This window comes from Xenopus laevis, chromosome 9_10S, assembly GCF_017654675.1.
Source record: "Xenopus laevis strain J_2021 chromosome 9_10S, Xenopus_laevis_v10.1, whole genome shotgun sequence".
NCBI classification, from domain to species: Eukaryota; Metazoa; Chordata; class Amphibia; order Anura; family Pipidae; genus Xenopus; species Xenopus laevis.
Window position 1 is genome coordinate 7527210 of NC_054388.1, and position 144179 is coordinate 7671388.

Below are 144179 nucleotides of genomic sequence, written 5' to 3' on the forward strand. Positions count from 1 at the left end.
ATGGGGCCCCCCGACGGGCTTCCCCGATCGAGATCTGGCCAAAAGTCGGCCAGATCTCGATCGGATGGGACAAAAAATGCCGTTGGATCGCGGCTGTTCGTTGATGCGGTCCCGCGATCCGACCGCCCGTTTCCCATGCATTAAGATCCGATCGTTGGGCCCTAGGGCCCATGACCGGATCAGCCCGATATTGCCCACCTCAAGGTGGGCATATTGAAGAGAGATCCGCTCGTTTGGCGACAATGCCAAACGAGCGGATCTCTCCGTGTATGGCCACCTTAACTTGCAGTACAGCAGTAAAGAGTGACTGAAGTTTATCAGAGCACAAGTCACATGACTGGGGGCACCTGGGAAACTGACAATATGTAAAGCCCCTTGCCAGATTTAAAACAACTTGCAGTACAGCAGTAAAGAGTGACTGAAGTGTATCAGAGCACAAATTACATGACTGGGGGCATCTGGGAAACTGACAATATGTCTAGCCCCTTGTCAGATTTCAAAATTAAATATTAAATAATCTGTTTGATCCTTTGAAAAACAGATTTCAGTGCAGAATTCTGCTGGAGCAGCACTATTAACTGATGTGTTTTGAAAAAAAAAACTTGTTTTCTGGTGACAGTGTCCCTTTAAACATGATCAATTAGGTGGAGTCTCCTGAGTACACAAGGACAGGCAGATCAAACAATTACGGGAAATACAAAGAATTTGATCAGCCTAAAACAGCTATTTCCATTTGCACTGAGCCCCCCTATCTGATTGGTGAGGCTTCTAATGAGCTGCCTCCCTGTCACTGGTGATTACTGGGAAACGTCTCATTTAAGGTAGAGGCTGCTCCTGCATAAATCAGATTAAGTGACATTCATTTTGATATGTGGAACGTATCAATCTCACACAAACAGAAAAAGTCTGCACAGTATAGTCTAAGGGTCAGGGCACACGCTCAGATTCGGGGAGATTAGTCACCCGGCGACAAATCTCCTCTTCTTCGGCGACTAATCTCCCCCCTGAACTGCCTCCCACTGCCTAGAATGTAAATCGCCGGCGGGATGGCACTCGGAGTGATTCGTTTTCCGAAGTCGCCCGAAGTTCCCTCATAAGGCAACTACGGGCGACTTCAGAAAATGAAGTGCTCAGAGTGCCGTCCCGCCGGCGATTTACATTCTAGCAGGCGGGAAGCAGTTCGGGGAGATTAGTCGCCTGAAGAAGAGGAGATTTGTCGCCGGGTGACTGATCTCCCCGAATCTGAGCATGTGCCCTGACCCTTAGACTCAGACTTACCTGAATTAAAGACATCCTTAGTGAGTACCAGTGTAAGTAGCACCCATGTGATTTCTATCCCCAGTACCAATGTGGGTTACCTGCACAGAAAATGCCCTTTTTTTTATGTAGCGCAAATGATGTCACACTGAAGTGGAAAACATTAGTACTGGAAAAATCTCACATTTTCACAGATAACATTAGCTGAATCCATTATTCCTGACCACACTGGGACATCACTGCAGATAGATAACCATTTTGAAGATCCTGTATTTTCACATTTTGTGGGGTTATTTTACTGTTACGGGCTCTTGTGACGCATACACTTCAGACAGATGGGATCAGTTGCCAAATATGCAAAATATCAGTATTCTGCTTTGTTTTAACCCACACTGCGGTGTGTTTGGCCTTGCAATCCAGAATATGCTCATATACATTAAAAAAAAAACGTTAGGGCGTCCTTTACAAAGATCCTCATTCTCCCTATTGCTTTCAGCACTGCTCACATACTCCAGCTCTGCTCCAGATGAAAACTCTAGGACAAACTACGGCCCATGGGCCAAACGCGGCCCACAATCCATTTTTAATTGGCCCTCAGCAGGTAATGACGAGCTGCTCCTGGATGAGGAAGGGTTGCCCAAGAACCCGGATCTCCGCATCGCGCAGCTCAAATTCCTGCTGAGTCTCCCCGAGCACCGCCGGGATGTGCCGCTCCACACTGAGCTCATGGAGGCGGTGACTGAATAGTGAACAGCGTGGGGCACGGGGGTCGGTGAGGCAGTGGGGTCGGGGAGGGACGGGGGAGCGAGGGACAGGGCCTGCACTGTCATTTGGGCCTGATGCTGTTGGGGAGCTCCCATTACTCAGCAAGGCTCCTTCTCCTTCTGTCACTGAGCTCCCAGCATCCCCTGCGCTCTGGATGATAATTACACAAGCCATTGGGCTCCAGGCAGGGGGTGCTGGGAGTTGTAGTGTCTGATCTCAGCTGCTGTAGAAACTCTTCTCTGATGGGAATGATGTATAATCTCTGTGCAGTGCTGGGAAATATGTCAGAGCTATAGAATCAAAGGATAAACAATACAGTAAAAATATCATGTGACTAGAGTTGCCACCCGGCCGGTATTTTACCGGCCTAGCCGGTAAAACACCTGCCAAGGCCGGGGCCGGTATTGCAAATTTACCGGCAATGCAATTGCCGGTAATTTGAAATACCCTTTAAAAAAAGCCCCTGGCCTGCCCCCAATTCAAAAATAACATACCTTTTTTCCAGCGCTGTGCGATGTTGCTCCGCCTCTTTTGCGGCATGCCGCGTAGCTCTGCTCCTTTTAGCGTCACACCGTGTGGCTCCACCTCCTTTTATCGTCAAGGACCGCCCCCTTTTGGTGCCCACCCCCCACTGGCCGGTAAATTTTTTTAATAAAGGTGGCAACCCTACATGTGACTTCAAATAGATAGGGCCTAAATCACTAGTTAGCTACCTCGGAAGGGATATTAGTGTCAGGCTGAATGTCAAGCTGAATGGTCGGCCCCTGCACATTTTCACCTCACCAAATCTGGCCCTCGTTGCTAAAAGTTTGGACACCCCTGCTCTAGGAGAAGGAGCAAAGTGCACCACTGACAGCACTGTTGTTAGCAAGTTAGTGCCCCCTATCACCTTTAATCCTATGGTGCTCCACAGCTTGTGCATTCTGAATGACGGGATTGATGATGGGTCCCTCCAGAGGTTGCCCATGTGCCACCCACCTCCCATCCCTTCTGCTGGCTGCTGTACTGGAATATATTTATTTATGTATTATTTAACCATTTTCTCATTATTTAGCCCAATCCCAGGATGAAAGGGGAAGCGAGTCGCTATCTCTTCCTCCCAGAGCCTAAACTCATTTGACATAGTTGTGGGTAATTAAACATTAGCAAATTAATCCTCTTCATTTCAGAGGCTGAAAGAGCTTGGGGGGGGGGCAGGGGAACATATGGATGGTGGAGATTACAGCAGGGGCACAATTAACACATTTATTTAGAGAGAAACAATACATTGGCCCAGGCTGGGGAAGCTGCTGATGCCTTGGGCCAGACATATTTACTGCGCACATAGTGCTTATGAGACACTGTTCTATAACGCTTTATGAGCACGCAGTTGGCCACTCGTGGGGAGTAAAATCCTTCTTTTAGAAAAAAAAGTATATATTTGCAAATTTTGTTTGTGTGTTTCAGACCAGGGGTCCCTAACCGCCAGGCCGAGGACATACTTCAACTGGGTCACTGAGCCGAGTCCAATTTTGACGCTGGCGCATGAGATTTGACACTGGCGCACCTGAATTTGATGTTCGAAATTTGATGCTGGTGCGCCCGAATTTGGTGCAGCGTAAGCAGTTGTCGACCCCGCGGTCCTTGCAAAAAATTAGGGCTTTACACCGGACCCTGGGCCAAAAAAGTTTGGGGACCACTGTTTTAGACCAAAGTACAACGTGGGGCATGAAATGTATTAGCTCAGAGCCACAGGTATGTAAAGGGATAACAGAATGGTTTTTATTTGTGGGTGAGCACTTGGGTGCATTACTGAGTATATTAGTCTGGGCTTGTAAAACATTCATGCACCCTGCTGCTGCTGCTGCTCCTGCTGCACTTATGCACGGCTGCCACACAGAACTGATGGGTCCGGGCAAATGCAGAATATTTCTCATTCACATTTCACATTTTCATATACCGAGATGGAGAAGATAGGTTTGTATTGTAGATGGGTAGGCAAATAAATAGACAGAAATATGATAGATAGATGATGATAGATAGATAGATAGATAGATAGATAGATAGATAGATAGATAGATAGATAGATAGATAGATAGATAGATAGATAGATAGATGATAGATAGATAGATAGATAGATAGATAGATAGATAGATAGATAGATAGATGGATGGATGGATGGATGGATGGATGGATGGATGGATGGATGGAAGGATGGATGGATGGATGGATAGATAGATAGATAGATAGATAGATAGATAGATAGATAGATAGATAGATAGATAGATAGATAGATAGATGATAGATAGATAGATGATGGAAGGATGGATAGATAGATAGATAGAGACAGACAGACAGATAAACAGAGCTTGATAGATAGAACTATATAGAAAGGCTGATAATAATTAGAGTTTGATGGACTACAACTCCCAGCAGGTTTTAACATTTCATAATATGTTGGAGTATGCTCAGGCCTGGATTTGTGGAAAGGCCATCTAGGCCAGGGCGGCAGGTTTTTAAGGGGCGGCATGCTGCCCAACCACACCCACATTGGTTCAAAACATTGCGGATGCACTGGAGATATAAAAATTTTTTAAATTTCCAATCCCCATTGCTCCAGTCCAGATGATAAAAATTTGCACAAATAAAGGGGAGGGGAAAGGGAAGACGAACTTCAGTGGGCCTAGGGGCAATGTAAATCCGGCCCTGAGTATTCTTACAGGGGTTGTTCAGCAACCTTTATTTTGGCTATGACAATAGAAGGTTTACTTCCCCTTTAATAAATGATACCCGGGGGAGAGAGAGGAGAAGGGTTATGGATTTGATGCCCAGGCCGGGCATTGGCACAGTAGTGACAGCACATCCACATTCTTATGACAAAGTAAAATACTTTTAAGTTTTGATAAGATAAAAGCACATATAGTTTTCCTCTGGGAGACTGATTCTTTTTTTCTGTTAAATCCATTTGCTGCCTCTGGTGAGAAGCCTTTAACAGCTTCAACTAAGGGCAAGCCAAGGGGCTTTTAATCCTCGCCTAATGGCTTTTCCAAGAAAAGTCGAATAAAGTTGCATAATCTCCCGTGACACTGCTCAGCATTAAAGGACTGGATATATTAGCCCCCCCATGACCCTCTCATCCCTGGGTACCCCACCCCAGCCGCAACCCCCCTCTGCCCCGTGATCAGTGCCATGTTGGGAGGTCACAGGGCAACTCCCCAGGGTTTTCGGCCAGGGAGCAAGTCGTAGGGCTTATGGCAGATGGAGTTGAGCAGCAGATAAACTGGGTCAATAGCTGGACAGTCCTGCTTTATACACATAATGGGCCCCCACAAAAATCTGATTTCCCCTGGGCCCCTACAACTTGACGTGGCCCTACTGTAGTTGCAGAAAATAAGTTCCGTTATAGTGATGCCCAGGGTGGATCAGCTTTATCTGTCCCAATAGGCACAAGCCACTCAGGGGTGAGTAATTATTTGTGTGCTGGGTACCCCTGGAACTATAGCAGGGTGACTGTTACCCCAATGTTTCAATATATCTGTAACCTTGTTATGAGCTAAGGGGGCCCAGTCTGAAGGTCAGTTAGGGGGTGATTTGGGGTGAGTGTTTATTTGTGCCCTGGGTACCCCTGGAACTATAGCAGGGTGAATGTTACCCCAATGTTTCTATATATCTGTAACCTTGTTATGAGCTAAGGGGGTCCAGTCTGAAGGTCAGTTAGGGGGAGATTTGGGGCGAGTGCTTATTTGTACCCTGGGTACCCCTGGAACTATAGCAGGGTGACTGTTACCCCAATGTTTCTATATATCTGTAACCTTGTTAAGAGCTAAGGGGGCCCAGTCTGAAGGTCAGTTAGGGGGAGATTTGGGGTGAGTGCTTATTTGTACCCTGGGTACCCCTGGAACTATAGCAGGGTGACACCCCAATGTTTCTATATATCTGTAACCTTGTTATGAGCTAAGGGGGCCCAGTCTGAAGGCCAGTTAGGGGGAGATTTGGGGTGAGTGCTTATTTGTGCCCTGGGTACCCCTGGAACTATAGCAGGGTGACTGTTACCCCAATGTTTCTATATATCTGTAACCTTGTTATGAGCTAAGGGGGTCCAGCCTGAAGGCCAGTTAGGGGGAGATTTGGGGTGAGTGCTTATTTGTACCCTGGGTACCCCTGGAACTATAGCAGGGTGACTGTTACCCCAATGTTTCTATATATCTGTAACCTTGTTATGAGCTAAGGGGAACCAGCCTGAAGGTCAGTTAGGGGGAGATTTGGGGTGAGTGCTTATTTGTACCCTGGGTACCCCTGGAACTATAGCAGGGTGACTGTTACCCCAATGTTTCTATATATCTGTAACCTTGTTATGAGCTTAGGGGTGACATTCCTACAAACAGGCAGCACTGCCAAACCAGGCATCACACATGCCGAGAGAGATATGCGCAGTGTTGCACTCCATTCTGGGAACACAAAAGCTGTGCTACTTTGATATAAGTGCAGGACAAAGTGCAATAAATAGGATGCATATTGCACGGTTGCTTCTCCATTGTAAATCAGTTTAGAACAGTATAAAGAAAACACAAGCTGTTTCACCAGTATTTAGTGACGTCTTAACTATAAAAGAAAAAACCCTAGTTTAACTCAAGTGCTTAGAATATTGATTTTCTGATAAAACCATTACTTCTAATCCTCTTAAAAATGATCCCCTCCCTATGTATATCTGGATCCCTAAGTGGAGGTTCGCTTTGCCGGCTCTTGCACCAAATGACTTATTTATGGCAAGCCAATTCAAACAAAAACATCCAGGTTTGGCAGTTGCTGCCAAACAGTATACAGTATATTAAAATTAATCTTCCTCTATAAGGAAAGGGTTAAGTAGCTCTGCATTTCCAGATTGCACCAGCAGGTGGCTCCCCTTCTTCTCTGATCCCAAATTCAAATTCCCTCTCCATATATACAACTCTGGGAAGGATTGCAGAGGGGAGGAAAGAAAAAAAGAACATAAAGCATCAGGTTCAGACCAGACTTGTTGATCTCCATCAGGAGCCTGCAGGGAAAAACACAGGAGAGCTTTATCTGTATATCCACCTGCTTCTCTCTACATGGTCCAGGGATAGCAGGAGGGGCCCCTGGAGCTGCTTCTGAAAAAGGAAGATCCCAGAAGGATCCAGGGGTTCTGGCTGTTGGAGAAGAAGAGGTGTCTCTGCATGAAAACTGGGATACAGTGGTGGTGGGAAGCCTGGGAAGAAGGTATGCTCGCTGCATGCAATGCACTTTATGCTCCCACTGCAATGCACAGAGCTGCACTCATAGGTCTGCACCCTGCAAGCGGCTCGCCCTCCTCGGAGAGCCAGTGTGTGTGTGACATTAGCCACAATCACAACACAAGCCTGGCTGCTGCTTACGTTTAAAGGCACAGTGCCTATTTATAAGGGGCTGCTTGTATTCTTGTGGCATCCTGCGATGGAGAGGCAGATCCTCGGGGGGAAAAAGATGTAAACACAGCCTCACAACAAACCATACTGCTGGAGAATAAAAGGGCTGCTTGTTGTGGGAATACGGCACAGAGATATTAAATATAAACCTTTCTTGAATCAGTAAGAAATAAACATATTGGGCTTTAAAAAAACAAACATTTCTACTGATCCCATTCTTATTATACACCCTCTAGATGCATGCATGCTCCCTTTGCTGAGGCCGGATATCTTTTTCTTTATTCGAACTCGTTATTTATTTCCCTAAAGAGATTTGGGATAAACAGGAGTATTAGATGATGGAAAGGAACCTGTTAGGAGCTTTCAGCACAGCCCCCCGTGCCAAAGCGGACACATCCCAACATATAAAGTTAATTAGATATGGCTGCCTGTGATATATAATTAAACTCTCTCTCTCTCTGTCTTTCACATGAGCCTCTTGTTGTAGCTTTGTCATCTTCCCATCTTATGTAAGCAGATGGAGGGCTTAGATTGCAGGGGGTAAGGCAAGTCAGTGAGCAGCTCCGATTCCAGCACCAGAAGAGTGGACAGCACCCTGGGTGTTTCTATTGAGTCAGGCTGCTCGGCAAATCTCCCTCGGCTTGTCATGTTAGTGCTTGAGCAGATTACAGGAGCTATTTGTTCTCTGATTAATGGATAAACCACCTGACACATTGTGAAGGATGCTCTTGCTTATTTTGTAGGTCATCGGGATTCCATGGAGAAAATGTCCCACTGGTCTTCTGCATCCCTGCTGCTCTTGGAATGGAGGTGAAATGGAATAAGTTGGCACCTCCATGTGACTTTTGATTTTTTTTTTCCCCTCCCCACCCCCTACCACCCCCCCCAAGGTAGACTCCGTTCCTTAGATTTTAAGAGAGAGGTTCATTCCGCTCACAGCTATGCCCGGGTGGATGAATAAGCATGGATCTCGATCGACTACCTCGTTGCCTCCGGATCCCATGGATATTATCAGGAGCAAAGCTTGCTCAAGACGGGTGAAGGTAAACGTTGGGGGGTTGGCACATGAAGTTTTATGGAGGACCCTGGATAGGTTACCGAGAACCCGGCTTGGGAAACTTAGAGACTGCAACACTAATGAATGCCTCATGGAAATATGCGACGACTACAACCTGGAGGAGAACGAGTATTTTTTCGACAGGCACCCCGGCGCCTTCACGTCCATCTTGAACTTCTACCGTACGGGGAAATTGCACATGATGGAGGAGATGTGCGCCTTGTCCTTCAGCCAAGAGCTGGACTATTGGGGCATCGACGAGATCTATCTGGAGTCTTGCTGCCAGGCTAGATACCATCAGAAGAAGGAACAGATGAACGAGGAGCTCAAACGAGAAGCGGAGACCCTACGGGAGAAAGAAGGGGATGAGTTTGATAACACCTGTTGTGCTGACAAGAGGAAAAAACTGTGGGATTTGTTGGAGAAACCCAACTCGTCGGTAGCAGCCAAGGTACAGTGCTGGTCTATTGGTCTTTCACACGAGGTCCTTGTCTCTTGCATAAACAAAGCGTCCTACTAATGATTTATGATAAAGGGCAAGCAGAGCTTGTGGGTTATGTAAATCTGTCTAATGGCTTAGGGCTACTGTGCCGTTTCCAGGGCTGGTTTTAGAGGGTTTTAGTCACCAGTACTAGAGGTGTCCCATGTTTTTTTTTTCAGTGTATATACATCAGTCTGTGACCCTATAACTACAACTTTTATGGGGGGTCCTGGAAGTTCAAGTTGCTACAGATTGGGGTCCCGAGCATACAGCACTGGCCATGTCATACAACCAGTAGCCCATTGCCATATAAGATAACTGTTCCCAAGCAGCTGCCTATTTACATGCCAAGTCCAAGACTTGGGGAGGACAGAACACAGGGTACTTAATGCACATGCACTGCACCCTAGAAATACAGGAGATCATGGACTACATTGATAAAAAAAAAAAGCACAATTTGGAGGGTTCTGTCTATGGCTTGAAGCTTGCAGACATAGTAATTGTCATGGCAGCTCATCCATATTGTCATGAGCTATAGTTACCCTTTATCGTTTACTATATCGTCTACTATAGTTAAAACAAGCTGCTGTGTAGCCATGGGGGCAGCCATTCAAGCACAGGATACACAGTAGATAACAGATAGGTACTACTATAGTTTATATAAACAAGCTGCTGTGTAGCCATGGGGGCAGCCATTCAAGCACAGGATACACAGTAGATAACAGATAGGTACTACTATAGTTTATATAAACAAGCTGCTGTGTAGCCATGGGGGCAGCCATTCAAGCACAGGATACACAGTAGATAACAGATAAGTACTACTATAGTTTATATAAACAAGCTGCTGTGTAGCAATGGGAGTAGCCATTCAAGCACAGAATACACAGTAGATAACAGATAAGTACTACTATAGTTTATATAAACAAGCTGCTGTGTAGCCATGGGGGCAGCCATTCAAGCACAGGATACACAGTAGATAACAGATAAGTACTACTATAGTTTATATAAACAAGCTGCTGTGTAGCCATGGGGGCAGCCATTCAAGCACAGGATACACAGTAGATAACAGATAAGTACTACTATAGTTTATATAAACAAGCTGCTGTGTAGCCATGGGGGCAGCCATTCAAGCACAGGATACACAGTAGATAACAGATAAGTACTACTATAGTTTAGATAAACAAGCTGCTGTGTAGCCATGGGGGCAGCCATTCAAGCACAGGAGACACAGTAGATAACAGATAAGTACTACTATAGTTTATATAAACAAGCTGCTGTGTAGCCATGGGGCAGTAATTCAAGCACAGGAGACACAGTAGATAACAGATAAGTACTACTATAGTTTATATAAAGAAGCTGCTGTGTAGCTTGTATACTACAGAGCTTATCTCTGTTATCTGCTGTGTATCCTGTGCCTATTCCCCTGTATCCTCTTTGAATGAATGCCCCCATGACTATACAGCAGATTATGTAAACTATAGTAGTACTGTCTATCTACTGTGTATCCTGTGCTTGAATGGCTGCCCCCATGGCTACACAGCAGCTTGTTTATATAAACTATAGTAGTACTTATCTGTTATCTACTGTGTATCCTGTGCTTGAATGGCTGCCCCCATGGCTACACAGCAGCTTGTTTATATAAACTATAGTAGTACTTATCTGTTATCTACTGTGTATCCTGTGCTTGAATGGCTGCCCCCATGGCTACACAGCAGCTTGTTTATATAAACTATAGTAGTACTTATCTGTTATCTACTGTGTATCCTGTGCTTGAATGGCTGCCCCCATGGCTACACAGCAGCTTGTTTATATAAACTATAGTAGTGTTTCTGAATCAAACACAGTTTTAGCAGTTCAGGGCAACACTACGTTATATTTTCATTCCTTTAAAAGACTTTAATGTTTTTGTGTTAATGTTCCTTTCTGAATATAGAATAGAAAAATTGCTACGTGACATTAGCTTTAAGTCGGTCGTACATTTACCAGATCCTCTCATTAGGTGAAGTTACCAAACAAGCTGATCTAGGCCTGATTTTGCCACCCACACATTGAGCCAAATCAGGCTGTTGGGCCAATGATTGGTTCCTAAAGAGTTGCCTACAGGCCTGTCGGATGAGAACCGCATTAACAACCCAATGTAGTCTGGTTTCAGCCAGGTATTGGTCGGGCAGGCCCATCAGTGGAGCCCGTACTCTGGAAGAGCCATGTTGGCCACCTTTAAAAAGATAGGTAGACAGATGTATAGTAAAATAACAGCAATGAGCCTATTGTAGCACATACTGTACATCAATTAGTCCTAAATATTGCCTTTGTTGCCCTAAGAACTACAGGGCCCAGTACAGCTCCAATCTCAGTGCAGCTATTTGTTACCGATTCACATGGATGCCAATCAATATGTGCCATGACAAAATCATAGGCCAAGACCACTGTCTCCCCATTTCTACCCTTTGCGTTAAGTGTGGGCCATTGATTGACCAGTCCAGGGTGGGGGGAGCCCAAGCGAGTAACCCGGCGTGCAATTTCATTTGAGTGAGTGTAAAACATTTCAACCAAACGTGTCCTGTTTCACGAGATGCATGTGGTATAAACAGCGCGGGTTGGCTTGGCTGTTAGCCGCCCGTGTTTCGGAAATGTTATGAGCGGCTGGAGAACATCCATCATTAATTCCATACTCTGACTTTTTTAAGGGTTGCACTTCTTATCTATAAACAGTGTTCAACTTTCCTCTGCAGAATGTGAGAAGGGAACAAGACAGGATCATAGATCCCCGAGTCAGTTGTGTGTGATATACGGGATTTTCATAAATTACACTAATTCTGCTGGTGATGTATGGTGTCCCTGAAAAGCCTGCTCAGATATAGAGGAACGTGTGCATTGTTTAGAACTGGTGATTTATGGCAGTGGGTCTGCTTAGCCTTGGATATCATCACCGTTGCCAAGGGGCATCAGGTCATCTAAAACAGTTCTTTGGCCCCAACCCAAGGGACTTCAACATAAGGCTATTGTCCATTAATTTGTTACTCGTCCGGAACATCTAGAAGGCCACATGCTACACATTTTCTTGAATGATTGTAGATTTTGGTTAGTGCCCCTACTGGGACTCGGCTAAATCCGTCTGTTTCCTTCAGTGGGATCATGAATGTGAGTTGGAACATGCAGGGAGTCCAGATACCTTGGCTTAAGGATGGTGATCTGCCTTCCAAAAGTTGCAGATATGTCCTAGAATCATGATATAGATTGCCAGTATGAAGTTCTTAGACTACAACTCCCAGCACCCCTTTAGGAACAGGTGACATCTGGAGATCCACATTAAGCTTGACTCTAATAATTGCCGGAGATTGACCGCGACCTCTTGGGTAGGTTGATGACTTCCTACATAGATTATGCAGGACCTCCAAGACAGAGCCACAGCCAGTTAGGCAGCATTTCAGGATACTTATCCCAAAAAAGGGGAAGCTAACAAAACTTTGATATTTAATTTTTGGTGGTTTTCTTAGACTACAACTCCCAGCCCCCGTTTAGGAGCAGGTTTTTGGTGATATCTAGAGATCTGCAGTAAGCTTGACTCTAACTGGAGATCAACCACCACCTCTTGGGTAGGTTGATGACTCCCTATGTAGATTATGCAGTACCTCCAGGGCAGAGCCTCATCCATTACAGGTAGGCTGTAGTTCAGGAAATAATCCAAAAAAAGGGGAAGCTAACACAACTTTCATATTTAATTTTTGGTGATTTTGGAGAGTGTGTTGATGCTTTGGATGCACAAAGCGATGAAAAGATATGACAGGTCTGTTTGCTTCGAGACCCTCTCCACCTGTGAGGCTGTTACTCTCCACCTCTCCACCTGTGAGACTGTAACTCTCCACCTGTGAGGCTGTACCTCTCCACCTGTGAGGCTGTACCTCTCCACCTGTGAGGCTGCACCTCTCCACCTGTGAGGCTGCACCTCTCCACCTGTGAGGCTGCACCTCTCCACCTGTGAGGCTGTAACTCTCCACCTATGAGGCTGTAACTCTCCACCTGTGAGGCTGATACTCTCCACCTGTGAGGCTGCACCTCTCCACCTGTGAGACTGCACCTCTCCACCTGTGAGGCTGCACCTCTCCACCTGTGAGGCTGTAACTCTCCACCTGTGAGGCTGTAACTCTCCACCTATGAGGCTGTAACTCTCCACCTGTGAGACTGCACCTCTCCACCTGTGAGGCTGTAACTCTCCACCTTTGAGGATGTAACTCTCCACCTGTGAGGCTGTAACTCTCCACCTGTGAGGCTGTAACTCTCCGCCTGTGAGGCTGTAACTCTCCACCTGTGAAGAAGAACAGACAAGTCGCTGCAGTTATATAGGGGCCACACTAGGTGTAGTTCTGCTCTTGGTATATGAGATGACAGGGCACATTCACCTCTATATGGAAAGGTTTAAAACATTAATATTGAAAGGAATGCAACACCTGCAAATGAAAAGGAATTATGTATAATGCATGAGTGCCGGCACAGGGCTCCAGCACCCTGAGTGCAGGATCACTAAATCCCTATTTAAAGGGGACATAAACCTTAAGCTGTGTGTTGCCTGCAGTTCACTTATGTGCTTGACCCCAGAGAGGGTTAAAAGCGTTCCTTTTAGTGCTGGGCGCACAAGAAAACATTCCGTCTGATTTGCTGCGGCATTTTTACCGTGTCATTTCACGTTCCCACTGGAGAACGGCCTTCGCTATCACTTTAAAGGGGAAGCAATATTTTTTTCATAGTGCAAAAACAAATCTTGTTATATACAAATTATTCTAATGATTAGGAGAGACGTAGACTTTATTTAACCGCTCCATTTACAGGCCTGCATAATTACCGTGTCAGTGATTAATTATGGGTTCTAATTATAGGCATTACTGTTCCATATTTTTGGGGAGGCCTGTAGAACTGAACAGAAGTGACCTTAATAACATAAACTGGCATCTTTTTCTTATACAACTGCTATTTTATTCCTAGAGCTGCGGCGTAGGCTGATTCTGCACTGAAGTGACCCTTTAAATAATACAGGAGCCACATTAAGCAGCAGTGCAGCTCCTCATATTAACCCTGCAGGATACCCCTGTACATATTCCCATTAGAACCGGAGGGGATCAGCTGAAACTTCCCAACATCTGACCTTTATAGAATCAAAACCAATGACATTCACAGGCCCCCCATGAAAAGAAAATTTGGGATCCCGCTTTACACCCCGTAGTACTCACAAGAGCTCACCCTCCATGCAGCTGCAGCTCTTGGTACAAGTACAGTTATGGGGAGGGCAAGAGGGGGGTGCGGGTCCTTACTGGGACCTCCTTTTTTTAGAATCAAGGGGTCTGTTCTGCCATAGTTACACTCCAGTTACAGCCACTTGCCCTGACACCATTGGGCAGATTTACTAAACGGCGAAGTGGCAACAGGATCAGCCTGGGCCGGCAGGACACCGAGTAAAAACCCGGTGGGCCCCGGCCCTCATGGGCCCCAGCCGGCCCAGACCCCCTCTCCCGATCTCCTGGCCCTACAAAAAAATTGTTGGCGCCATGCGTTCGCACATACGCAGCTCCATTCATGCGTGCACCTCGGAGTTGGTAACTCGGTGGGCAGCATGGATGGTGTCACAGTGGGTGGGCAAGGGGTCCAGAGGGGGGCCCCGGACAGCAGTCATGGTGGGCCCCCGGGCTCCCCAGTCTGACCCTGAGTGGCTAACGCTAGAGTCATTTCACCAGAAATCCCATCCGAAGGGACACCGCCAATTTACTAACAGGCGTATGCAGCAATTCGCTAGTGAACGGGATTGTCGCTAGCGTTCGTTCACCCTCTATCCCTAGACGACTTTTCGCTGTGGCCAACGGGCGTAACTCCGCAAATTCACTAAGGTGCAAATTTTACTCAACGTTTCCTCAGCTGGATCTTCCTCAATCTTATGCCACTTACATCATATCCTGTCCGCCGAAAATGTATAAACTTTGTCGACTTGCCCTTTTTTAAGTGGGATTGACCTAACGATTGAGTTTTTTTGTGTTAATATTTTCCACAAACATTTGAGGGGCGTGGGACATTTGTTTTTGGGGTGGGACATTAGAGGATCTCTTTTGTCTTTATTTTGCGTCCTTGGACACGTGTAATAATAAGTGGCCACTTCAAGCATTTAATAAAGACGTATATATGACCTGTGTGTACTCGCCCTATTCAAATTGACCTAAGCGTAAGAGGACTAACGACGTTTCGGAAGGCAGAAGTGATTGCAAGCGACATTTCGCTTTGAAACGCTTGCACTGCTGAAGTAACGCTAGTGAATAGTCGCCGGCGTCCAGGATGCAACTTTGCATTTCAGTTAATTAACGTAGTGGCGAGAAGTGTGGCGAATTGTTCGCTGGCGACAATTGAATTTGCCCCCATGTTGCCTTACTATACCCTCAACTGAAAGCCCTTCCTTGTTGTATGCCGTTGGGGGTTAATGGCCTTCTCTATCTGTATTTTCCTCTCTCCCCAGAAAACCTACTCCACCTCTGTTTTTACAAGGCGCCGTGAATCAGCCTCTCGGCGCTGCAGAAAATGTAAACTCCCTTTGGCTCAGAGACCTTAAATCTTCCCACAGAAGGCAGTGGATTATGGAAATGTATATGGAGCAGCCGTGTCCTCAGCCAGGGACGCAACTTTGTTCTGTAACTTCTTATAAATCCCTTACGCTCCCATGAAAATGAATTACTGTCCGTCAATGGAAATGTAAAGGGGAAGTTCAGCTTAAAGGGGTAACTCTTAGTATGACGTAGAGAGGGATATTCTGAGACAATTTGCAATTAGTTTTCATTTTTTATTATTTGTGGTTTTTTAGTTATTTAGCTTTTTATTCAGCAGCTCTCCAATTTGTAATTTCAGCCGCCTGGTTGCTAAGGTCCGAATTACCCCCATGCGTTGATTTGAATGGAATATGAATAGGAGAGGGACTGAATAGAAAGATGAGTACTAAAAAATAGCAATAACTATACCTTACTAGGGATGCACCGAATCCACTACCGAATCCGAATCCCGAACCGAATCCGAACCCTAATTTGCATATTCAAATTAGGGGTGGGAAGGGGAAATTTTTTTTACTTCCTTTTTTTGTGACAAAAATTCACGCGATTTCCCTCCCTGCCCCTAATTTGCATATGCAAATTAAGATTCGGATTCGGTTCGGCCAGGCAGAAGGATTCGGCCGAATCCTGCTGAAAAAGGCCGAATCCTGGCCGAATCCCGAACCGAATCCTGGATTCGGTGCATCCCCATACCTTACAGAGCATTTGGTTTAAGAAGGGGTCAGTGACCCCCATTTGAAAGCTGGAAAGGTTTAGATAATTTAAAAATGATGGAAAATAAATAATGAAAACCAATTGAAATGTTGCTTAGTACTGGCCATTCTATCACATACTAAACGGTGAACCACCCCTTTAAATTGCCTCTTTCCGATATGCTTCTTAAATTAAGCCCCCTTATTCTTACATACAAACAGATCCTGGGTTGCTAAGGTCATTCAGCCTGGCAACCAGATAGCAGGTCTAATAGTAACGTAGACCCCCTTATTTAGAAGTTAATGGTCAGCAATAGGGATGCACCGAATCCAGGATTTGGTTCAGGATTCGGCCAGGATTTGACCTTTTTCAGCAGGATTCGTCCGAATCCTTGTCCCTGGCCGAACCGAATCCAAATCCTAATTTGCATATGTAAATTAGAGGCGGGTAGGGAAATCACGTGACTTTTCGTCACAAAAGAATAATTCGTTCCACTTTTTTCTTTCCTGCCTCTAATTTGCATATGCAAATTCGGATTCGGTTCGGTATTCACCCGAAACTTTCACCAAGGAATCAGGGATTTGGCCGAATCCCAAATAGTGGATTCAGTGCATCCCTAGTCAGCAATAAGGGAGAGTGAATTCATACCCCTCCCCCGCATTATCGACATTATATTTCTTTTTTTCTTTTTGGGTGGAAATATCAGGGGGTTTTTTTGTTAGTAAGTGCAATTAGCTTCATTTTTTCTATTACCAATCTAGAGAAAATGGCCTGAATACTGTCTAATGAGCAGCTGCTTTTTGCAAAGCCATTTCGTCATTACACAGACGGCACAACATTATACAAGTGCTGGAAGTCTGGAAATAGTTCTATGGGGCCATTTTTTATAGCCGCCAGGTGCACTTTTGGGGTCCATGATTCAGGATTTTTTTATAATAAAACTGGACCATTGTCTAAGCGGGGCAATAACTCTTTTGCTGCCTGCTCCTTATGATTTTGCCACGCTTCAGGTTGCTGGTAAAACTAGTGGATGGAATAGAAATAAAAGGCAGATAGTTATCACATCATATTGGTTCCCCTTTACATTAAAGGAGAACTAAACCCTAAAAATGAATTTTGGTTAAAAATTTCATATTTTATATAGTGAACTTATTGCACGAGGCTAAAGTTTGAGCTTGTCAATAGCAGCAATGATCCAGGACTTCAAACTTGTCACAGGGGGTCACCATCTTGGAAAGCGTCTGTGACACTCACATGCTCAGTGGACTCTGATTGGCTGTTGAGAAGCTAATCTTAGGGCTCGTCACTAATTATCCAGCAGAAAATGAGCTTCCCTGGCTGTAATATAAGCTGATGCTACAGGTTTGCTGATTATTCAATTCTGATGCTAATTGCACTGGTTTCTGTGCAGCCATGTAGTAATTATCTGTATTAATTACTAATCAGCCTTATATTGTGACATTTCTATTCTATGTGTACTGTATATTGTGAGTGGCTCCCTAAGCTCAGTAAGTGACAGCAGCACAGAGCATGTGCAGTGAATCAGCAGAAAAGAAGATGGGGAGCTACTGGGGCATCTTTGGAGACACAGATCTTTACTGCTAAAGGGCTGTGGTTGCCTTGGGCTGGTACAGAAGCACAAAACATCATGTACAACATTTCTACCTACTTCTTTAGTTAGGCTTTAGTTCTCCTTTAACTGTAATCTTCTGCCGAGCCCTTATACAAATATAGAGAGAGGCTTTCAGCAGACAATAATGTAATGTGTAAGGGAATTTAAATGAAAGAAACATATCCCTTATAAGCAGGTCATATTTCTACTTTAAATTAGAAGTTTGTACCCATAATTGACTGCTCATGTAAACATGATATCTTCAATAATACTGTGCATTTTGCTCCCATATATATCACAGCTGAGCAGAGAGATTTACAGCTCAGATTTAATAACACCTCGCAGGATTTAAGACTAGGGAGTGCAATTGATTAGAGAGGCATGTTTATGTGAGTTTCCATGTATCAATCACCCAGGAGAATGGCCGACTTGCCTTACAAACTCCTCTGCACATTAATTAAAAGAAAGTAGAAAAGCGAGAGACTGTTTTAGGGGATGGAAGTCGGCAGAAGAAAGGGGTCAGATCATGACGTGGGGCGACAGTAGGCTCAGGGGAAATATGAGGGAGTGCTACGTTACTGAACGTTACTGAAATATTGATGGACTGATGGAAGATGCAATAGGGGCCAACATTGTAAACACTAGGCCTGCTGTGAGTCAAACAGATTAGGTAGAGCAACATGGAAACAGTGGGACACGGTGGTGACAGTAGAACAAGATGTTAACAGTAGGGCAACCTGGAAACATCAGAACATGGTGGTGAGAGTAGGACAACATGGAAACTGTAGGACAAAGTGGTGATGGTAGGATTAGATTTTAACAGTAAAGCAACATGGAACCAGTAAGACATGAGGTGAGTGTTGGGCAACATGGAGACAGTAGGACAAGGTGGTGGCAGTAGACTGAGATGTTAATAATAGGGCAATAGCAGAAAGATGTTAAAACTAAGGCAGCAAGGAAACAGTAGGATGTTAAAAGTAAGGCAACAAGGAAACAGTAGGACAAAGTGGTGATGGTAGAACAAGATGCTTTATAGTAGGGCAACATGGAATCAATAGAACGTTGGGTTAGAGTTGGGCAAGATAGAAACAGTAGGACATGGTGGTGACAATACAACAAGATGTTAACAGTAGGGTAACCTGGAAACAGTAGAACATGGTGATGAGAGTAGGGCAACATGGAAACTGTAAGACATGGTGGTGACAGTGGAATAAGATGTTAACAGTAGGGCAACACAGTGTCGGACTGGGATGACAGGGGCCCACCAGAAAACCTTAGACGGTGGGCCCACTTCCCAACTCTTATTCCGCCTTTCCTCACTCAACCTCTTCATTCTCATAATCTTTTACATCTAAGCATTTTTCCCCACTATGAAATAGGGAATGACCATGAAATAGGCTAAATGGTTAGAAGCAAGAGGGCCCACTGGCACCTGGGCCCACCAGGAGTTTTCCTGGTGACCCGGTGGGCCAGTCCGACACTGGGGCAACATGGAACCAGTAGGACATAGAGTGAGAGTAGGGCAACATGAAAACAGTAGTACAAATTAGTTAAAGCAGAACAAGATGTTAAAAGTAAGACAATCTGGAAACAGTAGGACATGGGGTGAAAATAGGATAACATGGAAACACTAGGACAAGGTGGTGACTGTAGAACTAAATATTAACAGTAGGCAATATGAAAACAGTAGAACAAGGTGGTGACAGTAGATCAAATTGTTAACAGTAGGGCAACATGGAAACATTAGGACAAGGTGGTGTCAGTAGGTCAAGATAATGTTAATATGACAATATACCCACAGCAGACCAAGACCACAACAGTAGGAAAATATGGAACACTAGGGCAAGATGGCAACAGCAGACCAAGGTTAATGTAACATTGGCTGTTCTCTGTGATGTTGCCAAGGTTTGGATCGGCCATGGGTTGATCTACACTTGCACACCATTAATATATACAGGTATTCATCATGTGAATGGTGATCCTTCCATATGAAGCCATCTTTTAGAACTAGTAATACTCCCTCTCTACTTTTACTCATACTACTAAGTTAGTTACAGACAATAAGTGAATAACGAAGATGCTGAAGAACTACCAACTTTCCTCTAGTCATCAAATGTATTGTACAAATTCTAATTGTCAGGGCTCCAAATATTCCTCAGTAAAGGAGGGTTGGTAGAACTTAAACTTTTTAGTTAACCAATCAGACGTCTCATTGTCTTTGCCAAATATAGTGCTTCACGCCTTAATACTCAAAACCAAAGTGCCTGCTTGCAAAGACTTTATATGGTTGTTCTTCTGAAGAGTTTCTTGGACGTGGTGTATCCGTCAAATCATATTCCTGAACCCCCTCCTCCCCCCCAACGGCATGGTCCTACGTTGTTCCAGAAGTGATGATACCCTATCTGTGTCATTAGGACAAGCCAGAGAAGTACATCCGAGCCTTGTTACAAAGGAACATCTTGTTCTCCTCTCCAAGAAGGAGTCATTTCCATTTGCGGCAATTCTCTAGTGTAATCAACAAAAATGTTCAGTTAAAAAAAAAATGAGGTGCTATCAAGCGCAGATAATATATAGTTATACAAGTTATTTGTCAATAGGATTGAAAGGAGGGTTTGTTTCAATGTATGCTTCTTCGAAGGTCTCTTATTCAACTTGCTTCGTCTACATTATTTCAAGAGTCAGAGTCCGACAGTACAAAGGAACGCAACGTTGGTCTTTTTTTAATGATATATTTCTATTCAGAACCTCTGATCTTTACTTTCCAGTCTTTCTTTCAAACCACGGCCTGTTGCTAGGGTCAGTGACTTTAGCAACCAGCTGATTATTTTAGTGCCTATATTAATGCAGTACAAAAATAAAAAAATTAGGAGAGGGGGGTACCAGTGTCAGACACCAGGGGCCCACCCAAAAACCTTAGACCAGGGGCCCACTCTCAGAACAGGTATGGGATCCATTATCCGGAAACCCATTATCCAGAAAGCTCCAAATTATGCAAAAAACATCATCCATTTTATAAAAATAATCTGCATTTTTTAAAATTATTTTGTTTTTCTCTGTCATAATAAATAGGTACTTTGTACATGATCCATAATTCATCCTTATTGGAGGCAAAACCAGCCTATTGAGTTTATTTAATGTTTATATGATTTTCTAGTAGACCTAAAGGGATACTGTCATGGGAAAAAACATTTTTTTTTCAAAATGAATCAGTTAATAGTGTTGCTCCAGCAGACTTCTGCACTGAAATCCATTTCTCAAAAGAGCAAACAGGTTTTTTTTATATTCAATTTTGAAATCTGACATGGGGCTAGACATTTTGTTAATTTCCCAGCTGCCCCTGGTCATGTGACTTGTGCCTGCACTTTAGGAGAGAAATGCTTTCTGGCAGGCTGCTGTTTTTCCTTCTCAATGTAACTGAATGTGTCTCAGTGGGACCTGGATTTTACTATTGAGTGTTGTTCTTAGATCTACCAGGCAGCTGTTATCTTGTGTTAGGGAGCTGCTATCTGGTTACATTCCCATTGTTCTTTTGTTTAGCTGCTGGGGGGGGGGAAGGGAGGGGGTTATATCACTCCAACTTGCAGTACAGCAGTAAAGAGTGATTGAAGTTTATCAGAGCACAAATCACATGACTTGGGGCAGCTGGGAAATTGATAATATGTCTAGCCCCATGTCAGATTTCAGAAAAAAAAGTCAGACCACGATTTGACCTTTTTTTTTATTATAAAAGCACGTTTTAATTGGATTGGGGAAAACTCAACAAAATAGAGCGAAAATCCAAATTGTATGTTTTTTCTGATTTTTTTTTCCCGAATCACTCGATTTTTTTCAGGCTTTTTCATGAAAAATCTAAATTTTTCAGATTTTTTGCCTGAAATAGTAGAATTTTCAGGCTAATTCCCATTAATTTATATACAACCTCGGCAGGTGTGAGATGGTGGATTCTGACTTTTTCCATCCTCGGAGTATAATAAATTTTGAGTTATTTTTTCCACTAAAAATTCAGATGTTATAGTGAAAAAAACTTTTTTTTTGCATTCTGACTTTAATAAATAAGCCCCTTAATGTTTACATGATTTTCTAGTAGACTTAAAGCATGAAGAACCGAATTATGGAAAGATGTTATCCAGAAGTCCCGAGCATTCTGGATAACTGTACTCCCAACATTTAGGGATCTTTAAAATTATTTTAAAGCGGGGCCCTGATAACTTGTATATAATGCCTCTGGATATCAGGGCAATGCTTTTAAACCTTAAAGCCTCTACTGAAAATATTTGGCAGGGTCTGAGCTCAGAATCTGTTTAATCCTCTCCCTGGAAGAGTCTCGTTGCTCTTTGGAGCAGGAAGGAGAAGCCAAGTTTCCAACATTAAGGGAACTAAGAATATTAAAAAAAAACCTGGTTATGAAGGACAGTTAATTTGCAGAATGATCTGTTTAGACACGTCGTACTCACGGGGGGAACCGATGGGGTATCATTGGCACTAATCAAGGCTGGGGGGTCAGGAATCTGCTCTTATTAAAGTATATATGTAATACATTCGATGTCTATTGAGCCAGACATTCTTCTTACCAGGAATTTAATGACAACTGCACTGCCATGGGAATGGGGTTGATTCCATATTAAAGCCTCTATAAAGAGACAAGTATTCCTGTTCCATTAGGCAACGAAGATAGAACTTTGTGTCTAATGAAAAAAAACGTTTTATAAATCCCTTATGTCCGGGGATGTTCCTGGGAGGAGGTGAGCTGAATACATACACTATGGGGCAGATTTACGAAAGGGCGAAGTGGCCGTCGCTATTGAAAATTCGCCAGAAATCCCATCCGCAAGAACGTCGCCAATTTAAAAACAGACGTAGAGGACAATTCGCTCAAACGAACGATTGTCACTCCATAACTAAAGTGTGAATTTTACAGAACGTTACTTCTTTCGCCAGAGTTTCCTTCTCCACTTTAGACCTGGCGAACTAATAAGGTGAAGCTACATCCCATTAGCGAAAGTTCGTTATGAAATGCTCGCCCTGACGAATTACCCGCAAAAACCTGCATTACCCTGTGGGTTGCGGGTAGAAGTTCCGGGTGCAGGTATAGACGCTGGTCAGCGGTCCTGCGGGGTCGCTGGTCGGGCCGCGGTTCTTCTCAATAGCGATTTTTACTCCTTTTTTCTGATCACGATGATGTCACTTCCGGTTTATAATGACAGCACTTCCTGATTCTTGATGGTCAGCGGGTCCGGGCTGAGGATAAGGTACTGTCGGGTCGGGTGGGTCCAATCAGGTAAGAATGCGGGTTACTGGTCCAGGTCCAGATTGCAGGTTGCGGGTGCGGGTGCGGGTCAGGTACGAGTTCCAAAAAATGGATCAGCGCAGGACTCTACCTGGGAAGTGGTGCGGAATGTGGCGAAGCCTTCGCAGGCGAAATCTCGCACTTTCGTGAATTTGTCCCTATGTCTAGCAGCCAAATGGACAGAGGACGCATTAAGTTAACAGGTTTTTACCCACAATGCAACATTATCCCAGCATAGTCGTCACATTTAGTTAAAGGGTGGCAACCCGACCAGTGCCGGACATTTACGGGGGGTTAAACGAGCAGCAATACTCCATTTCTCGAAGTGTCTGCCGCCAGCAATTACCCGCAGATTAAACCTTCTGCAGTTCATCATTTCAATCTATTATTAATCTTCTAATCTTTCAGGGGGGAAGCGAAGGTGAAGCTGATTGTGCTCAGCAGGTACAGTGCTATTCCATTCCCTACTCCTGTGAGTCTGATAAATGGCAGAGAATGAATAAATGGCATTAGAGCTGACGCCTCACGCTGGGCAACACTCGCCACTTGATATAATAATAGAAATATAATGGCGCTAAGCGCGTGAATCGAGGCTGGGCTGCTTCATATCTGCAGCTTCTGCCGGCAAAAATAAACGTGAAAGGTGAAAAGGAACTGAAACTCACACTCCGGACACATTTCTTCGATATTTGGTGGTTTTTACGGGGCAAATTTGCTAACACGGGTGATAAATCGCATCAGTTTATTTACTTATAACATCCAATCGACAATTATATTTGATTGGTTACGTGTGAGCTGGAATATAAAATAACCAATCTAATTGGTGGAAATGCGGTAACTGCACCGGTGCAACTTAATTAAAGCAGTTAATTAAATTAGCCCCATTAAGGGTCTTTCTGATCTGTTATGTTGATGGAGGACTCAAGTGCGCCAATTTTTTTCTTTATTGGGGGTGCAGCAGTGAAAATACTCAAAGGTAGGGCCACCAACACGAGGGGACACCTAGGGGACACCATCTTTTATGGTCAGGAAGGGGGTGGAGTGATTGACACAGGGGGGCGGAACAATTATGTTTAGGGGCGGGATGTTGATGTCAGGGGGATGCAGAGGAGTGGATGAGGCTTGAGCTGATTGTTGCCGTGTTTAGGCAGGTCGCAGGAATGGCGAGGGACATAGTCCTAGGTTTTTGGCATAATATCACATGGCCAAGGCAGATCAGGGGCATGGATGTCCATGAGTAGCAGACTTCTTTCATTGGGACCCCATTCTCCTAAGTTGGCGGCAGGGGCGTAACTGCAGAGGAAGGAGACCCTGCAGGTGCAGAGGGGCCCAGGAGGTATAAGGGGCCCCATGAGTCCAACATAAGTCAAGACTTTCCAATTGATCCTCCACTAGTCTAGTAAGTTTTTATTGCGCTCTTCAACAGTTAATGGAGAAGCCTCCTCCACATCTTTGCTACCCCACGAGGCCCTAATTAATGAGAAATTTAAACATATATTGGTAAAACTTGTTGAAGGGCCCTAAAATTAATTTGCCCAGTAACATCTAGTTACGCCACTGGTTGGCGGGGTCCACTTGTCAAGGGGACCTAGGCAGGTGGTGCTCTAATAACCCAAACCCACTGAGTAGTATCAGGCCCCATGATTTCTGATAGCAGCCCTTCTCAGAGTTTTAAAGGAGAATGACATGCAACTTTAATAATAAGACCCCTGCCCAGAATCCCACCCCTTTCTCCAACTGCACCAAAGAGACCCCCTAGAAGCAATCCGCTTTTCCATACCTCTAATGTAAAGCAGAACTACACAGTGGGTTGTCGACCGCCATGTTTGACCACATGACTTCCTGTCCCCTGCTTTCTGCCGGCAATCACAGACCAGTGTGCCTTCTGGCTGCGACTAGAGGAGAGCTGATTACTGCTACATTCTTTCAGCGGTATGTGTAGTCAGGCAAGCAGTGAAGGGAACAGCTGCAGCTTTCAATAGCAATTACATTAACAAATAGCGTTAAAATGATCGAACCTTGGTAATGAATGTATAGTGCAAAGTTGCTTAAAATGACATTTTCTTTCATTATGTCACCAAAAAAATGCTTTTAATGGATGATTTAATCGCTTTCAGCAATGGCATTTTCCCAAAGAAGTCCTGCTGATGAGGCATCTCTGCTAGATAAGACCAGGTATATTATAGAGGAGCTCCGTTGAGGTTCATGGCCTGTGCAAGGACTGCTCTCATTCACTTGTCTCAATCTCCAGGCTGGATCCAAATCAGGTGTGAGAGTTCAAAGCCTGGCCCATGTATTCGCTCCTCAGTGACTCATTCCTTTCTATTTCAAGTCCGGTGCTTAATTTATAGGCTGCTAATAATAAGCCTCTTTCAAAAGGTTTTATTACCCCACTCCCAAGCTCTTCCTTCTAAATCAGTGTACCTGCCGGCAACATGCCCCTGATCCTTATTTATTCCTCTGTTAATACCCAACAAAAACATAAAGGAGAAGGTGGATTTAAATTTTTTGGTCCAATCACGAGTGTGTATAATAAGGAAATATTCTCATGGGCAATTGTGCAAAATGCTTTTCAACATGTGTCGAGATTTAAAGGGCAGCGCTCTTTCAATACATGAATACAAATTATACAATGCATGAAATATATGGCTGATCAGTAATTAGCAGAGATACATGCTGTGGACTACACTGGTCCCTAATGATCCCTGCAGAATTCAGCAGAACAGAGTGCTAATGAGCTAACATGGAAATATCATTGTTCAGGGCCACCATCAGTAATTATGAGGCCCCATACTACTAAGTTGGCATGATCTGCCTTCCCCCGAGGGGTTCCCTGTTATTAGCCCACCAGTCACCTGAGTCCCCTGGGTGGTGGACCTTTTTTGTGTGCAGGGTCAGACTGGGCAGGCAGGACACCAAGTGCACTAGAACCAATGGGCTGTAGCCCCTCCCAGAATTTATAACCCTCGGACAGGGATCTGGGGACATGGGAAATTGACCTTTCCTGGAGGCTGGACCCTTCCATCAAGTAGGTCCCAATTTAAAAATGGTGGCACACTTATATGGACATGCCCCACTACGCCACAATCCCACCTGTGATCTGCCCACTCACCAAAAATAAATGCACCGGATGGGGACCCAGGGGCATGGGAAAATCATCTTCCATGGCGCCGTGGCCCTTCCTTCCAGAAGAATGAGGTCTCAATGCCAAAACCCCACCTGTGATTTGCTCAGTCACCAATAGGGTTGCCACCCGACCGGTATTTTACTGGCCTGGCCGGTAAAAATGATGGTTGATGTTATTAATAGGGAAAAAAGATAAATATATAGGAAGGTCAGTGATCCCAATGTTATTAATAGGGAATAAAGATAAATATATAGGAAGGTCAGTGATCCCAATGTTATTAATAGGGAATAAGGATAAATATATAGGAAGGTCAGTGATCCCAATGTTATTAATAGGGAATAAAGATAAATATATAGGAAGGTCAGTGATCCCAATGTTATTAATAGGGAAAAAAGATAAATATATAGGAAGGTCAGTGATCCCAATGTTATTAATAGGGAATAAAGATAAATATATAGGAAGGTCAGTGATCCCAATGTTATTAATAGGGAATAAAGATAAATATATAGGAAGGTCAGTGATACCAATGTTATTAATAGGGAATAAAGATAAATATATAGGAAGGTCAGTGATACATTTAATAGGGAATAAGATAAATATATAGGAAGGTCAGTGATATGATCCCAATGTTATTAATAGGGAATAAAGATAAATATATAGGAAGGTCAGTGATCCCAATGTTATTAATAGGAAAAAAAGATAAATATATAGAAGGCCGGTAAATTTTTCCAAAAAAGGTGGCAACCCTAGTGACCAAAAGCCCATCCTTTATGCAACATGTCTTTGGGTCCCCCATGTTCCAAAAAGGTGGCACTTTCAGCACAATAGGAATATCTCAATGCATGTTTCCCCAGGGCAAATACTTCTTCTCCAGACCTGTGCCCCTCATTTGAGCCCCTTCCATTCCCCCCCCCCCTTCCTGTCCTGTTATCGGCTCTCGAATCCCCGGGGAACACAATGGGTGCAAAGTGATAATGTCGCAGCCAAGTCATCTCGCGGCTGAATAATAGTTGCAGGAGCTGTCATGCTGATTGACGTGTACAACTAACATGTTTACCCACAGAATGAAATGGGATATTGGTCATTTAAAACGTGGGATAATGTCAGCGAATGTAAGTGAAAGAGAATCCAGACAAAGACCGGGCTATTGGGTTCCAGCAGGAGAAACGGAACACCCTGGGCATGAATGGAACCCAACTGGCACCGGGAGTCACTGGCTGATAGAGGCCTATTGACTCTGCCTTGATTATTTCCTCTGCTTTCACATAACATTGGTGTATGTCAGTACGACTAGGAAACAAATTAGGGGTTTGTGAGCCTTTCTCAGGGCCTTGGCTTACAAGTAGCCCAGATTTATTGACCCATTGTCTCTTCTCCAACCACTGAAACATTGACAGCCATGCGGCACGTCTGAATGGAGCTGCTGTACAGGCGGCCATTGATTTTCTGCACTGTGAATTAAGTGGAGGGAAATAGATTAATAGATTGATACGAGTATGGATTGATAGACATGGACAGACGGAGAGATAGAAGGAAAGGAAGAACAAGAGAGATCACTTTAAATTACTAAGGTAGTAGTTTGTACCTGTCTTGTTTGGCAGCAAACGTCTCTTAATATTTATATGCAGATAAAACTTTTTTTCCGTTTCTTTGGCTTTGCTTGTCCTTTAAAGCTGTGGTGTCTCACAAGAGACAAGTGATATGACTGGGTGTTACTATTGAGCCATGCGCTGTGAGGGGAGCACATTCAATAAAGAGGCATTTCTGTAGCACAAGGCAGACTTGCAGGTTCGTGTTTCCATGTAGAAGTGCTGACAGGTCTCAGGATCACTAGTCTTTTTTCCATGAAAGTTTAATAATCATAGATGTTCCCATGTCAGGATGACTTTAGAAAACCTTCAAGCACCAACACAGGCTTCTATAGAAGTTTCATCTTCTCTTTACACAAATGTAATATACTGAATTTATCTCCCAACTGGCAGGGAGATATGAAAGATGGTAGTTTTGGCAATGTTGGCTAGTGTTGGGAATAGGGATTGCACTGGGGCAATAGTCCTAGCAAGAGGGATAGTGTTGGGAATGGAGATAGCACTGGGAATGGGGGATATTGTTGGGAATGGGGAATGGTTTTGGGAATGGGGAAAGTCTTGGGAATGAGGAATAGTGTTGGGAATGAGAATAGTGCTGGAAATGGGAATAGTGCTGGGAATGGGGATAGTGCGGGGAATGGGGATAATGTTAGGGATGGGGATAATGTTAGAGATGGGGATAGTGCTGCATAATGAGAATAGCACCAGGAATTGGTATAACCTTGGGAATGAGGTTAGTGAGGGGAATATTGTTGGAAATGGAGATAGGGCTGGGAATAAGGGATATTGCTGGGAATGGGGATAGTGCTATAAATGGGGGATAGTGCTGGGAATGGGGGATACTTTTGAGGATTTGAAATAGTATTGGGAATAGATGATTATCTTGTGAATGTAGGATAGTGTAAGCAATGCAGGATATTGTTGGGAATGGGAGATAGTGTTGGGAATGGAGAAGGTGTTGGGAATGGGAAGGGGAGGTAGTGTTGGCAATAGGGGATAGTGTTGAGAAGGGGGAAAGTGTTGGGAATGGGTGATAGTGGGAATGAGGAATAGTGTTGGGAATAGTGTTGGAAATGAGGGATAGTGTCTGGAGTGTAGTATTGGGAATGTTCGGTAGTATTGGAAATTAGAGATATTACTTCCTAATAAGATTTATCAAGCTACTCCTGCACTGATGGATACAGCAGAATCTATCAATATCACTTATTAGGCTGCACTTCCATTAATCTCAACCATAATGCCATTGATCCAGAGCAGCCATACTGTTAATTATACTAATTTGCATCTGCCAACAAACCACCAGGAATAACAGTGCTCACAAATTGTGTATAAAAATGTTACCTGGTCCATATCGATCTTACAGCTCCAGACCATGGGGGCCGGGAGGGAAAAATAGACGTGCCATACTTTTTTTTTTGCAGAAGTAATAACATTTTATTATCCGGCAGTTTCATTTATTGCAAGCTCAAAACATTCCTTCTCTGTATATTTGTATTTATACATATGGGAAGGAGGTGCCATATTGATTCCCTTAGACAGTACAGTATGAGGGTATAGCTTATTGTGTGCCCAGAACATTCCTTCTCTGTATATTTGTATTTATACATATGGGAGGAGGTGCCATATTGATTCCCTTAGACAGTACAGTATGAGGGTATAGCTTATTGTGTGCCCAGAACATTCCTTCTCTGTATATTTGTATTTATACATATGGGAGGAGGAGGTGCCATATTGTTTCCCTTAGACAGTACAGTATGAGGGTATAGCTTATTGTGTGCCCAGAACATTCCTTCTCTGTATATTTGTATTTATACATATGGGAAGGAGGTGCCATATTGATTCCCTTAGACAGTACAGTATGAGGGTATAGCTTATTGTGTGCCCAGAACATTCCTTCTCTGTATATTTGTATTTATACATATGGGAAGGAGGTGCCATATTGATTCCCCTTAGACAGTACAGTATGAGGGTATAGCTTATTGTGTGCCCAGAACATTCCTTCTCTGTATATTTGTATTTATACATATGGGAAGGAGGTGCCATATTGATTCCCTTAGACAGTACAGTATGAGGGTATAGCTTATTGTGTCCCCAGAACATTCCTTCTCTGTATATTCCCAAAGACACCCAAAGCTACGAAAGGAGCCTAAGTTGAAGTCCCAAAAAGCCACAAAGCCACAAAAGGAGCCAAAGCAAAAGACCCAAAGCTATGAGTTCAGTTCTACTGAACACCAATGTGGTTTTTTTTTTTTGGTTTTTTTTAATTAAAACCCTGGCCACCAATGTATTATTTTAATACTCTTTAGGCCCCAGCCACCAATGTTTTTTTAAAAAATATTCTCTGGGGCCCCAATGTTTCTTTTAACTTGTAAGGGGGTTGATGTTTTTTTTTAAACTTTTATCGGGGGCCTGGTACCAACATTTTTTTTAACTTGTAAGGGGCCCTGGCACCAATGTTTTTGGCCCTGGTAATGCCCCTGATCATCGTCACATCTCAGAATATCATGCATGATCTGATGGATCCATTTGCTTTAGGACATGATTGATCAGCTTATTGATCTGCTGGCAATATGCTTTAGATTTGGTTGTGGAGCCCAATAACTTCTAGTTGGACCAGTGTCTGCATTGATCAGAAATTATATCCTATGCATAAGATTCCATAGAAACTACTCATAAGTGTTTCTTTCTGGCGTACTTTCCCTTTAATCAATGCACATCATTCTCCAGTGCTAACCCTGACTCTGCATCCATATACTGATTATCATGGCTTCCATGCAGGATTAAAGGACTAGACCTCGCTTTACTGTTGGCGCTGTTACGCTGGAAAGGAAAGACAGTGAGGCTCATTTATCAACACTGGGCAAAGTTACCCGTGAGCAGTTACCTATAGCAACCAATCATAATCATAGTTGATCTTACTACAAGCTACTGTTTTATTATTACAGAGAAAAAGAAAATTTTTGGATTCTTTGGATAAAATGGAGTCTATGGGAGATGGCCTTTTCTGTAATTCGGAGCTTTCTGGATAACGGGTTTTCCGGATAACGGATCCCACACCTGTACTTGATCCCAACTAAGATATAATTAATCCTTATTGGAGGCAAAACCAGCCTATTGGGTTTATTTCATGTTTAAATTATTATAATTATAATAATTAACTATATAGAGTAGATATAGAGTTGTCCTTATTGTAGTCATCTGTGTATTTAGTGCTTCTCAACAAACCGCAAAGGAAAGAATAGCCGGAGAGCACAAATTCTTGCTTTAAAAGGTTTTCCTTTTATTTAGCAGAAAATCCACAACAGGTTTTGGCTACAACGGCCTTCGTCAGGTGCATCTGTAGCTGAAACATGTTGTGCAGGATTTTCTGCTAAATAAAATAAATTATTTTCTAGTAGACTAAAGGTATGTAGATCCAAGTTACAGGAAAGATCTGTTATCTGGAATAACCCAGGTCCTGCACATTCTGGATAATAAGTCCCGGCCATACCTGTATATAAAAGTGCTTAGATTTCTTCCTTCCTACAAAGACACAACAGTTCATTTCAGCACTGAACTTTTCTAACCTGACGCTACACCGATAAACCTTTCCATCAAAGGGGATCTCCACTCGAGCTCTGTCCCCTCGTCTTTGTAGAAAACGATTAAATTGTCCCCAGACTCCAGCTTCCAAACAGACTTTAAATCATGCTGACAAACGGTAGCAGCCGGCCCTTTCTCACTGCCGCCCGGAGTTTAAGGAATGACGCTCGATTCCAGCTCCGAGCCTCTGGAAATTGATTGGAGACAGATGGAATATTGATGTGTCAAGATGACAAACATTGTTGCATTTGCGGCGAAATTGACTGTGATAAGGGGTGTCCCAGACCTTCATCCATTTGAACTGCTATTTAAAAGGTTTGACATTTTGGGGGTAATAAAACACCTGTCATATATTACGTTTACCTACCTTAAGAAACATGCAATTTGTTGTTATTTATAGTGGTGGTGCCTCATTGTACCTAAGTAGTATGGCAGCTCCCTTCTTCCAAATATATAGGGATATGCAATAAATAGTTGTATAAATACAAATATACAGAGAAGGAATGTTCTGGGCACACAATAAGCTATACCCTCATACTGTACTGTCTAAGGGAAACAATATGGCACCTCCTTCCCATATGTATAAATATAAATATACAGAGAAGGAATGCTCTGGGCACACAATAAGCTATACCCTCATACTGTACTGTCTAAGGGAAACAATATGGAACCTCCTTCCCATATGTATAAATACAAATATACAGAGAAGGAATGTTCTGGGCACACAATAAGCTATACCCTCATACTGTACTGTCTAAGGGAATCAATATGGCACCTCCTTCCCATATGTATAAATACAAATATACAGAGAAGGAATGTTCTGGGCACACAATAAGCTATACCCTCATACTGTACTGTCTAAGGGAATCAATATGGCACCTCCTTCCCATATGTATAAATACAAATATACAGAGAAGGAATGTTCTGGGCACACAATAAGCTATACCCTCATACTGTACTGTCTAAGGGAAACAATATGGCACCTCCTTCCCATATGTATAAATACAAATATACAGAGAAGGAATGTTCTGGGCACACAATAAGCTATACCCTCATACTGTACTGTCTAAGGGAATCAATATGGCACCTCCTTCCCATATGTATAAATACAAATATACAGAGAAGGAATGTTCTGGGCACACAATAAGCTATACCCTCATACTGTACTGTCTAAGGGAAACAATATGACACCTCCTTCCCATATGTATAAATACAAATATACAGAGAAGGAATGTTCTGGGCACACAATAAGCTATACCCTCATACTGTACTGTCTAAGAAGGGAATCAATATGTCACCTCCTTAGTAAGGCCCCTTGATGTTCTGCAATAACTGGAGTCTCGGTGACTCATTCTCAGGCCGTAGCCTTATTGTGAGGGAGGCAGATAAAGACACAACTGAGTCTCCAGAGAGCACCACCGACTCCATGATGATGATGATTAGGGCTGTGAGTGTGGGTGTAACTGTGGCCAAGGATACACAAGCCCCCATGTGCCATGAGAAGTCTTGATCGTTGCAGCTTCTTTTTTTCTTCCTTTCCTTTGTAATATCATGTGAGGAACAGACAGAGCCGCAGGGTTGTACTGAGCAGCACAGCCCCATAAATCTTGCCTGCGTTTTCTAACTCACTCACGGTTATTATTAACAGCCAGGAGTGGTCAATTCTAGGCCAGTATTAGTCTACCTGTAAAGCATCAGCCCAGGGTGGAAACATAGAAACAGGGTTTTATCTAAATGTGTGGGAGCTGCCATATCGCGGTACAGTATAAGGTGAGGTATTATTGCTTTCCAGGCACATTAAATATTTATTCTCGAAGTGCTTCATTCATTTTCCTAGGACAACCCGCAAAGTAACTGCCCATTTGGTTTCCATTACATGGGGTCAAACTGTGCCGGTGGGTAAAAACACTGGGTAAAAACATGGTGGGCCCTGGCTCTCGTGGTCCCCGGCAACCCAGACCCAAACCCTTCTGAGACCTCCCGCTTTCCCTGGACTTCCCTCTGCCCCAATTGTGCCACAGCTACACAGGGGGTCTGGGTCCCTGTGATAGAAGCCTGGTGGACCTCGAACCCTCCAGTCCAATGCTGCCCTTAGGTCATAAAATAAATTAATTTTATTTTTTACTTGAGCTTGAGCATGCTCCAATGAACAAAAAACACCCAGTGTAAAGTGTCACATAAAGTGCACACATAAACCCCCATAAAAACTCTGGGTTATCTGCCCCAGAAGGCACTGATACAAATCGGGTTTTTTCTGAACCACTGTTTCCCCGAAGGCTTTTTCCTCGACCTCCCCAGCCAAACGGCATATACGGGAGGCAAGGGTCGCCGCAAGGCTAGGGGGGACCCTTTCTCTGATCCCCAAGGGGAAAGGAACCATTGACTTCCAAAGGGGTCAGTTTGTGCCCCTCGTGGGCCAGGGTTCAGGGGGAGAAGGAACCAGATGGCCACACATCTACATCTACACCCCTAGACAAGTGAACACCTGGAGGTAGAGTCCTGTAGTGGGTCGGGTTACCCTGAAAAACCTGTGGTACCCTGCGGGTTGCAAGTAGAAGTTTCGGGAGCGGGTATAGACGTGGGTCTGATCACGCCTACTTCTAATGATGTCACCTCCGGTTTACAATGACAGCACTTCCTGTTTTACTCTTTTTTTTTCTGATCACGCCTACTACTAATGATGTCACTTCCAGTTTACAATGACAGCCCTTCCTGTTTCTTTATGGTCAGCGGGTCGCGGATCGGGTTGTGGATAAGGTACTTGCGGGTCGGGTCGAGTAACAGGTCCAAGCCGGTAAGTATGCGGGTCGGGGTCGGGTTTAACAAATTGGTTCCGCACAGGACTCTACCTGGAGGTATTCAACCCATCCATAAAAAGTGCTAAAGTGCTAAGTGCTTTAAAAAATAAATAGGGGTGGGGGTAAAATTTATAAAAGCCCCAACCTATCGGCCGGATTTTAAAAATTCCATAGCTCCTAGCCAAAAGGCCCGGGGCATATGAGCAAAGTGCGTATGAAAAGTGCACTCAGGCCCGGATTTGCGGCAAGGCCACATAGGCCCGGGCCTAGGGCGGCAAAAAAATAGGGGGCGGCATGCCGCCCAGCCGCACTATGGGGACGCGTGCGTCCTCATTCAATTACAGCAGCTGCGCCGGCGAAAAAACGCCGGCGCGCTGGGAAGGGAAGGTGAGGTGGGCGCTAGGACCGCGCGGCCGCCTGGTCGGTCCGCGTGGCCTAGGGGCGCCGCACATTGAAATCCGGCGCTGAGTGCACTAAAGTGCCAGTGCTCATTGGTCCCAAAACCACTAGTGATTACTCTGGCACCCCATGTCTGCAAGGCCTGGGGCAGCATAGCTCGGGCTCAGTTCAAGATGTTAAACCCTTGGCCAGAGGATCAAGCATCTCTCTGAAAAGAAATGAATGCTCTACAGAAGGCAACACAAACATTACTTATGCCAGGAAACTTTACACTACAATGATCATTGGCTTCATCAGCCATACCGGACTTAACATAGGGAGACTACTGGGTTTGTGATGTGGAACTAATAAAGATTTTGGTAGGCTACAACTTCCAGTATGCTTAAACCCTCGATAATATCCTGGAACATGCTGGGAGTTGAAGTACATCAAAATTTGGGTGGAGCAGCATTGCTATGGAAGGTTTAGTTCCCCTTTAAACAGTTTTTGAAGGATTGTGGGAGCTATAGTCTAGCATTCCTAAAACAATACTGCTCCATAGAACTATTTTCCAGCTGAAATGCAAACTAATCCTCCAATGAGAATGCCATCTGATCTGTGCAGTTCTAACTCCATGTTCTCTGTTGCTGTAACTGTAGTTGAAGCAAATAACAACTAAACAGCAGTATGTCCTCCCCTGTGATGTGTAATTCGAGTATAATATCAAGAATAAGAATATCATAATAATCTCCCTATGTTGGATAACAGCAACGTGGCCGTAGTACTAATACGAGGATTCCAGTATTTACTTGCCCCTGTCATTAAGAATAGACAATGGGAACATTTTACTGTATATAACCTTTAAGAAGACAGAGAACCCCCCCAGCAGCTGTATATAGATTCATTTTCCATTAACTGTATTCACTTAACAAAGAGCACTGACATGGAGCTGATGTTTTTCTCTTTCCCAAGAGCCAGCAGGGGGTGGGTTGTCCTTTCTCTGCATAATTGGCTCAGATAATACTTTTTTTTGCTCGATATCATAAGCCGCATTTAATTTGCAGCAATTTCATGGTGTTTCATTATATGTTAGAAATAAATATACTACGCTTTGCCCCGAGTGCTAAGTGTTCTCTGAAATCAAGCCGTGGCGGTGGGCCTGTTTCTCTACAAACAGAAAGAATATTACATGTATTTATTTGGGAGATGTACCTCTTCCCTACCTAAGGCACTAAAATAAATTGTAGGCTGGACATTTTCTTGGCACATTTGCATCGCTACACACCGAGCATAAAACCACCTTGAATCGTAAAACATATTCCAGTTAACGTTGCGGTTGTACAAAGGCAGCGGAGGCAGAAGACAGGACTATATCAGCATTTCTGATGTTTAATTACTGTGTAATATTTGCACTAATCTCTCCCTATGTTAAATAGCAGCAACATAGCCATCTTGCTACTATCTAACATAGGGAGAAACCGGTGCAACTTCAAGGGTTTTCATTGGATAAGCTTCTTGCATATGTAATTAAGTTTAAGGGGAGTTGCAGGTCTTCACTTCCTCATCAGCTGATGCACTAAGTCAATTGATATTCATGGCTAGATATCATTTGGGAACATCACGGCAGCAGATACCATAAACCATTTTGTGTGATATTATTGGTGTATGATCACCTTTGGGGTGGGAGTAAACCATGTCTTATTTTCATAAGCGCCTCTGCTGTCTGAAGGCTTGGAGACTCAAGTTTTCGAGTGACATCATGGCGCCTCCATCAGACAGCAGTTGGTTGATAGATTGGAAGGAAAGGAATGTCCAGTTGAAGGTGAATCTAGAGGGTGCAGGCACATTTGGGGTTGGTGTATGTAGGACTTTACAAGACTGGGTGCCAAGGAGATTTGGGTGCCCAAAGCCCAGACTGGTGCAGACCTTCAATTACATAGGACTGCTTTACATATGGGGGAAAAAACAAGGTTTAATGTGCAAGCATCACTATTCCTACATGCAAAACTATGAAATATGGGGTTGTAGCTGTACACTATAACACTTTAAGAAGCCTTCAATGAACTTCAGTGTTTAGACTAACGGTGGCTATACACCGGCAAATTTAAGCTGCAGATTTGGCTCCTTTAGATCGATTTGGAAGCTTATCTGCCCATGTATGGGGCCTTCCGATGGACCTCCCTGACCGATATCTGGCCAAAAATAGGCCAGATATCAATCAGGCAGGTTTGACTTTCCCCACAATCGAGGACTGCATCGGCTGGTTGATGTGGTCCTTGGCCCATTCCCATCATTGTAATCCGATTGTTGGCCCTATTGGGAGAAAGAGATACCAAACAAGCAGATTTTATAGTCTATGACCACCTTTACTCAACGTTCCTCATTATTCTTTGTGGGTTTTTTGTTTTACTCCTCACATACCACTATACTTTGTTGTAAAGCCAGGGGTGCAGCCCAAGGAACATGGACCCATATTTTTGTGAAAATCATGAAGGATATTGTGGTTCAGTTACCCTTTCCTCTTGCTCCAAACAAAAGCTTACTGGAGAGTTGCCCTACTATAAAGCTCTTGGTGTCATGGTTTTTCCAAATGCTGTGGGGTTCAAGACAAATCACTTGAATATTGGAAAATAATGCCGAGTGTAATTATTGCCAGGCTTATTAGGCATTTACATGTAGACAAGGGGCTCCCTGGTAGAAATCAGATTTACTGTATAGAAAGAAAGCAATCAAAACAACATAAAGAAGCTTGTTTGGCTGTCGGTCAGCAGAGGAGATTACATGGAGGGGGAATGGGAAAGACTGTCCTTGAGGAGGGGAAGTGTCACGTGGAACTCAAATCTATAGCTTGCTCTTATCGGCTGTAAGATCCTATTATCCCGCCTTTGAATGGCCTGCATACAAATTTGTGCACGGTTTGATCTAAGCAGCCATGGAAGGAGCAGACTGCAGAGAGAGAGAAATGACTAGGTCAGGTTATATTTATGCACATGTGTCTCCCCCCATTCTGTGCCCACTGCCCACCTATTGACTGTACCACCGTCGTTAACTGTAGGAAAAAATCCCCTGCGGTCGCTCACGTTGCTGCCAGGAATGAAGTTGATGGAGAGGTCACGGAACCTAATGTTCTTTACTCTCTACACTTCTATTTTTTACTACCAGGTATAAAGGGGAACTAAAATGAATCTGGTTCTGGGCTGTTATTATTGATCTTTATCATAGTCCCACGTCTGTCTTTGAGGCCTCTTGAAGATTGTTCAGATAGGATATTTGGGCCCTATGGTTTATCTTTAGATCTGAGGACCCAAGCATTGCAGTCTTTGCCTCATTGCTAGGTGTGTACTTTGTCAATGGATGGAATCCCCTAAGAAGAATAATAATACTACTGCAACAATGTTGTATATCTCTTTCTCTTTTACTGAGGACATTTTTGGGATTCTGTGACCATAAGATTTGTTCAGAACATGAGTCTCAAGGTGACACTCTCTCTTACGTTCTTGACCTTCTCATCCAGAATTTATTGGCTCCTTTTCCTTTCTTATAAGACTTTCATCACCCTGTAGATCGGAAAAAAAACTCTACTGCCCCTTTCTCCCCTCTGTTTAATGGTGGCGGTGAAATATTAAAGAGACCAAAGAGCACTAATGAGAGGGACATATTTCTCGGGCCACTTACTGTCATACACGAATGTCAGGGATGTTTTACAGTCAACATCTTGGAGAAAAGTGCATTGATGTAAAGGGAATGAGTCAACCAGAACAAAATATACCAATTAATTTAAAAGACATGGTGGAGCAGAGGCTTCCATGTTTTTCAGCTCACTCCCCAATTTGAGTTTCAAATCAGGCTCCAGGGTTACAGACATCTGAAAAGACTTTTCTATCAGCCATACTCGTTCCAAGAATAGCTAGGTCAGCAATTAACGTGTAGATCTTCCCGTAATAGGAGGCCATAGAGTTCTCTCCAAATCTCTTTAATAAAAGACGTGCCCTTTATCACAAATGTGTGGTATGGAAAGAAAAGAGTAAGGCTGAGAAACAAGGTTTGTTTGCAATTTCCTTATGGAAATTTAAAACTATGGTGTGTGTTTTATAAAGAGGGAATCCTTCTCATGATCGATATCTTGGAGAGGGATTTTCAATGGAAATTCCTTTGTCCGTCAAATTCTTTCAAACGTTTTTTTAAAGCTTGATCACAACAATGCAGTTTGTTTACTGGTACCTATGGATTTGGTGTCCATTGTGAAGTTCAACCATGGACCCTTAGGGCAGAGACAGATGAGAAGATTAGGGGAGATAAGTTGCCCGGCAACAAATCGCCTCTTCTTCGGAACGACTAATCTGACTGAACTGCCTCCCCGTAGGATGACACTCGTCGATGGCGAAGTTTCCTCGTTAGACAACTTTGGGCGACTTTGGAAAACGAAGCAATCCGATTGCCATCCTGCTGGTGATTGTAGCCTACGGGGAGGCAGTTCAGTCAGATTAGTCGCCCAAAGAAGAGGCGATTTGTCGCCGGGCAAATAAATCTCCCCTCGAATCTTCTCTGCCCTCAAGTAGCCTGATCCATTCATGTCTTGATGTCCCAGTAAAAAGAGAAGACACATTTGATTCCAAAAAACGAGTTCTGGGTAATTTCCAAATGTATCTCTGGGGAGAACTTTTGAACTGATTCTTTATTAGAGAAGTGGAATATCTCGATGGTTTCAGTTCATCAAAGTTCATCAAAGTGTTGTTTTATGTCCCAAGGGAGGGCTGTCTCCCATAGACTCCATTTTAATTAAATAATTCCACATTTCAAAATCCTATTGGGTTTATTTAATGTCTAAACCTTAAGGTATGTGATCCAAATGATAGGAAGAACCCTTCACCCAGGTCCCAAGCATTCTGGATAACAGGTCCCATACCTGTACAGACAAAATGTCAAGGCGTTTAGTCTATCTCTAGATACATTTAGGTGCCTGCTCGACTCTTTTTGTGTAGTTTTGGGTGATCCGTACAGAGCTCTGGGAACATTCTTCTTTACAACTGTAGTACATACTCTTAAGTTGTGTATAGGTTTTAAGAAGAGACCCTTAGCCCCTCTCTTTATGGTGTTTAATAATGTAAAGCTTCTGAAGGAAACCCCTTCTGCTCTATGTACAGTATTTTCCTTGCTCCTAGACTTTTGAAATCATCTTTTATTTTCTTGTTTAATGGTGTCTTTTATATTTGTCTAGTTAGATCATCATCAACATAGTCTGTTGTATTAGTTCATCTTCCTTGGATCATCTAGGCCTTGGTATTTAGTTGGTAAAAAGGTTTAATTTGACAGATTTTCTTTTTTTCATCTTAAGTGATACATATACTAAGTAACTAATGAGGTTATTTAATAAAAGGTTATTTAATAAAAGGCCCAGGAACAGTAACCCATAGCAACAAATCAGTAGGTAGAATGCACTGGTCACCTGTTTAAAAGCTAACATCTAAATAGGTGATATGGCTTACTGCTTCTGGGCATTTAGTGTGTACATAAGTGTACATATGTAGGGATGTATTATTATTATTATTATTATTATTATTTGCACTTTGTCATTGCAAGCGTTCATCATCTCTCATAGCCCTACTGTTGTTAGGATCACTTCCTTGCAGCCCATTTTGTAATCCTCCATTATTCTCATGTTGGTTGGCCACAGCCTTCCTTATTGTCTTCCCTCCCGTTGTCTTTAGTATTATAATTCCCAAATATTGCCGATAATGGGCACAATTCAGCTCATTGCCTTTATGGAAAGATACCATTAAACTATGGCAGCATAGTTATTCCCCTGTAGTAAAGAGAATTTAGCAGGAACAGCCCCCTAAGTTCATAGCCTGTACGAGAGATCCCATTAAACTATGGCAGCATAGGTATTCCCCTGTACTAAGCACAATTCAGCAGGAACAGTCCCCTAAGTTTGCTTATAGTCTGTACAGAGAGATCCCATAAAACTATGGCAGCATAGGTATTCCTCTGTACTAAGCACAATTCAGCAGGAACAGTCCCCTAAATTTGCTTATAGTCTGTACAGAGAGATCCCATAAAACTATGGCAGCATAGGTATTCCCTGTACTAAGCACAATTCAGCAGGAACAGTCCCCTAAGTTTGCTCATAGTCTGTACAGAGAGATCCCATAAAACTATGGCAACATAGGTATTCCCTTGTACTAAGCACAATTCAGCAGGAACAGTCCCCTAAGTTTGCTCATAGTCTGTACAGAGAGATCCCATAAAACTATGGCAACATAGGTATTCCCTGTACTAAGCACAATTCAGCAGGAACAGTCCCCTAAGTTTGCTCATAGTCTGTACAGAGAGATCCCATAAAACTATGGCAGCATAGGTATTCCTCTGTACTAAGCACAATTCAGCAGGAACAGTCCCCTAAATTTGCTTATAGTCTGTACAGAGAGATCCCATAAAACTATGGCAGCATAGGTATTCCCCTGTACTAAGCACAATTCAGCAGGAACAGTCCCCTAAATTTGCTTATAGTCTGTACAGAGAGATCCCATAAAACTATGGCAACATAGGTATTCCCTTGTACTAAGCACAATTCAGCAGGAACAGTCCCCTAAGTTTGCTCATAGTCTGTACAGAGAGATCCCATAAAACTATGGCAACATAGTTATTCCCCCATAGACGCAAAGATTTCACTTGCTGAACGACCGATTTTAGCGAAGTCCGACCAATCCTTCGAAATTATCGTGCGGTTAGTGGGATTCGATCGATCGAACATCTTAAGATTTTTCGGCCGACATCTGTCAGGAAATTGATCGGCCAGGTCAAAAAATCTTTGTCGGTCCCAGTGCAATGTATCTATGTTTGCAGGGCCAAGCAGGCAGCTCCCCTTTGTTTTCCTGCCAAATTGGTCTTTTTAGTTGATGGTAAATTCGTACGATAATCGTGGTCTCACGATGACGATCGGATCTTTTAAAAATCTCAACATCTATGGCCAACTTTAGCCTGAACAGTGAAATACTATAAAAAAAAAAACCCTAGCAGCATAGGTATTCCCCCCAGCACAATTCTGCAAGAAAAAAATAGGGAGTAGCAGGCAATTAAAGCTGAATGATTATTGTAGACATGCCTAACTAATCTTTGTAATGTAATTTGTTCCATCCAGTAATTATTGCTGTGCTATAAACTTGCCTGTAGAACCACATGATACCAAGTTCCCTTTGTTGACAATCTCATTGGCTGGCAGGACATAGATACAGAAAGATGTAAATCATAAGGGAAGGTCATGTGTACCGTTGTCTTGAACATAAAATATGCCCTTAGCAGTGATAGAAATGTATAAAGTGGGACCAGGTGGCATCTGTTATGGTACCATCTCAAACACAATCTGGTCACCATAATAACATTACACAAACACTTCCCAAACAAAGTCTATGTCTAAAGTCTTAAAATACACAGTAAGCTCAGTCTTCCGTTCTACATTCCCTTTTGCACCGACACTATTAGAAATGTAAAGCTTGGGCTACACCATGGGATCTGCTATGGCTCCATCAAATCCAGGACTTGCCCAATGTATCTACAATAGTGATGAGCGGGCCGGGCAGAATCCCGCGGGTCCGACTTCCGCGCGGGCCTTTTTATATACTTGTGCAGGCCCCTCCCCTTTTTGTGATGTCACAGCCGGGTGGGGTATGCGCATGGGCGTAACTATAGACGAAGCAGACCCTGCGGCTGCAGAGGGGCCCAGGAGGTATAGGGGCCCCATGAGGCCCTAATTCATTTACAATTTCAATAAATATTGGAGAAACAAGTCAACCTCTAAACATTTTGGGGGCCTGAAAAATAATTTGATGTGGGGCCCAGTAATATCTAGTTACGCCACTGGGTATGCGCGGGAATATAATGAGAATGAGGAGGGTTTTTCTCAAGCCGCACATCACTAGTCTCTGGTCCAACAAAAGCATCAATTAATGAGGATCTTGTCACTTCTACTTGCAGAGTAGACATATCATTGATACTAACGTGCCTTGATTAATATAAAGGCCTGTTATCCAGAATGCTTGGAACCTGGATAACGGATCTTTATGTAATTTGGATCTTCATACCTTAAGCCTATTAGAAATCATATAAAAATGAAATAAACCCAATAGGCTGGTTTTGCTTCCAATAAGGATTAATTATATCTTAGTTGGGATCAAGTACAAACTACTGTTTTATTATTACAATTTGGCTTAGTTAGATAATATGGAGTCTATGGGAGAGGGCTTTTCTGTAATGCTGAGCTTTCTGGATAAAGGGTTTCTGGATAACAGATCCCATGCCGGTTCAGCTGGATTCGATCATTGGGCCCCAACAAAACCTTAATACCTGGCGCTCCTATTTCACAAAAGTAATTTAGGCTAGGGCCACACGGGAAGATTTCAGGGAGATTGCTCGCCTGGTGACTAATCGCCGCGTCTAATCTCCCTGAATGGCATGCTGGTATCTTGCACCCTCTAGCGCTGGCAATTTATAATTGGTGAGGCAATTTCGAGCGACTTTGAAAAACGTATCGCGTATCGCCGCGTGTGAATAGGCGCAGTCGACTTTAGCGCTAGCGGGTAATAGATACCAGCAAGCCATTCAGGGAGATTGGTCGCCTCAAAGACGCGGCGATTAGTCGCCAGGCGACCAATCTCTTTGAATCTTCCCGTGTGGCCCTAGCCTAAATTACTTTTGTGAAATAGGAGCGCCAAGTATTAAGGTTTTGTTGGCAAACAAGGAAAGGGAGAATAATAATAAATAGTAAAATTGTACTGAATTTCAGATGTTTTTTACTACATCCCCACAAGAACAGATACTACACTTGATCTTAGCCAAGAGATATTGATGGTGCACATAAGCCCGGCGAAAGGTCCTTATAAACAATAAAGTCTTTATGACAGTAGATCAGCTTGTCCGCTCACCCCTCCAAACACTCAGCTGGTTGGTATGGGCTGAGTAATGGCTCTATTGAAGGAACATTCCACGGAAACTGATGGGGGGAGATTTATATTGTTCCCTTGCAGTAAAGTGTTTTCATTTGGTTAACACAAGTCATGCCTTATGCATGAGCGGCTAAATATTCCTTATGCACGAGGTAGCACCCAGGCTTGCTAAAGAGCCCAGAGCATGCTGGGAATGGAAATGGCTCTAAAATGTAGATTATGTTTGCTACATAGGCATGTAACACACATGTTATATCCTTTAATTGAAAGGGGTAACAGTGGCCCCCATTAATGTTATAACTGGAGTGCCCATAGTGCCCAACAGCATCTTATATGACCAAGGATATCATTGTGAGATGCGCTTGCCATTCCGTGCTGGTGACGTCACAATGGGCATCGTTAATGAAAAGGAACAAGGGAAGGAGATAGTATTTTAAACTTCGTATTGATTTTCCTTTCATTTGACCAGAGAGTGCGTCCCCAGTTGCTACATTACAAGGACCAGTTATTATTATTGTTGTATGATTGGGAATGTTGTGCCTTGTAGGCAGCTGGTAGATGTCTTGTAAGGGAAATCATCTAAGAAAAACTGGGAAAACAGGAAATATTCTTAGCACTTATCTGTTATTTTTTACAATCCACCAATTAAGGACATTGCCTTTTGAAGTAGACAGGCGCTGCTAATAGAAGCCATATGATTTAAGTTTCCGTAGAGTTTCAGACTGATTTTATTGCTCGCAGTCCCATTCTTTCTGCATTCCCATCTAAACAGGGATCCTATGGAAAAAGCACTGTGTGGGGCTGGGCTTGAACTCTCTGTACTCCTAATCAATTCATTCCATCCTACAGTCCCCTTCATGATGACTCTACATATTACAAACGTAAGGGCTGACACTGCTGAATTGTGCTTAGTACAGGGGAATACCTATGCTGCCATAGTTTTATGGGATCTCTCTGTACAGACTATGAGCAAACTTAGGGGCTGTTCCTGCTGAATTGTGCTTAGTACAGGGAATACCTATGCTGCCATAGTTTTATGGGATCTCTCTGTACAGACTATGAGCAAACTTAGGGGACTGTTCCTGCTGAATTATGCTTAGTACAGGGGAATACCTATGCTGCCATAGTTTTATGGGATCTCTCTGTACAGACTATGAGCAAACTTAGGGGCTGTTCCTGCTGAATTGTGCTTAGTACAGGGAATACCTATGCTGCCATAGTTTTATGGGATCTCTCTGTACAGACTATGAGCAAACTTAGGGGACTGTTCCTGCTGAATTGTGCTTAGTACATGGGAATATCTATGCTGCCATAGTTTTATGGGCTCTCTCTGTACAGATTATGAGCAACTTTTGGAGGCTGTTCCTGCTGAATTGTGCTTAGTAGAGGGAATACCTATGCTGCCATGGTTTTATGGGATCTCTCTGTACAGATTATGAGCAAATTTAGGGGCTGTTCCTGCTGAATTGTGCTTAGTACAGGGGAATATTTATGCTATGAGCAAAACTAGGGGTTACATTTGGAGAGACATATATGGATATATAGGATAGGGATGCACCGAATCCACCATTTTGGATTCGGCCTAACCCCCGACTCCTTCGTGAAAGATTTAGCCGAATACCGAACCAAATCCGAACCCTCATTTGCATATGCGAATCCTTCTGCCAGGGCAACCTAATCCTAATTTGGGGTGGGAAGGGGATTTTTCTTTTTTACTTCCTTGTTTTCTGACAAAAAGTGATTTCCCGCCCCTAATTTGCATATGCAACCGAATCATAATTTGCATATGCAAATTCGGCAGAATCCAAATCCTGCTGAAAAAGGCCGAATCCTGGCCGAATCCCGAACCGATTCGGTGCATCCCTAATGTAGGATAAAGGAATGTAACTGAGAGATTATTGTGTTGAATGAACATATTTAAAACTTTTAGGCCAACACTGTAATCACAAGCTAATTGCTGTTGTGTTTAAGAGACTGGTCCATACTGGGAACGGATCTGGGACCAATATTCCCCCATTTGTGAGACGGCCGGATCGTGGGGAGCTGCAGTGCTGCCGTCTGTCTATTTCTGCTGCGTCCCCAAGTTCTAAAAAGGAATTATTTATGTTTCGCGCATATTTCTGCCCTTCACTGCCAAAAATGGCAAGTGGGACGGGAGGGGGTTTCGCTTATAGCAGGGTCAACCGAAAGACTCTGATATGGAAATAACGTTCCGTCTGAAATTCCAAGTAGCAAAAATCTTTGTATTCGGACAGAAAAATATCCCTGGGACAAAAATAACGTGTTCCAGAGGCCAATACAGGATGTTGCTGAACTATCCACCCCCAGCACCCTTGAAAGCTAGAAGTGTAGGTGTTCTGTGCATCTGGGAAAGGATTCTCATTGCAGCACCTTTTCTACTCAGGCCCCGGTGAACTAAGAACAGTGTTGCTTTAAGAGATGCTGCAACTGCAGCTCCCAGCATGCATTAACCCTTGACAATATGTTGTAGTGGCTGGGAGTTGTAGTGGGCAGCTGAGCACCTGATACCATTCCCTGTAAAGGGACGGTTTACCTTTAAGATAACTTTTAGGATGTTATAAAAATTGCTAATTCTAAGCAACGTTTCAAATGGTCTTCATTTATTTCTGTTTTACAGTTTTTGAATTATTTGCCTTCTTCTTTTGACTCTTTCCAGCATTTAAACGGGGGTCACTGACCCCATCTAAAAACAAAAGCTCAGCAAGGCAACAAATGTATTGTTATTTATTACTCTTTCTATTCAGGCCTCTACTATTCATATTCCAGTCTCTTATTCAACTCAATGCATGGTTGCTAGGGGAATTTGGACTCTAGCAACCAAAATGAAGAAATGGCAAACTGGAGAGCTGCTGAATAAAAAGCTAAATAATGCAAAAATCACAAATAAGAAACAATGAAAACCAATTGCAAATTGTCTCAGAATAACTCTATTTCATACTAAAAGTTAATTTAAAGGTGAAAAACCCCATTTAACTTATTGGACATGTCTTTAATCAGCTTCATGCTCATGTGCAGTGGTTCCTGGATCTGTGTGTTCCAGAGTGATGATCCCCGCGCCGCATGCTACTGAATTGCCTGAATATTAATGTCCCCTCTGAAAGAAAAGATGTAAAACGATCAGACCTTTCCTGATTTCGATATCTATTTATATTCTGGTTCTGTCAGTGAAAATATATCCAACTTTTTATTGATTGGGGTCAAAAATAGAACGTGTATTCTTTATCTATGGACCACAGCTCTCTGTGTACAGCTGGCAGGGATGATTTGTGCAGTGTACTAAGGTACCCATTGTAAGCAGCAGTCCTGTCCTGCTTTATGGCAGCTGAGATTCTAGCTATCTGTATAACAGAACATTCTGTCCCAGTGGCTGCACAGATCCTATCTGATCCCCATTGTAAGCAGCAGTCCTGTTCTGCTCCTATTGGAAAAGCTTGTTTTTTTTTCTTTTTACAGTAAGAGCAGGTGGAGCAGCAATGGCAGTAATACTTGTCCTTGGGTAATTGACTTTCCACAGAAAGCAGCCTGTCACCGTTTATCTCTTACACCCCCAATAATGTAAGGTTCTGATATGGCAGACGAAGAGCTTTGATCTATGGAGTGTCTGTAAATAGTTTTGTCTGAACTAATGATGCATAGGACTGGGGGGGGGAGCGTTCATCTCCGACTGTTAAAGGGGAAGTAAACCAATAACAATCATGGCTCATCTGAAGGACACTGGACTGCAGCTCCCAGGGTTAAAGCCTGTAGATATAGTCAATGGCAGCTCCATTTAAAGTGAAAGTACTGAAAAGCTGTAAAACGTTCTTTCACTGTTCTTGCCGCAAAGGCAAAACTATCACCCGCCGTACCCTCCACCAGAAAAAAGCTGCAGAGGGGCCCGGCTTGTACAAACACCCCACTTTTGAGCCTTGTGTTGCTTATGTCCCACCACCTCGCTCTGCCTGCTGCACTTTCAGTTGAGTGGCTGCGGAGGGGAGAAGCTGACCCCATGGTTCTGACCCCCCATGTTGCCTGGGACTGTATCCCAAACTCATGGAAACGGTCGTGGCTCACTTTTCTGCCTTTAACAGCCACCTTTGACTTTCGGACTAGCCCTCGGCTACTTGGATGCCGGCGATCAGTCTTAATTAGGGTTGCCACCTTTTCTGGAAAAAAAATACCGGCCTTCCTGTATTTTTATGGTTTTTCCCTATAAATAACATTGGCATCAAGCAACATTTTTACAAGGCGGGTGGCAACCCTAGTCTTAATGTGAGAGGCCCAAGGAGAGAGTTGTGAGCAGGCAAGGGAGCTGAGTGTGAGGTTGGAGAAAGGGAAACAAGAAGCGTAGACAATGGGCGGCCGGTAACAGTCAGGCAATGCCGTACCAATACAGGAGACGAATAGAGCAGTCAGTATCACAGGCCGGGTCAAACACACCAAAGTTGCGGTACAGAACAGGACCCAGAAGGGTAGTCAAATAACGAGCAAGGGTCAGGGCAAGTTTCAAGTTAGACAAAGTCAGAATCACTAGAAAACGCACCCAGGAACTAATGTAATTAGACCTCTTGTTGGGCAATGAGTCACCAAGCGTGGGCCCTTTAAATATTTGAATTTTGCGTCAAGGCGCAATGACGTCAGACGCAGCGCCGTGTCGAGACAAGATGCGGCGGGAGGTTCAGTCTCACCCCCACTGGACCCCCAGGTAAATCTCTCACATCTATAATTACACCACTGCCTTGCCACAAGCAAGAGGATGAGCAATAAGGGTTGCACTTTTTCTGTCCTTGTCCCTCCAGTAAGAACTGACCCCCTACTGTGTATTTCAGGGTAAATAAGGAAGGAAGTATAGGAAGAAGATATAATACACAAAAGCCATGAATATCTTTTAATTATATCCTTATAAACGGTGAGTTCTGATGTCATTTCTGTCACATGACTCACTGAAACGTGTGTATTATAATAAATAAAGTACCCCCAGTTGTAAAATATGAGGATATTAGAAGTTACCTCGGAGTTCCATGACCTGTATAAAAACACTCGGCCTTCGGCCTCGTACGTTATATGGTCATGAAACTCCTCGGTAACTTATAATATCCTTATATTTTACAAGAGGGGGTACTTTATTCACTATATAATTTCTCTCTGCCTCTCTCTCTCAGTCTCTCTCTCTCATTATCTCTCTCTCTCTCTTTATCTCTCTCTCTCTCTCTCTCTCTGCCCCTCCATCTCTCTCTCTGCCTTCTCTCTCTCTCTCTCTCTCTCTCTCTCTCTCTGCCTCCCTATCTCTCTTTCTCTCTCTGCCTTCTCTCTCTCTTGCTCAGTCAGATCCTTGGATGTTGCCTTATTCATTGAGACAGCAAACCTGCAAATTAGATTCTCCCAGGTGCCGAATGCTTAATAGGAGCAGCTGTGAATTAAAAGATGAAACCACCAATTATTGCTCAGACAGGCAGGACTGAATCCCATGCAGATATGACAGATACAGAACAAGCAGAGCTCTAATCAGCTTTCAATACATCTTTTATATTCCCCCTTTAAGATAGCTGGGATTGGTTGGAAATACATGGTTTTGTCAAATGTTCTGCTTTGTTACAAGCATATTTCCACTTTATAATGCTTTTATTTTCCCTGAAATAGTACAGTATGAGGGTATAGCTTATTGTGTGCCCAGAACATTCCTTCTCTGTATATTTGTATTTATACATATGGAAGGAGGTGCCATATTGTTTCCCTTAGACAGTACAGTATGAGGGTATAGCTTATTGTGTGCCCAGAACATTCCTTCTCTGTATATTTGTATTTATACATATGGGAAGGAGGTGCCATATTGTTTCCCTTAGACAGTACAGTATGAGGGTATAGCTTATTGTGTGCCCAGAACATTCCTTCTCTGTATATTTGTATTTATACATATGGAGGAGGTTGCCATATTGATTCCCTTAGACAGTACAGTATGAGGGTATAGCTATTGTGCCCAGAACATTCCTTCTCTGTATATTTGTATTTATACATATGGGAAGGAGGTGCCCATATTGTTTCCCTTAGACAGTACAGTATGAGGGTATAGCTTATTGTGTGCCCAGAACATTCCTTCTCTGTATATTTGTATTTATACATATGGGAAGGAGGTGCCATATTGTTTCCCTTAGACAGTACAGTATGAGGGTATAGCTTATTGTGTGCCCAGAACATTCCTTCTCTGTATATTTGTATTTATACATATGGGAGGAGGTGCCATATTGATTCCCTTAGACAGTACAGTATGAGGGTATAGCTTATTGTGTGCCAGAACATTCCTTCTCTGTATATTTGTATTTATACATATGGGAAGGAGGTGCCATATTGTTTCCCTTAGACAGTACAGTATGAGGGTATAGCTTATTGTGTGCCCAGAACATTCCTTCTCTGTATATTTGTATTTATACATATGGGAAGGAGGTGCCATATTGTTTCCCTTAGACAGTACAGTATGAGGGTATAGCTTATTGTGTGCCCAGAACATTCCTTCTCTGTATATTTGTATTTATACATATGGGAGGAGGTGCCATATTGATTCCCTTAGACAGTACAGTATGAGGGTATAGCTTATTGTGTGCCCAGAACATTCCTTCTCTGTATATTTGTATTTATACATATGGGAAGGAGGTGCCATATTGTTTCCCTTAGACAGTACAGTATGAGGGTATAGCTTATTGTGTGCCCAGAACATTCCTTCTCTGTATATTTGTATTTATACATATGGGAAGGAGGTGCCATATTGTTTCCCTTAGACAGTACAGTATGAGGGTATAGCTTATTGTGTGCCCAGAACATTCCTTCTCTGTATATTTGTATTTATACAAATGCCACATTGTGTTTCTGATTGACAGTACAGTGTGAGTAAATATAGCTGTAATGATTGGCAGAGTAATTATTCATTTTTTTCCCTTGTATTTTTTGTGAGAGTGCAGATAGTCTTGTTCATGTAGCACAAGGCAAGATTTTGCTTATCTTTGTTTATTCAAGCTTGTAATGAATGATCAAGGTTAATAGCAGCTAATTGGCAGAGATAAAGCTGTGTTCATTTCTGCATTGAAATAAACTCACTCCTCTTCCAAAATAAGCTGATCCTATTGTTTCACCCCTTGTCAAACAGCTGGATCATGACAATATCCCATGGAGACACGATATGAAAGGAATGTATCAGTGGGACAGTGCAGATCTCACCTAACAGGATTCCAAAACCTGTCAGGATATTTATCCACCCCCCATGAGTCAATATTATATTTTATTCCCACTGCTCTGCTACTATTGGCACCATCTCTCCCTACTATACCTGCTATCCCACAGTCACACTCCCTTCCCAGAGACTATTATCCACTGTTACTATAGACACCATCTCTCCCTACTATACCTGCTATCCCACAGTCACACTCCCTTCCCAGAGACTATTATCCACTGTTACTATAGGCACCATCTCTCCCTACTATACCTGCTATCCCACAGTCACACTCCCTTCCCAGAGATTATTATCCACTGTTACTATAGACACCATCTCTCCCTACTATACCTGCTATCCCACAGTCACACTCCCTTCCTAGAGACTATTATCCACTGTTACTATAGGCACCATCTCTCCCTACTATACCTGCTATCCCACAGTCACACTCCCTTCCCAGAGACTATTATCCCACTGTTACTATAGGCACCATCTCTCCCTACTATACCTGCTATCCCACAGTCACACTCCCTTCCCAGAGACTATTATCCACTGTTACTATAGACACCATCTCTCCCTACTATACCTGCTATCTCACACGTCACACTTCCCTTCCCAGAGACTATTATCCACTGTTACTATAGGCACCATCTCTCCCTACTATACCTGCTATCCCACAGTCACACTCCCTTCCCAGAGACTATTATCCACTGTTACTATAGGCACCGTCTCTCCCTACTATACCTGCTATCCCACAGTCACACTCCCTTCCCAGAGACTATTATCCCCCTGTTACTATAGGCACCATCTCTCCCTACTATACCTGCTATCCCACAGTCACACTCCCTTCCCAGAGACTATTATCCACTGTTACTATAGACACCATCTCTCCCTACTATACCTGCTATCCCACAGTCACACTCCCTTCCCAGAGACTATTATCCACTGTTACTATAGGCACCATCTCTCCCTACTATACCTGCTATCCCACAGTCACACTCCCTTCCCAGAGACTATTATCCACTGTTACTATAGACACCATCTCTCCCTACTATACCTGCTATCCCACAGTCACACTCCCTTCCCAGAGACTATTATCCCACTGTTACTATAGGTACCATCTCTCCCTACTATACCTGCTATCCCACAGTCACACTCCCTTCCCAGAGACTATTATCCCACTGTTACTATAGGCACCATCTCTCCCTACTATACCTGCTATCCCACAGTCACACTCCCTTCCCAGAGACTATTATCCACTGTTACTATAGACACCATCTCTCCCTACTATACCTGCTATCCCACAGTCACACTCCCTTCCCAGAGACTATTTTCCACTGTTACTATAGACACCATCTCTCCCTACTATACCTGCTATCCCACAATCACACTCCCTTCCCATTGACTATTATCCACTGTTAGTATAGGCACCATCTCTCCCTACTACACCTGCTATCCCACAGTCACACTCCCTTCCCAGAGACTATTATCCACTGTTACTATAGGCACCATCTCTCCCTACTATACCTGCTATCCCACAGTCACACTCCCTTCCCAGAGACTATTATCCACTGTTACTATAGGCACCATCTCTCCCTACTACACCTGCTTTCCCACTACTACTTAAGGTGCTGATACACTACCTGTGCAATTAAGAAAGGGATGTAATTAAGGATCTTAGTCGCACTCTACATTCTAGAGTAACTCTAAGGCTAAGGGCAGTCACCCATGCATGAAGAACCCAACCTCCCAATACATCTGTTTCCTTCTGTTCTTCCTATTCTGGTAGATAAATGTTCTGTCAAGGTCATAAAGTGTCTGCAGACAGAGCCGGAACATTGGCAGCGACACACTGCAGATTTCTGTGAAATTCTAACCGAGTGTATAAATTATAGGAGGGGTTTTTTTTCATTACACTAATGGTCGAGGGTAAAAAGCTGCTCAGTTTTGCTAAATATACAGCAGGAATCACAGTTTTCCGCGTAGTGTTACAGTTTCATGTTCAGCCACTAGTTTGCCTACATACCGGGCATGGAATGTGCTCTAAGGAACTCAAGAACTTACACTTCCCCATTAGTTAATGAGCCATAGATCTGTATTGTAATATCTGGATCACTTTCCAAACAAGTGAATTCATTGCCCCCAGGCAGACGTCCCTTTCACTATTCTCGCTACTTTCCCAGCGTCTCATTTAATTGAAATATGATGTCAATTGTTCCATAAAAAAAGCTGTTTCTACACCAATTTCCCATCGCTTACACCTTGTACATTGCTCCTATTTTTATGCCAAAGCAATCAATAAAGTATTATATTAGATCTCATTATTTCCAGGCACAACGGACTCCTTGCTAATAATTACTTGTGTGATCCAAGTACCATATCTACTTATTTTCAGTCGTTGTTTTGGGCTATGGATCCAGTCTTCTCTGTACCTCTGGCCTCTTGGTGATCAGATATTTGGCACAGCATCTCTTTGCATGTATGACTAGCTCAGTAACCTATAACATATGTGGTTTGTATATTTGTATTTATACAGCACTAATGGAGACCAAGCAGTGTACAGCAGAGCAATACGTTAACTGGACAAGCAGGGAGGTCATTACAATAATTACAGATTAAGAGCTCAGTGTCACAAGAGGATGGAAGTCCCTGCCCCAAAGAGCTTACAATCTCCATGGGAGAGTCACTTACAGACACAAATAGGAGGGTATTAAGTGCTGTAGGTTACAGTGGGTAATTGAGGAAGACCAAAACAATCCATACAATTTTTCAAATTCACACAAAAGCTCTATAGAGTATGGTGCCAATGAGAAGTAGTGATCTGCGGGTTGAGTATAACTTGACCCACACCCAACCCTATCCTACGCCCTTCTGACTTGTCCCCGCCCACACTGGGCTTCCATCTTCCTATTATAGACCTGCACCGCCTGACCGATGACATCACAAAAGGGGCAGGCACATGACTATGAAATCCCTAAGTCGGAAACTGGCAGTTTAAGGACTGAACCTGCCTGTGACCCACAAGCGTTGTGCCTAGGGTTGCCACCTTTTGATAACATTTTTACCGGCCAGCAGTGAAGGCGGAAACAAAAGGGGACAGCCGTGACGTAAAAGGCGCGGGCCACAATGTAAAAGGGCCAGGCCATAATGTGCAAGGGGGGTGGAGCCACATTGTGCGATGGCCAGAAGGCGGGTCGAGGAGCCATCCTGGCAGAGGAAAGTTACGTTTCAAGCAGATTGGGGTGGGCCAAGGGCTTTTTTTAAAGGATAAGTAAACCTTTAAAATAGGTGAATGTTAAATTGATGAGGGGGCTATTCTAAGCACTTTTGTCATTTACATTCATTATGTATTCTTTTTTTCATTCCAAGATATTAAGGGATAAATGTACTGTTAATATGAATGAATTCTGTTCCAACAGCGCCACCTGCTGGTCAGTTTCCCACCAGTCTGACCACCAAGTAGTCAAGGAAGTTGTCAGGAGAAAGAAAGAGGCTGCTCTGATGTTCTTCTGCTTAGGAAAGATGTGAGAAAGATTCTAATTTTATTCCTAAGCAGAAGAACATCAGAGCAGCCTCTTTCTTTCTCCTGACAACTTCCTTGACTACTTGGTGGTCAGACTGATCAGAAAATGACCAGCAGGCGGTGCTGTTGTAACAAAATTCATTCATATTAACAGTACAGATTTCCCTTAATATCTTGGAATAAAAAAATAAATAAATGATGAATGTAAATGACAAAAGTGCTTAAAATATCCCCCCTCATCAATTTTACATTCACTTATTTAAAAGGTTTACTTATCCTTTAAGGGTATTACAAATTTACCGGCAAATTTGTAATAAATGCCCAGGGTCGGACTGGGCCAGCGGGACATCAGGAAAAAACCCAGACCCGCTCCCTGCAAAAATGATCTTTGGGTTGCGACAAAAAACCTGTATGTGCGCACACGCGCAATCTTGGCAAAAAAATAGTGCGCATCTGTGATCGTGGCAAAAAAGAACCCCAGTGCGCAATCGTGGAGCACCACGGCAGGGCAATTGACAGGGGGCCCGGAGACAGCAGCCCCGGTGGGCGTCGGGCCCCCCAGTCCGACCCTGTAAAGGCCCCAGCCTTGGCAGTTGTTTTACCGGCTAGGCCGGTTAAAATACTGACTTTGTGGCAACCCTTGGTGTGCCGAGGTCAACCCAAACCCGCCCGACCGGGTATTTCGGGCCGCCCCCCACATCATCATCAGAAGGGTGGACATAGAGAGCACCCTGACCATACAAGAGGATTCTCTTGCATTAAATGGGTTACTTGCTCACAAACAGATTGATTTAAATAATAAATATAATTATATATAGACCAGATTCTTCAGCTCTACAGCTCCCAGAATGCTATAACATGCAATAGTATCTTGGAGTTTGCTTTGAATTGTAGCCCACCAACATTTGGGTTATCCAGGACTGAGCAAAATTCTTATGTTGGGTAATTTCCCTTAAACCTCAGAACAGATACTGCGTTCGACGCCCCGTAAAACCAACAAAACAAGGGCACCGCTTAAGGGTCCAAAGCGAAAGTCAAGAAACGCTATTAGATCCTATGGAAACGAAACTTCGGGTTGCCTGGTTCCCTCCTTCAACAATCGAACACCTTCAAACCCGTTAGAAGATCAAAGATTATATATTTATTAGTCACTTTGTCTGCAATGTAAGCGCCAAAGATCAGAGAACAATGTTGCACCCCAGGTCCCATCCTTAGTCCCATTATATCTGATTGTTGTGCATTGATTATTCCTGATTACTGTCTTTCCCGGGGAATTATAAAGGTTTCATAAATTACCCAGCAGTGCACTAGCTGTAGAAAAAGTAACTGAATAAGGGGTGAGTTTCTTAGCGGAAAGTGCACCGGGACGTAATGAAAATGAGCCTTTCCTCCTCTGCCCCCCGAAAAGTTGGCATCACAGGTTTAAAAGTTTTATTTTATTCTTATTATTATTGAACGCAAGGAGATAGCTGTGCCATTTTGGATTTTTGCATCCATCCCAGCATGCTTTAGGCTAAATGCACACATTGGCACATGCCTAGGGGTTATTAGATAGAAAATTGCCAATGTATTATCCTAGAATGTATTCTGGGGTATCATACGTGGAACTAGCTGAATGGGGCATTTATATATTGTGCATTATATTGGCACTGAGTTTGTCTCATTCTGTGTCATGGTGGGCATGAAACGTGTTTATCTTGCCGTCTCTTCTAGGTGATATTATCAGTGAAATACTGTAAATACTTTACTGACGTTATCATTTGTTCTTCGGTATCATGCATGAAACTGGCACATTTTTTGCTTCAGACATTATAAAAATGTACATATGACAGTTGGCAGTAGAAGCCCTGCCACTGCCCAGGGCTAATTGTTGCCCAATGACTCTGATCTTTCTTAATCTCATTTTCTAAACTGGGTTTAATCCAGTTCACCAACTGTCATTACGGGCTTGTTGAAAAGTAACACTCACTTTTCAGTGTAGCCATTTAAAAGCATTGTGCACCAGAGGATCTCCTGCTGGTCCAAAGCCCTTCTGATCCCCAGCCTAGGAGAATTCCCATCAGGCCATCCTTATTCTACCATGGTCTTATACACTTATACCATATGCACTAGGGGCAGTCAGTCAGCAGAGGCACATGCATAGGGGTGGGTGCTAGAACCCTATGCACATGTCTCTACTGTGTTGTCTAACTGGCTGGTATGCTCTTGTGTTGCAGCTACAGCTGGGCAGTTGTGCACCCTTGTGTTATAACCACATGGCTGGTTCTGGATGCTGCTGAATTTTGCCTACTAGACTTCCAGGAGATCTCCTGCTGGCCCCATTCTACAACATTTCCCATCAGCCCATCCTTGAACTGGCCTACTAGACTTCCATGAGATCTCCTGGTGGCCCCATTCTACATAGCCCATCCTTGGACTGGCCTACTAGACTTCCAAGAGATCTCCTGGTGGCCCCATTCTACATTTCCCATCAGCCCATTCTTGGACTGGCCTACTAGACTTCCAGGAGATCTCCTGGTGGCCCCATTCTACATAGCCCATCCTTGGACTGGCCTACTACACTTCCAGGAGATGTCCTGGTGGCCCCATTCTACAACATTTTCCATCAGCCCATCCTTGGACTGGTCTACTTGACTTCCAGGAGATATAAACACAGGTGACTGTTGACCTTGACCCTGGTGCGTGCAGTAGTCGGTTTCTTCCTTGTTGTGTACCTCCACCAAGGTACAGTTCAAACTGGAACAATCTTATAGCGTAAGCAAGGAAAAACATGGGAGGCAGAAGGTATCTGCTCAAGTGATTTTATTGGTATTTAACACTACATGTTTCGAGCCTCCTGACAAAGAGCCAAATTACCAATAAAATCACTTGAGCAGATACCTTCTGCCTCCCAGGTTTTTCCTTGCTTACGCTATAAGACTTCCAGGAGATGTCCTGGTGGCCCCATTCTATAACATTTCCCATCAGCCCATCCTTGTTTTAACCGCAGCCCTTCTAATCTAATTGCTGTGAGAGTGTACCCAAGTTGTAAGCTTCTCTGGTGGCCCCTAGGAGACCCAGTTTGACCTGCATGAACCCAAGCCAGCAGCCTCTGACATGAATTGTTGGTATTCAGTGGGTTTTGGGTGCGCCTATGCATCACACTTGCCTACTACACTTCCACGAGATCTCCTGGTGGCCCCATTCTACATTTTCCATCAGCCCATTCTTGGACTGGCCTATTAGACTTCCAGGAGATCTCCTGGTGGCCCCATTATGAAAAAAGCCCAAAACAAAAACCAGGTTCCATTTTGGCACATGTGACAGTTGCTTGTCTCCCATGATGAATGCCAGCCTTGTGCTGTGCCTCTGCCGCTTCTATTGACTTTCTGTCATCATTAAAATGCAGCTGGTTTAATTCCATTCACTCTGCGTCTTCCTCTGTTCCTCACGGGGAGCAATGGGCTCACTTTTAATATTCCTTTGGGAGGAAATTAAAATGAAGCATCATGTGTTTGCGATACGCTTCGATTCAAGACGCTTCCAAATCAATACGGCCATAACTGGCTTCGGCGGAATTAATCCGCAAATTGATGTACCAATCTGTTCAACTAGCCTTTTATTCACATTAGTTCCCCCCTATGACAGGGGTAAGTTAAAAAGACTTAAAGGGCCCGGGATTTTGTTTCCTGTTGTATTTCTATCTGTTTCCTATGAATGTAGCATTATCAGCTTGCAGTTTCAGCCTTGCCTTAGCTGCTTTTGTCTCTCAGGCTGGCTGGACAGAGACTTCCTTGTTTCCCATAGTCCCTTATTGTACTACAAGCCCTCAACATAGTTATTAGGTCTTTTTGGGTTCAGGCTCCCCTTGGGATCTAATATCTGGACAGGACCCTATACTGGGAACTGCTGGGAACTATGGGTGCTTCCCTTGCCACAGCACAAAAGGTAAAAGGTATGCGGGTGGAGGACGTTTGTGATTGGGTTTAGGTGGACACAACTGGGACGAGGAGGGCTATGAATGGGGCCTGCAACTGGGGGAGTAGGGTTGCCATTTTTTCTGGAAAAAAATAGCGGCCTTCCTATAGTCTTGCCGTTTTTTCCTATTAATAAAATTGGCATCAAGCATCATTTTTACTGGCCAGGCCGGTAAAATACTGGCCAGCTGGCAACCCTAGGGAGGAGGGCTGTGACTGGGGGTGGGGGCACATGACTGGGGTGGTAGCCTGGTGGGCCCTAGACATTCCACACTGCCTTGCCCCCCCTATCTGTATTACCCCACAGTTTGGGAACAAGGGGTGTCAACTTTTACCTGGTGATAATCCAGACAGGGGGTGGAGTATGTGACATCAGGGGTGGAGTTAATGATTGTGTGGGTGGGTTAATGACATTTGGGGGTGGAGTTATGATGTGGTATGCAGGGATTGGCTGAATTTTTTCAGGCAGCAGTTATTCTGGGAATAGGAATAGAGAAAAAATGCTGTTCTTCCTATTTATGTGGCAATTAATAACATTGGCCGTAAGTAACAACTAAATAAAGACAGTGAATGTAATAGATGTAATACACAGTATTACCTGAGCCCTAAGCCCCATGCACCCATTGATCCCCAATTCCCCATTCTGTCACATCCTGCAATGCCCATTCCACCTCCCCGATCATGACTTTATGAGGCACATTTATCAAAGGCTCGAATATCGAAGTTCAAGTTTTTTAAAACTCCCCTAAACTCCCATAAATTCTAAACATTCGACCAATCGCCATGTATTATTTAAATTGAATTTTTAAAACTCGGATGAATCAAATCAAATTCGAATTTAAAAACTCGATTCTTGTCCAAAAAAAAACCTCGAATGTCAGGAAGGCTGCAAACAACTCAAAATTGATCCCTGGACCTCTCCCATTGACTTAAACAGCAATTCAGCAAGTTTTAGGTGGTCAATAGTCGAATTTGAATTCTTAAAGGGCCAGAGCATAATAAATCTCGAAAATCGAATTTAATTTTTTTTTTCAAATTTGAATAACTCCCTAGTTGAATTTGACAGTTTTGACCATAAAATTCTTAAATTCGAATTTTTAATTCGACCCTTGATAAATCTGCTCCTATATATAGAACAATAGGTTGAGTATAATGCCTGTGATGTAACCCAGTGATATCAGGTTAGTGTGCCGACCAGGTGGGAATATTTCACTATAAAGGGACATAGAGTCCTATATCAATTACAGACCACCCCTGTTGTTTCCTATCCTGCGCCAATTATTTATCCAGCGCCCAATTGGCCGCCCGTCTGCCGATACCCCAGTGCCACCTGTACCCACACAAAGTGCCACAGACAGAGGTGCAAGTCAGACGGCTCCTACAACGTGACCTTGTTGCCATACATTTTGCAGCTAAAGAAAACGAAGCAGAGTTGAAAGAGAAAACACAGGGGGCTGGTTGGAGAATGACTATAAATCAATAGTGTTTGTAGGAATGTGTCCCTTCCCTTCATACACCAAGTTGTCTCTGTCACACGGACACTGGCCTAATGAATAAAACACGACCCGCTGTTTGCTGGGAGTCCCGGCACAGTGCTCAGAATACATTTGCTATCCCAGGAGCTGCTAAATAATAATGCTACTCATTATATTCCCTGTATATTCCCTGTTTATTCCCTGTATATTCCCTGTATATTGCCTGTAATTTCCCCATATATTCCATGTATATTCCCTATATATTCAATGTATATTCAATGTATATTTCATGTATATTCCATGTATATTCCCTGTTTATTCCCCGTATATTGTCTGTATATTGTCTGTATATTGCCTGTATATTCCCTGTATATTCCCTGTATATTGCCTGTAATTTGCCCGTATATTCCATGTATATTCCCGGTATATTTCCCTGTATATTGGCTGTATATTCAATGTATATTCCCTGTATATTGCCCGTATATTGTCCGTAATTTGCCTGTTTATTCCCTGGATATTCCCTGGATACAGTGGCGTAACTAGTTATTACTGGGCCCCATAGCAAATTCAATTTAGGGCCCCAAAATATTTATAAGTTGGCCTATTTTACCAAGATATATTAAAATTGCTAATTAATTAGGGTCTCACTGGGCCCCCAAACTCCTGGGCCCCCCTGCAAGCGCAGGGTCTGCTTCCTCTATAGTTACGCCCCTGCCTGGATATTTCCTGTATATTGCCTGTATATTGTCTGTATATTGCCTGTATATTCCCTGTATATTGCATGTATATTCCCTGTATATTCCATGTATATTCCCTACATATTCCATGTATATTCCCTGTATATATATGTTGCTTTTTAAATAGAAATTTTATTGTAATCATTTTTAAAATATAAAATTCTCTCTCTCTGGAGTATATTTATCAAAGAGTGAAGTTAGAGGTCACCACAGTCCTCTAGAGTGAAATTCCACCACTCTCCATTCATTTCTATGGAATTTTTAAAAGCGTATTTATCAATGGGTGAAAGCGAAAGATCATCCTTTGATAAATACGCCTTTCAAAATCCGATAGAAATGAATACAGAGTGGTGGAATTTTAATCTAGAGGACTGCTGCAATTCACTCTTTGATAAATATACCCCTCTATCTATCTATCTATCTATCTATCAATCAATTTATCTATCTATCTCTCTTCCTATTTTCTCCTATATACTTGGAATAATATTTATTGCTTAACTACTTCCATAGCAAATAATTCATGCTGCAAATCATTTGCTGCAGTCCCAGACTAAAGAAAGAAGCCATTGGTTGTACAGGTATGGGACCTGTTATCCAGAATGCTTGGGGCCCAGGGCTTTCCAGAAAATGGATCTTTCCATAATTTGGATCTCCATACCTTAAGAAAATCATGTAAACATTAAATAAACCCAATAGGCTGGTTCTGCCTCCAATAAGGATTAATTATATCTTAGTTGGGATCAAGTACAAGCTACTGTTTTATTATTACACAGAAAAATAATTTTTCATTACAGAAAAAACATCATTTTTTAAAATTTGGCTTATTTGAGTATAATGGAGTCTATGGGAGATGGCCTTTCTGTAATTTGGAGCTTTCTGGATAACGTTTTTTTTGGATAATGGATCCCATACCTGTACAAAGTGAGGTTTTTAGCTTGCCTAGGTGTGGGTGCTAGGACCCTATGAACATGCCTCTACTGCCCCCTTCCCCCATCTGTCACCCTATGTAGGGTGCAGGCAGTATGAGGGTGGCTTGCCTTGGGCACCCCACTGCTTTATACCTGTATATGTCTGTAACTTAGCTAAGAGGAAACCCACCAAGTGTTAGACCTCAAAGGTGGCACTGACCCTGAAAAAGTCTGGAAACCAATGCTGTACTAGGTTATAACACAATAGGGTGCCTATGGCATCTGAGCAGGTTCAAACTTCAAGCGGAGCCAGTTCCACATTGCAGAGCCTACAAGAGATTTAAAAAATGGGTTGAAAGGTTTTACATTTATCTGCTAATATTTCCATAAGGCAAATCAAAGGGATGTAAAAGTTCATCAGTGTATGATCGGGATCATTTAATTTTTAATGATGAAATAAAACTAGCGAGAAGTTCATATTTCAACGGCTTCAAAAAAAAAATACTCCTCTGACCTTGTGTCTGAACTTCGAATGTGCATCCATCTTTATATTTCCCAAACACGACCGGGACAGAAGTCGATGGGCCTTCATTTCGAGGCCGGCTAAATATAGAGTCAGCATTTATAGCACTCGGTTCACTTGGGGGAGAAGTGTCAGCGAATTAAACAGAATCATTTCCTAATTTAGCAGTGGGATAAAATATCATTAGGGGTAGAAATGTGCAAGGTTTGGTACGGAAAAATGTGGCTGTAGGCAGAAAGACGAAATTCTGCAGTAACAGCCCTAAACGTTGCTCATAGTCTGTACAGAGAGATCCCATAAAACTATGACAGCATAGGTATTCCTCTGTACTAAGCACAATTCAGCAGGAACAGCCCCTAAATTTGCTCATAGTCTATACAGAGAGATCCCATAAAACTATGGCAGCATAGGTATTCCTCTGTAATAAGCACAATTCAGCAGGAACAGCCCCTAAGTTTGCTCATAGTCTGTACAGAGAGATCCCATAAAACTATGGCAGCATAGGTATTCCCTGTACTAAGCAAAATTCAGCAGGAACAGTCCCCTAAGTTTGCTCATAGTCTGTACAGAGAGATCCCATAAAACTATGGCAGCATAGGTATTCCCCTGTACTAAGCACAATTCAGCAGGAACAGTCCCCTAAGTTTGCTCATAGTCTGTACAGGGAGATCCCATAAAACTATGGCAGCATAGGTATTCCCTGTACTAAGCACAATTCAGCAGGAACAGCCCCTAAGTTTGCTCATAGTCTATACAGAGAGATCCCATAAAACTATGGCAGCATAGGTATTCCCTGTACTAAGCACAATTCAGCAGGAACAGTCCCCTAAGTTTGCTCATAGTCTGTACAGAGAGATCCCATAAAACTATGGCAGCATAGGTATTCCCTGTACTAAGCACAATTCAGCAGGAACAGTCCCCTAAGTTTGCTCATAGTCTATACAGAGAGATCCCATAAAACTATGGCAGCATAGGTATTCCCTGTACTAAGCACAATTCAGCAGGAACAGCCTCCTAAATTTGCTCATAGTCTATACAGAGATACCATAAAACTATGGCAGCATAGGTATTCCCTGTACTAAGCAAAATTCAGCAGGAACAGTCCCCTAAGTTTGCTCATAGTCTGTACAGAGAGATCCCATAAAACTATGGCAGCATAGATATTCCCCTGTACAAAGCACAATTCAGCAGGAACAGTCCCCTAAGTTTGCTCATAGTCTGTACAGAGAGATCCCATAAAACTATGGCAGCATAGGTATTCCCTATACTAAGCACAATTCAGCAGGAACAGTCCCCTAAGTTTGCTCATAGTCTGTACAGAGAGATCCCATAAAACTATGGCAGCATAGGTATTCCCTGTACTAAGCACAATTCAGCAGGAACAGCCTCCTAAATTTGCTCATAGTCTATACATAGATCCCATCAAACTATGGCAGCATAGGTATTCCTTTATACTAAGACCAGTTTCAGCAGGAACAGCTTCCTAAACACATTCCAGCATTAGTACCACTTACTAGAGGTCAGTGTAAGCATATAGGGCCCATTATGACACTTGTGCAGGTATTTCCCTATGTTTATTAGGAAACAGAGAAACATGAACAACCCCTCCCCCTGGCAAACAAGTAGCGTAATTAAACCGCAGAGTGAAAGCTGTAAGTCTGTTCCCCGGGGAGCTCATCACAAAACATACATCTCCAGTGTGGGATTTACTGAATTATTTGGTCTAATTACTCCGAGCGTTACATCCGGATCCAACTCCTCTCACAGGAAACCACAGAGTCTTCAGAGGATAATTCCTGTTGATCAGCAGAACCGCACAGAGAACTTATTTATCTGAGGCTCCGTCTTTTCTTCATGTGCCGTTCCTGCAGAGAGGCCTTTGATCGAGAGTATAGGGGGCCCGGCAATGAAGTGCTGTTCTTTGCAAAGGGACAAGATCATTCCTATGAACCAGTTAATCCTCATACAGAGAACTTCTCAAAGGCCTAATAATAAACCCAATAGTAAACCCAATAATAAAATATTGCCTAAATCGAACCAACTTTCCAGTGTTCATTTCACATTTTCATCGGTTTACAGTGTAAATTGAAAGCAGTGTCTGTCTGTCCCTTTCTGTTCTTTGGTTCTGACTCTTGAAACAATGCAGCCGAAGTCAGAACCTCCAGGGCATAACCAGACAGATACTACTTATAGCAGTGCCAGGGACCACTGGTGAGTTGTTTGCCCACAGAATTAAGGGTATCATCATAAAGACTTCAGTCCAAAACTGGCAGTTAGGTGAACCCCAGGAACTACCCTTCCCTTGGTTCCCTTGCACCAATGCAGGCCCAGACTGGCAATTAGTGGAATCAGGCAAAAGCCAGAGGGGCTGATGTAATGTCCCATAGACATTATTTAGTGGGCTGGTGGAGGACTATTTGGGCCTCTGTGTACTTGGAATGCCAAGGCTTATTTTGACTTATTTTTTAATGTTAAAAGCAGAATGTGTTGGGCACCACCCAAGTAGGGTTGCCACCTTTTCTGGAAAAAAATATTGGGATCAACCCTTAATTTTACTGGCCAGTCCAGACTAGGGTTGCCACCTTTTCCAGAAAAAAATACCGGCCTTCCTATATATTTATCTTTTTTTTCCTATTAATAAAATTGGGATCAACCCTTGTTTTTACCGGCCAGGCTGGCAAAATACCGGCCGGGTGGCAACCCTAGTCCAGACCTGCACCAATGTGCCACCTGGCTGGTATTTTACCGGCCTGGCCAGTAAAAATGATGGCAATGTTATTAATAGGGAAAAAAGATTAATATATAGGAAGGCCGGTATTTTTTCCAGAAAAGGTGGCAACTCTAGTGGTCTTTATAAGTGGTAGGGTTGCCACCCGGCCATTAAGTCAACAACGACCTTTAAAATAAGTGAATATAAAATTGATGAGGGGGCTATTCTAAGCACTTTTGTCATTAACATTCATTATTTATTATTTTTTAATTCCAAGATATTAAGGGAAACATGTACTGTTAATATGAATGAATTTTGTTACAACAGCGCCATCTGCTGGTCAGTTTCCCACCAGTCTGACCAGCAAGTAGTCAAGGAAGTTGTCAGGAGAAAGAAAGAGGCTGCTCTGATGTTCTTCTGCTTAGGGAAGATTTGAGAAAGGTTTACATTTTATTCCTAAGCAGAAGAACATCAGAGCAGCCTCTTTCTTTCTCCTGACAACTTCCTTGACTACTTGGTGGTCAGACTTGTGGGAAACTGACCGGCAGGTGGCGCTGTTGTAACAAAGTGAATTTATATTAACAGCACATGTATCCCTTAATATCTTGGAATAAAAAATAAATAAATAATGAATGTAAATGACAAAAGTTTAAGGGAAATTCTGGTGCCTTGCCAGTCCCGCTCTCCCCCTAGGCCGCTCTGAAGCCATGGGGTCTACTCCTCTTATATTTAAAATAATGTGCATTTCTTGTAGTGCAAAACTTTGGGGTAGGGGAGCTCATCTTCCTCTGGCAGAGCAGTTCATTCCTGTATCACGTAACAAGCACCGCTGCTCTTTAATCATTCAGGGCAAACCCGGAGTCCAGTCGAGTAAGGGAATCTTTATGCACTGCTGGGCACGACTCCACGCTAGCTTTGTACCGTTAAACTCCCTCAGAACACCGGGGGCTTCTTTTTAAGATTCCTGATCTTAAACAAAAAAAAACAATCAAGGCTGCTTAATTGGAAGGAGCCTGTACGGTAATTATTATTCAGGTCTGTTACTAAAGCCAAGGCAAAGGACATTTGATTTAAAGAAAAAGAGCCGTAAGCAGTTGATTTTCTCACAAGCCAAAAAAACATGTGATTTAAAGGCCACATTTTATTCCAGCCTGAAACCTGTTCAGCGGACACTCATCAAAAGCCAGTTTTTGGATGTTCCCCTAGGGAACCCACAGTCTATTTGTTTTGGGTTTTTTTTCTTTTGGTTAAAATGCAGGTAATTTCTCACTAATAGAGCCTCGAGCTTCCATTAAGGAACAGAGAATGAATGAGCACAGAAGGAAAGGCCGCCATTGGGGTGGGAGGCCGGGGTCCTTTCATGGGCTGCACTGAATCGTGGGCACAGACTGGCGGCAAGAATCAGGTAGGCCTTCAGGAAAATAGAGCAGATTGTGGACATGGCCAAACAGGCTCACAGAGTCCCTTAATTCATTTTAGCAAGTAAAGGGGAAGTGAAGTGTAAAATAGAATAAGGCTAGAAATGCTGTATTTTGTATACTAAACATAAACATGAACTTACTGCACCACAAGCCTAATCAAACAAATGATTTATGCTTTCAAAGTTGGCCACAGGGGGTCACCATCTTGTAACTTTGTTATACATCTTTGCAAGACCAAGACTGTGCACATGCTCAGTGTGGTCTGGGCTGCTTAGGGATCGTCATAAATGATCAAAACAGCACAAGTCAAATAATATCTGCCAGAAGCCGATACAGCAAGACTGATTAATAATCAGAATATACAGACTGCACTGGGTCCTGTGTTGTCATGTGATCTAATGTGGATTTTATAGTTTTTGTATTGTTTAATACAAACTTTCTCCAACTCTCCAGAACCAGTGGCTGCAGCAAAATAATCCTCCAAATAGAATCCCAGTTTATCTGTTTATATCTGGCTCCATGATCTTTGTCCCTGCAGCTGGAGTTGGAAACAGTAAAGGGGATGTAAAGGCAAAAATAAAATCCAATACAAATCTCTACACAGTCGCCGACTGCTCTACAGGGAAACAAACAAAGCTGCTTGAGTTCTGCATGGCTGGGAAGTAAGGCGGGGGCTCCCCGTGCTGTACATAAGTATGATTGTTTCCCTGCAGAGCAGTTAGGGACAGTCTGACAATTCCTATCCATAGCAGTAAATGAAGGGAGAATTTCACTGCATACAGTCAGGTTTCTTATAAAAACAGTACACATTTTTTAATTAAAGTATATTGGAGATATTTGGATTGGACGTTTCTTTTTATTAAAGAAGGTAAAAATGGGATTTAAATTTTTTGCCTTTACATGCCCTTTAATGAGTAAAGGAGACATAACACTAATTTCAGTGCAATCCTTCATCGTTAGAGACACAACTACCAGCAGAGATACGACTGTTGTGGCTCATAAATAATGAGTTGGAATAAATACATGTGAAAACGTAAAGAGGGTGTGTACCCTGAAGTGTACAGGGCACTGTTGGAACCAGAGTCAAAGAGGAAAGCTGCCTACTGATTTAATGGAGACTATTTTCTGTATGCAGCCACTTCGCACCTCTTTTTTGTTCTTTGCACCTTGCCCCCTTGTAATAAATGAGAGTGCTCTCTGCACTAGAAGAGCAGAATTTCCAGTTTAATTTTAATTAAAAAAAAAAGAAGTCCACCCAAACTAGAATCCACAATTGGAGCTTATTTATAATTTAAAAAGCACAATTAAATCGGATCAGGGACAAACACAAAAAAATCAAGCGAAAGCAAAGTTTTTTCCTGAATTTCTTGACTTTTTCCTGAAAAGCAAACATTTTTCGGATTCTTGCCCATAAAGTCTGAAATAGACTGATTTTCGTCTTATTTTCAGCTCAGACCACAGAAAATTCCAAATTGGATAGGGACCTCTCCCATTGACTTATATACAACCTCAGTAGGTCTGAGATGTCGTTTTTTTGGATTCTGACTTTTTCCATCTCTGGGGTATAATTAATCTCCAAAAACTTGAATTTTATTTTTCCAGTACAAATTAGGATTTTATTTTTTTGCTTTCGGACTTTGATAAATAACCCGCTTAACGTTACTAGGGGCAGCTTTTTGGTAACCCAGGGGCTGCTGAGTCCGCAACTCACCTCATGGCAGCATCACCTTTGCCACTGGTTCTTGTTGCATTTGTTGGGGGTTAAGCCAAAAGAAGTCCTTGTAAAGTGGGTGCAGTTCGACTGGAATTCCGCAGAGTGTTTATGTGGGAGTGACTATGTACGGAGTCAGGGGAATACTTTATACCTGATGGGCACAAGAAACAAACAATGGCACAGCAGATGGACTGCCTGGCACAAACGCCCAGGGTTCCCTTGCCAATTCCCCGGGAAAACATTCTAGTGCTGAGAAATTGCCCAATAAAATAGCAAGTCAGCTATAAAACTTCTTTTTATTATAACTTATTTTATTATTAGTATTTTACTCCTTGTCTGTTTAACCTGTGCTAACCGGCACTGTTAGAGTGGAGAATGGGGCCCTGGTATTAGATGGGGAACCCCAAAAAGCTATGCGTTCATACTTATCTATCCAAAGGACACACAATAGCAGCTTCCCTCCATATTTTATATAGATATAAGGTATTTTCTGTGCTAATAATATACCGCACCTTTAGTCACCACCATCAAAGGTCTATTTCAGTTTTAAAGGACTGCACTCTACATTTCCAATCCGCCTCCAGGCAGAGATATATTGTCGGAATGAGCTCATTTGCAGGCTCCTAAGCAGATCTATATGTGAGCGTTGTACCTTATTAAAAGTAGGAACGTGCCTGTTCATCCTTTCTAATGCACTGACAAACTTCATTTAGTGGATGCCTTTGCACCGAGCGCTCTTGACACAGAGTTAACAAGCACCAGAAGAGTCAATTATATCCGATACTTCAGGACAAAAAGTGCATTAAAACACATTCAAATGTACAAGACATTTAGGCCAGTCTAAAGGAACAGGGGAGACCAGAGGTGGGGTGAGATGTGGCTGTTTAATTCTATTTTTGCATAAATTTAAAATGTCATCTAAATCTTAATGATGGTATCTGAGATTAATGAGGTAGGCATACTCACTGGGTTGTGATCTCCTGTTGAGGTGTGCTGGGACAATGCCATAGGAAACATGAGTATGAGATTGTTCCCACTGCTGGCCTTGTAGGCCATGACTTCTTGTTTAGCCATCTGCTCCTTCATAATGGTAATGGCCTGGACCCTACTAGTTCACTCAATGGGTGAGACCATAACCATTAAAGTCAACTAAGGAACAATTCCTAGCATTTTGCGTTACTCTGATTTGTAAATTGCAAAATTGGTCTTCTCTAATAGGTTAATGGGTAGCCAACCATTGTATTTGAACCTTAATTGGTCTATGATAGCCAAGGAAGCAAGAGTTTAACAATATACCCATTTTTGGGACCAGCTTGAAGGCATTGGCGATTCCAACTTGATGTACACCAAAATGCTATGAACTGCCCCTATTGACTGCCCTGACTGGACCCTCCAAGTGCTCTCACTCGGTAATGCCTAAACCATTAATGTCGATTGAGGGACAATTTCCAGCAGCATATCCCCATATACTAATTCCTTTTGAACCTTAACATAGGCCTACAGTAGATCAACAGGTAGCCAGTTAGACTAGTAGAATTAATTGATCTTTAGCAATCAGTCTATAGAGTGTTATAAGGTCTAGTTCAACCTTTAGCCTATCAGGGAATTAGAATGTTCCCTTAAATTGTCTGGTTCTCACTAAAGTCGTTGTATTATCAGGGAACTGTGCAGTTCTTGAAGCTTCAACGCAACCTCCAACCACTCCATATCTCATCGCTAAGGCAAGCTCCTTTGGTTCTGTAACATTTTCTCCAGATGTTGCCTATTCATGTGAAAAATTTAAAATTTGATCTTCTTTGTATTTCAAACTGTATTTGTCAGATCAGTAAAGGGGCCCTTTGCTCTTGGTGGGATGCTGAGAGTTTTAGCTTAAGAACTTTTGATGGGTTTCATAGCTGCCTATTTTGAGCTAGACCATATATGTGCACACAAGAGTTGCCCACATGTTAGGCGATTTTTGATGGATTTCTAGACTTCTAAAGATTGATGTCAAGTCAACGTGTAGACCGATGGGCCATTAGGGTGTTCTGAAAATTTTCTGGTTCATCCCAAACTCAGTGATTTCTTAATAACTGAAAGCTGTGAAGTCCTTTGAGCTTCAAAGCAGCCTCAAGACACAAAGCACCTTTTGCTGTTTGTCTTTTTTGCCAAATTTTTCCTGTTCAGATGAAAAAGTTCATATTTTATCTTCTTTGTCTTCTGAACTTTCTTTGAAATAGTCAGATCATTTGGACAGCCTTGATCCTGAAACTTGTAGTTCAAGAATAATGTAGAGGTCTCCTTAGTTGGCCATGGTTGATCTATTCTAGACCTATCCATATGGACAGAAGAGATGCCCACACATTATGGATCCCATTGTCTATTCTGAGGGATAAATTACCGGATTATGAGCAATTTTTATGATTTTACGGGCAGACAAACTGATCATTCAACCTTTGCAAATGGGTTGACCATTCATATAAGGTGCCACCATTTTTCTTACTGGTCAGTCAACTCCTCTTGGTGACCCTGAATAGAGCCATGGTGGTCAGGCAAGGATTGATGTGTGCCAAAAATGATGTTGAATATAATAACATTTGTTTAAAGCTTATTCCCTGCAGGAACACTAGTCATTAAACCAAGGCTAAATATGCATCCACCATTGGCACATGAACATTGGAGCACCAAGTATATTATCACCTATATAATCACAGGGCTAAAGCAGATGTGCTTCCCATCAGGCTTTTGGCATCCGTCAACCCAAACCTAAAAAGTGCCCTTATGTTATTTCTTTCCGTCTCTAAATTGTCCTTGTAATGATGCCAGCTGAAAATTGGCCTGGAGTTCAAAAAGAATCTCTCAGGATCATTTATCTTGTTCTGCGGGGTAGCTACTATGTTTATATAATGTATATATTATTTTTCATGTCACAGAGGATGCAATGTTATTTATTTTCTGGATCACCCAGTGAAACGGCTGCTAGGTCGAGCGTTTCCATGGCTACCCATGTACCAATCCATGCCGGATGCATCATTCCGTTACCCCTACAGTAGTGAAAGGCTGATCATGGTTAAAAGAGTGACTCATCGTTAAAGAGATCACTGATACTATTTCGGTGTTTCCTGCGCCATTCAGGTGCAACATAGAAATCAGATGAGTTTTTGCTTCTAATGCGGTGTGTTTAGGCTACAACTCCCAGCATCTGAACCAGCAGGACGCTGGGAGTTGGGTTCCTGGTTGGTGTTCCAGGAACAATATAAAACTGGAAACTTATAAAATACATTTTCCATAGGGTTGATTGGGTTACACTGGATGCAGTCCTCTGTGTTTTCTGTGCTGCCAGCAACTACAACTCCTAAAATTCTCTAACGTTCTCTAACAGGTAACTGTAGCCCAACAATATTATGGGAGGATTCCTAAAGCAATTTTTCGCCAGCTCTCCAAGGCCAGGGGCCAACTGTACAGCAAATATGAATACTCCCTGCTCTGTGTACTCCTTGCTCCTTGTTGTTTGCTTATGTTATGGGCACAGTGGCATATTAAACATTTCTTTCTAGTACAGAACACCACGATATCCTTTGGTAAATTCTCTGGTAAATCTAGCAGAACCAGAATGCCACCATTTGCTCCCTATGTTAGATAAGAGCACTATGTTTGATGTAGGGCTGATGAATCTTCTAGGATTGGGGAGTATTATAGGGGGCAGCTATTGAATTCCCTTTACAGAAGAAAGTCTTCCAATGGATGCTAGTGATGCCTCCAAGGCCACCGGTTAGACGTTTCTTCTCTACCAGGAGACAAACCAGGTCAATCTCAGCTTGGCCAAAGTCCAGAACTTGTTCCCTATACTCAAGAATCTCTATCACTGTTTGGCTTGGTTCTAGAATACATTTGCCTTTATGGAAACTCGTTGATGTGACTTAAGAGCGAGATAAATTGCTGCGTAAAATCTGATTTATGAAAGCATTTTTTTGTGTGTGTTTGCACAGCAAGGCTTGAAGACAAGCTTATTTCACTGTTCCTTGTTAAGAAAGATTAGGGTTATTAATTACAATAAAACTGAAGCAGCAGAATTGTACCGGCAATGAGAAGAAACCATCAGACAGGCGCCTCTTTACTTGTTTTGAGGACCTTGCAGAGCCCAGTAACATAGGAGGAGGGTGTTTTTTTTGTTTTTTATTTCGTTTTACCCATCAAATGGTTTTAGGGAGTTGCCCAGTAATCTCTATGAAGCAGAACTGTCAAACCTAGGATTGTCCCATAGGTGTTGGAGCCAGTGGGACCCTTATGTAAATGGCCATACACGGAGAGATCCGCTCGTTTGGCAATGTCGCCAAACGAGCGGATCTCTCCCGATATGCCCACCTTGAGGTGGGCAATATTGGGCTGATCTGATTGTGGGACCCTAGGGCCCACGATCGAATCCTAACGATGACTAACGGGAGGTCGGATCACGGGACCGCATCAACGAACAGATGCGGCCGCGATCCAACGGGATTTTTAGTCCCGTCCGATCGACATCTGGCCGAATTTCAGCCATATATCGATCGGGGAAGCCTGTCGGAGGTCTGTCGGCAGCTTTTATCAGCCCATGTAAGGCCACCTTAAGACTATGTACAGTAGATTGTAAGATGATTGCACAAGAGAATTCACCCTCCCTCCCAACACCGGTAGAGCAGAGGTGCCCAAAAGGTAGACCGGGATGTACCAGTAGACCTCTAGCTGGTGATCAGTAGATCTCAAGACACTGTCAACAAACAGCTTGAATAAATGACCCTCCTGTTTCATGCTTTTCATCCAGATTTATATTACGTACGTTTTTTAATATAACAATATACAGTTCATGTTCTCATAAATCAATACTTAAGTAATATTTTTCACGGGACAGAATGCGAACAATGCTTTTATGGATGTAGATCAAAAGTATGGGCACTCCTGCTGTAGAGCTAAGGAAACATTTCTCCAACAATATGGGCTTCTGTGCCTCCTAGTTCCCTATAGCAGATGACAAGAAATGTAATTACCCGAAAGAATTTACCAATGAAAATGCTACTTACCCTTCATCAGTCATCTTTCTGTTATTTAATATAGGGAATATATTGTTACATTTTATTTTTGGCTCCTTGATATGACACTGTCATCCAATATCAGGAGGAAGGAGCTACTGCTGTTAAGTTGTTCTGTATTTTATGCTTTTATATCCAGTTGTTTGAGCAATAAACATGGAGCCAGATCAGATAGGCTTCTCATTGGTTTGCATTTTAACAAGGTCTCTGGCCCTAGAGGGATGGGGCATAACTTCATTGAAGGGTGTTGCTTAAAGGATAAGTGAACCTTTAAAATAAGTGAATGTAAAATTGATGAGTGTTATTCTAAGCACTTTTGCCATTTTCATTCATTATTTATTTTCTTTTTTCCCCCAAGATATTAAGGGATACATGTACTGTTAATATGAATACATTTTGATTTAACAGCGCCACCTGCTGGTCAGTTTCTGATCAGTCTGACCACAAAGTAGTCAAGTTGTCATGAGAAAGAAATAGGCTGCTCTGATGTTCTTCTGCTCAGGAAAACAATTGGAAACCTTTCTCACATCTTTCCTAAGCAAAAGAACATCAGAGCAGCCTCTTTCTTTCTCCTGACAACTTCCTTGACTACTTGGTGGTCAGACTGGTGGGACACTGACCAGCAGGTGGCGCTGTTGGAACAAAATTCATTCCTATTAAAAGTACATGTATCCCTTAATATCTTGGAATAAAAAAATAATAAATAATACATGTAAATGACAAAAGTACTTAAAATAGCACTCTCATCAATTTTATATTCACTTATTTTAAAGGTCGTTGTTGATTTAACGGCCGGGTGGCAACCCTACCACTTATAAAGATCACTAGGGTTGCCACCTTTTCTGGAAAAAATACCGGCCTTCCTATATATTAATGTTTTTTCCCTATTAATTAATAATGAATGTAAATTACAAAAGTGCTTAGAATAGCCCCCTCATACATTTTAAATTCACTCATTTTAAAGGTTTACTTATCCTTTAAATCAACAGTGTTTATTTCCCTTTTAAGAATCCAAATATCATGTTGTCGGACTACAGCCTTGTAGTTGGAGTTAGGAGTGGAGTCACTGTAACTCAGAACCAGCAAAAAAAAAAACTTGTAAAAATAACTTATTACAGGGAATTATGGGAAGTGGCTCTCATTTAAATATATTCTAATGAGTTTGTTGCTTTGTCCCTGCAGTCTGTTTGTTTCCAGTGGCATCAGGAATGAGCAACATAATCACAGCGCTTATTCACCTGGATCCTCATTATATTTGGGTTTCTATTAGATGTGATGTTTGCATGGAGGGGAAGATTGTGCCAGGTTTGTAGTCGCACAACACTGGATATTTATAAAGCTAATGGGGGAATATGTTACAATAAATTGATTGTGTTGCCGTTGGCGGTGCAGGGAAACCTACTTTTTATGCCAGCAGGCGACGAGAGAGGCAGAACGGGGACGAGTCATTAGGAAAGAGACTCACTCCCTGCTTTTCATTTCATTTTCTCCATAATTCAGTCAGTGTAACAAATATCGTTTCATGTTTTCTAGGCCGGTCCCTGAAAGAGGTTATCTAAGGGAAGCAGGTGTATTAAAGGAGAAGGAAAGCTCCAAGACAGTTTATTGCCAACAGATTAGCTACAGTAGTGCAAGCTATAACACTATATTTAGTCTGCAGAATTCTTTACCATATCTGAGTAAACAGCTCTAGACATTGTCTCTGTTTGTTTAGGATAGAAGCTGTCATATTAGCTTGGTGTGACATCACTTCTTGCCCGAGTCTCTCCCTGCTCACTTACAGCTCTGAGCTCAGATTACAGCAGGGAGGTGAGGAGGGAGGGAGAGAGGAGCAAACTGAGCATGCTCAAGCCCTGCCCTGGAGATTTATGCTGAAAACAGGAAGTCTGATACAGAAGCCCATGTGTATAAAATAAAAGGAAAGAAATGCTGTGTTTCTTTTCATAGAGGACTCAGAGCAGCATCACTTTGAGGGTTTACTGGTGTATTTATATAGACCTTTCTGATAAAGCTTACTTAATTTTAACCTTTCCTTCTCCTTTAAAGGGGAAAAATCAGTGTGTTGTCTGTATTTAATATACAATTTGGATCTATTATATAGTTTAGTGATCCCCAACCAGTAGTTCATGATCAACATGGTCCTCCCCAAGACCTTGGGTGTTGCTCCCAGTGGTAGGTAGCAGGTACTTATTTTTTGAATTACTGACTTGGAGGCAAATTTTTTTTAAAAAGAAATGTATTCAGGGTCGGACTGGACATTGGGGGGCCCGAACTGCCTCAGCGTGTTTTCCCATAGGCTATAATGAAAAGTCGCCGGCGTTAAAGCACACGCGGCGATGCGTTTTCCATAGTCGCCCTGAAGTTGCCTGACGCAGGCGACTTTTTATTATAGCCTATGGGAAAACACGCTGAGGCAGTTCGAGGAGATTGTCGCTCAGAAGACGAGGCGATTAGTCGAAAAGCGACAAAATCTCCCCGAATCTCCTTGTGTGAACTTACCCTTACTGATAAAGAACCTTTTCTCACTTTTTTTTAACTCTAATATCTAGGGGTGCCCTTATGTCCGCTGGACGGTGAATAGGGAAATGTAGAGTAAACGATTCCTTTTACTGGTTCATTTAGCAGATTATAAAATGTCAGCTCTTAGGGCCACTTACGGTCTTCTTTACATATTAGTTACTGTACGTGTGATTGACACCTGCCAATGGGATTACTTTCCATGAGGCATTCTCCAATCACTAAATAAAACAGTAGCCCTTGTGGCCCATTGCACTATTCTTTGGGGCAAGCGATAGGGCAGCTTCAGTAGCCGTTGATTGATTAATTGTAATTAATAAAGAGGGGAGTTTTGCTGTGTACATTGAAGCATTCGGCATTCTGTACGGGGGCCAGGTCGACTTTTCTGTCTATCAGCCTGAGATTTATTAGAGATCTACCAGTTTCCAAATACTGTTTAAACTTTCATTAGCTTTTTGCAAAGTAGGTCAGATTTCAGCTGTCGGTAGGCACCGTGGAATAGATGAGAGAACGTTGGCCCGGGCTCTTTCCATGTAATTACTCAGAGTACTTGGCTATGCAAAATATCCGTCCCAACGAACGCAGAATATTCCAGTTAGAATTGTAGTCATTTTTAAGGGTAAATAAAGCCACAAACAATGTTAAGCTTCATAAAAACCCTCAGTCTAACACCTTACTGCTCCAGTAAGGTTTATAGCAGCATTGAGATCTACAATCCAGAAGCATTAACACGGTACCCTTATAGAAACGCTGGTAAAAGTGGAGGTGAATCAGTTCAAGTGATGGAAGGGCAAGGGGGAATTTACCACGGTGTGGCAAAGCAAAATTGGAATGAGGTCTTGGCATTAATAAAGAAAATGGTTTTGTAGTCTTTAAAGGCCACTTTTATGAAATTGGAATATTCATGATGAATCATTCGCATTTACAGCTTACAAAAATATGTGTTTTGGTTGATATTTCTGCCAGTTTCAAATTCAGAAAGAGTTGAATTGGTGAAGTTGGCATTCAGGTGTTTTTGAATTTCTCATTGAACGTTTTCCTGGCCGAAAGCAAAGCATTAGTCAAATTGAAAGTCATTTTTGGCTTAACACCACTGCTACTGACATAAATCAGTTCAGGTGCTACATAACATGGCAAAGTTCAGTTGAGTTCAAGTGCTGCAGAACTGGACAGCAATCAGTTCAGGAGCTGCATGGATGGGCAGCAGCCAGTTCAAGTGCTGAGTGATTGGACAGCAAGTAGTTCACATACTGAAGAAGAGGAAAGCAATCGGTTCAGGTGCTTCAGAACCGAGAAGCAATAAGTTCAGGTACTACAGAACCATACAGCCATCAGTTTAGGTGCTGCAGGACTAAGCAGAAATGAGTTCATTTGCTGCAGGGAAGGACAGCAATCAGTTCAGGTGCTGCAGGGACAGACAGAAATCAGTTCGGGTGCTGCAGGGACAGACAGCAAACAGTTCAGGTCCTGCAGGACCGGGCAGCAATTGATTTAGGCTCTGCAAGCATGGACAGCAGTTAGTTGAGGTGCTGCAGGACTGGACAGAAATTAGTTAATTTGCTGCAGGGAAGGACAGCAATCAGTTCAGGTGCTACAGAACCAGGTGCTGTGGGACTGGGCAGCAATTGTTTCAGGTACTGCAAGGATGGCCAACAATTAGTTCAGATGCTGCAAAGGAGGAAAGGAAACAGTTCAGGAACTGTAGAATTGGACAGAAAACCTTTCAGCGGACAGCAATAAGTGCAGATGCTGCAGGACCAAACAGAAATGAATTCAAGCACTACAGGACAGCAAGTAGTTTATGTGCTGCAGGGACAGACAGCAATCAGTTCAGGTGATGCATGACTGGACAGCAATCAGTTCAGGCTGCAGATCCAGACAGAAATGAGTTTAGGTGCTGCAGGGATGAACAGTAATGAGTTCAGGTGCTGCAGTTCTGGACAACAATCAGTTCAGGTGTGGACGGGCCAGACAGCAATCAGTTCAGGCGCTGTAGGGCCAGTCAGTTACTATTAGCTGAGAGCTGCAGGGTTGAGGAGCAGTGTTCCCTCTGAGCTATGTGCATAGACCCACTACTGGGTTAGAGCAACCCGCTGTTTTTAAAAATCACTCACTGAGGATAATTAGAGGCTGGCGGCATCAGTTAATTAGCTGGCAGAGAGAATTCATTTCAGGCACCTCAGGGCCGGTCAGTGATCAGTTCAGATGCCACTGACTCAAACACCAGCAGCGGCCATGTCGTTATATTGAAAAACATCCCAATAAGCAACAAGTGTGTGTGCAAATTGTGTTGGAATACCTTGGATTGTGTGTTGTTGTACAGAGTGACCTTTGGATCTGCCTTCTAAGCTCCTTACACAATAAAAATACAGATGTAAAAATTAATCTTCTTACTCACTAGTTACAGACACGAGTAGGGTTCTTTAAGGGTCATTTAAAGTCAGATCCCCCGCAGTACCCTCTCAAAAACATCATTTAAAACATAGTTCTGTATCATTTTAATGCGTCTTCTTTTCTGTACATATGTACAGTTGTCAGAAAATGAACTGTTTTATCCTTGCCTTGATGAGCTTTCCTAGCTCAGTCTCTCTGATAATGAATCCCGTTAAGGGCTCAAAGTGCTGCTGTGATGTTAACAAATGAGTTTCTGATCGGAGGGCTCATTATCGAAGGCACATATTGCGGTTTTCAGCAGGAATTTTCCCCAAAATGCAGGAATTTCCCTAGGAACAGTGGAATTGGCAGACTTTGCAGCAAGTGTACGACAGTGAGCTGGGGGGCTAGAAAATCAAACTAGGAATTATTTTTTAATATATGCCACCAGTGGGTGCCCACCCAAAGCAGTCACTCTGGGGATGAACCCTAAGATGTCTTTATAGAACATGTGGACCCCAATTTCTAGTATCTACTGGGTCCCCCTCTTTTTTTAATATCAGTCATTAATATAAGGTTAAGATTCCAGCTGCCAAATGATTGTTTTCTTCATTTTATAGCCTAGAACCTTACATTTAAAAAAAAAAAAACTATAATTACTTTTTCACCTTATTGTTAATTATGCAAGAGGAGACAGGAATACACAGGAATCTGCAGGGATTCAAGGTCATTGCTGAAGTTCCAAGTTGTTTATTCCATCCCTAATTAGCATTCGGAGAGCAATACTCCCAGGCGGAATCCATATTGTATCAAGGCCAGGGAGGATATTTTGCACAGCTTTGTAAGAAATGTTGCACGTATTTAGTCCTTAAAGGGGATCAGGCTTTAGGGAGAGCCATGAAATCCCACCAGTGCCCAAAATGTACCAGTGACTGCAGGACAACACTGCCTCTATGACCAGGACATTATACCCATTATATACCCACTATTATTTCGGATCCAGATTATATGGACAGGCCCGGATTTGTGGAAAGGCCTGGGCCTAGGGCAGTAGGATTTTAGGGGGTGGCATGCTGCCCAACCACAGCCACATTGGTTCAGAAGCACTGGGGATGCCCAAGAAATACGATAGTTTTAAAAACTTCCCATGTGCTAGTCCCCAATGCTCCGGACCCAATGATGAAAATTTGCATGAGTGCACAAATGAAGGGGAGGAGACAGGGCCTAGGGGCACCCACAATCTAAATTGGCCCTCGAATGCCAATCCTACACCGAACACTTGTGGGTAAATCTGGCGGTGGAGCTGGGAGGGGAGTATCCTTATTTTTAGGGATTGGCGCATAGGCAATATATAATGACCGTATAGATGTGCAAATAATTTATTGCAAGTCTACAATAAACATGCAATTTATTTGCCCTTTGGTATTAGGAGGGTGCCGATCCCTCCATCATTGTGCACCAGGCTTTACGTCACTGGAAGGCCAGGGTGTGCGAGCACGGATCTACTTTTCACATGTATTACACATGTACCCATCAATGCAGGGGGTGTTGGGCAGTCAGAGGTTCAGTTCCTAGGGTTACAAATATAGTTCTGGCAGCAGTAAGCATTTATAGCCAGTTACCATTCAGCCCAATGGGCCATTGGAAGCATTTTGCTGCCACTGAGCTGGCTAGAGTTGGCACGACTTAACCCTTGTGCCATTGGCATTATTATCTAGCTTCAGTACCAGCCTGGCATTGTACGCACCAGGTTTGAGAGAGACAAAACAAGGAGACTAATATTATAGTTGCTCCTTCCACCTGCAGCCAACAAGTAGTTCATTTAAAGCCCCCACTTGCTTCTACCTCTGTCGCTTTGCATTGAATATATGAGCACCTGTCTCTAAAGGCATTTTACTTACATCATTGATGGAAAGAACAGAAAGCGCCGACACCTTTCAACTGGGTGACACAGCTCAGCCATAAAGCACTGCCAAGCTTCTGACCCTTTGATTGCGGCCACGAAAGTAATCAGTCCGCGTAATGACAAAGTGCGCTTGGGCACAATAGAGGAGAGAAAAAGACATATATAAAGTAGATTCAATGGAGAACATAGTGTGCACTTTCCCGACGTTTGATTTCAGCATGAGCTCTGCAAAATGATCCAGTAGTCTCTCCGTGTTTAAGAAGAGTGATAGGAATTTTACTGGAGCCTCATCTTGCATTAAGGGGAATGGTGATCATGGACATAAAATGTTGCGGTAAATCCAAAAATCTTTAAAATGCGACTTAATCTTTGTATATTTCACTTACACTGATGGCACAAGGTCTATATTCTTACCCTGCTGGGGGTGGGTAAGAACTGTCAGTAGTTATACTTTTTGGGCTTACAAATGGGGCATTAGATTTGAGGGGATTTTCTAGGATAACAGACTGTGCAACACTAGGCAGTGTCTGCCCATTGAGCGCTCCTCTTCCGGCTTCTTCTTTCTTCTAGCAGCTGCGCATTAGAATGAAAAGCAGAACTTAAAAAGTTCTCATTCAGAAAAAAGAAGCCGGAAGAGAAGTGCTCCGTGGTGCTCACTAGAATAACCCTGGGCCAGTGCAATTTTCTGTTGATAGGAAGGTAAGTAAATACGTTCAGTTGGGGGTGCCTAACCCCAAGTGGTAAACGACTTTCCTTCTCCCTATGTTGGATAAGAGTAAGGGCTGGTAGGCAGGATTTTCATTGGACAATCCTCTTGCATTTGTAACTAAGTTAAGTTTGCCTACGTTGGAGGACTGGAGGGTCAACATTACCTTAAAGCGTGTTTTTAAAGCGCGTTCAGAAGAGCTTACGTCTTGGTGTCCTTCACCTACCCTCTGCTTGGTGCTTCATCTCAGGAGTTGCTTAGTGACGGTGGAGAGAGTTTATGGCCGTGTATGTGAATCCGAGCGGACAGAAGGAAAAACCCTCGTAAGGTCTTAAAGTCAATATTAGAGCAAATAAAATCACTGGAACATACCTGCTGAATCAATAAATCAGAGAGCAATGTGGAGCTGGCCTTCTGTAGAGCGGCGTGCAATATACCGATGTTTCTAAGGAACGGGACAGATTTAAAGGGCCGGCGCATTAACCCTTTATGCTCTGTGTGTAAGGTGGTGAGTACATGGCTCTCTAACTAATGGACCGCTCATTGGCAGTTACATTATATACTGTAGTTGTGTATAAAGTGGCGTCTGTCCTATTGCAAAGGCTGATGGGGGATTCTGGGAGTCATTGCAGCTAGAGGGCCACAACTGTTTTATTGGGATTGTGTATCCCCATCAAATGAGGTGCGGGTCCATTTTTTGAAACCCATACCTGACCCGTATCTGCACCCACAACCTTCAAACCGCAATTTAACCCGCATTTTCCCACTACTCGACCCAACCCGGCAAGGGGGCCACAAACCTTCCAACCCAGGGGACATGCAAAACTGGAAGGGGTGTCACAAGTGACGTCATTCAGGTGCCAAATCTTCACAAAATTTTTTTAAAAAAACCTGGAAGAACCACAAGGGAGGGTGGGAGGGGTCAAGCCTGTGCCTTTGTTGGGTACCCAGCCAGATTAACTGTGAACTCCCCGCACAGTCAAGGAATCAAAGACTTTTTGCCCAAAACCCGACCACTTTGTGGGTATTCTGTTGGTACCCAACCCAATGCAGGACTCTACATGAGGGGCCAAGCCTTCCTGCATTGCCAGGGGCACCTTCCATTTGCCACATAAAGCTTGTTGCTGGATCCTGGAGGAAGCGAGAGAATAAAGCTCTGATTGAATCTGGGATTATTTTTTTTTTACGGAGACGCAGCTGAATTGCATCTGATTTACATTTTGTAATTAGTTGACGCGGTGCAGCCGTCAATGGCGCTGAATATGCAGATACCTCCGGCACTTAATTACTCCCTTTTTATTCCGGCAGGAACAATGGCATTCTTTGGAAAATTGCATTTATGTCACTCGCTTAGTTTATATTTTTAGAAATCTCATCCTCCCGGTTATTATATTCGACTCTGGACACTTTATTCCTGCCACATGTTCCCTTGTTAGATGGGGGAAGCCTGAATTAAAGGGCTCGTTGTTTTTGCAATGAATATGTAGTACAGGTATGGGATCCATTATCTGGAAACCCATTATCCAGAATTATGCAAAGGCTGTCTCCCATAGACTCCATTATAGTCAAATAATCCAGTGTTTTTTTTGTTGATTTCCTTTTTCTCTGTAATAATAAAACAGTAGTTTGTACTTGATCCCAACTAAGATATAATTAAAGGGCATGTAAAGGCAAGAAATATAAAATCCAATTTTTACTTTCTTTAATGAAAAAGAAACCTACCTCCGATATACTTTAATTAAAAAATGTGTACTGTTTTTATAAGAAACCTTACTGTATGCAGTGAAATTCTCCCTTCATTTACAGCTGTGGATAGGAATTGTCAGACGGTCCCTAACTGCTCTGCAGGGAAACAATCATACTTATGTACAGCAGGGGGAGCCCCCGCCTTACTTCCCAGCCATGCAGAACTCAAGCAGCTTTGTTTGTTTCCCTGTAGAGCAGTCGGCGACTGTGTAGAGATTTGTATTGGATTTTATTTTTGCCTTTACATACCCTTTACTGTGTCCAACTCCAGCTGCAGAGACAAAGATCATGGAGCCAGATTTAAACAGATAAACTGGGATTCTATTTGGAGGATTATTTTGCTGCAGCCACTGGTTCTGCAGAGTTAGAGAAAGTTTATATTAAACAATACAAAAACTATAAAATCCACATTAGATTACATGACAACACAGGACCCAGTGCAGTCTGTATATTCTGATTATTAATCAGTCTTGCTGTATCGGCTTCTGGCAGATATTATTTGACTTGTGATGTTTTGATCATTTATGACGATCCCTAAGCAGCCCAGACCACACTGAGCATGTGCACAGTCTTGGTCTTGCAAAGATGTATAACAAAGTTACAAGATGGTGACCCCCTGTGGCCAACTTTGAAAGCATAAATCATTTGTTTGATTAGGCTTGTGGTGCAGTAAGTTCATGTTTATGTTTAGTATACAAAATACAGCATTTCTAGTCTTATTCTATTTTACACTTTACTTCCCGTTTAATCCTTATTGGAAGCAAAACCAGCCTATTGGGTTTACACGATTTTCTAGTAGACTTAAGGTATGGAGACTCAAATTATGGAAAGATCCTTTATCTGGAATACCCCAGGTCCAGAGCATTCTGGATAACATGTCCCATGCCTGTATATTAGATTTAAGCAACCCTGTAGTCAGGGGCTCCACCGTGGGGTAGGTAGGGTTGCCACCTGCAGGGTCGGGCTGGCCCAGTGGGTTTGCCCATGAATTTGTGCCAGTGGAAGGCATGTAAGTGATGGAGCATCGTATGGTTTATTTACATTGCCTTTAGAGTCCTGGGCATTACTTGAAGAGTCTCATTTCCTTTTCATTTTATGTACAGAGGGACCAGTGTATTCCTTTTCCCCATTACAAATACCGCTATTTTTATCCCATATCTGGGTGGCTATGATGCAGAAGTCGTAGAGGGTTACACAGGTCTTCGTCACGCGTGTGGCTTCCAGTGAACACTCTAAGGGACACAATGAAGTCAGACTCTTGGCTGGCGTTCAGTGAATAACTAGGGCTGGGAAGCAGATTATGAAATCTTAATGGTGGTTTCAGTAGGAAAGGAAGACTTGCCAAACGCTGGGGCAGAACAAAGAATATGCAGAGCTTTCATTAAAGGATTTGACCTTAATGGGAAAGTTTAGATTGTGCTTTGCTGGCGATGACACTCCAGTACAACTGGGGCAACAGGCAAAACTAAGAACTCTTTGTGGAATTATTGGGAGAGAATGGGTGTCCTGGCACCCTCAGGGTCCATCTCTCTGGAGATCACAAATGGCCCTGGGGCTTCATCTATCAATGGTAGTTTTGATCATCCCTGTGCAGCTTGCCTCCAACATAGATGCTCATAGCAATATACCGTTCTTGCTCGCACTCCTCTGTTTTGGTGGCAAATAAAGACCTTTAGAGTCACCAACTGGCCAATATTTTACCCTAAATCACCCACTAGGGTCGGCATTGCAAATCTACCAGCAATGCACTTTTCCATGTCCATCAATTCCCTTCCTAAACTTCTCTACTGCTCAACCTCAGTTTCTGCTTCCACCTCCTACAGTTTCTGGACTCTCCCTGACCTTCTCATTCTTGCCCATGTGATATCACTGCCCTGCTCTCTTTAAAGGGCACCTTTTACCTAAATATTAAATTCCCAAGCCAAAGATGCGGGCTAATAGAACCCACATTCTGGCTGGGGGTAACAGTGGTTAGGCCACCTACACCAGGAGGGACAAGTGGCCAGGTTGGGGCTCATGCATGCACATAATAAGCAAATACCTCAACTTGCTCATTATGCATATGCGTGTGACCTCAGAAGCGAGTTATGCTCATATGCTCTGACAGACATGGACATGGAGGCAAATAAAGAAAAGTAAAACTACCCCAAACCAAATATATTTTGGCAACAAGTACCCTTTAATGCCATCTACCACCCACAGGTTGATAATATTCTGCAGAAAGGGTAGCCTGTATAATTGGAGAACTCCCCTAAGGATGCATCATGTGTCATGGCTTGGATTTTAGATGGAGGGCAATTATCGACAGGAGAGAATCTAGGGGAAATAGGGATTGTTTTGCTGCCTTGTACATTGTTGGATTTTTAGATCCCACTCAGATCAGATCAGTTGTTCAACAAGACACATATAATATCAGATTACCGTGTGTTTCAATCAATACAGTCTATACCAGTGGACCCCAACCACCAACCAACCCTAACATGTTGCTCACCAACCCCTTGGATGTTCCTCCCAGTGGCCTCAAAGCTTATTTTTGAATTCCAGGCTTGAATCCAAGTTTTAGTTGCATAAAAACCAGATGTACTGCCAAACAGAGTCTCCTGTAGGCTACCAATAGCCAATCACAGCCCATATTTGGCACCCATGGAAGTTTTTGCTTGCTTGTGTTGCTCTCCAACCTTTTTTTACACCTGAATGTGGCTCATGGATGAAAAAGGTTGGGGACTTCTGGTCTATAGAATGGGTTGCCATGAAGAAAGTTGGAGCACCACAAACTCCACTGGCCACATTCCCAACCTGTCCAATCTGCATCTGTCCAAACTCCAATTCTGACCTGATATTAGTTCCGAAGCATCTGCCACTACCTGTTGTGCAATGACCTTTCAGAAACAAGAGGCACCAGCCTGAAGCCCAGGAAAAACTGACCGTCAATTTAGGCAGAAATAACTCATAACTTATATATAGATATCCCACGACTTCTGCATAAACATGTGACATCAACATTGGTTGTGACATCACTATGCTAACCTCTCGGCACAAGATTTCTACTGGGTTATGGACTGGGGCCTGTGAAGGAAGCATTTGTTTCACCACTTAAGACTTAGCTGGGGATTACTTGCTCTTTAAAACCCTTATAAGAGTGATTTTGAACAATCCTGACAGCCAATCTGAATCCACCAGACGCTACCGCCCGTGGTCATCGATACTTCTATCCCAGATCTTTTGATAAGCCTGCCATGTGACCGATCGTGCGTAAGAGCTGACTGCTTTAATTATATTGCTGGAACATTCCTTGTTAAACCAAACAACTCCAGTTAATTATAGGCATTGATACATTATTTATCTTCATTGTAAAGACTCGCATAGAACCTACTTAATGTCTACTCAAAGGACAAGGAACCCCTTTACCAAATATTAAGATACAATTGAAAGAGTTCATATACTCTTTCCAGAGACACACAGAAATTCCAAATACCCGGATTTTTTTAAATGAAATTTGCTCAAATGTAAAACTTCATCATGTAAAAGCTCAAGTCAGTGGGAGTTGTCTCTAATGCCTTTTTACAATGAAAGTTTTTTTTGTTTTAATCGTTCGACTTTGAAAATGATCAATAGAGCAAAAGTTTTAGCAGATTTCTTTCTATCGAATTTTTAAGGTTTAGATTTTTGAATAGATTTGAATTTGAAGTAGGAAAAAAGTTTTTAAAAAAGTAGATGCGGTAGAAAAAAAACCCTCTGTTACAAAAACGTGAATTTTTATAAATTTGTTGATAAAATAACATCTCTACCACATATCTGAGTGTGTTTGGTTGTGCTTGTCGGTAGCCCATCCATTTCTGAGTCTCTGGAACATATTCCAACATTTCCAACTTTTATGTTATCCAAAGAGAAGTCTTCATTCTTTCTGTGGTGTATTCCCTTATTAAGGTTACTTTCCCCAAATGGTAACCAGGGCTGTTCTGCAAGGAATGTTCCTTACAGAAAGCTTTGATTGGAAGTTGCTGATGATATTTTTGCTGCACAAAAGACAGGCGTTTTGGTGTCCAACTGGACTATTTTGCCTGATTAGGGTAGTTTTTAGTTTAAGTATGATTTGACTTCTTGATTGAGATGAAAACGTGGCCTGACCTTAGTTTTTTTACTAGGAAAAGTGATATCATAGTGTCTTTTCCCAGCTTCTGTCCCACATTAGTTGAAATAAATATCACTCAATACAACACAATCCTATAGTTGTATTACCCAAACTGGGCAGAACACATAATATATCCTCTCCTCTACCTCCTTCCCTGATCTCTGTGCCCTCTCTGCCACCTCCCAGCTCTTTCCTGATCTGTTGTTTCTTCTCTGTACATCTATCCCGCTCCTTCCCTGATTTCTGTTCCTTCTCTGCCTCCTTCCCACTCTTTCCCACTTTTGTCCCTTTTATGTCCTTCCATCCTATGCCTCCCCTGATCTCTGTGCCCTCTTTGCCACCACCCCACTCTTTCTGCCACTTCTGTTTCTTCTCTTTACCTCCTTCTCACTCCTTTCTGATCTCTGCTCCTTCTCTGCCTCCTTCCTGCTCTTTTCCCCACTTTTGTACCATCTATGTGCCTCAATCTCACACCTTCCCTGTGTTCTCTGCACTTCCTTTCTGCTCATTGTTGGACTTGGGCATTGAAGGCCTGCCATGGCTCCAAAACCAAGGGCCCACATTGCACCCAATAGGGCCCTCCTCCTGAAGTCCACTCCCCCCCCAGCATAATGACATAATGACATGCCCCATACTGCTTATCGCCATCCTCGGGCAGCCAATAGGGGGAACAGGCTTGAGCCACTGGGGTCCATGAGGGCTGGGGCCCACCGTGTTTTTTCCAGTGTCCCACCAGCCCAGTCTGACCCTGTTTCCTCTCCTGCCCCCATACCCTCTTTACCTCCAAACTAAAGCTTCCACCATCCCATTGCCATCCTTTAAGCTTAACTCTGACTTTACTAGGGGAAATCAGTATTTAGACTGGGTAGGTGCAATATATTTATATGATTGTCAGATTGTTTTGTGATGAAATTCTCCAAGAGCTTATTAAGGTCATCTATAGCATCTGATAAAATGAAGAGCCAGAACTCCAAGAGCCGCTTGATTGTGGCAAGACATGGCAACAATAGCTCAACTGAGACATGGGTCCCAAAATTACCTTTCTGAATCAACTATTGTTCCTAAGAATTGCAAACAATTGCTCTGCACAAAAAGGACCACAGTTCTATGAAAATTGCATTTCAGTAACCGATGTGAGCTGTTGCTTGGACCACCCTGATATAATACATTTCCAGGAAAGGAAGCTACCTTAGGGCATCAGGCAAACTGATCCATCACCAAGAAAACCATCATAAGGGATAATATGTACAAAAATGATTTATCTTTTAGAAGCGATAATAACACCTCTACTGAAACATACATAAACGTAACTTAGAAGTCAATAGGACAGTATAGACCTCAATGACTTTGTGAATATGGCCATGCAACTCCATGGTGATCCTAACTGTCCTGATACCTTTATAGATTATGAGTTACCATGTTTAGGGTCTTCCCATTGACATTATTGTGGGTTAGATTTAATGACTCTTTTAAACATTTCTAGGCTACCACTTATTGACACAAAAAAGAGTATATGGGAAACCACAGCCCCACACCTAATGGAAACAATCATTAAAGTGTAATGGAACTGGTCAAGTAAAACAGCTCCTCTTGTTATGCTGTGACTAATGGCCAAAGGAGGGTATTTTCAAATATATGTTGAATTATTGAAATGTCATTGCCACCACTTAGCAAATGTGGGTCTCTCATGTGACTGCCTTCTCCAGTTCCTTTACATTGTTTCAATTATCCTTTCCCGGTAAGTGACATACACGTGTAAATGGTTTCTGCCAAGGCAGATTGTATTTCCAGGAGTCAATTATCCCATCCAAAAGAATATCATCACAACTGAAGCCTTTACAGCTCCATTCAAGAGCGATGGTCTAAGGTGGATTGGGGAATATCATCGACGTAACTTTAGGTTTTCTAATGTCGGTAGATTTCTAGTTTTGATTGCTGATGGACACAAATTTTTGACATCGCTTTAACAGTTGAACTTCGTCTCTTCATTAAACTGTAATCAGACCAGTCCTGTTAATTGATTCCTCCTAGAGGTGTTGTGATTAATAACCGAAGGAGACATTTTCAAGTTGGTGTTAAATTATTTAAGGGTCACTGCTGCCTCTTAGTTACATAGTAACATAGTAAGTTAAAAAAAAGAAAAAAAGACAGATGTCCATCAAGTTCAACCTTTTAACTCTATTTTAACCTGCCTAACTGCCAGTTGTTTAAGAGTAAGGCAAAAAAAAAAAAATTTGAAGCCTCTCCAATTTGCCTCAGAGCGGGAAAACTTCCTTCCTGATGGAATTGGACTAGTCCCTGGATCAACTTGTACTATGAGCTATCTTTCATAACCCTGTATTCCCTCACGTGTTAAAAAGCCATACAACCCCTTTTTAAATCTATCTACGGTACAAATGTAATGTAAAGGATGGATCCTCCGTGTTCAAGGCCATTATCATCAAAACAGCCCAGTGTTTGGAGATTACTGTACCTTTCTAAATAGTATTACTTTGGTCCATGTGATAAAGATACCATATACACTTGCATTCAACATGAGACCTATACATTCAGTGATGGAACTACCGGGGGTGTACAGGGTTCAACTGTACCAGGGTGCGCACCCCCTCGGGCCCGCCAGCGGTTTGCGGACTTGCGAATCAGCCACGATATCCGCTTCCTGAGGGGAGTCTGGAGTGTATGGGAGATGGACTTTTGATAATTTGGAGCTTTCTGGATAACGGATTTCCAGATAACAGATCCCATACCAGTAATACTCTGGTTTAGACCATACATAAGATTTAAAGGAGTGGTTCACCTTTTAGATAACTGTTATTATGATGTAGAGAGTGATATTCTGAGACAATTTGCATTTAGTTTTCATTTTCTATTATTTGTGGTTTTTGAGTTATTTAGCTTTTTATTAAGCAGCTCTCCAGTTTGCCATTTCAGTCCGAATTCCCCTAGCAACCATGTGTTGATTTGAATAAGAGACTGGAATATGAACAGGAGAGGCCTGAATAGAAAGATGAGTAATAAAAAGTAGGAATAACAACACATTTGTAGCCTTACAGAGCAATTGTCAGTGACCCCCCATTTGAAATCTGGAAAGAGTCAGAAGAAAAAGGCAAATAATGAAAAAACTTAAAAGAATAAATAACGAAGACCAATTTAAAAGTTGCTTAGAATTGGCCATTCTGTAACATACTAAAAGTTAACCACCCCTTTAATTTTAATGTGAACTGCCCCCGATACAACCTGGTCTGTGGGAGGAGCATAGAAACGAGGGGGTGTGTCTACAGCTCACATGTTAAGCGGATCGCAGGTAGCCGCAATAAGAAGGGTAAACAAAACCACATTACACAGGGCTACACTCAGTGTTGGACTGGCCGACAGGGATACCAGGAAAAGTCCCGGTGGGCCCAGGTGTCAGGGGGCCCTCATGCTGCTAAACTTTTGGCCTATTTCATGGCCATTCCCTATTTCTATGAGAACAAAGAGGCTAAATAGGTGGAATAATAGATTATAGTATGTAAAGAAAAGAGACTAGGAGAATAGAGGTTGACTGAGGGTGGGCCCCTGGTCTAAAAACTGTTGGTGGGCGCCTGGTCTAAGGTTTTTTGGTGGGCCCCTGGTGTCCCAGTCCGACACTGGCTACACTTATGTACCGCAGCATGGCCTCTTTAATAAAACGCTCTGCCACAAATGTATTTAGCCATGACCAGTAACCTCAGCAAATTGCTTCCATCTCTCCATGGGATCTGAAATCACAGGTAAGTCACTTGGAGCTGGTTGGTCACATTGGAGCTGGTGCCCCATTAGAGAGCCGCCGTGTAGCACTTTATAGCAATTATTCTAACTGCGACGTGGATCTTGGCACCTATTTCACTGCTCTGTGCAAAAAAATAGAGATGGGAAGAAAAAAAATCAATGCTCTCCATTAGCTGCTATTGTATGGAGTCGTAATAAAAGCAGCATAATAAATGGTACGGCAGTGCTGCGCAAGGGGGCCGGGCGCGTTTCGAACGTGGTCCTGATTTGTAATTGTTCTTGGGCAGGAAGAGGATAACAGGCCTGAGAGTTTGCAGAAGATTCTCCAAAATATATCTGGCGCTATTTCTTCCTATATATATATACTGTATATATAGGAATGTAACGCTTTTCTGGCCTAATCTGCCAATTAGGAGTTAAGGGTGACCAGCTAGATAGTGAGCATGGGTTACAATGCGAATCTTCACCCAGGGCAGAGCCTTCGCCAAATGGAAGCTTCCCCTTTAAACTATAGTTGAACTACAACTCACAGGCATATAAGTGCAAATAGAAGAATGGACGCCAGGAGGTTCTTAAAAAGGTTAAACAGGAGCAGATTTATTATGCCAAAGGCAAATGACCACAGGTTTACTTACAACAGTTCTGAGGACACAGCAGATGGAATCACTTTGGACAGTAGAGGTTCACAGTCAACCAGATGCGACTCCCAAAGGATATTGCAGATAGGTGTATATCAAATCCCAGTTCAACCGACGTTGCACAGTGAGGGGATCGGGATCAATCAGGTAGGGGTCAGGTAGTCCTTTGCTCACCTACTGCCCTAACAACTGAGTTCCCTGCTCTAAAGGCAAACAGGCCTTGTGGGAAGCTACTCCCTACTACAATCCTCGTTGGAGCGACAGCTGCTCTTTCTGCTACACCTCTCTGTCTTTCTCTCCTAGAGAGAACTATAACAGTATCTTACTATTTTAGCTGGTCCTCGTTCACGGGGTTTACCTGGTCCCCGACTTAGCACTAAAGGTGTCAGGTCCCTTTAGGGTAAAGGCTTTACTGGGGCCTATGGTGATCCCAGGCTCAATGGAGATTCACCTAGCAGCAGCACCAGGAGCCAAAGAGGAAGAGGACACTCCCTGCACACACTATATAGCAGTGAGGCAGGGGAGTGTCATTACACTCTTTGTCCAATAGGTGTGGGTGTTACACTTTACCAGTTACAAGGGCTTGGCCCAATAACAAGGGAAAAGAGAACTACATACAAACGGTAGGGGATTAACTCTATAGGGATAGGATATCCTATAGGTCCCTACATACACCCGGGGGAAAAATCCATTTCGTCCCGACAATGGTGAAATGATATAGACACAATAGTAACAAAGTGAATATATAAGTGCAAACCAACAATACCATTGAACATCACTCTTCTGGTATCCTCTCCTGAGGAATACCTGGTAACAATGGGTACTGTGGAGAAAAGAACAGTAAAGAGCAAAAGTGCAATACTGTATTGGATAAGTTTCAGTGCAAATAACTTCAGTTGCATAACTTTATTACATTCATGAGGTCCTTAAAGGAACACTCAGGCACTTAACTTACGACACTTGAACCTTCCATAGCGTATCAGGAGGTCCAGGCACAGGCTTGGCTGAAAAGAAAAATTAGCATAGATTTCTTTTCACACATGAACACTCATTTTAATTGCAGTTGAGTTACATGACCCCACCATAACCAAAAGCTTTATTCATATCACACACCCCCCCCTACCCAAGTGTACAAAGTCACTGAGAGCCACTTGGGGAGTAGTAAGGTGAAGAATAAAGGTGCTACTCAGCGAGTAGTTAGAGGTAGAAGAGTTTTGGTGGGGGCTCAGCAGTCTTTGTCTCATGAACCCAACTATTTACAAGTTCCAGACAATGTTCAGAAGTCCAGAAATGGAACAATGAGTGAACAAAACAATGAAGAAGGCCCAAAACTTGGGGCATCAATCTCGAAGAACATCAGGAAATGAAGAAGGCCCAAAACTTGGGGCAATCAAACGACGTCCTCAAGTGTAAACAAATCATCCCTAAGAGGAATTCTCACTCTTAGAGGCATACTGAAAAGTTACAACACACAGGGTCCAGCCGGATCCACTGTGGACAGCTTAAGAAATCATCCCATACTTTTCCAGGGTATGTTCATAGGATAGATAGTAAGAAGGGTGAGGCTTATCTACCTTCCCTCCATTAGGCAGAGTGGTTGACAAACTGAAGAAGCGGTCCTCTTGAAACTTCCCACAACTTTTAACATGGTGCTTTAAGATGGTACGCCCATACCACCATTCGCTGAGGGTGTCACAGAGGAAGACCATGTCACGCTGCCGCTTCTGTGGATCGCTTTGAAACAATCCCTTGGGTCCCACATCTGTTTTCCTTAGAAGTTCTCCATAAAGCCATTCTTCCAAATTCTTCTCTACTTCGTCATAAACCCACTCAGGTGCATAGGGCATTGGATATCCCCAACGGTCACGCACACGGGCATTGATGATGCGTTGCACCCGTGAAACTGTGCGTGCCTTCTTGGGGTCGGCCCTTCCCTGAGCGACCCAGAAACCTTGTGCCTCTGGAGAAAGCAAGGGAGTTGACAAGCAGGCAACAGGCTGCTGAGATTTTGGAAGCTCTGAAGGAACCACTGTGGATGAAGCCTCATCCTTTGGTGCAGTGGTTGGCTTTGGAGTTGCAGGCCTAGGCATGGCAGGCTTGGGTGTGGCCGGCCTAGGAGTGATAGGCCTAGGTACAACATCAGGGTTCCTGCGCATAGTACTCCCCCTCCCTCTGGGTGGAACACGTGTATCCTCACGCTTTGTGGCTGCATCCCCACTAGCGCCTACTCCAGGTGAAATAGACAAAGCTTTTATAGGAACGATCAGGCTTTGCTTGCTGGGTGGACACCCTGAGGAGAAGTGAAGAGGATATGCGGGAACAGGTGCAGGAGCAGAGTCTCCTGACACTGAAGACAATCCATCGGTGTCTGTAGCGATGGATTTTGTCTTTATGCCCTTTTTAGGATCAGCATAAAGTACATAGGGACCTAACCAGCACTCGTGAAAACAATGAGGGCACGATGAGTGGAAATTACAGGTCTCTGTGGATAGCTCACGGGTACAGTGCCCGCAATAGGGAACAACTATCCGGTTATAGTGGACATTTAGTTTTTCTCCATATGTCCCGGCCCAAATATATCTAAGGCCAAAGTCTACATCTTCTATGTCCTCATCCGAGAACAGCGGAGCCCCAGATAGGTTTTCCTCCGCATCCGCCCAACCTTCCCAAGAATGGTCAGCCATAATAATAGGGAAAAGGTTTTACCGGTATGAAGAAATGTAGACAGTCCTCCACTATGCCCGCAGCCGCAGGGCAGTCAGTAGTGAAGTCCGGAAGGTCTGCACGTGGATGGGCCACAGCCGTGGTCCGTGATGGTGCAGCACCTTGAACAGGAGCGATGAAGAAATCCTCCGGTTTTGCTGAAAAAGAAAACGGTAGCAAGCAGATACCGCTTGGGGTGAAGAGCAAGTAGTGCAGTGACACTTTCTAAGCAGCCGCCGGAAGTCCACAGGCACACACAGGTAGAGTAGTGATGCACACGTCCTCTCTCTGCAAAGTCTCTTCACAAAATGGCGGCGGGACGTGACGTCAGGGACCGCCTTAATCCCAAAAGCGCGCCAACAGTTACTGCGCGGGAAAAAGATTGGCGCCAGCGAAATCTCGCGCTCGCGAGACTTGAGCTATGGCGCAGGCTCGTGTATCGGGAAATAGAACCTCCAAGCCCGAACCCACGGCCCTGAGATACTAGGGGAAAATTACCTAGCAAATTTAGTAGAAAAAGACGTGCAGGCAGCCTTTTGCCAATCAGGTCCGCCGCCTGTCACGAAAATTTAAAGCGACAGTGCACAAAAACACTAAATCACAAAAATACAAAAATAGCCTGGATTTAGGGGCGGGGCCCCACGTTGGGCGCCAAAATGTAACGCTTTTCTGGCCTAATCTGCCAATTAGGAGTTAAGGGTGACCAGCTAGATAGTGAGCATGGGTTACAATGCGAATCTTCACCCAGGGCAGAGCCTTCGCCAAATGGAAGCTTCCCCTTTAAACTATAGTTGAACTACAACTCACAGGCATATAAGTGCAAATAGAAGAATGGACGCCAGGAGGTTCTTAAAAAGGTTAAACAGGAGCAGATTTATTATGCCAAAGGCAAATGACCACAGGTTTACTTACAACAGTTCTGAGGACACAGCAGATGGAATCACTTTGGACAGTAGAGGTTCACAGTCAACCAGATGCGACTCCCAAAGGATATTGCAGATAGGTGTATATCAAATCCCAGTTCAACCGACGTTGCACAGTGAGGGGATCGGGATCAATCAGGTAGGGGTCAGGTAGTCCTTTGCTCACCTACTGCCCTAACAACTGAGTTCCCTGCTCTAAAGGCAAACAGGCCTTGTGGGAAGCTACTCCCTACTACAATCCTCGTTGGAGCGACAGCTGCTCTTTCTGCTACACCTCTCTGTCTTTCTCTCCTAGAGAGAACTATAACAGTATCTTACTATTTTAGCTGGTCCTCGTTCACGGGGTTTACCTGGTCCCCGACTTAGCACTAAAGGTGTCAGGTCCCTTTAGGGTAAAGGCTTTACTGGGGCCTATGGTGATCCCAGGCTCAATGGAGATTCACCTAGCAGCAGCACCAGGAGCCAAAGAGGAAGAGGACACTCCCTGCACACACTATATAGCAGTGAGGCAGGGGAGTGTCATTACACTCTTTGTCCAATAGGTGTGGGTGTTACACTTTACCAGTTACAAGGGCTTGGCCCAATAACAAGGGAAAAGAGAACTACATACAAACGGTAGGGGATTAACTCTATAGGGATAGGATATCCTATAGGTCCCTACAGGAAGTATCAATAGGAGCTGTACTGTATAGAGCTATATGCACAATAAACAATCTCCTTTATTCTTCCCTGTTTATCAACAAAGAAACAAGATAATAACAGCCACTGAGCGAATGTGATGGCAGCGCTGCTGTAGAGAGCGGCATAGTAATAAATCACCTCCTACATATCACTCTGTGCCCAACACTGCTGCACCCACATTGGCACTTACACCCGCTTGTTATGAAAATAAATCTGTGCTGCGAGGAAACACAGACACCGGCAGACTGACAAACGGAGGGTACGGAGATCCAAATAGATGACGTGTTGCCCTCTTGTGTTGTTTGTGAGATTTGGGGTGAGTACTTATTTGTGTCCTGGGTACCCCTGGAACTATAGCAGGGTGACCGTTACCCCAATGTTTCTATATATCTGTAACCTTGTTATGAGCTAAGGGGGCCCAGTCTGAAGGTCAGTTAGGGGGAGATTTGGGGTGAGTGTTTATTTGTACCCTGGGTACCCCTGAAACTATAGCAGGGTGACACCCCAATGTTTCTATATATCTGTAACCTTGTTATGAGCTAAGGGGGCCCAGTCTGAAGGTCAGTTAGGGGGAGATTTGGGGTGAGTGCTTATTTGTGTCCTGGGTACCCCTGGAACTATAGCAGGGTGACCGTTACCCCAATGTTTCTATATATCTGTAACCTTGTTATGAGCTAAGGGGGCCCAGTCTGAAGGTCAGTTAGGGGGAGATTTGGGGTGAGTACTTATTTGTGTCCTGGGTACCCCTGGAACTATAGCAGGGTGACCGTTACCCCAATGTTTCTATATATCTGTAACCTTGTTATGAGCTAAGGGGGCCCAGTCTGAAGGTCAGTTAGGGGGAGATTTGGGGTGAGTGCTTATTTATACACTGGGTACCCCTGGAACTATAGCAGGGTGACTGTTACCCCAATGTTTCTATATGTCTATAACCTTGTTATGAGCTAAGGGGGCCCAGTCTGAAGGCCAGTTAGGGGGAGATTTGGGGTGAGTCTTTATTTGTACCCTGGGTACCCCTGGAACTATAGCAGGGTGACTGTTACCCCAATGTTTCTATATATCTGTAACCTTGTTATGAGCTAATGGGACCCAGTCTGAAGGCCAGTTAGGGGGAGATTTGGGGTGAGTGATTATTTGTGCCCTGGGTACCCCTGGAACTATAGCAGGGTGACTGTTACCCCAATGTTCAGGCCCGGATTTGTGGAAAGGCCACCTAGGCCCGGGCCTAGGGCGGCATGATTTTAGGGGGGCGGCATGCTGCCCAACCACACCCACATTGGTTCAAAAACACTGTGGATGCGCTGGAGATGCAATAATTTTTTAAATTTCCCCTGCGCCAATCCCCATTGCTCCTGTCCCCCTGGAGGGGACAGGGGCGACGAACGGCAGTGGGCCTAGGGGTGCCCACTATGTAAATCTTTAGGAGGCTGAGAGCTTTGCCCAGTAAGTCCCATCTCTACAGTACTCGCAGGTCCATATTTCCAGGAAAGAATTTATAATGATATTTTCCCTCCTAAGAGATTTACCCTTTGAACCAGACAGATCCCGCCTGTATCAAAGCCAAGTGTAAAACAAACCAGATCCATAAAGCACCTCTCGCATTTTTAATGTGTCACCCGACTTGGCAGCGGCTCTGCGTTATGGTAAATGTCATCTGCTAACAGCACCCCCGGTCTCCTGGCGGCTTCACACATTCCCGGATTATTTGCTTAAATATATGCAGCAAAAGTGCTGTTTCACCAATGAACCAGACTCCCTTCTTTGTCTCTATTGCAAACTGGATAAAGTGCCAACAATACACAGACTTAAGCTATAGGCCTCATCCTTATGTGTTTCTTTCAGTTATACCGGCAAACGGCACAAGATCTAACCCCGGGAGTCAGATTCTAATGCTGGCAGCATGCCCGAGGAGCCAACAATAGTATAAGGGCATCTAGAAATAAAGTAAAAATAAGGATTTATCACCAATGAGGGGACAATGGTCTGTTGCCTTGTAAATGGTTTATTTCATTTATTAAGACAGAAAGCCTGACGCATTTCATGCCAGTGTGGCGGGAATGTGATGAGTGGGGGCAGGACTGTGACATCAGGGGAGGGGCTTTGCCATGGCGATCAGTGTTTGGTCGATCACTGCGTCAATCTCAGGGATTTCTTCCCGGTTTTCCTAATTGGGAAAACCAGGCATTCAGTTATGACCCGAACAGCCCTTCAAAAAACCGGGCTGTCCGGGTCAAAACCGGACAGGTGGCTTTTGCTAGGGTCCAAATTACTAGGGATGCACCGAATCCAGGATTCGCTTCGGGATTCGGCCAGGGTTAGGCCGAATTCGGCCGAATCCTTCTGCCCAGCCGAACCAAATCTGAACCCTAATTTGCATATGCAAATTAGGGGCAGGGAGGGAAATTGTGTGACTTTTTGTCAGAAAACAAGGAAGTAAAAAATGTTTTCCCCTTCCCACCCCTAATTTGCATATGCAAATTAGGGTTCGGATTCGGTTCGGTATTCGGCCGAATCTTTCGCGAAGCATTCGGGGGTTCGGCCGCATCCAAAAAAGTGGAACCCTAGATTTGAGACTGGAAAATATCTGTAGGGGAGGCCTGAACACAAAAACGAGAAATACAAAGTAGCAAAATGTGTAGCCTTAAAGAGCATTTGTTTTTGTTTTTAGATGGGGTCAGTGACCCCCATTTGAAAGTTGGAAAGAGTCAGAAGAAGAAGAAGGCAAATTCAAAAACTTTACAAAAGCAACAATGAAGACCAATTGAAAAGTTGCTTAGAATTAGCCATTCTATAACATACTACAAGTTAACTTCACCACTTCATTGACTGGAATTATAGGGTAAAATGGTGCATTGTGGGTAAAAGAAAAAAAACATGGCGACAGCGCTCAAAATTGCACTTTGCTCATTGTCCTTTCCTATTGTAAATGACCCTTAAAAAATGATTATTGTTTTTAGGTCCGGCTGAACTGTAACTTAGCTCTGTAACTCTGTACAGCTTGCTAAGAAGGGGGGGGGGATGAAATTCCCTGCTTTTCCGACAAACTTTAAATATTCGTTATTAATAATTCAGATGTTTTCAGATCTCTTCAAAATGAGTCATTGCCGGAGTTTGCTGACTTATGTAAAAGCACATGAAAGTGCAGAGGAGCGCGGCATTATTTGTCTGGCAGAGATAGGAATGAAATAATGAAATAACGCCGCTGGCACGGGAAGATGATCGATTCGCTGGAGCAGGAAGAATAGCCTTTTATCTGTGATTTACACAATAGGGAATGTGTTTCTATTGTTCCTGAAGAACATTCCTTCTCTGCGTTTGTGTTTTTTTTATATATATATGGCGGGGGCTGCCATATTGTTTGCCCTTTACAGTGCAGTTGGTTAAAGGGGTAGTGCACCTTTATATTAACTTTCAGTATGACGTAGAGAGGGATATTCTGAGACAATTTGCAATTGCTCTTCATTTTTTATTATTTGTGTTTTTTAAGTTATTTAGCTTTTTATTTTTATTATATTTTAGATAGATAGATAGATAGATAGATAGATAGATAGATAGATAGATAGATGATAGATAGATAGATAGATAGATAGATAGATAGATAGATAGATAGATAGATAGATAGATAGATAGATAGATGGATAGATAGATAGATGATAGATACAGTAGATAGATGATAGATAGATAGATAGATAGATAGATAGATAGATAGATAGATAGATAGATAGATAGAGAGATAGATAGATAGATAGATAGATAGATAGATAGATAGATAGATAGATAGATAGATAGATAGATAGATAGATAGAGAAATAGACAGACAGACGGACGGACGGACGGACGGACGGATGGATGGATGGATGGATAGATAGAGAGATAGATAGATAGATACAGTAGATAGATGATAGATAGATAGATAGATAGATAGATAGATAGATAGATAGATAGATAGATAGATAGATAGATAGATAGATAGATAGATAGATGGATAGATAGATAGATGATAGATACAGTAGATAGATGATAGATAGATAGATAGATAGATAGATAGATAGATAGATAGATAGATAGAGAGATAGATAGATAGATAGATAGATAGATAGATAGATAGATAGATAGATAGATAGATAGATAGATAGATAGATAGAGAAATAGACAGACAGACGGACGGACGGACGGACGGACGGACGGATGGATGGATGGATGGATAGATAGAGAGATAGATAGATAGATACAGTAGATAGATGATAGATAGATAGATAGATAGATAGATAGATAGATAGATAGATAGATAGATTGATAGATAGATGGATAGAGAAATAGACAGACAGACAGACAGACAGACAGACAGACAGACAGATAGAGAGAGAGAGAGAGAGAGAGAGAGAGAGAGAGAGAGAGAGAGAGAGATAGATAGATAGATACAGAGAGATAGATAATTATGAAATTAAACCATAATAGAAGATAAAGTTTACTTCCCCTTTTTCTGTGATGTTTTATATTGTGATTATATTTATATAAGAATACAAAGCTACAGAATAACCTGCTGCCCCCCCCCCCCCCGTATCTGAAGCTGCACTTGCCCTCCTTCTGGTTCCCTATTAGTATGGACTTCTGGGAATGTGCATTATGCCTGGAGACAGGGGGAATAACTGACATTGCTGCAAACAACAAGCTTGTAAAATCTAAAGCAGATGTCACGGAGCCTTTATTGCAGGAAGCGCAAATGTCACTGGCTACTTCCATGATTGGATTTGGCTAATTAATACAGAGTAATGCAATGAAAATATGATATACAGTGGGCCTGTAATGTAGTAAAACCTTCAAAACACAATAACATTTCATACACAGATACTCACAGGGAAGCAACATCTCCTATTCTTCTCCTTTAAGAACAGTTATGGCAGCCGGAGATTGAACAAGTCATTGTATGAAGTGGCCTTCCAGCCTCCAACTAATCTGCATTGAATAATAAATGTATGTCTATATACTAACCAGGCTTCCATTGTCATGCCATCATGTTTCTCTGCACAGACTATGAGCAAACTTAGGGGCTGTTCCTGCTGAATTGTGCTTAGTACAGGGAATACCTATGCTGCCATAGTTTTATGGGATCTCTCTGTACAGACTATGAGCAAATTTAGGGACTGTTCCTGCTGAATTGTGCTTAGTACAGGGAATACCTATGCTGCCATAGTTTTATGGGATCTCTCTGTACAGACTATGAGCAAATTTAGGGGATTGTTCCTGCTGAATTGTGCTTAGTACAGGGAATACCTATGCTGTCATAGTTTTATGGGATCTCTCTGTACAGACAATGAGCAAACTTAGGGGACTGTTCCTGCTGAATTGTGCTTAGTACAGGGAATACCTATGCTGCCATAGTTTTATGGGATCTCTCTGTACAGACAATGAGCAAACTTAAGGGACTGTTCCTGCTGAATTGTGTTTAGTACAGGGAATACCTATGCTGCCATAGTTTTATGGGATCTCTCTGTACAGACTATGAGCAAACTTAAGGTGGCCATACACGGGCCGATAAAAGCTGCCGACAGACCAAGTCGGCAGCTTATTGGCCCGTGTATGGGGGCCCCCGACGGGCTTCCCCGATCGAGATCTGGCCGAAAGTCGGCCAGATCTCGATCGGATGGGGTTAAAAATCCCGTCGGATCGCGGCCGCATCTGTTCGTTGATGCGGTCCCGCGATCCGACCGCCCGTTTGGCGAACACTAGGATCCGATCGTTGGGCCCTAGGGCCCACGATCGGATCAGCCCGATATTGCCCACCTCAAGGTGGGCATATCGGAGGGAGATCCGCTCGTTTGGCGACATCGCCAAACGAGCGGATCTATCCGTGTATGGCCACCTTAAGGGACTGTTCCTGCTGAATTGTGCTTAGTACAGGGGAATATCTATGCTGCCATAGTTTTATGGGATCTCTCTGTACAGACTATGAGCAAACTTAGGGGATTGTTCCTGCTGAATTGTGCTTAGTACAGGGAATATCTATGCTGCCATAGTTTTATGGGATCTCTCTGTACAGACTATGGGCAAACTTAGGGGACTGTTCCTGCTGAATTGTGCTTAGTACAGGGAATATCTATGACAACATAGTTTTATGGGATCTCGCTGTACAGACTATGAGCAAACTTAGGGGACTGTTCCTGCTGAATTGTGCTTAGTACAGGGTAATACCTATGCTGCCATAGTTTTATGCGATCTCTCTGTACAGACTATGAGCAAACTTAGGGACTGTTCCTGCTGAATTGTGCTTAGTACAGGGGAATACCTATGCTGCCATAGTTTTATGGGATCTCTTTGTACAGACTATGAGCAAACTTAGGGGGCTGTTCCTGCTGAATTGTGCTTAGTACAGGGAATACCTATGCTGCCATAGTTTTATGGGATCTCTTTGTACAGACTATGAGCAAACTTAGGGTGCTGTTCCTGCTGAATTGTGCTTAGTATAGGTTATGATCATTGTTATGGGACTGCATCTTACAAAAACGTAATAATAATTTTAACTTCCCCTTTATCCCTTTTGTTCCGGAGTATAGCTTATGATTATTGCATTATATAGTTAAAAGCACTAAGAATCTGGACCCAGCACATGCGTCTAAGGGGTTAATACAGAATAGAATATTGGGGATGGGTGAGAGCAGGGAAACATATTTGCTGAAAGTTGAAACAAATCTGACTAATGAAACGTCTGTGCCGAGATGGAAACCACTACCTGTCTGGCGGCACCTGGAAGTGATGGGAACATTATTTGTCATGGAGAGGCTCCTCCCACCATCCCAGCCCGTCACTAGCGGATCCCGCAATTACCTCCCGCCGCTGCCCAGTTCCAGGCTGGTGATTGACTTTCCCAACCCACATTTATTTTTACATCGATCCCTGTTATGAGACGTCTGCTCCTTAAACGTGCGGAGACGATTCTGAAGGGGTTTTTCGTTTTTTTTATTTAAAGGGGCAGAATATGGATGATACTAATTTTTTCCAAATTGAAATAAGTTTAGGATTTAGTATTATTTATCGGGTCAAATACTTAGTCGTTGATTGGTCATTGGGCCACATTCAAAAATTTTGAACTCACTAGAATTTAGAAGTGGTCCATTTAATGTCTCTTTAAAGTAATAGTAATACAAAACAAGTGTTTTAAAGTAATGAAAATATCATGTAGTGTTGCCCTGCACTGGTAAAGCTGATCTGTTTGTTTCAGAAACACTACTATAGTTTATATAAATAAGCTGCTGTGTAGCCATGACGGAAATTGAAAAAAGTCTATATGGCACATGTTAAATAGTGGATAACAGATAACACCATTATATTCTACAGAGCGTATCTGCTATCTGCTGTGAAACCTGAGCATTTTCTCTTTTGAATGGCTGCCCCCATGGCTACACAGTAGCTTATTTATATAAACTATAGTAGTACTTATCTGTTATCTACTGTGTATCCTGTGCTTGAATGGCTGCCCCCATGGCTACACAGAAGCTTGTTTATATAAACTATAGTAGTACCTATCTGTTATCTACTGTGTATTCTGTGCTTGAATGGCTGCCCCCATGGCTACACAGCAGCTTATTTATTTAAACTATAGTAGTACTTATCTGTTATCTACTGTGTATCCTGTGCTTGAATGGCTGCCCCCATGGCTACACAGCAGCTTGTTTATATAAACTATAGTAGTACTTATCTGTTATCTACTGTGTATCCTGTGCTTGAATGGCTGCCCCCATGGCTACACAGCAGCTTGTTTATATAAACTATAGTAGTACTTATCTGTTATCTACTGTGTATCCTGTGCTTGAATGGCTGCCCCCATGGCTACACAGCAGCTTGTTTATATAAACTATAGTAGTACTTATCTGTTATCTACTGTGAATCCTGTGCTTGAATGGCTGCCCCCATGGCTACACAACAGTTTGTTTATATAAACTATAGTAGTACTTATCTGTTATCTACGGTGTATCCTGTGCTTGAATGGCTGCCCCATGTCTACACAGCAGCTTGTTTATATAAACTATAGTAGTACTTGTCTGTTATCTACGGTGTATCCTGTGCTTGAATGGCTGCCCCCATGGCTACACAGCAGCTTATTTATATAAACTATAGTAGTACTTATCTGTTATCTACGGTGTATCCTGTGCTTGAATGGCTGCCCCCATGGCTACACAGCAGCTTGTTTATATCAACTATAGTAGTACTTATCTGTTATCTACTGTGTATCCTGTGCTTGAATGGCTGCCCCCATGGCTACACAGCAGCTTATTTATATAAACTATAGTAGTACTTATCTGTTATCTACGGTGTATCCTGTGCTTGAATGGCTGCCCCCATGGCTACACAGCAGCTTATTTATATAAACTATAGTAGTACTTATCTGTTATCTACGGTGTATCCTGTGCTTGAATGGCTGCCCCCATGGCTACACAGCAGCTTATTTATATAAACTATAGTAGTACTTATCTGTTATCTACGGTGTATCCTGTGCTTGAATGGCTGCCCCCATGGCTACACAGCAGCTTATTTATATAAACTATAGTAGTGTTTCTGAAGCAAAAACAGTAGTTTTACCAGTACAGGGCAACACTGCATTTTATATTTATTACTTTAAAAAATTAAATTTTTTGATGTTACTGGAGAGGAACATGATCTGGGAACAATATGCCACTTAAAATTGTAATTGTGGAGTTTTTCTGGCATCATGTTATAAAGTGGATAATAATAAGGGGAGAGCTGCATGATGGGGGCAGGGAGGCATGCTCTGGCCATTTACCTGCATTGGGTGTCTGAGGCCAGGAGTGAGACACTGAAGGCCCAATTTGGGGATGGGGGAAATCTTGCACAAGGTCAAACAAAAGCCAAGCAGGGACTACACTCAGCCTGTGGATTACAGTCTCTACCTACAATCATTCCCAATTATCTCTAATGAGCTCTGGCACATGCCCCCCTCTCATGCACAAGCTGCACTTATAGCTGATTTGCTGTATATAAAAAAATCCAGGTCTGGAAATGGACTCTTGTTGCCTAATGCAAATATACCTTTTTAGAAACAGTAATAATAGAAATTAATTTACTTTTGCTGGATTTCTACATCTTTCATATAAAATTCAATCATTTCTAAACAAACTAAAATTATCCTGTATCTCACCAATCACACAATGCCTTCACACTTACCCTCAGCCCATCCCTGATTCTTGTGCCCACCACCTCTCTCTCTCTCCCTCATCCCCATCTGGATCTCTACCCAAGTCTTATCTTCAGTCCATCTCTAACCCATGTTCCAACTTCACCTGCAACCCCATCATTCCAAGTCTTATCTTCAGTCCATCTCTAACCCATGTTCCAACTTCAACTGCAACCTCATCACTCCAAGTCTTATCTTCAGTCCATCTCTAACCCATGTTCCAACTTCACCTGCAACCCCATCACTCCAAGTCTTATCTTCAGTCCATCTCTAACCCATGTTCCAACTTCAACTGCAACCTCATCACTCCAAGTCTTATCTTCAGTCCATCTCTAACTCATGTTCCAACTTCACCTGCAACCTCATCACTCCAAGTCTTATCTTCAGTCCATCTCTAACTCATGTTCCAACTTCACCTGCAACCTCATCACTCCAAGTCTTATCTTCAGTCCATCTCTAACCCATGTTCCAACTTCACCTGCAACCTCATCACCCCAAGTCTTATCTTCAGTCCATCTCTAACCCATGTTCCAACTTCACCTGCAACCTCATCACTCCAAGTCTTATCTTCAGTCCATCTCTAACCCATGTTCCAACTTCACCTGCAACCTCATCACTCCAAGTCTTATCTTCAGTCCATCTCTAACCCATGTTCCAACTTCACCTGCAACCTCATCACCCCAAGGCTTATATTCAGTCCATCTCTAACCCATGTTCCGACTTCACTTGCAACCTCATTGCCCCAAGTCTTATCTTCAGTCCATCTCTAACCCATGTTCCGACTTCACCTTCAACCTCACCCCCCAAGTCTTATCTTCATGTCTTATACTTGACTCATCTGATCCTCAGTTCCCCACCCCATCTCCACCCTGTGTTCCCACTTCATCTCCCATCCTGATCTTCACACCACTATCGTCACCTCTTATCCAATCTCCCCATCTTACCCCCACAACATCTCAACACAATAACCCTACCTAGCCCCTTATTTCTCCCCCTCCAGTTAATTTCTTATCCAAACACACCATATTCTTCCAAGCTCCTCCACCCATAAAACCCAAGCCTTTCTTCTTTCCACTCAAAATACTAGTGCACTCATACCTCATACAAGTACTGGTACTGCTATTCTAGCATGCAAATGGCTACTTGTCCTAAGAGCTGATGATTGTTACAAAGGTGGCCGTCAATCAGAACTATTGAGAATGCGCAGGGATAGAGAAGTCAGCTGAATCATTGCTGCTTATGTGTTATCTAATGGGAATCTTGCTCTGAATAATTGTCCTAACGACGGTGTGATGGATGAAGTGTGTGTGTAATTGCATTATGCTAATGGTGTTTACCTGATGGGATAACTTCCTTATTGTGTCCCTAAATTGGTAACTACAGTGAATGTATTTTATTAATTCCCTGATTTAAGGCTTTCTTCAGTTTCCTTTAGTGCTCTAAAACAAATATGTATATACAGGATTATGTACCCCCTATTGTAAATTATAAAGGGATAACTGATAAGGATATGAGAAGTCACTGAGGGGTTGTTCTGTGACCATATAAAGGCACAGGGCTGCAGCCTGAGTTATACAGGGAACTCTGAGTATCACTCATGTATTATAAGGGATAATGTACCCCCTACTGTAAATGATAAGGATATTAGAAGTCACTGAGGGGTTGTTCTGTGACCATATAAAGGCACAAGGCTGCAGGCTGAGTTATACAGGGAACTCTAAGTATCGCTCATGTATTATAAGGGATAATGTACCCCCTACTGTAAATGATAAGGATATTAGAAGTCACTGAGGGGTTGTTCTGTGACCATATAAAGGCACAAGGCTGTAGGCTGAGTTATACAGGGAACTCTGAGTATCACTCATTTATTATAAGGGATAATTTCTTGTAAATTCTAACAATGTGCCTAAGCCTTATGGCTCAGATTTACCAACATGTTGTAAGACTAAGCGGAGAGGAGGAGATAAAAAAGGTTCAGGTTCTCTGGGAAAAAATTGTACTATAGGTCTGTTACTAAGAAGCCGCTAATCTCTCACATGACCACATTCACTTTAGTTCATCTATAAAACGTTTATCTACTGATTGGGATTACCCTTTGGGCCATTGCTTCTTATGTTCTAATCCTTCCAAGAAAGCCATATCTACTTGCTATAGGTTTCCTAGCAAAGCAATTCCAAGGCACGGCTAATGGCCGGGTCATGTCCCTCCGGTCTTGTTATAGGGCTTGAGAGCAACACTTTATCCCTCGAAATGAGTATCTGTGGCCACTCTACATACAAGGAAATGTTCCTAAGATCCCACAAAGACTTTATGTAATGATTTTCTTGAGTGAACTTTGCCTTAATGCTGCTGGAGTGCACTCACCCAATCCTTAGCGAAGAAGATCCAAGATGAAGTCACAGCAGGAGAGGAAACAAATCGGCACAAATTAGCACAAATTCTTTTTTAGTATGATGTAGAGAGTGATATTCTGAGACAAATATTATTATTATTTGTTTTTTTGTTAGTTATTTAGCTTTTTATTCAGCAGCTCTCCAGGTGCAATTCCAGAAATCTGGTTGCTAGGGTCCAAATTCCCCTAGCAACCATGCATTGATTTGAATAAGAGAATGGAATATGAATAGGAGAGGCCTGAATAGAAAGATGAGTAATAAAAAGTAGCAATAACAATACATTTGTAACCTTACAGAGCATTTGTTTTTAGATGGGGTCAGTGACCCCCTTTTGAAAGCTGGAAAGAGTCAGAAGAAAAGGGCAAATCATTAAAAACTGAATTGAAAAGTTGCTTAGAAATGGTCATTTTATAACATACTAAAAAGTGAACTTCCCCTTTTAAATCATGTTTTCTGGTGGCCCTGGATTTGGATGCTGTTAAATTATCAATGGATATTAAAATACGACATTCCTTGTCCTTTGAACAAGTCCAGAAGGTTTTCCTATAAGGGCAGGGACACAGTCACGGTGATGTATAGGCGTGTTCTCTCCATATGAAGTAAGACTGTGGGGCTCATGTATCAACAATGGGCAAATTTGCCCATGGGCAGTTACCTATAGCAACCAATCAGTGATAAGCTTTTTAAATCCAGCTGCAAGTAGAACAATGAAAGCAGCAATTTGATAGGTTGTCATGGGTTACTGCCCATGGGCAAATTTGCCCAGTGATGATAAATGACCCCCCTGTGTCATAAGTGTGACCTTGTTCTGTTCCTGCTCCTAATTGGGATCTGACTCCCAAGGGCTCCTCTTCCAATCCCAACGGATTATTTGTACAGGGAGGGAAATCAAACAACACTGGGAATAAAAGGATGAAAGGACAGGATTTGTACCCCAGAAAAATGATGCTGATTTCTGGGTTACCTGGGAAATTGCTGCTATTGAGGCAGCGCCGTGGCCCAAGGACACACCATTCTCAAGGTCAGATGTACAGGTATGGGATCAGTTATCCGGAAAACTGTTATTCAGAAAGCTCCGAATTATGGAAAGGCTAGCTCCCATAGACTCCATTATAATCAAATAATCCAAATTTAAAGGGCATGTAAAGGCAAAAAAAATAAAATCCAATTTTTCCTTTCTTTAATGAAAAAGAAACCTATCTCCAATATAGTTTAATTTAAAAATGTGTACCGTTTTTATAAGAAACCCGACTGTATTCAGTGAAATTCTCCCTTCATTTACTGCTGTGGATAGGAATTGTCAGACGGTCCCTAACTGCTCTGCAGGGAAACAATCATACTTATGAACAGCAGGGGGAGCCCCCGCCTTACTTCCCAGCCATGCAGAACTCAAGCAGCTTTGTTTGTTTCCCTGTAGAGCAGTCGGAGACTGTGTAGAGATTTGTGTTGGATTTTATTTTTGCCTTTACATCCCCTTTACTGTTTCCAACTCCAGCTGCAGGGACAAAGATCATGGAGCCAGATTTAAACAGATAAACTGGGATTCTATTTGGAGGATTATTTTGCTGCAGCCACTGGTTCTGCAGAGTTGGAGAAAGTTTGTATTAAACAATACAAAAACTATAAAATCCACATTAGATTACATGACAACACAGGACCCAGTGCAGTCTGTATATTCTGATTATTAATCAGTCTTGCTGTATCGGCTTCTGGCAGATATTATTTGACTTGTGCTGTTTTGATCATTTATGATGACCCCTAAGCAGCCCAGACCACACTGAGCATGTGCACAGTCTTGGTCTTGCAAAGATGTATAACAAAGTTACAAGATGGTGACCCCCTGTGGCCAACTTTGAAAGCATAAATCATTTGTTTGATTAGGCTTGTGGTGCAGTAAGTTCATGTTTATGTTTAGTATACAAAATACAGCATTTCTAGCCTTATTCTATTTAAGACTTTACTTCCCCTTTAAAAAAAATGTCCTTGATCACTCCTAATAATAAAACAGTAGCTTGTACTTGATCCCAACTAAGATATAATTAATCCTTATTGGAAGCAAAACCAGCCTATTGGGTTTATTTAATGTTTACATGATGTTTTTTTTAGTAGAATTAAGGTATGAATTACAGAAAGATCCCAGGTCCGGAGCACTCTGGATAACAGGTCCCATACCTGTACTCGAAAGTGAAAAGAAATGAGAATGTATCGGCTATTTTCATTCCTGGCAACAGAGCAAAATAGAGACTGTTTGGGAGATGGGAGGGGGTGGCTTGTACCTATGGAAAAGTATAGGATATTCATTCGCTGTATTCACCGTATTTGTACAGAAATTGCACCTCTCTTAATTTATACGTAGCAATTGATATGATTGTTTTGTTTGCTAATTTCTGTTCATGTGCTGCATGGTCGCAAGCACTTTAGGCATATTTTAACTCTTTATACTACTACAGAATAAGGTACAGGCCGTAGGCCACAGTATTTGGCTATTGCCAGGCAACAGGGTGACTATAGGGTGCATGAAAGGCTTGTATCTTATCTGTATTTGCAGCTTGACCTCACACAAAGCTCAGTAATGAATGTGATGGTATTAACATGCCAAGCCGTTTGCTGCTATCTGCCCCTCGTCCTGGTCAGCCTTTGTGTTTAACAGCCCATTATACTGACAAATGATGGAGTCAGAAAGCAATCCTGCTCCATGTACCTTTTCTTACTGATTAAAATAACCCTTACCCCTATAAACAAACCTGTTCTTTAGCAAATGATGTGTGTGCTGCTGGGGGCAGGGGTTTGTGGCAGTGGGTCGGGAGGCATTGGCAGCCTTGAAGGTCAGCTCCACCGGGGGACACTTAGGTGTCGAGTCCGACAGCAACTGTCACTATCTTGCCCATTTATTGATAGTTTGATTGGAAGTGAACAGAAGTAGCAACAGTGCAGAGAATATCAACATGTCTGTCCATCTGAGATGTGTCAAGAGCAGTTGGTCAAAGCCATCCCCAGGTCTAGATGGTCATGGTCAAAACTGGCAAATCAAATCTGGCAAATATGGACAATGCACTGACGCATGGCACTGAGCATCATGTTTCTCAGCAGGTCTGGGGTGTGAGCCACCTCTAGTCCTAGGCACAATTTGGATCAAGAAAAATGATCAGCCCTAAATTATTTAAAGAGGAAAAAGTAACAGGATGTTCTGTAGATGCAGCAAATATTTCCACCTCTCTAAATAACTCTGGATGCGCAACGGTCCCTTGAAGCTGCTTATACCAATCCCTATTAATAGTCTGGAACAATGACATCCCCAAAGAGCCCCTTCTCACCTGAGAATTATCTCTTAGAAGGGGTCTAAACATACGCTTTTCTGTTGTCTTAATGATGGAGATGCAGTGTGGAGATGGTGCCTATAGTAACAGTGGGATAATAGTCTCTGGGAAGGGAGTGTGACTGTGGGATAGCAGGTACAGTAGGGAGAGATGGTGCCTATAGTAACAGTGGATAATAGTCTCTGGGAAGGGAGTGTGACTGTGGGATAGCAGGTATAGTAGGGAGAGATGGTGCCTATAGTAACAGTGGGATAATAGTCTCTGGGAAGGGAGTGTGACTGTGGGATAGCAGGTACAGTAGGGAGAGATGGTGCCTATAGTAACAGTGGATAATAGTCTCTGGGAAGGGAGTGTGACTGTGGGATAGCAGGTATAGTAGGGAGAGATGGTGCCTATAGTAACAGTGGGATAATAGTCTCTGGGAAGGGAGTGTGACTGTGGGATAGCAGGTATAGTAGGGAGAGATGGTGCCTATAGTAACAGTGGGATAATAGTCTCTGGGAAGGGAGTGTGACTGTGGGATAGCAGGTATAGTAGGGAGAGATGGTGTCTATAGTAACAGTGGGATAATAGTCTCTGGGAAGGGAGTGTGACTGTGGGATAGCAGGTATAGTAGGGAGAGATGGTATCTATAGTAACAGTGGATAACAGTCTCTGGGAAGGGAGTGTGACTGTGGGATAGCAGGTATAGTAGGGAGAGATGGTGCCTATAGTAACAGTGGTATAATAGTCTCTGGGAAGGGAGTGTGACTGTGGGATAGCAGGTATAGTAGGGAGAGATGGTGCCTATAGTAACAGTGGATAATAGTCTCTGGGAAGGGAGTGTGACTGTGGGATAGCAGGTATAGTAGGGAGAGATGGTGCCTATAGTAACAGTGGATAATAGTCTCTAGGAAGGGAGTGTGACTGTGGGATAGCAGGTATAGTAGGGAGAGATGGTGCCTATAGTAACAGTGGATAGTAGTCTCTCTGGGAAGGGAGTGTGACTGTGGGATAGCAGGTATAGTAGGGAGAGATGGTGCCTATAGTAACAGTGGATAATAGTCTCTGGGAAGGGAGTGTGACTGTGGGATAGCAGGTATAGTAGGGAGAGATGGTGCCTATAGTAACAGTGGATAATAGTCTCTAGGAAGGGAGTGTGACTGTGGGATAGCAGGTATAGTAGGGAGAGATGGTGTCTATAGTAACATTAGATAATAGTCTCTGGGAAGGGAGTGTGACTGTGGGATAGCAGGTATAGTAGGGAGAGATGGTGCCTATAGTAACAGTGGATAATAGTCTCTGGGAAGGGAGTGTGACTGTGGGATAGCAGATATAGTAGGGAGAGATGGTGTCTATAGTAACATTAGATAATAGTCTCTGGGAAGGGAGTGTGACTGTGGGATAGCAGGTATAGTAGGGAGAGATGGTGCCTATAGTAACAGTGGATAATAGTCTCTGGGAAGGGAGTGTGACTGTGGGATAGCAGGTATAGTAGGGAGAGATGGTGTCTATAGTAGCCTCTAGGAAGATTAGATCACTGGAGAGTGGAGCAAAAATACCTTGCAGGATGCCAGTATAATACTGACTTTTGGCAGAGGAAATGCACCAGGTTTAAATCAATAAGAAGTGGAAAAGCTGAATGCCAGAGGGAAATTCTTGATGTAAAGATACAAAGAAATGATACAGTAACATGTGTCTCCAGAGACAATTGAGTGGTACAAGGACTGACCTGCTGTAGGGAAGTCAGGGTAACGCAGGACTTCAGTGATTTCAGGAACATTCTATGCATCATTGGAATCCCATTTTGGGAAACACTCCTGGGAGTAGAAGAACGACAATCAGCAAGACATGCAGCACTGCAGAATAAATGTATGTGCATAATAATGTAATATTCTGATCTAAGGCACCAATCCCTCTTATAACATTAGAGCCAGTTTATAAGATAATTAGATTGTAAGCTCCGCTGCGGCAGGGACAACGTACACATCTTCAGAAAGTGTTGCTGAATATCTTGTATATAAATAAAGGGTAGTAATAGTAATATTCATGACGGCACAGGTCATTTCTCAGTTGGAAGAAACCTTGTAGCCAATAAATTTAGACTGTTCTTTTTTTATCCAATCAGAGCATTACCATTACTACCTTGCGGCCCTCCAGTTAGTGATTATATATACCAGTGGTGTAATTAGAGTGCTCCGGGCCCCCCTGCATAAAAATCTTCAGAAGGGCCCGGCGCACTCCGATCCCCATCCTCCCGCCCACTTCCCGTCCCGCTTCCAACCCGCCCACATCCCATCCCACTCCGCCCCGACTTGCGTCCTAGGTAAGAGAGCGGATTATTTTCCTGCAATAAACGATAATATATTTTAACCATATTAAAAATATTGTACATTGTACAGCGCTGCTGCATATGTTGGCGCTTTATAAAGAGAATAATGATACTACAGGAGCGGGGATATATTTGCAGTTCAGGTGAGTGTATATGGAAAGATATTGCGTCCGTATCCCGAGTACTTCCATGGCTTACGTGTCTCTATATAGCAACTTCAATCCTATTACACTTATCCTTAACTGTCCTCTACGAACGGGGAAATGAACTTTGGAGAACGATGAAGACTAATTAGAAAGTTGAATTAACTAGGCGTCTTTATACGGAATTGGGGAACGGCATTTGAACCGAACTGATTAATGGAGTGGTTCACCTTTAAGTTAATTCTAAGCAACTTTTACATTGGCTGTTTTTAATATTTTTTAAATGATTTACATTCTTCATAAAACTCTTTCCAGCTTTCAGATGGGGGTCACTGACCCCATCTAAAAACAAATGCTCTGTAAGGCTACACATGTATTGTTATTGTTACTTTTTATGACTCATCTTTCTAATCAGGCCTTTCCTCTTCATTTTCCAGTCTCTTATTCAAAACGATGCATGGTTGCTAGGGTAATTTGGACCCTAGCAACCAGATTGATGACATTGCAAACTGGAGAGCTGCTGAATAAAAAGCTAAATAACTCAAAAACCACAAATAATGAAAAATAGTCTCAAAAAGTCTACATCATACTAAAAATTTATAAAAAGTGAACAACCCCTTTAAGATAAATTTTAGTATGTTATAGAATGAATAATTCTAAGCAACCTTTCAGTTGGCCTTCATTGTTTATTTCTATAGTTTTTTTAAATTTGCCTTCTGACTCTTTCCAGCTTTCAACTGGGGTCACTGACCCCATCTAAAAAGACAAATGCTCTGTAAGGCTACAAATAATTGTTATTACTACTTTTTATTATTAATCTTTCTATTCAGACCTCATATATTCTCATAATCTTTGGGTCCTCTTCCTTCCCCTCTGCAATTTCCAGCACTTTTGGCACATGTTTGGCGCAGTTGCTACGAACCAACTGCACATGCGCCAATATGGCGTTCACTTCCCGAAGAATGCCGAAGAGCCGGAAGATGGTGCCCCCGATGAGCTTGTCTGCACTTACTCTTCACCTATATGTGAATAGTGAATTAGGGACACTTTCAGGGGTTATCACCTATGCGGGGGGAGAAGCAGGAAAGGGGGACTATGTAGGGTAGTGGGTAGGGGTTTCTATTATTGGGGGGGGTTTTGTTCTTCTTTAGGGGAGATACACACATGGAGATTCAGGGAGATAAGTTGCACAGTGATAAATCGCCTCTTCTTCGGGCGACTAATCTCCCTGAACTGCCTTCCTGACAGCTAGAATCTAAATCGCCAGCAGGATGGCACTCGGAGTGCTTTGTTTTCCGAAGTCGCCTAAAGTTGCCTCACGAGGAAGCGCTCTGAGTGCCATCCCGCCGGTCATTTCGATTCTAGCTGGCGGGAAGGCATTGAAGAGAGATTAGTCGCCCGAAGAAGAGGCAATTTGTCGCTGGGCGACTTATCTCCACCAAATAGAATCGTGTTCCTCTACCATTAAAGTGGGAAAACCAAGGCAAGGTTTCTGCTCAGACAAGGGAACCGTAATGTGCGGCAGGAGGAATGGGGTTAGCGCAAAGTGAAATTGTAGTGTAACAGGCCTGGGTCATGGAATCAGGAGCCAGAAGTAGTCAAGGAGACAGGTCAAACCAAACAGTAAATGAAGTACAAAGTCAGAATCCGGAAGAATGGTCAGTAACAGGCTACGGTCAGTGTCGGACTGGCCCACCTGGATACCAGGAAAATTCCCAGTGGACCTAAGTGTCAGTGGGCCTCCTGCTTCTTTCGAGGTGGCCTATTTCATGGTCATTCCCTATTTCTTTATGGGAAAAAAGAGGCTTAATAATGGAAGAATAGAGTATAGTATGAATAGAAAAGAGACAAGGAGAATAAAGAGGTTGAGTGAGGAGAGGAGGAATAAATGTTTGGAAAGTGAGCCCATGGCCCAACCTTTTCCACCCACGAGCAACATTCAGATGTAAAAAGAGTTGGGGAGCAACACAAGCATGAAATGAATGTTCCTGGGTAGTGCCAAATAAGGGTTGTGATTGACTATTAGCCTCTATGTGGACTAGCAGCCTACAGGAGCCTCTGTTTAGTAGGACACATGGTTTATATACAAACAAAACTTGCCTCCAAGCCTGGAATTCAAAAATAAGCTCCTGCTTTGAGGCCACTGAGAGCAACATCCAAGGGTTTGGGGAGTAACATGTTTCTCACAAGCTACTGATTGGGGCTCACTGGTCTAAGGTTTTCTGGTGGCATCCCAGTCCGACACTGAGTACAGGCAGTCAATCAGCAGGCAAGGGTCAAGAACAATATAACCAGACTGGAAACACATCCAGGAACTATGTACAATAGACCTACGCTGGGCAACTAGTAATTTGCCAGGGCCCCTTTAAATATTTGAATTTTGCGACAACGCAACGCGCCAGGTATTCTCCCATGGGTGCCGTTATATTGCTTATTTGTACTTCTCAGCCTAACTGTATGAAGCTCGGGATACCTGCTCCCACGTCAACCCCGTCCCCCTGTAAGAAGGGCATAGTTGTTCTGTTAAGCCCTGTAAAAGAGTAGCAAAAAAAAAAGACTCGCAGAAGAAGCATCTGTTATTGTTATTAATATGTGTAGAAATAACACTTGATACATAGGGAATCCCATTGGGTATATCACGAGCACTAGTGAAATGCAACGTTCGGAGATGAATGTTTGTGATGAGACTGGAGGGGCCCAACCTCGGAGACCTGGAATTGACAAGATTTATGAATATTTCTTCCTCCAGTCGTGCATCTGCCCCACATTACAAGCTCATAGGCTTTGATAGGAGCGGCGGGATGAGACTCGGGCAAGCTGTAAGGCTGTACGGGCCACATCATTAGCCGTACGCTCTACTTTTATTTTATTGGTTCTCAATTTATCACTGTCCAGATGATGCACTGCAGTACCTTTATTTCTATGGTGGATCACATGGGTAGAATAATCTTCCATAAAACTTCATATCGCCCCCCAATGGGTCTCAATTTCTGAGGCCTCCCAGACCATCCCCATTTCCAGAAATCTCTGAATGGCCCATAACTGGACTCCTACCTCCCCTCCATTAACGGTGGCCCTGATATGGTACCATGGACCCAATGAGAAGTTGCTGCAAACTGGATGGGATTTCAGGAGCATCAGGCCCTAGTCTGGTCAAATCATCTCCACTACACTCACCTCTGACCACTATTACCTTTCTTCACAGTGGTATGCCCCATTTACTGTAAGTCCTTGGACAAGGTGTTTCAAATACAACATTGCTGGGGGGCAGAATGCAAAACATTTTGTAGCTCAACACATTGTTGGACAAAGAAGATAACTCAAAACCCCTTAAGCATATGCCATTGCCTTTAGGAGATGCTCCACAATAGGGGGTTATTTATTAAAGTCTGAATGCCAAAAACTCGATAAATTCAATTTTTTTTACACTGAAATCCAAATTTTTAGTGGAAAAAAACCTCAAATCTTTCGAGATTCATTACATCCCGAGGATGGAAAAAGTCTGAATCTGAAAATCTGGCATCTCAGACCTACCAAGTTTATATATAAGTCAGCGGGAGAAGTCCCTATTTTATTTTGCAGTTTCTGTGGTCTGCAATGGAATTCGCCCGAAAATCCAACTATTTCAGGCTTTTCTGGCAAAATCCAAAAAATTTGGGATTTTCAGGAAAGAGTCCGGTGTATTTTATAATAACTTGGCCAATAATCAAATTCCTTTACAATGGTGCGCACACACACCCACCGTTGTAATAGAATTTGATTATGTGCCTGAATAAAGCCAAGTTGTTATTAAATACACCGGACTCCTGGATGTCCTTTGATCAGCGCTCAGAAGCGATCCAGGAGGTGATGTTGTAGTCGGCAAGAAGTGACCGGCATACCGCGAGAGCTGCAATCAGGAAGGAGACAGGACACATTGGCTGAGCTCCGCCATTGCCGCCTCGTCGTGGTTTGTTTTCGGGAAAGAGCCCGAAAAATTCGAGCGGTTTGGGAAAAAACTCTGAAAAAAATCGTAGAATTTGTATTTTCGCTCGATTTTTATTCGTGTTTGTTCTTGATTTTTAAATAATAAATAAGTGGATTCTAGTTTGGTCACACTTCAATTCGGACTGATGAATAAGGCCCTAAGATTAAGGGAAAATGGTCTGAATTTCTGTACTTGCACATGGGCTGCTCTCTTCCCCATGATGCTGACAAGGGCATTCCCATTCCATTGAACACCAAGGGGTATAGCAATGCAAAGCATTTCAGCAGTGCTACTGCTCCATCCATAAAACTGCTTTATATTTCCCATCAATATCAATAGCGCCCAAGACCCAACCTCAGGAGGTAAAGACTGGAAGTCTGGGACTTTTGTTCAATCCTGGAAAGTCATTGTTAGACTCTTGGGAACACTCACGGTAATAGACTATGTCTGAGAAGTAATGCAGTGCTACCTACTACATTTCCCATGATACTTGGCCAGGAAACGGCAGAGATTAGAAAGCCAGAGTTTATTTATGCACCTAGATTATTCCACTTTTTTTATGAGCGCTTCTGTTGCGACCCTGGTGCAGACTGGGTTTATATACAGATTATCCGTTCCTATGGGCTAAGCCAAGCGCTGATGTATTTGGTAGGCCAGAGAAGACAGCCAAGTCTAGGTTATCCCTCGATACTGTTCTAATGGGAACAAGAATATAGAGTCAGTGACGCCACTGCAGACATAAGCAGATTAGAGTGATCTTTCTTCTTAGCACTTGTTGCAAAGGACATTGTGGCTTTAAGGTCAAAGAAAATCACCCACGATGACCAAAAAAGGCCAAGTTAGCAATAAAACAGACAGAAGTACCAATGCCAGTGTGAACAAATGTTTTACTAAGAGAACTTTAGTCCAGATTCTTAAAAGGAAAAGCTGGTGCTCAGCCATATCCCAGCACATGGAAACATATTTTCAAGGGAACAGTTTTATGGCGCGTTTAGATCCAATTAAAGGAGAACTCAACCCCTGAATTATAAAAAGCAAAATAGTCCCCCCTCCCTGTTTCCCCTCGCATAGATCAATAGGTCTGGAAATGTTGTTAAAATTTTTCCCATCTAACAGTGAAGAGTAAGAGCAGAGAAGCTTGTAGGCGCCATCTTCCGGATCATCTGATTTTTTCGGTTCCTCTTCGGGTCCTCTTCGGCAATTCGTGTCCTCTTCAGCAATTTACTGCACTTTTGGCGCATGCTCCGGAAAACTGCTCCAACTGTGCATGCACCCGTACAGAGCTCTATTACAGATGAAGACTCGCGATCCAGAAGATGGCGCCCACAAGCTCCACTGCGCTTACTCTGCACTGTTAGGTGGGAAAAATTTTAGGGACATTTTCAGACCCATTGAACTATGCGAGGAGAAACAGGGAGGGGGACTATGACTATGAAGATTTTCATTCATCCAGGTCATGGTATATCTAGTATAGATAAATATAAAAACAACTGGACTTGCTGAGTAATCAATGAAGACATTTCACTACTCATCCGAGCAGCTTCTTCAGTTCAACTGACTGGTGTGGGAAGTTCTCGGCATAAAAACTCTTCCACTAAGGAGGGGGACTATCTAGTTTACTATATAGAGTGTTTTCCTAATTCTTTGGTTGAGTTTTCCTTTAATGTAAATTGATAAAACTGTTCTCCAGATCTCCAGGGCCAGTGGGCCACTTAATTCAAGAAGATCTTCCAATGAGACTCCTTCCTGCTCTGCCAATGGGGTCACTGGTATAAATTGGGCAGATCTATGAGTTCAAATGTCCTTATTTATCTCTTAAGTTAGGAAACACTTGTTGGTAATGAGATTGGGCAGCTCTTCACATAAACAGATACTGCTATGCTTGTTTTAATACCTTATTATTTTGCCTTCATAAACTGATTGCTCCAATGGCTAACATGGTTCTCTTTTCTTTTCAGATCTTGGCAATTATATCCATCCTCTTCATTGTATTATCTACAATTGCCTTGTCATTAAACACGCTTCCAGATCTACAAGCTATTGATGAATTTGGACAAACCACAGACAATCCTCAGCTGGCACATGTGGAAGCTGTCTGTATCGCATGGTTTACAATGGAATACCTCTTGAGATTTTTGTCTTCACCAAATAAGTGGAAGTTTTTTAAGGGACCACTAAATGTCATTGACTTGCTAGCGATCTTACCGTATTACGTCACAATATTCCTCACGGAATCAAACAAAAGTGTACTTCAATTCCAAAATGTCCGACGGGTGGTGCAGATATTCCGAATCATGAGAATACTTCGAATTCTAAAATTGGCCAGGCACTCAACTGGTCTGCAGTCCTTGGGTTTCACCTTGAGAAGGAGCTACAATGAACTAGGGTTGCTCATTTTGTTTCTGGCGATGGGTATCATGATATTTTCCAGCTTAGTCTTTTTTGCAGAGAAGGATGAGGACGATACAAAGTTTAAAAGCATACCAGCCTCATTTTGGTGGGCCACAATCACAATGACAACAGTTGGCTACGGTGACATCTACCCTAAGACACTACTGGGTAAAATAGTGGGAGGTTTATGTTGCATTGCAGGGGTACTGGTTATAGCTCTTCCGATCCCTATTATAGTCAACAATTTTTCAGAGTTCTACAAAGAGCAGAAGAGGCAGGAGAAAGCCGTCAAGCGCAGGGAGGCACTGGAAAGAGCCAAACGAAACGGTAGCATTGTTTCCATGAATATGAAAGATGCCTTTGCTCGTAGTGTAGAACTTATGGACGTTGTTGTGGAAAAGACGGATGAAACCTCAGGAAGGAAAGATAAAGTCCAAGATAATCACTTATCACCTAGCAGATGGAAATGGAAAAAGAGGACCTTGTCAGAGACAAGTTCTAATAAATCTTTTGATGCTAAAGAGCAAGGATCTCCAGAAAAGACCCGATCCGGCTCAAGTCCTCAAAACCTCAATGTCCAGCAGTTAGAGGACATTTACAACAAAATGGCGAAAACACAGTCCCAGCCAATACTCAACTCAAAAGATTTAAATCAGCCTAGCAAACCAGCAGAGGAGCTAGAAATGGGATCAATCCCTGGTCCTACAGTACCAATGTTAGCAACTCACCGAGAGGGATTTATTGACATGAGAAGCATGTCAAGCATAGACAGTTTCATAAGCTGTACAGCTGAATTCCCAGAGTCCGGCAGGTTCTCACATAGTCCCCTTGCCATTCTTCCATACAGGATGAATGTAAATTCAGGGCAGAACACTTCTCATGGGTATAAAGAAAGTCGTGTTAGACCATTATCCTCAGATGTTAGCCGAGAGAGTTTCACAGATGTTCACCCCAAAACTGATTTAAGCCGTCATGCTACATATATTTTGGAAAGCCCAAAAACTTTAGTGAAGGTCAAAAACCCTTTAATGTTGAGGTCTCTCAAAGTCAACTTTTTAGAAGGTGAAACTAGCTCACTGCTACCTGCACCAAATGTATTAAGCCCCACATCACACAGACAGGAAGGGCCTTCTAACCAAGACACGTCTTTCATTTATGAACATTCCGTACAAAGTCCAGAAACATCACTGTACACCACAGCTAGTGCAAGGACACCCTCCAAATCTCCGGAAAAACACATGGCAATAGATTTTACTTTTCACGATGCTAATGTACATAAATACATAGACGCTGACACTGATGATGAGGGACAACTGCTAGATGGATTGGATTCCAGTCCTTCCAAAGAGTTGCTAGGAACCATGAGCCCAAAATATAACATAACAAAGAGCGGCCATCGAACGCAGAGAGATAATGTCCATAGAGGGGACAAGAACCACCTAGAGGGTGCTCCTTTCTTGAGTTCATCAAGGTATGTAGGCCAAAACTGCATTTACGCTACAGAAGGTATGACTGGAAGACGTCAGGGAAATCTGGAGACAGTCAAAATGGAAAACCACATTTCACCACAAGTCCATGTGCTACCCGGTGGTGGTGGTGGACATTCAAATAAACACAATCCCAGCATCTGATCTAAAAGACAATAAACATTGTGAAAAACTGTTCACTCATGCACACAGAGCTTCTGCATGGCATAAACATGAACCTCTCCCTTGAAGGTGTTGAGAGGAGAACAATGAACAATTCTTCTCTTTGAGGATGTTTTCTAAACCATGCTAGAGATATCAGCCACCACTTTGGTAGAAAAAAAATTGCTGTTATTTGATCTCCTTTAATGAACTCTCTCTCTTTCTCTCTCTCTTGAAAGCCATTGTGACCAAATATGCCCCTTATATAAGAGGAACCTGCTTTTTTTATGTTTAATTTTATGATGAAGGTAAGAGGAAAAAAACAGGAATATTCAGGTCATGGTGGATAACTGGGATTAGAAATACTTTTGACATTTTGATTTCATCACTGGTCATATAATACTAAAGAAGAAGAAGATGAAGAAGAAGAAAAAAAACAGGGACAGAATAGAACTGTGTTTATTCATTTCTTGCTTTTCTTTTTGTATTTATTTGTAATTTACTGAAACATAGTCAAGGTGAGTTGCACCAGTTGATCGGTATAATGGAAACAAATTATAGGAAGTGATCCTGCTCTGTTTGGAAAGAATATTATTGGGGGAGGTTGAAAATTCACCTAGACAAGTTTTCCTGCATTTTATGGTAACATTTTCATGCAGGACTTGATATTTACCAGGAATGTTATTCTCGGGCACGTTGCTTGAGACGGTGTAAACAAAATGCCTAATTAACAAGGTAAATTTGTAGGCCAAGAAAAATCTCAATGCCTTAAAGAATAGGGATGTAGCGAACTGTTCTGCGGCGAACTTGTTCGCGCGAACATCGGCTGTTCGCGAACGTCGCGCGACGTTCGCCAATAGGCGTTCGCGTCAAAATCGTTCGACCATTCGACCATTCGATCGCTAAAATCGAACGATTTTCGTTCGATTCGAACGAAAATCATTCGATCGAACGATTAAAAATCCTACGATCGTTCGAATCGAACGATTTTCGGATGTTCGAAGTTCGCAAACTGTTCGCATTTTTTGCCGGTGTTCGCGAACGGCGTTCGCGAACACATACTCGGCGGTTCGCTACATCCCTATTAAAGAATAAAAAAAGAGAAATTACATTGAGAAGTATTAGCCAAGGAAGCATTCTCCCAATCAGGCATGAAAACTCATCAAAAAAAAATGGAAGAGTTGGCTTGGCCAGTTATACACCTGTTTGTAAATCTAGCCTTTATCTTTTTCTCACGTGAAGGCAGGGCTGTCTTTTGGGGTGATGGGGCACTGATATTAAAGTAGGGAGAGGCAACTCTACCCATAGGCTAATATAATCACTGCTATTAAGATACCAACTCCATCTCTCCCTACTATACCTGCTATCCCACAGTCACACTCCCTTCCCAGAGACTATTATCCCACTGTTACTATAGACACCATCTCTCCCTACTATACCTGCTATCCCACAGTCACACTCCCTTCCCAGAGACTATTATCCACTGTTACTATAGACACTATCTCTCCCTACTATACCTGCTATCCCACAGTCACACTCCCTTCCCAGAGACTATTATCCACTGTTACTATAGGCACCATCTCTCCCTACTATACCTGCTATCCCACAGTCACACTCCCTTCCCAGAGACTATTATCCACTGTTACTATAGGCACCATCTCTCCCTACTATACCTGCTATCCCACAGTCACACTCCCTTCCCAGAGACTATTATCCCACTGTTACTATAGACACCATCTCTCCCTACTATACCTGCTATCCCACAGTCACACTCCCTTCCCAGAGACTATTATCCCACTGTTACTATAGGCACCATCTCTCCCTACTATACCTGCTATCCCACAGTCACACTCCCTTCCCAGAGACTATTATCCACTGTTACTATAGGCACCATCTCTCCCTACTATACCTGCTATCCCACAGTCACACTCCCTTCCCAGAGACTATTATCCACTGTTACTATAAGCACCATCTCTCCCTACTATACCTGCTATCGCACAGTCACACTCCCTTCCCAGAGACTATTATCCACTGTTACTATAAGCACCATCTCTCCCTACTATACCTGCTATCGCACAGTCACACTCCCTTCCCAGAGACTATTATCCACTGTTACTATAGACACCATCTCTCCCTACTATACCTGCTATCGCACAGTCACACTCCCTTCCCAGAGACTATTATCCACTGTTACTATAGACACCATCTCTCCCTACTATACCTGCTATCCCACAGCCATAGTCCATTCCCCAAAATGATTACCCCTGCTGCTAGGTACCTACTGTACCTCACAGTTCTTCTCCATAGGTTATTAACTCTACAGGTATATTGCCTGCACAATCTATACCCTATGGCCGTCACCTATACTAATACCCTTCTCCAAAAAAGACTGTACAGAGCCATCTATTACCATTTAACAAAGACTTTTTCTTTTGCACAACCAAGCTAAAGCAGCTACAAAAGCATAGCACTTTAAAGAAAGCACTCCCTTAATTTGTGCCTCTAATTGCAATTTACTGTCTATTTTCTCCCCTTCTAGAAGAACGCATTACTGGGAAATTGCTCAGTCTCTGCAGATTTGTGAAGCATTTAGAACGCATGGAACAAAGTTAGTAATGGATAAGAAAAGTTTACTCTTGAGCCTTTGAACTGGTAAAAGAGCAAATGGTAACAGCTTGTGGGCATATTATGCAAGCTAAAGCAGTCTTTAAAAAATCAGTGGCCCTAAATTATTCATATACAGTCTACCAGAATGCATTCCAACACCCTGTTGAGTAACCATGTTTTATTTATCCATAACCTACCTATGCTATAAGTTCATTATACTATACACTGAGATACATACACAGTTGTAGTACATAAACATGTAGGCAAACTACAAATGTTAGGAAACGTTTTTGTCTTAAGGGCTAAACCCTATTTGTTTTCTTCTCTACTTAGCCATACAAAAGTATAAAAAGAATAATAATAATCCTAGATATGTAATGGACTCTATCAGGATACCAAAGTCAGCAAAAAGGTCACAACTAAACTGTTGTTTATAAAAAGTCTATTTCATTGTTATTTCTATTTTCATGAGTCAAGACATTTGAAGTCCTGACTCTACATCAAAGCCATATAATGTTCCTTTAACTCGGGGAAAGAAAATATTGCTACCAGTTTATTTTTGAAGATAGGTGTATATATATATATATAATATGTTACATAATGTATATTTTAATATATAGTCTATCTATATATTAATATATATTAAAATGAGATCTAGAATGACATTTACAGCATGGAGATTATTTTTTTACAGATTTGGAAACCCAAATATACATAGATATCCTATATGCTATATATATATTTTGCCTGAGTTTTTGTTTTGAATGTGATTGATTGTGATCCTCAACTGTTATACGTTCGTTTTCTGTTTGAAATATTCCCTATGTTTGGAAAGAGAAATTAGTAAAAAGTGATATAAATATATTTTTTTCTGCAGAAAGAGGAAAAACATCTTGGGGTTCACACAATTAAGACCATATAATATGGGTAAATCTGGCTGGTGCAACTCTCCTTGTACGTTAAAGATTATAGGTCATCGGAACTATTTCATGTGTCTGGTTTGGGAAAAATAAATGTCTCTTTGTTGGCAGACGGCCTGTTTGTGTCATCAAGATGTTGGAAGCACGATGATGTCACTGCAAGTCAATATGACATCACTGTATGTATTTTGTTTAGTGGAATGCTTTTTAAAGCTACATCAAGCTGTGAATTGTATCCCCATTTTTTCTTTTGGAAGACACAATAAACTACTTGTGGTTGGACCTTTCTTAGAAGAAAAAGCTTATAAAAGGGGCACAAATTGATTTAAGATATACGTCCCGCATCAAACTGTAGGTTCTCATATTTGCGTATCTATAAATTAAGTCCTTTCTGTGCAGACAACATTTATAAAAAACGTTTTCATAAAACGTAGAAGCAGGTTTTTGTCGCACGCCTGATCCCTGTTACCAAGTTTCCTACCTCTACAATGTACGGCAATGGAGCAACAAAAGTACCACCAAAAAAATTTGAAAATAGCTTTTTTTATTTGATTTCCTTTAATAATTGTCAAAGTTATTGACTTCTTTATTGGTGCGGTAAGCAAAATGCCTCTTTTTAAATGATAGCGTAATATGATGATGTCACGCAGGCTTTGATGTCACTATTTGACGACCACCTCAACTAATGCAGAGCGGTGGTATTACCAAGCTACATGGCAGTTAGGCAGGTGGTATAGGTGTACCCATGTGAGTGTTGTTGTTAAAGGGGAACTATCGTGAAAATGAAATTTTAACAGAAGCTTCATCATACTGAAATAAGAAACTTTGTAAACACAATCAATTACATATTCTGAAATATAATTTCTGAAACAATCAAGGTTATGTTCACTATTCCTCTCTTGCCATCTGTTTCTCATGCAGCAGTTGGGTGTCAGATATTCATTGACAGTTAGATCCAATATATCTTATAGGGGGCTCCTTTTGCCTAGAAGATGTATTAGAGCTCACTTAAATAACTGATTCCAGTACAAACAAAATCTAACAAAATAACTGCCTTTTGCACAAATCCTGCATGTAGAGAGACATGATGTCTGGTGATTTTAATAGAGTGAGCTCTTATATATCTTCTAGGCAAAAGGAGCCCCCCTATAAGATATATTGGATCTAACTGTCAATGAATATGTGACACCCCACTGCTGCATGAAGACAGAAACAGATGGTGAGAGAGGAATAGTGAACATAACCTTGATTATTTCAGAAATTACATATTAGGAGGAACCCTTCAGAGGCCCACGTAACATTCTCCCTTATAATTTCCCATATTGTGATTAGGACTCCACTTTCAGGCTGTAATGGATTCTAACTCACCTTCCAAAGATGGCGTCCAAGATGGCGACCCCCTGCCTCACCGCATGGTTCCTGATGGGCGCAGCTCCATGGTGTCATCGTCTTCCTGCTCCCGGATTGGCCGCCGGCGACGGAATGGACGCCGGCGTCAGAATGGGCGCCGGCGTCAGGACGTCAGCGTGGGGACGCTGGCGTCTGCGTCTGACGCAAGCGCGTCAGCGTCTGACGCCAGTGCGTCAACTTTGGCGCCAAACTCAGAGACTACTTAAACCTCTCTCCCCTTCCAGTCCTTGCCCAACTATAGGTTCCTGTTCGTCTGTTCCTGGGTGTGATATACTGCTTTTGATTCTTGTGTACCGACTCTTGCCTGTTATTACGATTCCTGTTGTCTGCTGCCTGGTCTGATCTATTTGCCTGTACCTTGACGATTCTTTTGATAAACCCTCTTGTACCTCGAACTTGGTTTGGTCTCCTCTTTGGTCTACACTATTACTGCGCCTTCGGGCCCGTTACAGTATAGTTGGGCCATGGACCCTTTGGAGGAGACTCATGCTTCGCCTGATGTTGGTGAAACCATTCGAGCTTTGGCCTCCCGAATTGACTCTTATGAAGTACTCCAGTCTCACTTTGGTCAGGCCATTGGCGCAGTCCTGGAGAAAGTGTCTACCTTGACTCCCGTGGCACCAGTCGCTGTACCTGCAACCCCGCTCCAAGTCTCCGAGCCTCGCATCCCCGCACCTCCTCTCTACAGTGGTGATCCTGACGCTTGCAGAGGGTTCATTATCCAATGTGAGATCCAGTTTGCCCTGCTGCCAGGTCAGTTTGTCTCGGAGCGAGCCAAAGTGGGTTATGTTATCTCTCGTCTGCAGGGAAAGGCCCTAGAATGGGCATCACCCTTTTGGGAAAAGAAGGATCCTCTGATCGATAATGCCTGTACCTTTCTCCATGAGTTCCGGACAGTGTTTGATGCTCCTGGACGAGCCATAGCTTCTTCGGCTCGGTTGTTCCAGCTCCAGCAAGGCTCCCGCTCGGTTCCGGAGTATGCCATTGAGTTTCGCACCCTGGTAGCGGAGACGTCGTGGAACAATGATGGTTATCATGCTGCCTTCTACAACGGCCTGGCTATAAGAATAAAGAACGACCTCGTATCCCGGGAAATTCCTCCCCGTTGGGAAGAGTTGGTCGCCTTGGCCGTGAAGGTCGATACTCGCCAGAGGGAGTTCCAGGTCGAGCTAGACCGTGAGCATTCTAAGAGGAACCCTCGTTTCCAGCCTATCCTGGCCCCCCGCTTCCAGAGACCCCTGCTCAACAATCCTGCTTACTTCTCGCCCTCTCCACCTCCTGCGGCTTCTGCTTCTTCCTCTCCTACATCTGCTGAGGAATCGATGCAGATTGGACGGGCCCGTCTTTCCGAACAGGAGAAGTACCGGAGAAAGGCGGCGGGATTATGTCTCTACTGCGGGGGCAAAGCTCACTCCATCCTCGAGTGTCCTGTAAAGCCTGGAAAACGCCAATACCTCGGTAAGTTTGGGGAGACTTACCTGGGTGGAGTTTGTCCTTCTCCCCGACCGTCTGGTCATCGTTTCCTACTTCCGGCACAGATCCAGTTTGGCTCCCGGAGGATCCCGGTTCAAGCCTTCGTAGATTCTGGTGCTGCCGGGAATTTCATGGACAAGACTTTTGCCAGCCGACATGCTGTTCCTCTTCTTCCTCTGGCTATTCCTCTGCGAGCTCTGGCAATTGATGATCGTCCTCTGTCTTCTGCCATCATTTCACAGACCACCTCGGAACTTTCACTCAAAGTGGGCACCCTACATTTGGAGAGACTGTCCTTTCTTCTTATTGATTGCCCTTCTACTCCTATTGTTCTGGGTCTTCCATGGTTATGCACCCATAACCCAGTCATTGATTGGTCTTCTTCACAAGTTGCCCGTTGGAGTCCACATTGCCAACAGAACTGTTTACCTGCTGTGCCCATTGTCAAAGTTTCCTCTGTGTCTTCTATGCCCTCTCTTCCAGTTGTATATCAATCCTTTTCGGATGTCTTCAATAAGGGCTCCGCTGAGACTCTTCCTCCCCATCGACCCTACGACTGCCCAGTTGAACTCCTGCCTGGATCCATGCCTCCTCGTGGCCGCACCTATCCTCTGTCTCCTTCTGAAACAGCAGCCATGAAAACCTACATTCAGGAGAATCTTCAGAGAGGGTTCATTCGTCCCTCTTCGTCTCCTGCTGGAGCAGGTTTTTTCTTTGTCGAAAAAAAGGATGGCAGTCTGCGGCCCTGCATCGACTATAGAGGGCTGAATAAAATCACTATCAAAACCGTTACCCTCTCCCCTTAATCTCTGAACTTTTCGATCAGTTGAGAGGCGCTAATCTCTTCACCAAACTTGATCTTCGGGGCGCCTACAACCTCATTCGGATCCGAGAGGGCGATGAATGGAAGACCGCTTTCAATACTCGTGACGGGCATTATGAGTACCTTGTAATGCCATTTGGTCTATGTAATGCCCCTGCGGTCTTCCAGGAGTTTGTAAATGACGTTTTCAGAGATTTGTTGGGGCAATGTGTAGTCGTTTACCTGGATGATATCCTCATTTTCTCCAAAGATCTTCAGGAACACCGTTGTCAGGTGAAGGAAGTTCTTCTTCGTCTTAGAAAGAATAATCTCTTCGCCAAATTGGAGAAGTGTTCTTTCGAGGTGCCTTCCATCCCTTTCCTTGGGTATATAATCTCACAACAGGGGTTCAAGATGGATCCAGCCAAGGTTACTGCAATTCTTGATTGGCCTCTACCCACCAGCGTCAAGGCTATTCAAAGGTTTATTGGCTTTGCCAATTATTATAGGCAGTTCATTAAAGGCTTTTCCTCCAAGATTTCTCCTATTCTTGCTCTTATCCGCAAAGGGGGCAAACCTCAGCATTGGCCCCCTCTAGCCGTGGAAGCCTTTGAAACATTGAAAGAGGCCTTTTCTTCTGCACCAATTCTGAGACACCCCGAACCTCTTCTGCCCTTTTTCCTTGAAGTGGACGCCTCTGATGTGGGAGCTGGAGCCGTTTTATCTCAAAGGTCTTCTTCGGATGGGAAGTTACATCCGTGTGCATTCTTCTCCAAAAAATTCTCTTCTCCCGAGCAGAATTATGACGTTGGGAATCGTGAACTGCTCGCGGTCAAATTGGCCCTGGAGGAGTGGAGGCATCTACTTGAGGGATCTTCTATTCCTGTGACCATCTTTACAGACCACAAGAACCTTGAATTTATCCAGTCCCTGAAACGTTTAAATCCTCGTCAAGCCAGATGGTCTTTATTTTTCTCCCGTTTTAATTTTATCATCACCTTTCGTCCTGGCTCAAGAAATAGAAAGGCTGATGCGCTGTCCAGGAGTTTTGTTCCCGAGATTTCTTATTCTGAAGATCCCGAACCTATAGTGCCTCCTTCCAAGATTGTTGCTGCCTTGTTTCCCTCCTTGGCTTCTGAACTTCTTTCTGCCCAGGCCTCTGCTCCTGATAACATTCCCTTGGGGGTTGCTTTTGTTCCACCTGAGTGTCGCCAGGCCATCCTATCTCAAACTCACAATTCCAAACAAGCTGGTCACCCGGGGATTGAGAAGACCACTGAACTCCTGTCACGCTTGGTGTGGTGGCCATCGATGAGAAAGGACGTGAAAGATTTTATTTCTTCCTGTGCTACCTGTGCTGTCTCTAAAGCTAGTCATTCTTCTCCCAAGGGTCTTCTCCTGCCGTTGCCCATCCCTTCTCGCCCTTGGACTCATGTGGCAATGGATTTCATTGTCGATCTGCCCTTATCCTCCGGCCACACTGTGATCTGGGTGGTGATCGACAGATTTAGTAAGATGGCCCATTTTACTCCACTTCGGAAATTGCCTTCTGCCTCTGAACTTTCTGAACTTTTTATTAAACATATTTTTCGCCTCCATGGTTTTCCTGCTGAGATTGTTTCTGATCGGGGTTCTCAATTTATATCCAAGTTCTGGAGGTCGCTATGCAAGGCCCTTAATATTTCTCTCCAATTTTCCTCTGCTTACCACCCACAATCCAATGGTGCTGCTGAACGGGTCAATCAGGCTTTGGAGCAGTTTCTGCGCTGTCATGTGTCTCTGTGCCAGGACGATTGGTCGGATCTTCTTCCTTGGGCTGAGTTCGCTCACAATAATGCGCTGCATTCCTCTTCCCTAAAGTCTCCCTTCTTCTGTGTTTATGGTCGGAATCCGTTGGCCTTTCCTCAAGATCTTCTTCTTACCAACGTTCCTGCGGCCAACGACCAAGCTGCTCACATGTTGGCTATCTGGGAGGCCACTGCCACTAACTTGGAGAAGAGTTCCCTGGCTCAGAAGAGGTTTGCCGATAAGAGAAGAGTTCCTGCCCCTCCATATTCTCCTGGTGACAAAGTTTTTCTTTCTACTCGTAATATTCGTCTGAAAATTCCCACTCCCAAACTTGGTCCTAAGTTCATCGGCCCTTATCCTGTCGTCGAAGTCATCAACCCTGTGGCGGTCCGCCTTCAACTTCCTCCGGAGATGCGGATTCCAAATGTCTTTCATGTCTCGTTACTTAAGCCTGCTGTGTCTTGTCCTTCTTCTTCTTCCCCAGCTCCTGTCCTGGTTGATGGTCACCAGGAATTCGAAGTCAAGAGGATTTTGGACTCCCGTTTTTCCAGGGGTACTCTTCAGTATCTCATTGAGTGGAAAGGGTTCGGTCCGGAGGAGTGCTCCTGGGTGAGGAACTCGGACGTCCATGCGCCTGCCTTGGTCCGTAAGTTCCATAGACTTTTCCCTTCTTCTCCTAGTCTCGGTGGTCCTGAGGCCCCCCCTAAGGAGGGGGGTACTGTAATGGATTCTAACTCACCTTCCAAAGATGGCGTCCAAGATGGCGACCCCCTGCCTCACCGCATGGTTCCTGATGGGCGCAGCTCCATGGTGTCATCGTCTTCCTGCTCCCGGATTGGCCGCCGGCGACGGAATGGACGCCGGCGTCAGAATGGGCGCCGGCGTCAGGACGTCAGCGTGGGGACGCTGGCGTCTGCGTCTGACGCAAGCGCGTCAGCGTCTGACGCCAGTGCGTCAACTTTGGCGCCAAACTCAGAGACTACTTAAACCTCTCTCCCCTTCCAGTCCTTGCCCAACTATAGGTTCCTGTTCGTCTGTTCCTGGGTGTGATATACTGCTTTTGATTCTTGTGTACCGACTCTTGCCTGTTATTACGATTCCTGTTGTCTGCTGCCTGGTCTGATCTATTTGCCTGTACCTTGACGATTCTTTTGATAAACCCTCTTGTACCTCGAACTTGGTTTGGTCTCCTCTTTGGTCTACACTATTACTGCGCCTTCGGGCCCGTTACACAGGCATCAATATATTTTAGGGATGCACCGAATCCACTATTTTGGATTCGGCCGAACCCCCGAATCCTTTGTGAAAGATTTGGCTGAATACCGAACCGAATCCAAACCCTAATTTACATATGCAAATTAGGGGTGGGAAGGGGAAAAAAATTTTTACTTCCTTGTTTTGTGACAAAAAGTCACGCAATTTCCCTCCCTGCCCCTAATTTGCATTTGCAAATTAGGATTCGGTCTGGCCAGGCAGAAGGATTCGGCCAAATCTGAATCCTGCTGAAAAAGGCCGAATCCCGAACCGAATCCTGGATTCGGTGCATCCCTAATATATTTCAACCCTTCAACTGATGATAACTAGTAATCAGGGTCCATTTGTTTTCTTCTAAGTCAGAGGTGTTAAGACTTCTTGGATTTAAGTCAACCACTGAGGACCAAGGAGCACCTAAAAGGTCATAGATATATAAGAACATTGCCACCATGGTTTAATTATACATACAAAGAAGCATCCCCCTCTAAATTCCACCCTAACTGGTCTTCCCTCCCCTATCCAGTTTTTGGGGGCCCCACTATGGAGGACTAACCCCACAGTTTGAAAGCCTCTGCCTTGTACAGACAGGAAAGCATAAGGAACATGACCCACACCCAACCGTAACCCGCTGCTCCTCCACCCGCACCCAACTTTAACCAGGCACGTTCCCCTCTTTATATACCCACTCCTTCCCCAGTGTGACATCACGAAAGGGGTGTGTGAGTATTTAAAAAGATGTGGGCAGAGGCAGAATTGGGGCAGAAGAAGGCTGAGGACACCGTGCTGAAGTCGCAGAACCCACAGGCTTTGTGCCGGCCCTCACATCACTATTAGGAACGTATTACTTTGAGGACAAATATTCATTCTCTCCATATTTGCATTTCTATCTAGAAGTGGGAGATGCCATATTGCCTGCTTTGGGAGAGATGCCTATCAGAACAGTAACATCTAGTGATCATAAATGGAAGGCGCTTCTTTAGCAAAGTCCGATGAGACCGCACAATGTCTTGTATGAATTTCACTGATCAAATCAAAGACTTCTCATTCTCCACAGCTGTCATGTATATGTTCCCACGTTACCGTACCTCACGCCTAGGGATTCTAGGGCAGAACAATGTTGGATGTTGTTTTCTTTTTTTTTTCTCTGTGCTGTCACTCTCTCTCTCTCTCTTGTAAAATAATGATCATTTGTAGTAAGAGTCCAATAAAATGGAGATGTGCTTCTCACAAAATTACTTTAGAATAATCAACTTGAATTTTCTTGATTGCTAATAAATATATGCAATATCTGTCATAGTTGTGTTAATGTTAGTTAAAACCATTGTGGGGGGTTTTCAGCTGATTATTGGGCAAAGATAATTAAACTACTTGCCTGTATTTTATGTACCTCTCAATATAATCTCTTTTAGTCCCCTATAGAAAAATTGAGTTTCCTACTAGAAAGGACAGAGATTAGCTGTGGCTATGGTCCAGTTTTGCTTCCAGTTTCTCTAGAACAGTGGCTAACAAACTGCGGGGTTGGCCACGTTGGAAGGAGGACTTGGAGAAGTGGCTCAGCCTGAGGGCCAGTTAGAGGGAAAATAGAGGAGAATGGCCATTTGCCCTCCTTGATACACCTGAAAGCTTAGCTTGAAGTATATGTAGAAATATGTCAAATCAACTGGATTTGCTGTGTTTTTCTTGAAGAGGTTTCACCAGTCATCCAACTGGCTTTCTCAATTCAGAATGGCTTATACCCAGCGCCGGATTTACCAGGCGGGCACCCCTAGGCCACGCGGTCCTAGAGCACGCCCACAAAACCCCTTGTGGGAGCACAAAATTTTCTGAATTTGTATGATGGACTGTGACCAAAGGGTGGACCTTCAAGGGGACATTGGCCAAAATCTACAAGGAGGGGCCTTGGCCAAAAGTCAATAAACCTTCAGTGAGCTTAAAAATGTTTGAAAACCACTGCTTTAGAGTTACCATTGCTTAAAGTTCTAGTTAAGGGCTTGCTTAGATCAGAGTCCTCAAGATTTTCTATAATTGGGAACCCCAAATTTCCCTGTTAAATGACATAATCTGAAGTTAATGGATGTTGCTGAGTACAGTGGGAACTTTCAGTGTGATCCATGTGCGGAGAAGTATGTGTAACTATAGAAGACCCAGGCCTCGGGCTCTATAGGTCCCAGTGCGACAAAGGCTAATAAGAATTTTCACTATATGTTTATGTTATATGCCTTAGCAGTGTCGGACTGGGATGCCAGGGCCCACCAGAAAACCTTAGACCATGTTCCAGAAAACCTTAGACCGTGGACCCACTTTCCAAACTATTTTTCCTCCACTCCTCGTTCAACCTTTTTATTCTCCTAGACTTTTATGTCTACTTTCTATAGTCTTCCATTATTAAGAATTTCTCTCCATAAAGAAATAGGGAATGACCATGAAATAGGCCAAATGGAAAGAGGACCCACTGACACCTGGGCCCACCGGGAGCTTTCCTGGTATCTCGGTGGGCCAGTCCGACACTTAGTCTCAACATTTGGGGAAGCTAAAATAATATTGTTATGAGGCCCAATATCTTGTAGTTACGTCCAGTGCAGTCTGTATATTCTGATTATTAATCAGTCTTGTTGTATCGGCTTCTGGCAGATATTATTTGACTTGTGCTGTTTTGATCATTTATGACGATGCCCAGACCACACTGAGCATGTGCACAGTCTTGGTCTTGCAAAGATGTATAACAAAGTTACAAGATGGTGACCCCCTGTGGCCAACTTTGAAAGCATAAATCATTTGCTGGATTACGGTTGTGGTGCAGTAAGTTCATGTTTATGTTTAGTATACAAAATACAGCATTTCTAGCATTATTATATTTTAGACTTTATTTCCCCTTTAAGTGTTTAAGGGTGAAGATTCCATTATCTGCTTCTATTTTACTAACGGAATTGTTCTATCATTTGCCCCAAGTGAGGGATCTGCAGATGAATGCACCAATCACAACAAATAATAATAATAATAAAATTTCTGTTTTGTCTCCAACAAATCTGTTTGCTAGGGTCAGTGACCCCCTACAGAGGAAAAATCACATAAATTAGAAGGCTATATTTTTTCAGATATTTTTATGTTTTTAGATACTTATATACTTATAGTTTATTATAGTTTACTATGTGCTCAGTGAGCCTAGCATCTACACGTTGGATTGGATTAAAGGGGAATTGTCACTTTTAATAAAAATATTCACCAATAGGGATGTAGAGGGTATTCCATAAACACGTTTTATATCGAGTCTTGTTACAGTCTTATATAGAGTTAATGTTTTATACATGAGTTTCTCAACCTAACTTTTTTTTTTCTAACTGATGATGGGAGTCACTGACAGATGTTGCCCTGCTCTAATTGGATGATTTGAGCACAGCATTTTGCTACTGAAAAACAGCATGTTTGATTGCAGGAAAGTTAGGTTGATAATGCCATAGGGATAAAGGGGGCTACTAAACTACTTGTTGGTGTAGATTATTCTGCTTCATTCCTGAGGTCCTGAGCTGATACGTCTGAAAGCAAATATAAAGGGAATGAATGTTCTGTGCCCACTCTAAGGTATACAAGTACTGTTTTCCAGAAACCCCTTATCCAGAAAGCTCAGAATTATGGAAAGGCCGTGTCCAAAGACTCCATTAAAATAAAACAATAAAAATTTTAAAAATGATTTCCTTTTTCTCTGTAACAATAAAACAGTAGCCTGTACTTGATCCCAAACCAGCCTATTGGCTTTTTTTCATGATTTTCAAGTAGGTATGAAGATCCAAATTACGGAAAGATCCGTTAGCCCCAGGTACCGAGCATTCTGGATAACAGGTCCCATACTTGTAGTATCCATCATTTTTGATGACAGACACACGCACAAATAGCAGCAATTTATATGTTTTAAAATTTGAACCTAGAGGAAACCAATCATGGAATTTGTATACGTGAGTAAGAAAAAAAAAATCAAATGTTTTGTGTTCCGTTGTTTAAAAATAAATAAAAATGGTAAAAAAACAGAAAAAAGTGGTCGGGAGCAGGTGGCCCTTTAATTCTGATGTGAATGTATCACTTTTTTGTAATGAGTATTTTTTTTTTTTTATATAAAGGGATATTCTTTATGGGATTGTACAGGTAAAATTAACCCTTTCCGTGGAACTGTATCTCCAAAAAACCCCAAAAAAAACTGGTCTTACGTTGCTGTTAAACCCTTTCTGGGCCCTGAGGGGTTCAGTTACTTGTCCATCCGTTTTCATTCTTCACTATTATAGGATTCATTTAGGAAATATTCAATTATTTTTCTTGCTTATTCGTCCTCACAATGTTTTATGTATAAAAATAAAAAGGAAATTATCCCCCCCAAAAAAAAAAGGGAAATATTTTTATGCATGTAGTGATATGAGATGTGATCAATACTCCTGTACTGTCTTGTTAAATATGTCGGGACTTGTCGAGATTTAAAAACCTTATGAACCCCTGATACAGACTGCGGAAATAAACAGTAAAATGACTATTGAAGAAAAAACCAAAAGTATTTGTATTTGATTTTTCATGTAGGTTTTTTCATGTTTATTATCCAGAGGGGGAGTTGCAGTTACCAGCGATAGAAAAAACAAGTAGTTCACCTTTTGTTAATGATGCTGACAGTGATATTTTATAATAATACAGGGATGGGGCCCGTTATCCGGAAACCTGTTATCCAGAAAATTCCAAATTACAGAAGGGCTGTCTCCCTTAGACTCAATTTTATCCAAATAATCCAAAATGGTAAAAATTATTTCTAGTGATGGGCGAATCTGTGGCCTTTCGCTTCGCCGAATAATTAGCGGATTTCCCATGAAATGGCGTCCGTTTTTTTAACGCCAGTTTTTCGCGCCCGTTTCGCGAATTTATTCGTCGGCGGCGAATCGTGGGAATTCACCGTGAATTCCCACCTGGCAAATAAATTCGCCCATCACTAAATATTTCCTTTTTCTGTGTAATAATAAAACAGTAACTTGTACTTGATCCCAACTAAGATATAATTAATCCTTATTGGAGGCAAAACCAGCCTATTGGGTTTATTTCATGTTTATATGATTTTCTAGTGAACGTAAGGTATAATGATCCAAATGACAGAAAGATCCCTTATCTGGAAAACCCCAGGTCCCGAGCATTCTGGATATGACAATCCAGGCACATTATTATACCTCCCAACTGTCCCGTTTTTCGCAGGACAGTCCCGATTTTGACAGCTCAGCCCACAGTCCCACTTTCCCTTTGATCTCCTGCACTGAACAGCAAGAAAAAGATACAACGTTTCTAACTTAATTGGCTTTTGAGCCCAAAATACGTGGCAGGTGCACTTGGATACTTTTGTAACAATTTAAGATAAGCAAAGAAACAATTGGCACAGAAATGTGTTCAAGCTTTCATAACCTGCCAAATGTTGTAAAATGAACATGGTAATTACGGGGGTGTGGCCACAAAATGGGTGTGGCCCCGCCACGGCAAAACCTTTTTGTCCCTCTTTCTATTTCCAAAATGTTGGGAGGTTTGCTTTAAACACAATAAAAGGCAGAGTTTAATGAATAGGGGAGGTGCATGTGACTCTCCATTTTTCTAGGCTGCCCCACCCCTATTCTGCTGCCCCGTGTACCCTCCTATTTACCCTTTTGCTCTCTTACTGGTGTCTCATGTGCAGGTGCCACTACTCTATTCCTCATTTTCCATTTGTTTCTCTCACTTTTTATACTGTTTCCCACCATCACCTGTACAAGTATGGGATCCATTATCCAGAAACCAGTTATCCAGAAACCAGTTATCCAGAAACCAGTTACAGAATGTCCATCTCCCACAAACTCCATTTTATCCAAATCATCCAAATATTTAAAATTGATTTCCTTTTTCTGTGGAATAATAAAACAGTAGCTCGTACTTGATCCCAATTAAGATATAATTAATCCTTATTGGAAGCAAAAACAGCCTATTGGGTTTATTTAATGTTTACATGATTTTCTAGAAGACATAAGGTATGAGGATCCAAATTAAAGGGAAACTGTCATGGGAAAATTTTTTTTAAAAAAAATGAATCAGTTAATAGTGTTGTTCCAGCAGAATTCTGCGCTGGAATCCATTTCTCAAAAGAGCAAACAGATTTTTTTATATTTAATTTTAAAATCTGACATGGGGCTAGACATATTGTCAATTTCCCAGCTGCCCCAAGTCATGTGACGTGTGCCTGCACTTCAGGAGAGAAATGCTTTCTGGCAGGCTGCTGTTTTTCCTTCTCAATGTAACTGAATGTGTCTCAGTGGGACCTGGATTTTACTATTGAGTGTTGTTCTTAGATCTACCAGGCAGCTGTTATCTTGTGTTAGGGAGCTGCTATCTGGTTACCTTCCCATTGTTCTTTTGTTTGGCTGCTGGGGGGAAAAAGGAAGGGGGGTGATATCACTCCAACTTGCAGTACAGCAGTAAAGAGTGATTGAAGTTTATCAGAGCACAAGTCACATGACTTGGGGCAGCTGGGAAATTGACAATATGTCTAGCCCCATGTCAGATTTCAAAATTGAATATAAAAAAATCTGTTTGCTCTTTTGAGAAATGGATTTCAGTGCAGAATTCTGCTGGAGCAGCACTATTAACTGATTCATTTTGAAAAAAAATTTTTTTCCCATGACAGTATCCCTTTAAGGAAAGATCTGTTATCCGGAAAACCCCAGGTCCCGAGCATTCTGGGCAACAGGTCCCATTCCTGTCCTACAACAAGTATACAGCATAAATAACAGGAATAGGATCCATCATCCAGAAACCTGTTATCCAGAAATATCCAAATTACAGGAAGGCCGTCTCCCATAGACCCCATTTTAATCAAATAATTCTAGTTGTTAAAAATTATTTTCTCTTTCTGTGTAATAATAAAACAGTAACTTGTACTTGATCCCAACTAAGATATAATTAATCCTTATTGGAGGCAAAATCAGCCTATTGGGTTTATTTCATGTTTACATGACTTTCTACTAAAATTAAGGTATGTGGAAAACCCCAGGTCCCAAACATTCTGGATAAAAACTCCCATACCTGTACACTCCCTTTTCTCTTGTTTCTTCTCATTTAGTCAATCCACCTTCTCTTCTTTCACTTTACAGTTCCCTTTGCATTTGTTACCAGTGACCCTGCATTTTCCTAATTTGGAAAACCGGGCAGGCAGTTTTGACTTGGACAGCCCTTCAAAAAACCAGACTGTCCTTATTCAAACCAGATTTTAGCCTTGTGGAGACCAGGCAGGAGACGGGGCTGTGCCGCGGAGGGGCGGGGCTGTGATGTGGAGGGGGCGGACCATGACGTTGAGGAGCGGGGCTATGATGTGGTGATTGGCTGATCGCCATGTCAATCATACGGAATCCTGCCTGCTTTTCCTAATTTGGAAAACCAGGCAGGCAGTTTTGACCCGGGAAGCCCTTTAAATTACCAGGCTGTCCAGGTCAAAACCCGACTATAGCAACAAGGTTTGCCACCTTTTAATAAAATTTCCACCTGCGGTGGTGGGAGCGGGAGCAAAAGGGCGGGCCATGATGTAAAAGGGGGCAGGCCACGATGTAAAAAGGGGTGGAGCCACAGCATGTGATGACCAGAAGGAGGAAAAAAGGTACGTTTTGAGTGGATTGTGGCTGGGCCAAGGACTTTTGTTAATGGTATTACAAATTTACCAGCAGCTACATTGCCGGTAAATTTGGAATACCGGCCCCCCAACTAGGGTTGCCACCTTTCAATAAAATTTGCACAAGCGGGTGATAGTGGCGGTAAAAAGAGGCAGGACATGACGTCAAAGGGGGCGGGGAGTGACTGCAAGAGGCGGAGTCATGGAGCGCAATTGGACATGACGTCAAAGGGGGCGGGGTAAGACGTCAAAGGGGGCGGCGTGCAATTGGTCAGGTGCCAAATAAAAGGTAGATTTTGTGCAGATTGGGGCAGGCCAAAGGCTTTGGTTAGGGATATTACAAATTTACCAGCAGCTACATTGCCGGTAAATTTGTAATACCGGCCCCGGCCTTGGCGGGTGTTTTACCGGCTAGGTGGCAACCCTAGTGGCAGCCCTAATAGCAACTCTAGCCCTAAAATATTGATATTTGACCAATTCTACCAAGTTATATTGAAATTGCTCACTAATTAGGGCCCCCGTGTGGCTACACTTTCCTCTATAATTCCACCCCTGAGGCGACTCCCTGAGATTGAGTGTGAGACAATATGGCTGCCGTTGTTGTTATTGTTGTGTACCTCAGAGTGCTGTGAGACAGGGTCTATATCTCTTAAACTGCACACACACCTTGGTGCTTAATGTACTGAGCACAGAGCCGTGGAACTTTACCCTCCCTGTCTCCCATATACATTGATATTTCTCTCACAATCCCTCTGCCTCATTGGTTTCAGTAAACAGAGTTTTGGTGCCAACAAGCAGCTTCCCTACCAGCCAGGTAACAATCCAGCATCCAGGTGACAGCGCCATCTAGAGATCAGTGTACAAAAGCGCAGCTATAGTGTAATTACTGGAGCTTTTATTGTTTATAGGACCAATGTATTTATAGATAGGAGTCTGTATGCACATTTGTCTCTGGAATCCTCTACTTCATCTGATGTTCTAGTCTGGCTGCCAGGGGTTGCTGGGATCTGTATGACTAGAGTTAGAGGGTTGTAGGGTGATAATACTGAAGGAGAGGTGTCCAGCGTATACCAGTAGCATACATCAACATAGGGATAAAGCATGCTGGGAATTGTAGTCCAGGAACACTGTTCAATAGGCACCATCTCTCCCTACTATACCTGCTATCCCACAGACACACTCCCTTCCCAGAGACTATTATCCACTGTTACTATAGGCACCATCTCTCCCTACTATACCTGCTATCCCACAGTCACACTCCCTTCCCAGAGACTATTATCCACTGTTACTATAGACACCATCTCTCCCTACTATACCTGCTATCCCACAGTCACACTCCCTTCCCAGAGACTATTATCCACTGTTACTATAGACACCATCTCTCCCTACTATACCTGCTATCCCACAGTCACACTCCCTTCCCAGAGACTATTATCCACTGTTACTATAGACACCATCTCTCCCTACTATACCTGCTATCCCACAGACACACTCCCTTCCCAGAGACTATTATCCACTGTTACTATAGGCACCATCTCTCCCTACTATACCTGCTATCCCACAGTCACACTCCCTTCCCAGAGACTATTATCCACTGTTACTATAGGCTCCATCTCTCCCTACTATACCTGCTATCCCACAGTCACACTCCCTTCCCAGAGACTATTATCCCACTGTTACTATAGACACCATCTCTCCCTACTATACCTGCTATCCCACAGTCACACTCCCTTCCCAGAGACTATTATCCACTGTTACTATAGGCACCATCTCTCCCTACTATACCTGCTATCCCACAGTCACACTCCCTTCCCAGAGACTATTATCCCACTGTTACTATAGACACCATCTCTCCCTACTATACCTGCTATCCCACAGTCACACTCCCTTCCCAGAGACTATTATCCACTGTTACTATAGGCTCCATCTCTCCCTACTATACCTGCTATCCCACAGTCACACTCCCTTCCCAGAGACTATTATCCCACTGTTACTACTCTTGACATAACCATTCCTTTCATTAGTAAGACAATGACTTGTTAGGCATTTTTCGATCAGTTGTTTAACGCCATGCTAATTTCAGGGTTGAGTGGCTGCCTTATTTGAGAAGAACCAATTACAGCAATCTCATTAGCTTCTCATACAGGAGACTTGAATGTATAAAGGTAGATTAGTGGAAGGAGGGAAGATTGCAGAATTCTTCTAATTTTTTTGTATAAGAAATATAAATGTCATTACAACACAAGAATAACTATTACTACAGTATAAGGACAGAGTCTACGCTTGAAAGAATAAAAATGGCTTTTCCTGTTACTACAAATCCGCAATTTAGAATTTCGTGCTGGATCAGATGACACCTAAATGACAGACCAAAAGGGTAAGTTAAACTGAATATCACTTGGGGGAGGGACAGAGCTAGAAACTGGAATGTAGAATATATATTTATGAATACAGTATATTTATACAGAGAAGGAATGTGCTGTGTATAATGTATAATCGGCCCAGGCTTTGCCTCATCAAGCCTTCATTAAAATTCTTCTTTTATATTTCCCCTTTAGGGCAGAGACACACGCTGCAATTCGGGGAGATTAGTCGCCCGACGACAAATCTTCTCTTCTTTGGGCGACTAATCTCCCCGAACTGCCTCCCCTGCCTTATCGCCGGCTACAATATAAATCGCCGGCGGGGTGGCACTCGGAGCAATTTGTTTTCCAAAATCGTCCAAAGTTTCCTCATGAGGCAGATTCGGGCGACTTCGGAAAAAGAAGTGCTCTGAGTGCCATCCCGCCAGCGATTTACATTCTAGCCGGCAAGAGGCAGTTTGGGGAGATTAGTCGCCCCGAAGACGAGGCTTCTAATCTCCCCGAATGGCAGCATGTGTCTCTGCCCTTAACCTGGGTACACTTGAAGACAAATGAATAATTCATAAAACACAGAATCCCAAGTACCCGGCGTGAGAGACATATTGGACTTAATATGGGGGGGATAAAAAATGAATTCTCTTCGGCTGGTAGGCAATGCGTTACTCTGGTTACTGTGAATAAAAACACCGCAGCAGAAAAAAATTAAAGAGCAATTGTCAAAAAGAGCAGAATTTAGTGGATAGCTAAAAAATAAAAGATCATTTATCACTTTTTAAATTTTTTTAATTATTTACCATCTCTTCTGATTTTTTCCGCCTTTTAAATGGGGGTCACTGACCCCATCTAAAAAGAAATGCTCAGTAAGGGCTAGTCCACACGAGGAGATTCGGGGAGATTTTGTCGCCTGGCGATGCGTTTTCAATAGTCGCCCAAAGTTGCCTCACTGAGGCAACTTCAGGCGACTATTGAAAACGCATCACAGCATGTGAATTAGCGCAGGCAACTTTGTATTGTAGCGTATGGGGAAAAACACCAAGGCAGTTCGGGGAGATAGTCGCTCAAAAGACGAGGCGATTAGTCGCCAGGCGACAAAATCTACCCGAATCTCCTCATGTGGCCTTACCCTTTGGCTACAAATGTATTGTTATTGCTACTTTTTATTCCTCATCTTTCTATTCAGGCCTCTCCTATTTATATTCCAGTCTCTTATTCAAATAAATGCATGGTTGCTAGGGGAATCTGGACCCTAGTAGCAAGACTGGAGAGCTGCTGAATAAAAAGCAAAATAGCTCAAAAACCACAAATAACAAAAATAAAAACCAGTTGCCAATTCTCTCAGAATTGTTTCGACATCAAACTAAAAGTTAATGTAGAGGTGAACAACCCCTATGTTTTTGCATTGAGTTTCCCTTTAAAGTTCCCCTTTAATGTCAGAAAACCAAATTTTGGAGGATCTTACGATCCTATAACCAAGTTACACTTAGAATCTGACTGCCCTGCCCTGTTGCCTGGCAACACTTATTGGCAGTTAATGAGATGGCAGTTGCAGTAGCCAATGCATTAAACAAGCTTTTTGGGGATAAAAAAAAGTGATTTTTACAGCAGAAGGAAAGGGTCGACTGGATTGGCCGGGTGCTTAGTGGCCGCCCTAATGCGCTGCTCCTTTAATCTGCCCCTCTGCTGTAAGAGGCTTTACTAAATGTGTTTTCAAGCCATATGTGGCCTAAATTAATCTCGTCATAAGTAAACGTATCATAGAAGGGCCCTGCTTCTGAAACCCCTAGTTACCCATCTGCCTCCGCTGAGCAAACACACCCCCCCCCCTTTTTTTTTATCTGCCTATTTTTAGCCTATTTTTAGCTGGGATGTGACAGTCGCTTTAAAAAAATGTAATTAAACAGATGGGGCTGTTGAAATTAAACGACAGCACAGCAGGCCAATGGGTTGAGGCACGAGATGAGAAGACCACCCCATCTGTCATGGATGTCACTTAACCCTGTCGCTACCAGCACATAACACACAATTCTTAAGGATATCAAGATGAACTATCCCTTAATATTTATATTTAATCTCACCTTGTTACTTTAAAAGCAGATACCTATAAGATATACACATTGTATGGCTGCGTGTGGACCACTACAGACTGGAGTTTATCAACCCTATAATACACAAAAGCCATGAATATCCTTATAATCGGTGAGTAGTGATGTCATCAGTTATAAACGGTGAGTAGTGATGTCATTTCTGTCACATGACTCACTAAAATTTGTGTATTATAATAAATAAAGTACCCCCAGTTGTAAAATATGAGGATATTAGAAGTTACCTCGGAGTTCCATGACCTGTATAAAAACACTCGGCCTTCGGCCTCGTGTTTTTATATGGTCATGAAACTCCTCGGTAACTAATAATATCCTTATATTTTACAAGAGGGGGTACTTTATTCACTATATATCAGTATAACAGTATTCTGCTTTATGGCTGAGATTCTAGCTATCTGTATAACAGAACATTCTGTCCCAGTGGCTGCACAGATCCTATCTGATCCCCATTGTAAGCAGCAGTCCTGTCCTGCTTTATGGCAGCTGAGATTCTAGCTATCTGTATAACAGAGCATTCTGTCCCAGTGGCTGCACAGATCCTATCTGATCCCCATTGTAAGCAGCAGTCCTGTCCTGCTTTATGGCAGCTGAGATTCTAGCTATCTGTATAACAGAACATTCTGTCCCAGTGGCTGCACAGATCATATCTGATCCCCATTGTAAGCAGCAGTCCTGCCCTGCTTTATGGCTGATATTCTAGCTATCTGTATAACAGAGCATTCTGTCCCAGTGGCTCACAGATCTTATCTGATCCCCATTGTAAGCAGCAGTCCTGTCCTGCTTTATGGCAGCTGAGATTCTAGCTTTCTGTATAACAGAACATTCTGTCCCAGTGGCTGCACAGATCCTATCTGATCCCCATTGTAAGCAGCAGTCCTGTGCTGCTTTATGGCAGCTGAGATTCTAGCTATCTGTATAACAGAACATTCTGTCCCAGTGGCTGCACAGATCCTATCTGATCCCCATTGTAAGCAGCAGTCCTGTCCTGCTTTATGGCAGCTGAGATTCTAGCTATCTGTATAACAGAACATTCTGTCCCAGTGGCTGCACAGATCCTATCTGATCCCCATTGTAAGCAGCAGTCCTGCCCTGCTTTATGGCTGAGATTCTAGCTATCTGTATAACAGAACATTCTGTCCCAGTGGCTGCACAGATCTTATCTGATCCCCATTGTAAGCAACAGTCCTGTCCTGCTTTATGGCTGAGATTCTAGCTATCTGTATAACAGAACATTCTGTCCCAGTGGCTGCACAGATCCTATCTGATCCCCATTGTAAGCAGCAGTGCTGCCCTGCTTTATGGCTGATATTCTAGCTATCTGTATAACAGAGCATTCTGTCTCTGCTTACCTATGAGGCTTCCCCCTATCCTTTTAATGGATCCATTACATTCCTACTATTGCTAAATAATAAAGACAGATATAACCTGCCCAATCTCAACTCATTAACCCCCCAGTTGACAGATGCCGGCCCAGGCGCCCATACATGAAATTATATTGATCTTTTCACCCTCATATTCCCAAGCTCACCAAGATGTTTTTCCAATCCGTTCTGATTTACACGATTCTTTCCTCACTGGGCTTTACATACTTCATTATCCAAACTTTCCCTGAAATGTTCTGCTAATTAATCAGAGCTAT

At 42.9% G+C, this 144179-nt stretch overlaps 1 protein-coding gene across 2 annotated transcripts; it reads left to right on the plus strand.

Moving 5' to 3' along the window:
* The first annotated feature begins 6985 nt into the window (after positions 1-6985).
* kcnb1.S (potassium channel, voltage gated Shab related subfamily B, member 1 S homeolog) lies at positions 6986-120179 on the plus strand. Of its 2 annotated transcripts, XM_041577615.1 has the most exons (3): positions 6986-7239; positions 8168-8932; positions 118116-120179. In XM_041577615.1, the coding sequence occupies exons 2-3, from the start codon at positions 8366-8368 to the stop codon at positions 120177-120179; spliced, it is 2631 nt and encodes an 876-aa protein (XP_041433549.1). In that variant the 5' UTR covers positions 6986-7239; positions 8168-8365.
* Positions 120180-144179: the final 24000 nt, after the last annotated feature.

Excerpts from the sequence above, each read along its gene's own strand:
- kcnb1.S (XM_041577615.1), top strand. The coding sequence starts at position 8,366 with ATGCCCGGGTGGATGAATAAGCATGGATCTCGATCGACTACCTCGTTG. Across the intron at positions 8,933-118,115 it reads ACTCGTCGGTAGCAGCCAAG|ATCTTGGCAATTATATCCAT; the intron begins GTACAGTGCTGG and ends TTTTCTTTTCAG.